The sequence below is a fragment of the Homarus americanus genome, unplaced genomic scaffold (genome assembly GCF_018991925.1).
Source record: "Homarus americanus isolate GMGI-L3 unplaced genomic scaffold, GMGI_Hamer_2.0 scaffold14467, whole genome shotgun sequence".
Lineage (NCBI taxonomy): Eukaryota > Metazoa > Arthropoda > Malacostraca > Decapoda > Nephropidae > Homarus > Homarus americanus.
Genome location: NW_024733734.1, coordinates 7,374,627 through 7,518,805, shown reverse-complemented (window position 1 = coordinate 7,518,805; position 144,179 = coordinate 7,374,627). Strand labels below are relative to the sequence as shown.

At 39.5% G+C, this 144,179-nt stretch overlaps 2 protein-coding genes across 3 annotated transcripts in view; one reads left to right on the top strand and one right to left on the bottom strand.

Annotated features, from left to right (window-relative positions):
- The window catches only part of LOC121869971 (myotubularin-related protein 6-like), a gene marked incomplete in the record, with an annotated part of 49,531 nt that extends 34,330 nt beyond the window's left edge, over positions 1-15,201 (top strand). Inside the window, 9 exon segments of the mRNA XM_042371592.1 lie at positions 59-291; positions 590-698; positions 1,339-1,480; positions 1,659-1,787; positions 3,424-3,550; positions 4,675-4,779; positions 7,220-7,405; positions 10,740-10,871; positions 12,520-15,201. Coding sequence (XP_042227526.1) covers positions 59-291; positions 590-698; positions 1,339-1,480; positions 1,659-1,787; positions 3,424-3,550; positions 4,675-4,779; positions 7,220-7,405; positions 10,740-10,871; positions 12,520-12,669 — 1,313 coding nt within the window.
- Positions 15,202-29,879: 14,678 nt separating this feature from the next.
- On the bottom strand, positions 29,880-118,685 carry LOC121869970. Of its 2 annotated transcripts, XM_042371589.1 has the most exons (7): positions 118,549-118,685; positions 82,849-82,895; positions 61,304-61,338; positions 44,809-44,898; positions 39,469-39,678; positions 35,489-35,593; positions 29,880-33,547 (listed from the first exon to the last, which is right to left on the bottom strand). In XM_042371589.1, exons 4-7 carry the CDS (start codon positions 44,875-44,877, stop codon positions 33,434-33,436), a joined length of 498 nt encoding a protein of 165 aa, XP_042227523.1. In that variant the 5' UTR covers positions 44,878-44,898; positions 61,304-61,338; positions 82,849-82,895; positions 118,549-118,685; the 3' UTR covers positions 29,880-33,433. The 2 variants fall into 2 exon arrangements, with proteins under 2 accessions (XP_042227523.1, XP_042227524.1); XM_042371590.1 differs by lacking the exon at positions 61,304-61,338.
- Positions 118,686-144,179: the final 25,494 nt, after the last annotated feature.

The window sequence follows — 144,179 nt, the reverse complement described above, 5'->3', positions numbered from 1 at the left end:
GGAATTAGTTAAACAAATTTCTTAGCTGACGATCTAATATTTTCTACTTTACCTTCAGCCTGCCAGCTTGTGACACCTTCAATGGGTGGGTTTATCAGTGGTGCCGAGTCATCAGGCTGGCTGAAGCATGTGCGTTCAGTATTGGAAACAGCTTCTTTCATCACCAATTCAATAGTGGAAGGCATAAGTGTACTGGTGCACTGTTCTGATGGCTGGGACCGTACAGCTCAGACCTCAGCACTGGCTCAGCTTCTTCTCGACCCTTACTACCGCACCACTGAAGGATTCCAGGTATTTATGTCCCGGGTAAATTGCTTTGGGGGAAATAGTTAAGTTAGTACAGTAATACTATATAGAATGTAAATGATGTGTAATTGTCTTATTATAAGCAATCTTATGTATATAGATCACATTTGCATTTTGGTAGCTTGAATCTAAAATTAACATGTCAAAAATGTTTGGGTGTCTGTCTCACTTGTTAAATCACTGCTTTTGAATCAGACAATTTTCATTGCCAGGTATTTCATTTACTAAAATATTTGATTTAACCGAATTTTATTAAATATGTTGACACAGATTTTTCAAACAGATCTTAATTGAAAAGGAATGGCTAGCATTTGGCCACAAGTTTACTGATCGGTGTGGACACATCCAGGGAGACAGCAAGGAGGTGTCTCCAATCTTCACACAGTTCATTGGTACTGTAACTTCCTCATTACTTATTATAAATAGCTGTGCGGTAATGTAATGGAAATACTTCAGTTAAAAATACTGATTATTTTTATCACTTCGTTCTGATAAACATGGAGTAGACCCTACTCATTAAACCTTAATTTACAGTACATACATACTGTACTCTGTGGCAGAACCTATCAGTACATCTAGCACCTTATATGAACAGTTCATATTAATTAACTTAAACTAATTTGAGTACAGTAAATACATGTTCAATGCAAAATGAGTAAATGTTCTGCATTACTGAAATACATACAGTGTATTCTTTCATTATTTTGCTCTCACATAAATTACTGTACTTGTATGAGCTGTAATTACTGTATTTCCCTAGCATCAACTTATAAAGTGACTAATATTTGCTTATTTCTGTCAAGACTAACTGTACTTATAAGCATAATGCTATCTGTCACACCAACCTACAGTATATGCTGTACTACCTAATGTAGCAGAAGTAATGATACCTGTAATCTGTTTAATTTTCAAACTTATGTATTTGTGTGTTTGCTTCTGTATGCAAATACACATTAATTTACACACAAAATTTTAAATAGTATTAAAAGACCTTGATTTTAATTACAGTATCTGTATCTTGTAACCTTTCAGACTGTGTTTGGCAACTACAGCAAATTTTACCATCAGCTTTTGAGTTTAATGAGAGATATCTTCTTGTTCTCCACGACCATGTGTATTCCTCACAGTTTGGAACATTTATTGGCAACTGCCAGAAAGACAGAGTTGATTTAAGGTAAAGTACAGTGATTTCTTTTTGTGAAATAATGCCCTTTTTTCACTTTTGATAAATTTACAATACAGTGCAGTACATAATTTTTATTAACTTTTTTCTCATGATTATACGTACTGAATAAATTATGTTAAACATATGTCACCTGTGCACTCGGATGAACTTGAAATTTTTTTCACAGATTATCAGATAAAACATACTCACTGTGGGGGTATTTGAGGTCTCGTGAGAGTGAATACAAGAATCCACTGTATCGAAGAGACTCAACTGCAGACGTGTTGCGGCTTAACCTCTGCCCTCAGAGTGTGAGGTAGGTAGAACTCCAAAGGAATATTCTTAAAAGTATATTCTTAAAAGATTATAAGGTGGTAGATAGAAGATAGAGGAGAAAGTTACATGAATATTGAAGCTAAAAGTGTGGTTAGGAAAGTGATATTTGAAATGTATTTGAGGGCTTGGTTTAAGACTTGCCACATGATTCTTAACCCATTCTTGGTTCATCCTTTGTGTAAATGAGCTGCCTAAGTGATGTCTGACAGTTAAATTCTGTCATATGAAAAATTATGAACTGACAGTCTAGGCCTATGTTTAGGACCCTAGTGCCTAGCAGAATATACAGTACAGTAGTTGTTATTTTTTCAGATATGGAAGAGTTTGTCCACTTACATTTCCAATGTCAAGAGAGTGTTGATAGCTGTACATTCTAATTTAAAATGTGTAAATATTATATAGGTAGACTTATAATGGACAAGGTATGTTCCTGAGGAGGGTCTTTCAAGTGTTTAATCCATTAAAAGAGATCATTATAACATGGCACCCATAGAGATGCATTCCTGTCATTTTCAATTCTTAACCTATAAATGCTACAGGACACTACTGTACATCTTCCTTGGGTAATGATAATGGCTCTGTGTGTGTTGGTTTGTCTTTTTGTAGATGAAATTATGGCATTTTTAATATGGATAATATTGAAACTAAATTTAATCATCACTCTGCAGATAAATTTGTGAGAGTATTATTTTAATGGTGGAGGAAGTGAAGCCAAGGAACTGACCTCAGTCTGCCTCAATCCTCCATATCTTGTGCATTTTCAAATCAGTACAATGACTTTCTTGGTCATCTGGCTACTGTACCAACATTCACTTGCTGACCTTTCTCCAGACATTATGGGTTTAAAATTTCTCTTAATACATGTATTAGATTTCAAACAAAGGAGAGAGCGCAGAGATAAAACTGTACATGTTGGTTAGATGAGTGCTGATTGGCCAAGAGGTGTGAACAAATGTGGCTGTGGAAATGTATGTTGGTTCATTTACAATTGATAAAATTTTCTTCAATCACACTTATTTTTAATGGTACTATACTATTATATTTATTTATTCCTGAAAAACCTGTGATGTTTGGTGAGGTCACACTGGATAACACCCTTCTCACGTGTGTCTAGGCCAAGCAAGGCTTGAACCCTTGACATATTGGTTTTGTGCTTTAAAATTAAAGGAGGGGTTACATAATTTACATTTTACTGTTCATTTGTGGGAGAAAATCATAGAAGCTGATTACATAAAGCTTCTACCACATAAAAGAATATTCACCTGGAATTTTTTTTTTTTTGAGAAAATACACACAGGAGTTTGTTTCATAAAAAAAATATATAAAACAGAAAACAGACAAAGAAAGTTACTGAATTATTTTAGACTACATTTGGGAGGGGAATTATTTACAGTCGTCATTAATTTAAAAACAAAAAGACTATACAGTAGTATAAGTCTAAGAATTACTACAGTTCTATGATAATTGCCTGAGAATGAAGGCAGACAGAATTAAGTTTGTTTCCACTGCTTAGATTTTGAAAGTTAGAGAAAAAAGAGATAAATTATTTATATTATAGTACATACAGCATTGTTATTCTGTTCTGTAATGGTTGGTGATCTTATCATTATGTGCAGGTTTTGGCGTGGGATGTACAATCGATTTGAAAATGGAATTCACCCACGAGAACCACTGGGAGACGTGTTGGCTGCCACCACAGAGCACACACAAGCACTCACTGACCAAGCTGACTACCTCACAAAGGTGAGTAACTTTTTGTCTATCATCAATATCTTCATCATCACCATTTTCCATGCCATTTTTACCTGATAACAGCTCTCCAGGCTGTATTGTCTCATGCAACTTCTCTCCTGCCTTCCATGCGAGTGGGAAATAGTCATTATATGTCAGACTTTCAAGTGTCCTTTTAGCTGGCAGGGCAACTCCCTGAGGCAATCAAACATTACCTAATCTGGCTCAACCATGAAATCATCAGGTTCCCCAAAGGCTGCTCCCATAGCTTTTCCAATACAGTCAACAAAGTCTGTTTACCTACAAGCCATACTTAAATATAATACGATGATTTCTGTTCATGGTTTGGATCATCACATATGCAGCTTTGACAAATGAATTTGTAACTGGAGGTGCAACATGTGTACTGTATTACCTTTCAAATATATTTCAGTACATAATACAGGATTTTGATTCGTAATAAAGTTTATTTGTGCTTCTGGTCTTCTGCTGCTTAGTTTTGTGTCCTGAAGTAGCTATCACAACTGCTAAGGGTAGAAGTTGCTCAGTACAGTAAGTAATTACAATATATCTACTGGTACTGTACTGCATAGTTAGGGAGATGTGAAATGAAATACTGAAATATTTAAATTTAGTTAATAAAAGAGGTGTTTAAAGAGAGTACAGAATCTGCAGCTTCTTTGAATAAAGATGCAAAAGGGGACTTTATGAATAAAGTGAAGAGTCTGGTGACTTGGGATCTTTCCTTCCTCCCTTGATGGGTTCCCTTATAAGCAGGACAATGTGAGATTTATGGTCTGGGGTTCAGTTTAAGCTATATAGTTCAAGGTTTTGTTCTGGTTTAACTGCTTTAAAAGCAATCACTAGATCAAGCTCAGAATTTATGTTGTAATCCTGGATCTCAGGTTTTACTCTGATATCAAATGGACAGCATCTCTGCCTCAGAATGCAGATGACCTACTAAGCAAAGCAAACCTTGCCTGTGGGTTTTTGGTGAGTTTATCTTACAAGTCGTTTTACTATATTCTCCCTCAACCATAAAATAAAATTTTATAATTCAATCCTTATTTTACAGCAGTATGAAGAAAAGAAAAATGTAATGAGCATGTTGACTTTAATTGCATTCTTTCTTATAGCGCATCACATGGCTCAAGAATGAACTAGAGCGAAGAGGACGAAACACCCCAAAGAAAGGTGCTGATAGTCAGTGTGACAACCGTATCCTTGATGATGCCCTGCAGGTTAGTTTCTTTTGTTATTATATTCAGATTAATGAGGAAAGCAGAGTCATAGAAGGCGGTGTGCATAAAGAATTTAATGGGATTAATAATTTACTAAATCACAGGCGATACAAGAATTTTTGTTTTGTTTTTATAGTTCATGGAAAAAGTAAAAGAATATAGGTTGAAAGAGTGTGGAGAGTTTATGATAGGGTGTACTTTAGCATAAGAGGAAGTTTATGTAGTGATGATACTGCAGGAAGAGAAAAGAAAATATTAGTACTGTACAGTATTTAATATTTTTATTTCCACCAATTATCAGCTTACTAGCTGTTCAGGTGACCAATCTGTTCTTTATTTCAACTCTCGTGTGTTTTATGATGGCTATAAAATTTAGAGAATATTTTATGAAATGTCCGTCATATCCCCCAAAATATTGGTGCTTGGTGAAAAAGCTGAATAATAAGTTTCTTCAACTAGTGAAGTAGAAGTAGCTCAGTAGTACTCACTCTTGGTCTAGTGACAAGTTTTATCTCTCCCTTTAAGCCTATACAGTATATTTTAAGAACAGCTTCATACTGTCAATTTCTTAACTTAATTCAAAATGAAAAGTACAGGTATTGCAGATGGCAAATGTACAGTTATCATGTTAGTTACAACTCATAAGTCAGCTCACTTAGTAACCTGGAATAGTCTCAAAATTCTCACTATTTCCGGAGATACAATATATTTTAATTCTCGGTACTTTATATTAACATTCTCTAGTGTTTTTCAACTTCTGTATAATACAGTACACACACACACACACACACACACACACACACACACACACACACACACATATACACATGCAACAGCTGTCACTTTTTACCCAGTTTTATTGTTTGTGCATTGAAGTGAAATAAAAGAAGAAAAAAAAAATTTGCCTAAACATTCTGCATAATTCTTCATACTCTAAAAATGTATTAACTGTGTACTGGATGCTGTAAGTTGTGGAGATGAATGAGGGTATCAGATTGCTTAATAAAAATGATGCATGGAATGCTCTGCTTGACTAGAGCAAAAGGTGACATGAAATAAATAGACAGTAATTTCAGAGTACCTTTTTCCTCCTATCCTTATATTATTTTCTTAAAATAACCTCTCCTTACAGTGTTGAAATCTTGTACATGCAATACACCTCGCTTTTGGTGTATATGTAGTACAGTAGTATGTTAGATAGGTGAAATTAATGTTCTGTTCTAGTTGACACGTAAAACACAATTACTGTATCTACTTTTAAACACTTAGCACTTTTGTAAAAGTTTTAAGATTCACACAAATGTAAGTCAATATAGTTAATAGACCAGATAGTCTTTGTAGCACCTATGAATCCTACTGCAGGAAAGGTTTGAATTGTTATTTTCCTCTTCCAAGGATTTGGCTGTGTTGACACTTCTGCATCACACAATACTGCTCTATACATTTTTAACCTCCACATTGTCCTTCTGACATTTTTGTGTTCTGTTTCATTATCTTGTTACCATTTCATACCTCTATATGAACCTCTTGTCAATACCTTTTCTATTTACACATTGTTACAAATGAACAAGTTAGTGGTGACTACTTCACTTATTTATTAGCCAGCCATCATAGAAAACTTCACGAAAGTGAAGTATTGGTACTCCTGGACACATAAGGTTGGGTGTTTAAGGGTTGATAAAGGTCTCTTTATGTTACAGTCAGATTGAAAATAAATTTGTTATACTATATATTGTGCACTCATCATGTCTCTGTTATGTCTTACAACATTTTATTTTAAAATTACTGTATATATGATTAACAGGTAGCAATATAGGTATGTATGAGGAGTGAACCATCAGTAGGATCTGTCAGAACAAAAAATACTTTCCTGTTATTATTTTACCACCTTTTACAGGAATTAAATCTTTTACACAGGGTGGCACAGAAAAGTTTCCAAGTACATTAATTTCCAGTGATCTTAATAACTTTATTTTTGAAGACTCGGTCGTTGGTTCAACAGTTTTCCAAGAGTTTGCATCTTGGTTTAGTTTTCAGATTAGTGAAGTCACTAATATTGTGTTTGTGTGGGGATAATATAATGTATGAAAAAAGTGGGAGTTAACCTCAGGAGGTACCAAGATAGTGAAAAGTAAAAGATAAGCAGTAGAGTAGAAATATCTGAAGAATAACAGAGACTTGGGGTATGAGTGTAAGTCTACTGAATGCTGATCCACAAAAAATTTAGCCAATGAAAAGAACTTCAAGTAGAAAGCAAGAGTACAATGCAGTACTGTCTTTATTCCCTCCACTGTAGTGGTTCCCCAGATAACTTAAGCCAACTGGTCTACTTAAGAGCTTAAAAAGAAAAACGACTAGTCATGAATATACCCTTGCTTTTAATAATAAAGGTTAAATAGAGTTTAATCGGTACTTTTAGATTACTGTAATGTCTTAACAGAATGGTGAGGAGAAAATAGAAACTATAGGAGTGCTGGGCATGCGAGAAGTAGAAGAATCCTTGGTGTCTGTAGGTGCTCTGACAGTCACCAGCTCTGCAGGATCTGATGTTTCGTCAGATAAGATTGTCCCTGACTCCAACTTCATCAACCCCTCACAGTTCATACAGAGTGGCAAAAAGTTTATGGTAGGTGGATAAAAACTAAGGTAAACTATTTTATAAAAGTGTTGTAAGTTCGTAAACTGTATGGCTTGCCACAGTTTCCCTTATGAGAAAGTTTTAGTTTGAGGCTTAAGATTTATGTAGGCAGCATAACCATTACCTGTACAGTCAGTGAACGTAGTGACAGTCGGTACCTCCACCATCCATATGGGAACTCTTTAGTCTCATTCTGAATATCCGGTAGTCATTTAATTGGTCTCTACTTTGTTCAGTTATTATTCTGCATTGCCCTCTCCACTCCTTAACAGTTAAATCAACTACAGTACAGTATACAGTTCTAGGAGCCATGCTGCACTTTTCCACATTTTATATTACCTTTATTGCTTTTCTCTGGTAATTTCTAATACAGTACAATAGCATCTCTGTAATCTGAATTGCTGGAAACTGAAGGTGTTTCAGATTGTTGAGATCCACAAATATGTATTCTGTCCAGAAAAATATTATAAACTACCTGTTAAAGCTAGACAGTAATCTTGAAAAATCTGTATTTACGAGTACATTTTGGTGAACAGTGCAGTCCAGTTCAGTACTACTTTAATATTTATTCTTATTATAATGGAAATAGACATCAATGAAGCATAAAAGAACCAATATTTCTGTGAGTACTGTACCAGTACATGGTACAGTAATTACCTGTAAATATCCACACTTACCATGAGGGATGCACGGGAACCATAACATCAAGTTCCGGCTGGAACCAGAACTTACCGGAACTTTCAAAATGTTCCGGCCAGAATCAGAACTTAGGGTGTTATACTCTAGTTTTTGTTTTGTTTTTTCCTCCAAGTTCTTTCAAGTGCATGACGTTCAGAAATCCTAGTATTGTATGATATTTTTGGTCAATGTTAATTTTTTTTATTCATTTGTCAACCTAATACTACAAATATGAAGGTTTATGTTATTTATTGTTTACTTAGTGCAGTGGTTTCAAAACAAAGGGCTACAGTGTTGTTCAATGGTGAATTACCACAAGCTTTATAGATAACATGTAATCTTGTATTAATGATCCATTCACTGCATTTCATAAATTATATTAAGTTTGAAATTTTAGTTCACTTTATATATAAGTACTGTACACATAGAACAGATGGTTTGTAAAGAACTTTAAATAACTGCAACTGGTTCTGTGGTGTGCCCTGAGTCCTTGACATCATGTTTGTGTTTGGACACAAGGCCATCACAATGATTTATTTATTTATTATTATTATTTTTTTTGTGATATCATATTTGCCACCTATCAGCTTACTAGCCATTTTGGCAGTCTATCCAGTGTTAGTACAGGAGGAAACCGGGGACCTGGTAACCTGTGGTGTTTGGTAGTGAAGGTCACACTGGATAACACCCTTCTCACGTGTGTCCGGGCCGAGGCTCAAACCCTTGACATGTTGATGTATCACCAACTGTATCCAGTATCTGTCTGGTTTCACGCTGTCGGCTCAGCCAGTTGCGTCACACTCAGCACTGTATCTTGTACTGTACATGACATGTACGTACAGTACATTAAATATGATTTAAGGTGTAATAAATTTTTTGCTACACATACACCTGTAAAGTACATCAATATTCATTAACCATTCAGGATTTTTTTATGCTGCATAATCCATTAGAAATAAGAAGCATTTTAATTTACAAAACAGTAACCAGTACCACTATAAAAAGTTCCGGTTCCGGCTGGTTATTTTACCGTAGTTCTGGCAGGAACCAGAACTTCATAAAAATCGAGGTTCCAGCCAGAACTAAGTTCCGGTGCATCCCTACTTATCATTATAAAACTAAACATTAATGTTCCATATTTATGTAAGTTTATAGAAATGTTTTCACCTATCAATATAGAAAATAATACAATATGAAGGTTTTACTCATCTCTAAATTATCAGTAATAAATATTCACAAGTACCATTTAGAAACAAAGCTTCAGTGTTCCATACATCAATAAGGGACATGGAGCCCAACCTCTTTATTTCTATGAGCAGGCAACTCATAAACATTGCTGATGTCCTTCACCAGACAACTACCTGTACAAATATATTACAGCACCTTTTACTGTTATTAATAAATACATCTATGAATTATTGATATTAATGTATAATGACACCATAATTGTGCTTGATTATTAAAATTAAGAGGATAAATATTACTGAATATCAAAATATGAATGTAGAACAAAAATACTGTATTGTAATGTACTGTCAGTAAACGTGTAGTTGCAAGTGATACGCTATAAGTACAATATTTTACTTTACTTTATTATATATCCTTTTTGCCTCTGATCGGCTCGTTAACTGCTTGGGCTGTTGGCAAGTACTGGGCTTGTACTGGCTCAAGAATGTATCTGTAATTGCGCTATTGTTGATCAAGTGTGGTCTTGAATGAGCTCACATTTGTCGCCAGGGACTCAAGAAGGTTGGCTGGACTTGGGGTCCTACCAGAAAAGGAATTTCAGATTCAGTCCTCCATTTAGCAATTACTGTATCTGAGAAAATTTTTTATATATTCCTCAAAGGTAGAAATTATTATTATTTTCTTATTACTATAAAATAAACAGTTAATCTTATCAGTATTTAGAGACTCAAAACATATAATGGGCAAATATGTAGTTTTAACCTCCTTCACCTTTCATATATTCCATCTTATTTTTATTATTAGATATCTTTTTTCCAGTCAAATCTGCTAACCTCTGACTTGCACTTCATCTGTATTGTTCTATTCGCAGTCCAACATTTGTATATCCTTAATAATAACTTAAGTGTTCACAGAGTAATGCTTCAGCCTCTCCCAGCCTCATTTGAATTAACTGCTGTATTAAGCATCTGGTACTGTAGCATATAGCATGTCTCATGGTGATGATGTGTCAAGTTTTAGTGTGTTGATGCTCTCTACTTGTTTGTAGTATTGTATTGTATTGTCTCCTAACCAACTTTATATTACACCCCTCCCTTCTTTCTGATGTATAGTACCTCCAGTATCATGTTTGTTTCCTGCAGTCCCAGTAGAAGGAGATAGGAATGACCATCTATGCCCTGGGGGAGGAAGTTGTGATATCAGTAACTCTTAACCAGATTTTGTATGCAGATATACTGTACTGTATTATAACAAGATGATGGAAAAAAATAAATTACTGTATTAGTATTTTCAGTCATCACTGTCAAGAGTTACAGTCATTCAGACTTTTGCTTGGTGTGGTGGTGGACCTATCCATCTCGGTGACAACCTCTTACTCTCTTGTCATTGCATGAAAAATGAGAATTACTTTGCATGTGACTTTTTTATTTTCAATTCAACCTGTTTTTTTTTTCAGGGCTATTTGACATCATATCAAGCTGACCGTTCAGTCTTCCCAGAACTGTCATCTGTGGCACTTGATTGGAAGACTTTCAGAAATGTGCGAGAATGCTCATGTTCAACTCCATTTGACCATTTCAGTCGGAAGGTAGGTACTTCTACTGAAAACCACAAACACCTTGAGTTCAACAGTATGCCTTGTGCAAAATTCAAATGTACATTATAAATATTCTGTAGCTAATAGTAAAGAATGTCAACGGATTTTTTTTTTTTATTATTTATTAAAATGGTGCAATTTAAGCTAATGTCTGGAAAGGGCCCTAGACATGATAAGAGGATACAATGCAGGATTATGGTTATTAACTTTCAAAATTAACTACTGTATAGCTTTCATCTAGCACTAGCGGTAGTGGTTTTATCCACAATGGTAAAGGTGGAAAACACGGTTAGCGGTAGAAAAACTTATGGAATTGAACCAAAATTTGTGGAGATACTAAACACGAGAAAGGAAACGACAATGCACAAAACCTAACAGAACGTGACCTAACCAACCAAACCTACCTAAGCTTACCAATGAAAGCAAATTTCTTGAAATATCATTGTGTAATTTTATGTTTATCGATTATTGCACTGAAACACATACATTATTCTTTATTGTCTGCTCCACTTTTACCCTTGCTGTAATTTTTAAGAAGTGTGTTCACACTACAGACGTACTTTTGTCATTAGAAATGCAGTGAACTTGTTAGAACCAAACCAAAACAATAATAAGATGGATGCTTTTGAAGACTTTGATGGTGAACTGTTAGCTTTTACAACTCTTGCTTTGTATTGTGTAAAGTATAAACGTGAGAAGAAACGCTTATGGACTTGCTCCAGGCTGGTGAGAGGGAAGAAAGCTTGTTCCTGATTTGCAAAAACAGACTAACTAACAGGAATGTCCCTAATTAAAACTAGTTTTTATATTTTGCGTATAAATTTCCAACCTGTGTATAAAATTTATAGTTCCATGTGATTGTTTTGTATTTTAATTGTGGAAATAAAAAGGTAAATGCCAGTACGGTATGTGGACAAGGAGAAGGATGTAAACAACTTATTCAAATTAGCCGTTGTAGAACATTTTATATCTTTTTACTAATTTTGTCTGTACAGTATTGTATACAGTATATTCTAACTAGCTGGATGATAACTGTTCATCACACCAATTCTTTATGTCTGTACTGTACACAAGATTTTTTAGAACCATAATCCTTTTATTAATTTGTAGATATGTCGGCACAGTTTTTTCAGTTTCATGATCGAGTATTGTACATCTGCTAGTACAGTGTTGGGCTTCAGCTCCATCCCCAACAGACTGGCCTTTTTTCTTCTTTTCTCATATTGTTTAATTATTTGTGTACAGTATTTCGTTTTAGTGTATTATATGATTATTGTTTGAATGTTATGAAATACCTGAAGTGGTAGAAATGGGTCTGGGGCTGTTCAGAGTAAGTTGTGGAACACATACCATTTTCTTAATTTAAATAATTTTTCATTTTATGAAATTTCTACTCATGCAGATTGTGAGGTTAGGAATGTCTGATAATAGCCAAATTATGACAAATTACAAATTACAGACTTGAAAAGTACAGTACAGGGGGTATTATACTTAGGATGAATAAAGATAAATTATTCAAAATATTAGTGGTTTACAGTTTGCCTTCATTTCTAGCTTTCGGATAGACTAGACTAATCATGTTTATTGTAATTCATAATGATTTTGTAAAAATGTTCATTTATGTGTTTAATTTTTACAGCACCACTGCTGGCGATGTGGAGAAGTATTTTGCACTCGTTGTATAGACAAGAAAGCAGCACTTCCAGGCCATCTTAGTCAGCAGCCTGTACCTGTGTGTCGACCATGCTACAAGGATGTCACACGTTCTATTTCTGTAGATACTCCGTAGTTTGCAATGTATGTACTGTTTGTGGGATGAAAAATCATCTGATTTATACTTTGATGTAAGTTAACTTGTTATCCATTAAATATTTTGTAATGTAGGAATGGGTGGGTTGTTCTGGGGACTTGTAAATTGTTGGACTACACATATGGAGTCATCTGTAGTATGCCTACTTAATTCTAAGCCAGTGGTTCCAGCAAGGTAGTATATATGGGCTGTAAGCTGACACATTGTGTGCACCCAATTGTAACTTGAGAACATGGAATACTACTTCAGCTGGAATAATAAATTCAGCACAATATTAAATCACCATTATGAAGATTTTATATCTATTTAAAGTGAGATATAGTCCTACTCTGAGGAGGTGGGAAGGTTAGGTTCTTTTGAGCCATCTCCATGCAAGTGCTCAAGGCCTAGCAGCACCATATAAGTCTTTAAAAATTTATAGCAAGTACTGTACACACCTGATGTATTAAACAAATCGTTTGAGAAGCACAGTTTGAGCTTGATACTCGTTGATAGTGTTGCACTATTTGCCCATGGTTGTGGATGTACAGTGACTTAGAAGTTAGACGGAGTTTTATCCAAATACTTCTGATGCCAGGTGCTCAACACAGATCACATATATTGTATTGTGAAGGAAAAGTTTTGTTTTGTCCAAGTAATCTTTGCTCACAAGATGGTAAAATGTCCAACTCTATACAGTCAGAAATCATTACTACTTAAATAATGAGTAATGGAAAATGTTGATCATTCTATGTCTGTTAATGAAGTTCAGATGTAGAAACATTTATATGTCTGTTTCAATAATTCAAAAGCTATTTTGAGTTTTTAAGAGTATGCAATACCGATTTTACAGTGTTCAGCACTTGTCAGTGTAAACTTACTCTGTAAAGACATGCTACTGTCAGGAATATAATAATATCATTTAGATTGAATTTTTTTATTTTATTATGTTACTATAAATGAAAGTTCACCAAAATTAGAATTTGTAGAAGACAGAGGCATATTGCTGTCCTAAGTGTGGCAAATTATGTGTAGGTTAAATTAAGGTAAACCACTTAATTGGATGAGAATGTGTGTTTCTGGTATTAATATGGAAACATGTTCATAGTAAACACTGTAACAGAACTGATGTTACCTTCTATACAGTCTCCCATTAAGTTCTAAAATATTGTAATGAAATCCTTGTATAATTCTACTCTGTAATGAAAGAAGAAACCAAATATTCCAGATATAGTAACAAAGATACTATAATGATAGGAACATGTCATGTGGTAGAACATAGAACACGACTAAAGTTGATGATTGATGACCTTTTGTGGCATGAATGTACATTTCAATATGATTTTCCTTACATAGATAATAGTAAATAGTACACACAGTACATAAGTAATTTGTTGATGCTGCAACTTGTGGCTTCCCCTGTGATAGTGTGCATTGTGATAAAAAATACTGGTGAATTTGTGGTGTGAATTTAGACATGATGACAAATATTATAGATTTAGCCATAAGCCCTGTCATTTATAAGAACTCTGGCTTCTACTAAGTCTATGTTATGCCCATCCAGTGTTTATAGTTTGATAGATTATGCAGCTCTGAAAACTCCATTTGTTTAGAAGCATAATTATAAAGAATGGGTTTCTATTATCATAATGCAGTGTAACTTCAGTTATTTGATTATATATAGAATATTATTTTTGTCATTCTATAAACTCTGCTTCATGCTTACCACATTTCTGTACAGAGATGTTTTTAAATGCAAAGAAAAGACAAAAATTTGCTCAGGGTTCTTTTTGTAGAACATCAGATTTAGCTAATATTTATCAGTCCGAAAATTTATTTGAGATCATCATAAATGTTGTGAGAAATGCTAATTGGCTTGAGTATGGACTGAAGGTACATCACTGATTTCAAATACTGTACCTACAAAGTAGATAGATACCCTTGCCAGTAGGACTAGCCACTGGAGGACATATGGTTAGGTTAGATTCCAGATGATGAAATTGTGAATGATAAAAATTCGATTACTTGACATACTCTTTGAAATGTAAGTGTACTTTATGTAGAAAAAATACTAGAAAATACCAATTTAAAAATTTAGCACGTGTGAGGGGTTGCAGGTTTCCATAATGTAGATGAAGTTACTGTTTAAAAACAAGAAATTTTGTGAGACATGCAGCCTCAACTTAAGGATGCTGCTGAATACAAATGTTTTTAAAAATGTAGAGTAGTGATATAGATATAATATAGGTATTTTTAAGTATATGCTTTAACTCTTGGGGATAATCATGAGGCCTAAGGAAAGGGCATACATCGGAAAAGAAAAAAAAAATATCAGGTAGCATTTACTATAATTTTTCATGGAATAAGCTGAATGTTTAGGGTAGAACTATATGCAGTTTGGTTAATACATAGCCATTACATCTTCCTATAATTGTACCATTATAAATTCAGTCCATTATCACCCTATAGGGATGTATGCCTTTCCCCTTTTGATTCACAAACATACATGCAGCATTGCACCATTTTTTCAGATTTATGAGTATTATTTCATACCTTACACTGACTTAAACATCTTAAATCTATCAATGTTTAGAAATAAAAGAAATTAAAGATTAATATTTCTTAGAAACTGAACTGTATAATCTCTCCTCCACTAAGCTTCACAGGTCTCATCAATAATTGAATCCTTCCTTGGTGCTTAGTTTATTTTCATAATCAATTTTTCATGTTAAATTTTGTGTACAACTTTAAAGTCACAAATCAAATGCATCCTACTCTTAAGAGGCCTGAACCTAACATAATTGTTATGATTGGGACCTATTCAGTCAGGCACCCCGTAGATACATCCCAGTTTCCTGTCTTCAATACTATACTAATATTGAAACTATATAAAAGTTAATTAGTTCTCATGGCTGAAATATGTAATTAAGTAGTCACAGTGCAGTTCGGTTTCATATAAGGCATCAAGTATTTTCCTAAATCTACATTCGGGCACATATGTGTGAATGATGTAAATTATATTATACAGTATACCGTATTTCAGACACTAGGTCGCAAGTCATAAGTTTGCCCTAATACTTTGAAAAAAGTGTGTGTGTGTGTGTCACATTTTAGAAGACTCAACACCAGTGTTTCCATAATTTTTTTTTCCAAGAAACCACTCTAAATGCAGACTTGACAGCAATATTGCAGCCATATGTGCAAATTAACCTCCAATTTTCCTACCTGTTTATCCTCTAATCAGCATCACAATCATTCTCTGTATGTTTTATAAGCTCACATTATGGAGCATATCATGATAAGACATTATCCATTTGCCAGCCGGCTAAATTTTGTTTTAGTTTTGGGGGGAGCTCGGCCTCAGAGACAGTAAGATTTCTGCTTTATTCATCAGTACTCTTGTTGTAGGTTGTATTGAAACCTTTCACAGACAAACAAAGGCTCTGACTTGTTACAAGAACTAAATGAACCCATAAATGAGCATCACATTAAAGATTGGTGATGATTTAAACCTTTTTGGCAAAGCACCATCATATTAGTGAGGTACAGTGTAGTGTGTTTTATTTTTGGATGATTAGTATTACCCTAAAAGTAAGCTTATTTTCTACTACAGGTAAAGAGAAAATCTTAAAGCTTGAGAATTTCGTGTGTTTTCAAAGTTACAAATTTTGAAATAAAACATATTTAGTGAATAAATTATTGAGTTACAGTTTTACAAAAAACAATTATACTGCAGTTGTGTTGAGTTTTTTGTTTTTATTTATTACATGGTGGTGGTGTATTGTTAAACTACTATTGTGACATTCCTGTATGAGAGTAAATGTATAGGCCTAATGTCAAGGAAAATACTGTCCAGTATATGTTTGAAGTGATGTTCCTAGGTTATGATAATTTATTAATGCAGTTATAAGTTGTTTTGACATGTATGAATGCAGGGGCAGATTCAGAAATATCAAAGGGGGGTCCAAAAATTTGTGGGTGGCGGAACATGGGCATTTTGAGGCCATGTGCATTTGATAGTAGGAGATATTCTGAGGTCAATAGTAATTACTGTACTTATTACTGTACCAAAATGTCTGAGTACAATACTGTACTGCATTAAAGAAAAAGTATTGGAATTAACTGATGAAAAGGGGGGGGGGGCGTGTCTGGACCCCCTGGATCTGCCCCTGACCTGGTACAAGTAGACACCAAATATCATGTATAAAATTAGGCCAACTTTTTTAGTGCAACGTATATTATACAGTAGAATCCCAGGTGTCCCAACAACCGGTAGATTCAACTAACCAGCACTAAAATTAAATAATAATACTGTAATAAATATCCCTCTAAAATCACCAAGTATCATATGTTTGAGTACCGCACGCAACGGGGATGAGCTGCCACATTTATTGCTATGATAAACAATAAAATTGATGCATAGCATATCATAAAATAAAATAGCAAGTATTTTTTATACAAAAAATAGCTCCTCCTTTACTCAAAATATCCTCTGGGTAACATGACCCAGTTCAGCCAACAAATCAATCAGCTGACTCACAGAAGTGCAGCTTCCGCTCTGCACTGTTTTTCTGCCATGTCACATCAGGAGAGAGTATGGCCACACAGTTAAAGCCCACCACCTCCACACATGATTACTTCCCACACATACACATCCATGCTCTTCATTTTTCTTTTTTCTAGTTTTATGAAATATTTTTATTTATTTATAAGCCACTTCGTTTATATAGAGTGGAGTAAGTGTTAAAGAAGTCTATTTCTGAGAGAGCGAATTTGTGAGGTCAGCCAAAAGCACTGTGCACTGTTGGATTTATTGGGGGATCTTACAAGCAAGTCTCAACTAACCAGAAGAACTTCTATCCAGCACTTCTCAATCCCCGTAGGTGCTGGATAACTGGGATTCTACTGCACTATGATTGTTGTGTGATGGTAAATTATAATAAGAACTAGATTAAGTAACACTATTTTGAGTGCTCTCTGGTATGATTTGTATATAAGGTGAATATTTATGTGTTTTAGAGTTTAAATTTTAAATCACTTACCCAAACTGTCATTAATTATGTAAAAAAGAGAATGGTGATGTGCATTTCAGGTTATACATTTATAACATATAAGGTTTGAACTATTAATGAGATGTCACTCATTGTGGTATTATACTGATGATATGTATGAACTTGTATCAACATACAGTACCTCATCAAATTCGTTACACCTTCTTAGTAGTTTGTTGTAAACAGTCATATCAAACACTTAAGTTACCAATTTCTCCTGCACTCAGGTTCATTGATGCAATTGCAGGTGTCGATATATATATACAAGATATATATACAACACTACATATATTCTCCTAATCTGTTAATACAGCATATGTTTCTTTTGTTACTAGTGTTTCTCTACAGTGTCTGAATGCAGAAAGAAAATAACACATTTCCACTTCCTAAATTTTACTTGCATTACAGTTTATTCAGATATCCTTTCCATTTATTTAATCAAAATCCCACTGTGCACCTTGCGAGCTCTTCTAACCAAGCTTAGGCTCCAGGAAAAGTCACCTAAACCTTGTCTCCTTGAGGCAAACACGCTTGTATCACTTAGTTCTTGCTTCACCTTCTCATTAACCACATCTTCCAGCAGCACATGTACAGTATTCCCTCAACTTCTCTATTCCACATCTTTCTGTATTCTTCCCAACTATCTTCGAATTGTACTGTACCAATACCCCTGTAAATGCATTTCTTTTGATGTAATTTTTTTCTTCAGGCACTCCCTCCACCTCTCTCACACTTTATCAGCTCTCATCTACCATACTCTCATTCTCTCCATATCACTATGAGGTGCAAAAGTATAATAGATTATGCAGCATAAAACTTATCTGTTTAAATCAAGCAACTTTTTTCTTGCCATTTTCATTCAAATAGCAACTTAATATTTTCACATTCATTACTGTTTTACTTTCTATACAAGCCTTATCTAACACCATTCACACAATTCTTTTAAGAATTTTTACTCTCTAATCAGCTATCATGTATACTGTACATGAGTTATTTTATTTAACAATCACCACTTCCATTTGTGTGATATGAATATGTCCCTATATCCATGTATCACTTTTGCTAATCAGTTTTCCACCTGGACCCATAATATTTATTATAATTAACTGGAGATTCTTCAAAGCCAGATATATAATGAGTTGTGATTATTTACCAAGATGGAAGATATCCCATCACATTTTTAGTCACCTTTAAAGACAAACATACTGTATATTGATAGTTTGCATGTTAGTACAGTCACAGAAAGACTGATGTATTATAAAACTCAGTGCTTTACCTGCATACTGACTTGACAACTACATAATGAAAGATAACCTTGTAGTTTTACAAAAAATTGATGTTGAAAATATTTGGTTTATAGCAAATGTACACAAGGAGTATTTATAAGCCAGAAAAATGCAGAAAGGTGGACGTTAATGAAGACCACAGTATTTTGAGAGATAAAGAGTATATTTGAGAACAGGAGTCTAACCATATAGACCAGTGGTTCCCAAACTTTTTAACATGACGCCCCCTTTTGCTTTTTGCGTAGTCCTCATGCCGCCCCCCCCCCCTTATATTTTTGTATGTAAAATCTACGTAGATTTTATTTTTTAATATAATTATATTTTAGTATTGTTGAGGATCAGATAACTCTTTGCATAGTGAACATGGATGAAAACAAATAAAACATAAATAATACCAGTAAAAAAACTTTAATTATAAACTTCAATAAACATTTTCTCCTTCAGGAACCAAAGAAAAATAAAAAAAAAATCATAAAAAAGGACACTTTTGCGGCTTTAGTAAACCCACTGAAACGGAAACTTGTATTGTTCTCCGAGCTGGATAAAAGCTATCAAGCCATAGCACATAATATTTGGGGATATCATAATACTCTTCAATAAACACTTGCTACTACAGGAGCCATAGTTTCTTCATTACTGTATATTCTTTTTGAGCAAAAAATGGCAAATTTTGGCAGATGGTTTCACGCCTCCCTTGTACCCACCTCACGTCCCCCAGTTTGGGAACCACTGATATAGACCCAGTGTGAATGTTGTTTCCGCAAGCAACCAAGGCTAACTGCTCTGCTTTCTCTCCTGTGGGAAATTTGGAAAATCCGTTGTCAAAAGTTTGGGATTTTTTCTTTCTTGGTTGTGATTAGAAGTACATGTATTGTGACAAGTTGTTTGAATTGTTAACAAAATTACAATTTTGAATTGTGCTCCATTCCTTATATAGCAGAAGTGTTGATCATGTAACAAAACAAAACAGAATAATTATGTATGATGATATAGTTTCTTTACTCTAATCAGGATAAAAGATGTACTGTACTGGTATATTAAACACCACCATAGTTACTATAGTTGTAAGGATAATGTTCAGTAAACTTGAGAAGTTGTACAGTACAGTTTTACCTTAAAGTCAGATAATCTGAAGTGTTTTAAAGTAATACTGTATTCAGATTATCTAAAATTGTTGCTCTTAATTATGTTGTAGCATCCAAGAGTTTTAATAAACTACTTTATGTATACTGTATTCCAAGTTAAGAAAGTAAGTCAGTCATGCTGATGATGTAAAAATTTTCACTTTATTGTGTTATTTTGCTAACTTTGAAAGTTACTAAAATGTATTTTTATTTACCATTTTATTGCAGAGTACAGAATTAAATGAATTTTGTGAAGATCTGTTTTTATAATGCTGTACAGGTGCTCCTCTACTTACGAACGATTTACGTTCCTTAGGCTTGTTTGTAAGTCCATCTTTGCTCTTGTAGATACCAAATATGTAGTAAAAAATTAAAAGATTATGGATATTTAGTACAGCTTTACCCTTTAATACAGCCTTAAAACCTGGCTCACTCTTCTCCTCTTAGGTAATGTTTGTTCTATCTGGAATTTTCTAAAAAATAATCAAGGTCTCAGCCACATTTAAACACCTGTTCTGGCAGGTAAACCCCCCTCAGTGATGATATTTGTATCTCTGAAAGTTTGTAAGTTGAATGTTCTTAAATAGAGGAGCACCTGTATTTCCATAATCTTTTTGATAATGTATGATAAATCTTGATAAAATTATGAACTTAAATACAATAAGTCCTCGCTTATCGTCGTGGTTCCGTTCTTGAAAACCACGATGTTAACGTAAACAACTTTAAGCGAATCAATTTTCCCCCATAAGAAATAAATAAAATAAGGGAGTTTCTTTCCTGAGCCTCCCTTTGCCCCATGAAATACATTACATATATATATATATATATATATATATATATATATATATATATATATATATATATATATATATATATATATATATATATATATATATATATATATATATATATATATATATATATATATATATATATATATATATATATATATATATATATATATATTTATATTACAATAGGGCAGAGTCAAAATTTTCTTAAGTGTAGGAATTTGCCTGGTTTGAGAGGAATGAAAGGATTTTTTAGCCCTTTTAAAACAACGATCAACAAACACAGATGTTTTTAAATTCAGGCGGGAATATCTCGGCAGAAACCGTATCTGAACTAGCAGCTTCACCAGTCATCTTAATGCTATGGAAGTTATAACGGTGCTTAAAACGTTGAAACCATCCTCAGCTGGCCGTAAACTTCTCTTCTTTTGATCCTTCACCCTATTCTGCCTTTAAGTCATCAAACAAGGATTTTGCTTTATGCTGGATAACTATAAGGCTCACAGGGGCATTGCTTTGATTCTGGTCCTCCATCCACACAGCCAACATCTTTTCCATCTTTTCAATCACGGAACTTCGAGTACGACTTGTCTTTGTTGCACTCAGAGAACTACCACTTCCAGCACTAGCCTTAATCTTGTCCGTGTTGGTCCGGATAGAACACACTGTTGTGGGGGTGAGTCCAAGTGCACCAGTAATGTCCCGCTTTCAAAATGGTTTAAAACCTCCATTTTCGTAGCAAGGCTAATGGTCTTGCATTGCTTCTTCACAACACTAGCATCAGTAGCACTTGATGGGTGCTTGGAAGCCATTTTGAATGGTTAGAGTACAGGTTTACGAGCAAAAACACATGAACACGTAAGAACTCTGTGGAAGCCTAACAAAGACTGGCGTCACATGGGTATGCTGTGTGATGTTCCGCTGATAGAGCGTAGGGTGGCAAGATGAGAGAGATTGATGCGCCATACAAAGTAGTCCATGACGACACTAAAAACGACGTTTTATCGAGTCGTCGGGATGTTAACCAAATTATTGGTATCTAAAGAGTAGCGACATTATAATGTAACAACGTTAAACGAGGACTTACTGCATTCCTAAATTAGTTACAGGAATCTGTTTAAAAGTACAGTACTGTATACATAATTCTTAAGTCTTTTGAAAACCATTGTAATTTATGACATAAGGAAAAGTTCTGGAAACACTAATGAATCTTTTATGCATCTCTTTCTCAATATTTGCTCCGTACTTCAAATGCACTGTCTTCAAATTTACCTTCTAATAATGTGGAAATATTGTACTGTATATGTTAAAATAAGTAACAGCTTTTGAACCAAGACATGCCCTTTGCTGTATAGAGAGTTCATTAGGAACAGTAATTTTTTTTTAGTATGAATGATCATGTTTACACAGAACTTTAGATGACCTCAAAGTTTGTGGTTTGGGCAGTGCTTATACACACAAGGCAGATATCCCTGTAATTCAGATAAATAATGTAAACACTGAGAGAAAAATAACAAATTGGGTAATGAGTATCATGCAAAGTAACACTACTGAAGTTGGCTTTTGGCATAACTAGTAATTGAGTAACACTGTAACTAGTGTGAATACTTGTAGCAGCATACGGCAAGCTTGTCCCTTACCCATGCAAAATTGACTAGTCTTTAATCAGCATTAAATACCATGTTCATTCGTGAATTTATTTAGTGAAAATTTTTATTTTACACCAATAGTATACTGGATTATTTAGTTAGTGAGAAAGATTTGATGTTCTGATGCTTTATTTTACATAGTTCTTGAATATATTTTAAGTTACATCTAGATATTTTTACAAATATTCAAGTGAAAGAGATCAGTGTAATTTTTGCTGTACTACTGTACTTTACTTTAAATCAGAGATAACTAGCCGCAGAAAGTAACAACGTACGAGTTGAGTATAAAAAGTAAAGGTTTCTCATTGACTTATTTATTAATATTGTTATAGCCCATCTCTTTGTATAAACTAATGGCAGTTTTCATTGCATGTGCTGTATATGGTTTGGTTTAACACTCCCAGTATGTAAGTGAACATTAACAAAACACTGTTTAAATATGATGCATTTTCAAATTTTGTGAGAACAAATGATATATTGTAATGTTATTCCTGCATCTCAAGTGTTTTGAACAACTGACTTAAAAGGTCCCAAAGGAAATATTAATGTATTAAATTTAAAGCAGCTGTGAGTTACAATGATGTAATGGGATTTCATTGTGGTTACTTACACCTAAGCACTTGCAGCAGCTGTCATTCTTATAGTAAGTAAATAGAACATTTTAAACCTCAACCTGACAACCAGTGTTTCCTTCCCTTCAGTAATGTGCATCTAACCTGATACTCTTAGCTCCCTGTACTTACATCTTCATATTGTTTGATAATTTTGAGCTTTTCAAATTGTCACTAGTATACAGCAGTCAGTTGTTGATAGGAAATAAGTGTCGAAAAAATCCCTTGTAAGCTCATATTTTGTAGGAGATAATTGTTGAAAGTTATCCTAAGACTGACTACTGTAATGGCAACAGTTAAATTTAAAGTGGACTTTTGTTAAACACAGGAACACTTGATTGTATACTAAAGTACAGTATATCAAAAGAAGCATCTACTTAACATAGTTAATATATCATGTTAGTCCACTGTTTGTAACAGTAACATAATAATACTTATTAAAGGTGATTTTGAAAAATGTAATATTACTTCACTTGTTAGATAATTTCTTTTATTCAAGTTACATATGAACTGCCACATGAGAAAAATCTTGCACCTGAAATATTTAAATGAGTATATAAAGCAACATTAACATTCTACAGTTTGCTCTACAGATAGTTAAGACTTTCTTTAAAAAATGTATACTGTATCTTTGATGGCGTACAAGAGGCTGTTGTTTGGTAGTACTATACATTATATACTGAAATGTAAATAGATATTATTTATTGTAAATACAGAACACTCAGCTGCATCAGGGTTTATGACTATCTGATGGCTACTTATTTTTTACATGTACAATAATGATCATTTGTTAATGACTAATATTATTCACTAATAATTCTATGATCTAAGATGTGAAATAAAGAATATAAATGAAAAGTAATGTTTATTGCAACCACTGGTGAGGTGTTTTTGTGTTATTCTGGAAGTACTTAAATAGTTACACCCACTTAAATTCTAACTCCGAGATAAAGGTATACAATATTTTCTTGATTTAACTAATTTGAGCCCCCTGGGGGTGCCACCGCCCCTAGAAAGCCCCTAGGAGCTTAGGCGCCCTTGAGAGGGCCCCTGGGGCTGCCACTGGAGCTGGAAGAAACCCCGGGAGTGCCAGGGCCCGTGGGAGCTCCTTTCAGGGTGCCAACGCTTCCTGGAGGGCCCCTGGGGTGCCATCGCCCCTGGTAGGGCCCCTGGGGGTGCCAACGCCATTGAAGGGCCTCTAAAGGGGCCACCGCCCCAGGGTCCTTCCCAGGGGCGACAGCGCCACCAAAGGCTCGCCTTAGGGGCAGCGGCGCCCCCAGGGTCCCTCTCAGGGGTGGCGGGGGCCTACCAAGAGGCGGTAGCGAACACAGAAGCGCACCCATGGGCGCCGGCGTTCTCAGAGGCTCCCCATGGGGAGGCAGCGGCCGTCCAAGAGGTGTTGGCGACCTCAAGGGACCCTCCAAGGGGCGGCGATGACATCAAGGGCCACCCAGGGTCGGTGGCGCCCTAAGGGATCCTGCCAGAAGAGACGGGGCACCTGGTGCCCTTCTTAATGGCAGCGGCGACCCCAAGGCCCTCCCAGGGTCATTGGCGCCCCTACAGGACCTCTCGGCCGCTGCAGCTCTTTAAGGGCCCTGCAAGAGGCGGTGAAACCCCCCAGGGGCCCTCCCAAGGGCCTTCCCAGGAGCGACAACGCCTCCAGAGGTTCTGACTAGGGTCTGTGGCGCCCCCAGTGGCCCTCCCAGAAGTGCTGGCGCCCCCAGGAGCCTATCCAGGGGTCGTGACGCCCTAGGGTCCCTCCCAGGGACGACGCCGCCACCAGGGACTCTCCTTAGGGGCAGCGGCGCATGCAGGGGCCTTCTCAGCGATGGCGGGGGCCCTCCAAGAGGCGGTGGCGACCCCAAGGGCCTTCCCAGGGGCAGCGATGCCACCAAGGGCCACCCAGGGGCTGTGGCACCCCCAGGGACCCTCCCAGGGGCGTCAGCGCCACCATTTGCTCTCGTTAGAGGTGGCAGTAACACCAGTTGGTCTCCTAGGGGCTCCGACGCCCTAAGGGGCCCTCCCAGAGGCAGCAAAGCCCCTAAAGGCCCTCACAGAGGCAAATCTGCATCCAGGCGACCTACCAGTGATGGCAGCGCCCCCAAGGACCTTCATTAAGGGTGGCAGTGCTCCTAGGGGACTTCCCAGGGGCTGTAGCGCCTCTAGGTGCCTTCCCAGATGCGGCTGCTCCACCCAAGGCCCTCCTAATAGCAGTGGAGACCCCAGGGGCCCTGCCAGGGGCGGTGGCGCATTTAAGGTCCCTCAAAAAGGTCGACGGTGCCCCAGGGGGTTTGATCGTGGTATCGTCCATATTGCATATGTCCGGCAATCCCTTACTTAACTGTGATTGGTGGACTGAAATGCAAATCCACCAAATTACAGCCAATAGGAGAACAGGGCATTCAGTCAGCACAACACCTCAACTTATGTTTTCCTGTTGGAAATTTATTCTCCTTTTCAATGTTCAGGATGCGATAACACTGGAAATGCAATGGGTGGTGGTGTATTTATTTAACATCATATCTCCCAGAGTTCTAAATAGTACAAAAACAACTGCCCCCCAGGGGCTCTCCTTAGGGGTAGTGGTGCCCCCAGGGACCTCTCAGGGTCCACAGCGGTTTAGGGGCTCTGTCAGGGGCGGTGAAAACCTCAGGGGCCCTCCCTGGGGTGTTAGCGCTTCCAAAGGTTCCGCTTAGGGGCAGCGGCGCCCCCAGGCGATGCCACCAACAGCCACCCAAGGTCGATGGCGCCCCCAGGGTTCCTACCAGGGGCGTCAGTGCCACCATTTGCTCTCGTTAGAGGTTGCAGTGACCCCAGTTGGCCTCCCAGGGGCCCCGACGCCCCCAGGGGCCCTCCCAGAGGCAGCAGAGCTCCTAATGGCCCTCACAGAGGTAAGTGCACACCCAGGGGCCCTACCAGTGACAGCAGCGCTCCCAGGGACCTTCATTAGGGGTGGCAGTGCTCCAAGGGGACCTCCCAGGGGCTGCAGCGCCTCTAGGTGCCCTCCCAGATGCGGCGGCTCCACCCAAGTCCCTCCTAATAGCAGTGGATACCCCAGGGGCCCTGCCAGGGGCGGTGGCGCATTTAAGGTCCCTCAAAAAGGTCGACGGTGCCCCTGGGGGTTTGATCGTGGTATCGTCCATATTGCATATGTCCGGCAATCCCTTACTTAACTGTGATTGGTGGACTGAAATACAAATCCACCAAATTACAGCCAATAGGAGAACAGAGCATTCAGTCAGCACAACACCTCAACTTATGTTTTCCTGTTGGATATTTATTCAGTCAGCACAACACCTCAACTTATGTTTTCCTGTTGGATATTTATTCTCCTTTTCAATGTTCAGGATGCGATAACACTGGAAATGCAATGGGTGGTGGTGTATTTATTTAACATCATATCTCCCAGAGTTCTAAATAGTACAAAAACAACTGCCCCCCAGGGGCCCCGACGCCCCCAGGGGCCCTCCCAGAAGCGGCAGAGCTCCTAATGGCCCTCACAGAGGTAAGTGCACACCCAGGGGCCCTACCAGTGACAGCAGCGCCCCCAGGGACCTTCATTAGGGGTGGCAATGCTCCTAGGGGACTTCCCAGGGGCTGCAGCGCCTCTAGGTGCCCTCCCAGATTCGGCGGCTCCACCGAAGGCCCTCCCAATAGCAGTGGTGACCACAGGGACCCTGCCAGGGGCGGCAGCGCATTTAGAGCCCCTCCCAAGTTTGGCGGCACCCTCAGGGGTTTGATCGTGGTATCGTACATATTGCATACATCCAGCAAACCCTTACTTAACTGTGATTGGTGGACTGAAATACAAATCCACCAAATTACAGCCAATAGGAGAACAGAGCATTCAGTCAGCACAACACCTCAACTTATGTTTTCCTGTTGGATATTTATTCTCCTTTTTAATGTTCAGGATGCGATAACACTGGAAATGCAATGGCTGGTGGTGTATTTATTTAACATCATATCTCCCAGAGTTCTACGTAGTACAAAAACAGTGCCAAGTTGTTCATTAAATTGATTTTGATGCAAAGCGCTTGGTTGTCAGCTCACCTAAAATCATGAGATTTGAGAAGAATTTTTGAATCCAGAATGTCAGTTCTCATTATTCTTTTGAGGTATGTACAGTATATCCTAATCGAGATGATTTTAATTGGTGTCTCTCGACATGTCCTTTTCCTTCCATCTCCTAACCGGTTGGAAATCTCAGGTCACTCCTGAGAAGAAGGGACAGAGTTCCTTATCTCAAGAGATGTACAAGGTTTGATGTATGGAGTCTGTTTAATGTTACTGGGTGTCAGTGAATCATACCTAGGCTACAGCATCTGATAACGTGTCGAGTTTTGAAGCAAACAACAGAGAAATATTGGAGCTCTGTTAACTTGAGTTCACTAGGTAAGAAGCTGTTAATAAAGCAGCTATTAACACTGATTCAACAGGAGAAAGCAGCTTGTTGTTATATTACTAAGTCCTTGGATATGTCAAAACCTGCCTTCAACCGACATACCATAGTTACTGTATTCATATTTTTTATTAAGTTTAAAAAATCATACCAGAATCATAAAAATTTAGCTTTTGCAAGATTTCTGTTTATGTAACAAACAATAGATTAGTTTTCTTTGCACTCTTTTATTGTGACAATAACAATAATCACAAAAAATACATTTATTTTGTATTTAAGAACATGCAAAATCAGTCCTGGTATACATGTGGTTACATTATATACAAAATTATGACATGAAGTATTAAACTGCTCCTTCGTATCCACACAACAGTATTTAAGCAACAATTTAAACATATCATAACAGAGTAACCATATAAATGGCACTGTCAGGGCTCACTGTCATGATGTAATAATCAAACTATACTTTTATCATAAAGGCAAAACATTTAAATATACGTATTTAAATATATGTATGTACTAACTCTACTGATATAGTGATACCATGAAATGACTCTAGTGTTAGGGACATTCTAATGCTATATTAATTAACAGACAGTAAAGGATGCCAGAGAAGAATGACAAATGAAAAAGATTCATACTTTCTCTCCTCACTATTTCCTGCTGAGTACCTCAATAGGAAGATGTTCTTCATCCACTGTACAGTATTTCATGTTACGTCTGTAATACTAAGTGCTTTGCAGGGCATTTTTTCAATCGGTGGGAACGTGCTCTCCAGAGCACTTCAGACGTTTGACTGAATTTTGATAACATGGAGGGAGTCACACCTTTCCAGGCCTTTCAACTGTTGACAAAATCTTAAGCCTAGCACAGAAATATATGACTGTCTGAAGGAGGTTTACAACCATTATTTTAGGATAACCTTCTTTCTTCCTCCTCTTGGCAAAATTTTGTTTTTAAACTAATATTTATTTACCCTGAACCTTTATCAAGTCAGGATTTGACACTGTTATGCCCATAAAACTGGAACACTGTCTAAATCATACAAAACTATAGCTATACTGTATCTGGTTGCAAAGGCAAAAAATTCTATCATGCACTAGTAAATTAGTAGATGTTTTTGATTGTTGCAATTGACATTTCAACTCATTGAAATACGACTTAATTGGGTGAATAGTAATACATAATACAAGTACAGTAACTGATCCCTCACCACTCATGGGTTTACAACTACAATACATTCTATATTATGTAGACCATTTTACAGACCATATGTATCTAATTTTAAGTACAGTATTTGCTAGTTTCCATGGCCAACACGGGAAGTTTTAACCCAGCACTGTAGGAATGTTTGCTGAATCAGGTCTGTCATTAGATCAGATATCAGATCAAGTGGTTCACTTCATCCTGTAACTTCTAACCTCTTTCAGTTAAGTGATGATTATTGCTAGGACATTAGAAAGTCATACAGCATATAATATGAAGGATCAAAATCAGTAAATTTATTTAACACTCATGCATGTAAGGGGGGGCAGGTGAATTATGCTTTGTCAGCTGTGAGTAAATGTCTATATTAATTTTAAATATTTCATGATATAATACTATCATGTACATGTATTTGTTCCCATAGGTTTGTTCTATAATATTATAGACACCAAATAATAAAATTAATGGTAACATCACCATTATGAAGTAAATTTTTTATCGCCATTATAAATTTCTATAAATTTTTTTCATACATTTAAATTTTTCATAATACAGTACAGTGAGTTCTGCTATAACGCGTGTTTTGACAACGCGAATTGGCTCTAACGCGATTTATGAATAGAGGAACAATATTTGTATAACGCGAACGCTTGTTTGCTGTAAAGCGATTTTTGCTTACTATTTCTCCAATTTTGTGGTATTAACTGTGAATATGGTAAAGAAGAATATCTCCAAGAAGCGTTCTGGTGATCGCATTCCCGGTGATGATCGTAAAAGAAAGGCTATAACACTTGAAGAGAAGCTCGACGTTATCAACCTAAAAATCACCCTTCTCCCCCATCAAGTTATATTCATATTTCTTCATGGTAAAGTGTTACATTTACTGTATGATTTCATTATTAGATATGAATGTAATATTTATTTAGACTGTGCTAACCTTTGTGTTAGGCTAACTACTAAAATGTTTTCGATTTCGAGTAGTAATCTGCACCTAACCCTACTTTCTCCATAAGCCCTGTTATTTCTATTACGCGAATTTCTATAACACGATGTTTTACAAGAACACAACTATCGCGATATAGCAGAACTGACTGTACAGTTTACTGTACTAAATAGAATTTATAATTTTTTTTTTTTTTGCAATTATGTTTGGAAGGTTGGCATGCATTTTAAAACAAACCATACACCAATAAATTAATAAAATGAATTTTAGTGAAGTTTTTTTAAGTTTTGGAGCATAAGTATTCAGGCGGGTGCAGTGCGTGTTCTCCGCACCCCACTTTCAATGTTGGGGGGCTGGAGTAGTAGCCACATCCCTCGAGATCCAAGAGTAACCACCTTCTCACTCACCAAGTCACTGTAGCTCAAGTCTCTGTGCATATAATTACGGTAACAATACTGTATTGATGTTCCTCATTATAACAGAGTGCATTGTTATGTGCTACCTTGTTCTACTTCTAATAAATACCTGCCAAAAATAATGTATTTTTTCCCACAAGATTGACGAATTCATAGATGAAAACGACTCGGTTTCAAAGCAAGGACATTTTTACTGGAATTTGTATTTTGATGTGTAGGATAATGCACAGATGTGCAACATAGGTTTGCAGAAGAAATTCATGACATTCAGATACAACATAGCAACACTGTAAGACAGTTAACTGCAAAGTTCCACAAAAGTGGTACAACAAGCAGGAATGTCATATGGAGGTGTACGTAAGGTCAAGACAGAATTGCATTTTCATTCCTACAAATTAGCATTAGTGCACGAGCTAAAAGAAACACACTATGATAAACGTATGAAATAATGCAGGTAGCATCGACCCTTAAATGGCTGCCATCATCGATAAAAGTTTGTTTCCTGCGCTCCATTTAAGTCATAGGTTTATACATAGCCAATAGGTGTCCTAAACTCCAGTGTTAACGTAGCCTTAATGACTATGGCAGATGGCCATTCTTCAACATCTTGTGTAGAAAGAGGATTGGGGGCAACCCTACACAGTCCTGTAATATTACCCCAAAAAAGAGGATGCCTATGTTATATGATAGTGATGATAATGTTAGTGAAGAATATTCAGAGGTAGAGGAAGAATTTGAAGTGGAAAGGGAAAAAACAGAAAGAGCTTTGATAATGTCAGTGAGTCACCCCCACGTGTACTCGCACCCTAGACCATTCATCACACCTGCTCGTTTGGTCTAATGGCACAGATTCTACACAAATATTTAAGGTTTATGTGTAGTTATTTTATATTTGGATACATTTACTGTACATACTTTTGCAATGAAAAAATACTTGAGATTATTTTAGCGTATTGGAAGGAGTGAGGGAACCCCTTAGCTGCCGACTAAGAGAGACATGTACAAAAAGAATTCCCAAACTCTACAAAAATGCAAAGTTATCCAAAATAGTTCTTAACCTGAATTGAGACGTGTTTAATGGAACAAAATTAGATCGGTGGATACATGTGTGCGCAAGCCATGGAGACCACTTCCATCACTTCCTGTGATCTTTACCAATATTTACTGCAAATAGAACAAGGTAAACAACTAGAATCTTAATTATTGCAGGTGCACAGGGACTTTTTCATCATCCTGTACTACTATCGATAAATATGTTCTAAAAATGACAGAAACATAATTTCTTTTTTTCATATAAAAATTAATTTCACAAAAATTATGAATTTAAAATAATAAACTTCCTTCAATTTGGTAAAAATTGGTGATTCCATATAATTTAGAATGCACTCAGTCAATAAAGGTATTAACAATTTTGAGCAATAATGACTTGGTGAGCAGGATGGCTATGCCTGGATCACGAGAGATGTGGCTGCCGCCCCAGTCCCCAACCCAGAGTGTAAAGTGATGACTATTGGCAGCAGAGTAGAAAGGCATATACTGTACTGTACAGTAGCATATATGAAGGATGAAAATAACCAAATTGATTTAAATAGCTGACAAGGGAGAGGACCTGGGTGTGGAAGATGATATTGTCAGTTGAGGAATATTCACATGAAGTAAGCAAGAAGAACCATTTAATCGACTAGATCCAGCAAATATTCCTGCTGTACTGTACTGGGTTTGAGACCTCCTGGAAACTATGGATCTTTAAACTGGATACTGTACTGTGGTTGGTAAAATGGTATACAAAATATAAAAAGTGAATACAGTGCTCAAAACCGTGGTTGATAAATCCATCGTTGGCATGGGAATATCAAGAACAGCAGGAGAAAATCTGTTATAGACATGAGTGCTATAATCGTGAGATAAGTTGATACTGTACAGGTGGTACAAAGATGTGGACATGAGTGCTATACTGTAGTATTGATTTTGGTTGATATAATGTAATACAAATATGAAAAAAAACAAAGAAATAATCTCAGTCCACATGAAAAGATTAAACACTAGAAAATAATAATCTCTAATTCCAGGACTCTGTAAATTAACCTTCATTCATTCAAGTACATTTTCACTAAATACAAATTTCAGCATAATACACATATGATCTCTCTAAATTAACAAAAAGGTTGGTGTACATTTCTCAAAGCTACACTATCACTATGAGTCACTCAGTTCTGTATATGGTATAGTACTTGAACAGAAGGTGATCTTTGGTGTGTGGATGGTGTCTTGGTCCATGGTTTGTTTTTGGTCAGTGGCCAATTCTTGGTTCACAGGTGGTGGTTCCTGGTCTGTGGGTAGTTCTTGTTCCACGAGTTGTTCTAGGATGTCTAATTTTCCAGTAGGATCTCTTGATGTGATTGCTCGGTAGACAAATCTTGGAATGTACTTGTGTAGAGGCGGTTATTTTATTTTTTTATTTCATTTTATTTACTTTACTTGATCCCACCGCTGCCAGAGTATTGAAGATTGTAAAAGTAAATTGGGGTTTTCCTGATAAGCCCAAAGATCATATATACAGTACATATACACACACACACACACACACACACATATATATATATATATATATATATATATATATATATATATATATATATATATATATATATATATATATATATATATATATATATATATATATATAAAGAATAAAAGAGATAAGTAAGAAAACCTTAAAAGTAAACTAAAGTAGTACACTTAGAAACTGAAAGAAGTAAACATTTAGAGAAATTGAATTAGAAAATAATATTGAAGAGACATAAAGAAATGCCTGGATGTAAGCTGATGATTTTCATCATACGATTGAGGATTTAAAAAAAACAAAAAAAAAAAACACCCCTACAGTACACTTGATACCTGGAAGACCTTGCTTTTAATGAATTCATACCAGGTACTTTTTTAAAGGTTTCTGATCAGTTTTATGCAGCCAATTGCAATGTAATCAGGCACTGATTCATGGATCAGGGAGAGTTTTCCATGGAATGTAATCCAAGCTGGCTGTAACTGCATCCACTCTAAGTAAGTACTTAAATTCACATAACTCACAAGATTTTTCAAAAGCCAGAATAAATGCATTTGGACTAAGGACTTTTGCATCATCCATGCTGAGAAACTAAATCCTGTCAGTAAAAATGTTTTTTGTTTTTTTGTATGGAAAGGACAAGGAGAAGAAGGGACATTCATGAGAAGAATAAAGTGACTCCTTCCTAAAAAAAAGCATGCATAGTGGATGGGGAGGGATCCTCAGCCAGACACCTGCTCTAGAAGGGAGGAGGACGGGGGGTCTAACTCGACATGAGGCAGCTTGATCGAGCCTCGCTTGGGTCGCCACAGCATCACCTCTTCCTGTTCCTCCACCTGCAAGAGATATCTATAAGTTAGTAATTACACTTCATTACACATTATATGGCTTACAGGCCAATGAACAAACCAATAATCAGTCTACCTTACCTTCCAATTACATAGCTGCTTCATGTAACCAAGTATTTCTCTGTTAAATTAAGTTGGTACCAGGATGCAGCTCCACTACATATTTATTTTAAGTAGCTTAACTCAATCTCATTGGCTCATGACTGTTGATCAGTTCTTTGTGATATCCGAAACAATAAAATAATCCACATTTAAAAACTACCACCGACATTTCAATAGTATTAACAACATTATATTAAAGTAATATTACAGTACAGTCATCCCTTGGTTATAGCGCACTTGGTTATCGCGATTTTCGTTATCACACCTCCACCAAAATCTGCACACTTGCTGTTATAGCGCATTTTTCAAGCCGAGAATTTCGTTATCACGCAGTTGCCTCCAGGTGTTTTTATCCATTTGCTTCACCTACATGTATTGAAGATAAAATCTTTCACCTACAAATTGACAATAACACATTTGCTGTAATCAGACATATCTAAGTTGCCTCAACAATTGCAACCCCAGTTGCAATTTCAAATTCTGTGTCATTACTAAGGAATAACGAAGTCTCGGGTGCACTCTAAAATTGAGAGAAATTGGAGGACTCAGGCATCCTGAAGCAATGAAAAAACGGACTCCTCAGACGGGGGACTCAAATAAAGAAAGCATAGCTACATGTTTTGTGGACAACAGTATTGAGCGTACCCTTTTCATTACTTTGTAATAAACCTAGCTATGCTTATGTGTTTTTCGGATACTTACAATAACATTATCTATACAGTATATTTAGTGGGTCTAAATCAGTGGTGTCAAACTCAATACCTTTCGAGGGCCAATTCTTATTTTAGTTACCCTCTTCAGGGCCAACACAAGTGCTATATCACATATTTGCAGGATTGAAATTTACAGCTTCACACATTGCCTTACCTGGCTTATCACAAATACCTGATTTGGGTTTGTCTGATCCTAAGTATGTAAAATTCATTTTACTAAATAAACATGATTATATCTATTTCTTTCATAATTTCACGGGATGATAAATTTTACCGTCACCCCGCGGGCCACACCTGACCATCCCAAGGGCCACATTTGGCCCGTGGGCCATGAGTTTGACACCCCTGTCTTACACCTTACAAAATTTTTGACCAAAACATACTTTTTTCTCAGAATTGAAATTTAAGGGGTTTAACTTATTAAGTACTTTCAGAATAACACACAAACCCTAAATCACACCTTGGAAACCCATAGTTGATGAGTAATTAGCATTGAAAAATGTCATTAACATATTTCAAGGGTCATTTTGGCCACTAATTACTCTGCAATCGAATCGCGGACCACATATTCATAATCAGCAAGCTCAGGAGTACCCATACTGTGATTTGAAGAAAAATCAAATTTTTGGCCAAAACCATCAAAAATGTAAGTCTTACACCTTACAAAATTTTTGACCAAAATATACTTTTTTCTCAGAATTGAAATTTAAGGGGTTTAAATAATTAAATACTTTCAGAATAACACACAAACCATAAATCACACCTTGGAAACCCATAGTTGATGAGTAATTAGCATTGAAAAATGTCAGTGAAATCTTAGTACTGTACAGTAATACGCAATTTCTGGAAAATTCTGAGAAATTTCCTTGGTACCCAGAAAAATTCCAATGACGGGGGATTTTTTCCGTGTTTCAGAGAGTCTTCTAGTTACCAGGAAATCTCTCATACATGATGTAAGCTGGTCCTGGGGCCATGGGGTGCAGGTGTAAAAATTTTTGAGAACCACTGCCCTTGACAACACACCTTAGTCAATAAACCTTGGTTAATACACCAAGCTGTAACAGTCTAACCAACAAACTCCAACCACCTCTCCTTGGATAAGACTACACAGTACCTCCTCAGTGTCGGTGGTGGAGGCTGTCGGGCTTTCCACATTTTCCACATTCTCCAAGCCCATCAGGGAGAGTCTCCGTGTGGTCTCCGTCAGGTGAGGGTCGTTCTGAGGCGGGAGGCAAAATTTAATTATCAAGTTTTAAAGAACTACGGTATTTCAAAATATTCTGTAAACAATAAGATCATTATAATAATTATCATAGGATATGGCACTGAATTATATTAACTATGACCAAACCAAGAACCTTGCAAATAAACAATAATAAAAACAGTGCTTTAGAGTGATGGGAAAATTCATACTTTAGATAATTTCAAAGAAATTCAGAAGAATACAAATGAACTACTGTACTGTATATAAGACTGCCTACAAAAGACGAAATGCAAGGATATAAATAATGATGACAGGAGACATAACTGCAGGGAAAAGAAAAGACAGCTAAAAGAAATGAACTATAGCAGAGAATATAAGTGGGTTGGACTACTACAGGAAGTATAGTATTGATAAAAAGATCCTGTTTGAGGTAGAAATAAAATAAAGTGGGAAGAATATGTAAATGAATTGTGGACTAATAATGATAGAATGGAGGCGAGAGAGTAAAAGTATAAAGTTCAAAGAACTAGGTAAAATAAGATAAGTTGTGGCAGCTGTGAATAAAATAAAAATTAAAAGATTTGTGAAGTTCATCAGCTTGCAGATGAATTTTAAAAACAAATGGGCAAAAAGGAATTAAATGTCTGATTTCATGATACTATTTACTACAAGGAAGAATATTTTAATCATTTCAAAGAATCAATAATCATACTGTTACCTAAATGACCAGATGCCTTACAGTGCATTCAGTCTAGAACTAGAGCACCTGTACTGTGTTAGTTTAAAGATAAAATGGATGAGTCACTAGGGAAGATTTCTTTTGGTCTGAGAATGCTTATGAGAAAGCTTTTGATGGAGGTGTCACAATTAAAAGAACATTTACTGGCACCAGGGAGCTGCAGAATCAATTTAGCAGATGGTTTAGAATTACAAAGGGAGTTAGACAAGTCCTTTTTTTTTAACAAATAAGAAAACATAGGGAAAAATTAGACAAGTTTGGTTATCAATCTATTCACGGAAGAGTCCTCTTGTCAAAGATCTAAGATATTTGAAGTAATATCGGGGGGGGGGGGGATGGGTGCCTGGACTTACCCCTTTCACCAGAAAATTCCAATACTTTATCTTTAATGCAGAATTGTACTCAGGCATTTTTGTATAGTAAAAATTAATTACTATTGACCTCAGAATATCTCCTAATATCTAGTGCATATGGCTTCAAAATGGCCTGAAAATACCCATGATATAGGTCAGATTTAAAAAAAAAAAATTGGGGAGGACAGTGCCCTCCCCCCTCAAACAACTCCAGCTAGATGGGCTCACTGTGCTTGCCATGTTTCCCCACCCACAACTTCTAGGAACCCCTCCCCTTTTGATATAGCACCTGCTTCTTGCTCCAAGGGTCACTGGTTTGCATCCAGGGGTACCCTCAAATCACCCAACTGTGATTGGGAACCTAAATGAGGCGCCCCGCATCGTATGGGTTATTTGCGGCAAAATTTTTAAAGCTGAGAAAACCGCATTAAAAGTTTTTCCAACTTCAAATTTGCATAACTTGGTTGTTTTTTGAGATACATCATTCATTTTTGATGCATTTTGAAGATAAAGGACTGTACTTACAGATGTTATGTAGTGCGTCATTGTACTGCACATCATTGTCATTCCTAAAAACCCATTTTAATTCATATTACGCTACATAATATTCAAATCCACCGCGCTTGTAGAATCTCAGGAGAGACGTGTATTTCCCACCTGTTTTACCCTCAGGATCACTCCCAGTAAGTCCCGCCTTCGAACACAGTTGTCACTACGTTTATTGCACTCTCTACTGGCAAACGCAACCTTGAATTAGTCTGTTTAAATCAACTTTAGTAATTCGCCAGACCTTTGTCAACTGAGGGTCATCTTTGAATGAGTAACAGTTAGTTTGTTGTGATTATTGTCATTGCGTGAGTAGCGATCACTGGCAACTCAGGGGTATATAAACTCAAGATGGCCAGGGAGGGCGTCCCCTGACGCTGCACCGTTTGTCTCCAGATCGAGGGTGGGCTTAATTGAAACCCACCGGTCGCTCGGAGCCGGTGGATACCCAGCAGTGGTCAATATAGGAGTGATGGCGCTGATTCGGCATGATTAATCGGCTCTACTCTACCTCGTGGGCCGAGGACCCCAAACCCACCTCGGGTCGGAGTGTAACCGACCACAACAGCAGTTGTTAGAGGCGCCAGTGCTATACCCTGGGACAGGCCTTGGAGTTATGGTCCACAGTGTGGTTGTATATGTTTTTTACCAGTATGTTTTATAAGGAATAAATCAATTAAGACATGTTATGGTTTCACCCTTCTTTACCCTTATCGATCTGGTCAATGGAAAACCTAACCCAATGCCTAGTCCACTCTGCACGCTACCTAACGAGCTACATGCTGTCCAGAGGGGGTCTGGTGGCAGCGACCCTTAGAAATTAAGATTAGAGTTAAGTTATCCCCTTAGACTTAGTGACCCCAGAATCTGGCAGTATATCATGAAGTAATGTATTGGGTTGTTACAATGTTGACTTGAAGCAACAAAACTCCCACCCGCTTATGGCTTTTTTTACTTTAATCAGTATCAGAGAGTAGATCTGGCCACAACAAAAGAGAACTGAGGGAGAGGAAGAGAGGGATTCTGCCTCATTGGCTTGAGGGGCTGTGATGTAGATAGTAGGTGCTTAATGGCATTGGCTGAGACGGGGGAGGAGGCTTCAGGCCGGCCGCTGCGATTGGCCGCCCACTCCTCTCACCCACTCACTGACGGGACGAGGGCGCCTGACAACGCAAAAGCCAAGCCCATACTTTCCTGTCAGCCACAAATCGATGTTCTACCCTATTTTCCTAGGGCTTTCAAACTTATTTACAGTGTAGTAAGGAGATCTTATCAACTACCATCGTATAGAGCTAGGCCGAACATAGTGCTTTCCAACAAGAAACGGGTTTTGCCCGGAGTGGTCTGAATGAACCTTAAGATGGGGGGGGGGGCCTCATATTATTCAGTTAAGAGAAGCAAAGGCAGTCACAAACAGTGAGGCCATGCTGTTTCATTGTGTATAGAAGGCAGGGTGTCCAATTTTGTATATTGTATACAGTATGTACTGTACTGCCCTTAACATTCAGTCAGTTTTATGGGACTCATGTCCACTTTCATAATACAGTACATAAGAAAAGCATTCTGCAGCAAGGAGTTCCACAGAATGCTAGTATGGGTTATAAATGAGTTTTGATAGGCAGCTTCTCGCTTCTTTACAAGAGAATTTTCAAGCATAAAGTCATGGTCCTCCCACATGCCCTTGTATGTAGGTGGAGGGTACACAGTCGTGGCAATATTGATTATACCTGTACTGTACTGTATTTACACCTCTTTTCATAGGGTATTTAATTGCTTGAAATTAGCAAGCAGTTACCAACCACTCTTTGTATCAACATCATCAGGGTAGCAATAAAGTTTTATGAATATTAACAGTAATTTAAAAAAAAATTTCCGTATTTATTTCCCCAAATATCTTGCAGCTATGGTGCATAGGATTGTGCTCTGTAGTTTGCTGTGTCGGCTCTGCACTCAACTCAAATATTCTTGGGATTGTCCCTGTAATTGAACCATTTCATGGAGTCTACATTTAAAAAAAAAATTTATTTTTGGTATGAATCGCTTCATTCTAACCTTGCTGACATAAATGATGTGCTCAGCAGATGAGCCCATGACTGAGGAAAGGTTGCCCATGCCTGTAGTAAATCTTTCTTATCTTTCAACTACTAATCTTTCTACCTTTCAATGCCCCTTCACTCCCCATCATGGACTCTATCACCTCCTCAGTTTCTCTCTGTTTAATTCTCTTCTCTCCCCATCCTAATTCCCCTCACCTGTTGTGCTGGCTCGGAAGCTGCTGAGGGTGGGGTAGTGGGTGGAGAGTCATGGGTGGAAGAATTCTTGGATTGGTCTGCGGTGAGTTGTTCTTTGTGGAGGGGGTGTGGGTGGTGGGCGGGGCTGCGACTGTGGCCGGGTGCTGCCTCGTCGTCGCTGCTGCCCTCTGTGTACAGCTCCTCTCCACTGATCCAACTCTCCTCTTCCTCCTGTAGAAGGTTATAGGACTTTAGAACATTCTCTAGACGAAAAACATCAACTTCTAGAGCACTGAATTATTGAGAATTTTGGCTTGAACATTATGGTTTGTAATACACCATGTTGAAGAACATTCACGTAACCAAAACATCATCTTGAAGAACACAAAGGCATTTAAAGCATCATTTTAAAATCTAAGCCAATTTAAAAATATCGTGAAAAACATTAGGATATTTAGAGTATCACAGTGGATATTAAAATATAGTAGAGGGTCATCTTATATACAGTATATTATACTAATGTTGAGAGTACAGTGTGAATACTTATCTTTAAACCCTCTATCTCTTTCTTAACCAGTGTGTGGGGCTTCCCTTGTGCAGTAGGTAGTAGAGTTTCCTTCCCGGGATCTCGGGCGTAAGTGGTTATGTTTTTTTTCCCGGGAATTTGGTTCAAATCCCGGGATTCTTATTGTTATTCCATATCTCTGATTTGCACTATGTAAAATACAAAAACGCACGAGAGAGAGGGGGTCGGCTAGTGTAAGAAACCCCCAAAACAGTGTTAGGTTATTCCCATATTAGGTAGGAGTGATTGGCATTTTATTTACTTATTGTATTTCCATTTTGTATTAATCTTAGCTGTGACTATATGCCTGTTTATACGAATTGTACATAAGGTTTTTCAATTAACCAATACCAAAAGAGGAATAAAGAAGTGAAGATAGATTATCAAGTGTTATTTTTTGAGGTCTTTGGTCAGTTTAAATGTCCCTAAAATCTTTAAAGGGCTGGAATCTCACTCGTTTCTTTCTGGCTGTGCCCTGGACATAACAGGTATGTTATATAGGGGTGGAATTATAAAAAAAGTAAAAATAATGAAATTCTGTTTGAGTGAAAGCAAAAGAAAGGTGGTTAGAGTATGCAGATAAGGTAAGAAAGACAAAGAGAAATGAAAACGAGTTAACAATTTTGGCAACAAACTGCTGACACACCCGTGACGAAAATAAAATTACAACAATGATCGGTTATCACTGAGACTACTATATAAAAAAGTTATCTTATCTTCACTTGGGAAGAGGAACATATAATGTAGGAGTCTTTGATAATCCGAACCCAGATCCACTTTTATTGGGGATTCCAGATATGTCCCTTTTGTGCCCTGCCTCACAAAGAATTTCTCAGAAAGGTCCGCTACCCTTCCTAGTCCTCTCTTCCCCTCTACACGACTTCCTCAATCTTCTCCATCTCTCTCCTACCGAACAGTAACCATAATCATTCAGTTCTCTACATCTCTAATTATAAAGTTTCCCCTATAATACATAATCTTTTCTTGATTCTAATTTGTCCCATACCAATATAATCCTTCTTTCCATTGTAGCAGATGTTGATTACAGCTTTTGAGGGTAACTTCATTTTCCTCACCTTCCTTGCCTCCATTTCTCTTATCCCTAACCTTCCTCTTCTTTCATTCTCCCCCTCTTTATCTCTTATTCCTTCCTCTACTTCATCTTATTCTCCTTCATCTTATTCTCCTTCATCCTCCTTCTTTTTCTATCCTCCCGTTCTTTCTTTTCATTTTCTCTTCACTCAATATCCACCTTCACTTTTCTCCTCCTTCCTCTCTATCTTTTCCCCTTCCTCCTATTTTTACTTAACACTTAGAATCCTCCTCCTCTTTTTGTCACCTACATATGCTTACACCACCTGCGCATGCTTAAGCCGCCCATGCATGCTTTAAGCCGCCCATGTATGCTTAAGCCGCCCATGCATGCTTAAGCCGCCCATGTATGTTTAAGCCGCCCATGTATGCTTAAGCCGCCCATGCATGGTCAGGCCACCCACATGCTCCCACGCCATCTATGTACAGGAACGAGGCTTATACATGCCTCACGAACTCCCACATCACTGGCACCAACATCATCCACATGCACCTACATTGCCCACATCACTCACCTATGCCCACATCACCCACACACATGCCCACATCACTCATACAAACCTTTATCACCCACACATCATCAAACACAAACACACGCACACACCCTCAGTCATCTATGAGATAAGAGAGTCATAAGAAGAATGTATGAAAATACTCCATCCACACCTTCCTGAAGCTCCACAACCATCCACACAACAACGTACCCTTGGATGGTCACCCACACCTATAATATAATAATGGTTGCCCCTCGTGTAACGAGGATGGCAGGTCCAAGGGCCACCTAGGCGTGAATTTATTTAAGGTGTAGAAGCTGTCGCCAACACAACAACCACACCCTAAGTTAACGAGCTGCATGACCCAGTGTCAAGGAATAGTCCGAGAAGACCGGACAACTCGCCAACTGCACTGGCTAACCATTACCCCGGAACACGATCCGCAAATCGATTAACATCCAGGTTCCCAATTACTGCTGGGTAGACAGAGGCAAATGGCACAAAGAAACTTACCCATTGTTTCACCCAGCCCGGGTATCGAACACGGGTCCACTCGCTTGCGAGGAGAGCATGCTGACCATTACACATATCCCTGTTCACACTCACCCATCTGTCTCCTTCCCTACATCCACACAACTATTCCACATACACACACAAACACACCTACACAAGCCCCAAATATAGTGGCAATGAAATCGTGTATTAATCTGCAAAAAAAAACCCGAATTCATGTAGGCCTACTTAGTCTCTCCTGTAAGGCCTATGAACAGCCCCGTATACAAGTGGTGAGCAGTGAATCCGGGTCATTTAGGTTAGGTGGGGTCTCTTTTTGCCGCCTTATGACGATGACACTAGGCTGTTGATCCACCACCAGCTAACGTAAACACTGATTAGTACTTGGTCGTCTGTCGCCTGTCTACCCTAGGGCGATGGAGATGTGCAATATGGTATTCAAGAAGCCATTGAGTCACATAGTGTGGCTGTTCGTAAGCCCGGGTCGTTGTGAAGCCGCGTCTCTCCCCGCACTACTGAACTTTGGATCTATAGCGTACGACCCTCATTAAAAGCAATTATTCTGCCATTTAAAAGACTCTCAAGCTATAAAACTCTTAACTATTCCACTCTTTTTTTACATTCTCCTATACGGCCAGGCATTAATGAGGACATCAGTTAAAAAGAGTAAAAAGAAACGTTTATAACTATATATGATGCTATTGGAAGTCATCGAACACCAGAGAATGACACTCAAGACAATTTTCTTTTGCTTGAGTTGTACAGTACATCCTTTACTGCATATATGTATATTGCCTTGGGTATAACTTTTACTTTACACACGAATGATGTAACAACAAGTTAAGACCACAAAAGTCTAGCGGACAAAAAATATTACGTAAAACACAACATCAAAAGTACATAAAAATTAACGTAAAAAGTATGAAGTGACGGAAATATTAAAGGTCAAGGTAAGGTAGAACGTCACGACAGGGAATAACGTCTAGGTAAGGTATGGCGTCACACATGAGGAAACACAGCAAGTAATCAAGCTTCTATTGTAAGATATAGATCGGTTATAACAACAATTGGTAATCAGTTAATAAACTCCATAAACACAAGTACCCTTCATACAGTATTTATAACATTAAATTTAGAAACAAAATAATCTTTCTGCAGTTGAGGGAATACCTATACAAATAAATTAGATAAATGTTCTAAATTACTGATATTGCCAGTCATTAGCTAATAGTTTACATACGATAGGCAGTCGACCTCAATAACAATAATTACTGCCTGGAACAACACCCAACAAAACTGTCCTTCAATTATTCTTTTTTATGATGGCGTTTGTTTTATGACCTTCTATTGAAACACTAATGAGGTTGTGTTTTAATGACGAGCAAAAGCCATTCACCAGTTGTAAAAAAATACAACGAACAAATAGATGAATCATATGTCACAAACTACAGCATGTGACCCCTCGATAAGTTCCTCCACTCTCTCCCTATCAGCCGTCTATGTTTACAGAGGAGAGGGAGGGAGGATGACCAGTTTGGGGGAGGATGACCAGTTTGGGGAAGAGGAGGTAGAGTAGATATCAAGTATGGATGATAGGAGGGAGAAACGATGACGAATATGGATGAAAGGGAAGGGAGAAGGAAGGATAGCAAGTATAAAGGAAAGGAAGAGGAAGGGTGAGTTGGTGGAAACGAGACGTGTGTACTGTACTGTACACAGGCACCATACCACTACTATACACTTCTACAACACACCACTACACACCATCACAGCACACCATCAAAACACATCACAACACACCACCACTACAACACACCATCACACCACAACACACTATATCATGACTAACAATCTTTTTTCTATCAAATGAAAAATACCGACTGGTGGTGTTTTCCTCCTGTATCATCCATAAGTACCCATCTTATACTGTACCCAGCCGATACTGTACCCTACTGATATTATACCCAGCCGATACTGTGCCCAGCTTATACTGTACCCAGCTCTTCTTTTAACCAGGTGATCTTGTACCCGGTAAAGACATGGGATCACTTGGCTGTCCTGTGTCCCAGAGGATTCTCCAATGTGGCCGCCGTCTTGGACTTATGCAAATGAGCACTTTGACAAACATAAGCCAATTTTATAAGATTTTGCGGGTAAAATGCTGCCGAAATATTTGTTTTTAATCGCTTATAAATACATAAATAAATAAATATAATGTATAATGCAAGGATACTTTAGTTCAATATGTTAGTAGACTGTTTCCCCTAACACCTTCACTACGGGGACACCAGTTGTAATATTTTATTTGGCTAACGTCAGGTGACTTCAGCAGAGGGCAGCCCGTACTTATGTGGTTTTAAAATTTTCTACTGAAGCCAAATGGTTTATTACTTTTATTCTTGTATATAACGGTTAGAGTTGATAAGACCAAGAGTAAAGCAGTACTGTGCCCGATTATTGCCGACGAGCGCTGCTGATTTAATGATGTGCTTTCACATTCGTATTTCGAAACACCTGAATACCCGTGTCCACATACAAAGAAAACTCGTATATTTGTATAAATACACGACTGTGTGTGTGTTTGCCTTTGTATGTGTCAGCCATCCTTCTCTGTGTATGCATGTGTATTTGTGTAACCTTGTGTTTGTATGGCCTATGATACTATACATATTCATATAACCAGGTCAATCTACTTACCTCCCTACGCAGTCTGGTCACCTGTAGCTGGCGGGGCTTGAGAGAGGCTTCCGTCACCGCTGCCGCCATCACAATGACTCCAACCACCAACTGACGGAGGAAAAGACGCGGGTTATTAAGATGAGGGAGAGAAGCCAGAAGGAACCACCATGAACACAGTGTAACTACCGCCCGATGGAGAGAAGCAGGTTAATATTATTGAGGGGGGAAGGAGGGAGGGAGGGAGCTAAGGACGAACCAATCCGACGTCACTCGCCTCTACCTGACTGAGGAATGATACACGGTCTATTTGTTAAGGATATCCCATTATCCTGATGATTTCGTCTATAGTTATTTCAAATGTCAGCGTTACATTGATTTTATTCTTCCGTAGATACATTCTTCCACAAATATATTACTCTCAAGGTAAAGCAGTGCCAGATTTAGACCTGTGGAGGCCCATGGGCAGCCTCTTTGTGGAGGCCCCCCATTATAACTACCCAAGAGGGTGGTGAAGCGAGCCTAAACATCTGGGAGTCCCGGGGGGAGCTGTAAGCCCCCGGGAAATTTTTAAAATTTGAACACTTCTTTCGAGAATTTTGAAGCCATATGCAGTTATATTGGGGAAATTAAAACATTGAATTTTTTTTAATTAACTGTATATTTATTGATAGTGTACAAATTCCCAACACACACACACACACAAAAGTGAGACATGCTGGAGTCATTCATGTGGTTTCAAGTCGACCAGCCCTGATATAGCTGCTACCGCACATGTCAAAAATTTTCAAGAGACTTCACAGAAAAGGATATATTATTAGTTATTACAGAGAGATGATTCTTTGCATTAATAATCAGATAAACCTCTACTCAAATAATGGTTCTGTCCAAGAATGCATGTATAGGCTTCTTTAAGTCCAAGGTCAGATGTAATATGTGGAGGCCCCCAGATAGTGGAGGCCCCTGGGCAGCTGCCCACTTTGCCCACTCCCGAATCCGGCCCTGAGGTAAAGAACTCTCTTACATTGTCCATTACTTGGGTACCTTAAATTTATGATTCCTTGTACAACATATGTCCGGGTTAACGTTTCCCATCCTGTTTAGAATTTCAAATGTCTTTACGAGATTTGCCGCGTTGTGTCTTGTTTGTACAGTTGTCAGTCCCCAAATCTTTAATCTTAGTTGATATTCAAGATTTTTGTTTCTTCAAGAATGGTTACAATCTTACTCGGTTGTAAGTTTTCCTTTGTTATTTTTCTATACGTTTGGTGTTCATGCTTGTAATAGTACGTCAATATTTTCCTATCTGTATAATCAAGAGTAGGTTAGGTTACGAATTCAATAATGATAATAATACTCTTCCTTCCACAGTCTGATGACCTCCTACGGAGAGGTTTGGTAAGGTTCTCAATGGCAGTAAAGTACAGTAAGTGTGACGCGTGTCGGCCCTAATTCCCCCAAGACACAATCAATACTTCAACCACAACAAGAGCAATGTAAACCGCGACCCTACCAGTCCCCACCACAAAGTCTACTGAATGCATGCGGCAAGTGGCTATTCCACGCTCTCTAAACACGCGCTGATACTCGCGAAGTGCACCCCAAAAAGACAAACCACCGCAATGCAGAGAACACATAGGTCAGACACCCAGCTAACAATGGTACACACAGACGTAAATACCACACGGAGAACAACGGAACAAAAGAAAACCAATAAGAAAGTAAAACACATCAGCCATGACAGACATTTTCAGCTTTTCGTGTCAGACCGTGCATGGTGGAGGTTTATTTATAAAATTGAATTTTATTACTTCAGAAACATATGTTGAAGTATATAAAAAGTGGAGGTACTGTATATAATCAGGTTACAGCACATATCTTTCCAAATAAAAAAAAGTTGAATGCAAACAATTAAAACAAATTACCCAGGTTAAAAAGGATATTTTTCTCAGGTCCTTTAATATTTACTGTAATTACGTCAATAAATTTCAACATTACGTCTTTGGTAAAAAAAAACAAACAAATTCTTATAAGCTAACTTTTGGTGTATTTTTCTGTTAAAAAAAAAACTCACGATGTAGTTTTCATTTACAATGTGTAGCAAATACGCGAAGGGAAGTTTGTAAAAAAATAAATAATGTAATGCCTCCAGTATACTAATCCAGCGTCGTTATCAACAAGAAGTCAGATATATAAGACCAATCAATAACTCGCCTCGGGAGGAGTTTGAGAGGTTGAATACGTGTGTCTGCCTGCGTTTCTCTCCCCATTATATACATCACATCTTATTCATATCTGCACCAAACCCCGCGGATGACATACACTAAGCAAACCATTCATTACTTCATCGTTTATGTTGACAGATATTTTACCAGTCAACCTAAGAAAATCTGAATAGTCACCAAGATATTGCCTTCATGAGGGACGAAAATATAAATGACATACAAGTATAAACAAATATATAAATGCCGTATAAGACTCACGGGAAAAACACGTGTCATCATAAAACTCTGAAGACGCCATTAGTAATATACTTACGAGACCTTAAACTTTTCCATTATAGTTTAATGAGTGCTGAAAGTTGACTAATTTGTCTGGAAATATTTCGGGTGTGGAGGGGTGAGTGGTGAGGAGCGAGGGGGTGAGGGGTAAGGGGAGAGGGAGTAAGGGTGGGGGAGTAAGGGGTGGGGGAGGTGGGGAGGGTGGGGAGTAAGGAGGTAAGGGGCAAGGGACATAGAGGTGAGGAGGTGAGTGAGGGATAGAACAAGAGGATTTATAGTGCAAGGGGGAAGAAATTAAAGAATGTTGTGAGGAGATTGGTGAGGAAGAAGGAAGGAAAGAGATTATGGCAGAGAAGGAGGGGGCAGATAAGAGGGAAGTTCAGGGATATTGTAGGAATATACAGGTAGTGGAGGCAGCAGTGGGTAGAGGAGGCAGCAGAAGGTGGTGGAGACAGCAGAAGGTGGTGGAGACAGCAGTGGGTGGAGGCAGCAGAAGGTGGTAGGCCAGAGTGTGGTGGAGGCAGCAGTGGGTAGAGGAGGCAGCAGAAGGTGGTGGAGGCACAGAAGGTGGTGGAGGCAGGGTAGAGGAGGCAGCAGAAGGTGGTGGAGCAGAATGTGGTGGAGGCAGGTAGAGGGAGAGGCAGAAGGTGGAGACAGCAGAAGGTAGAGGCAGCAGAAGGTGGTGGAGCAGAAGGTGGGAGGCAGCAGGGGAGGAGGCAGCAGAAGGTGGTGGAGGCAGCAGGGTAGAGGAGGCAGAAGGTGGGGAGGCAGCAGGATAGAGGAGGCAGCAGAAGGTGGTGGAGGCAGCAATGGGTAGAGGAGGCAGCAGAAGGTGGTGGAGGCAGCAGAAGGTGGTGGAGGCAGCAGAAGGCAGTGGGGGAGGAGGCTGTGGGTGGTCGAAGGAAGTAGGTAAACACGCTAAGTCCACTCACACACGATCACGCTGTAGGTCACGATCATCATGACCTCCAGCCAGGCTTCAGTCCCTATAACTCTGCCTGACTCTCCATAAAAGCTACTTCACTTGGGCTCTATACTCATCTGCCAGGTACTAAAGAACTTAAATCAACTTAGTATAGCTTGCCCTGTGTCTATATAACTCTTACTTAACTCTCTATAGCTCTATTTCATCTATATATATATCTTTCTGGGTTTTAAATAACTCTAATTGAACTTATCTGATCCCAGTTCAACATTATAGTTTGACGTGGTTCACTTTGACTAAACTTAACTCCGACAGGGTTTCCATAATTCAAGTTCTATGTATTTATGTTTATTTATCTTTGTACAGTGGAGCTGCTTATTAGTCTCTCTTTGATCTAAATTTATCTCGTCTGTTAACTACTGCCATTGTGTCGTTGTCCTGTTGATGGTGAATATTATCAGAGTTTATAATTGACCTGTGTATGTACCACTACTCTGCACACACACACACACACACACACACACACACACACACACACACACACACACACACACACACACACACACACACACACACACACACACACACACACACACACACACACACACACACACACACACACACACACACACACACACACCTTCCTCATATAATTTGTACATCACCAAGAAAATATCCCCAGTTTAACACAATTTCCTTACCATCTCCTCTTCACTTCTTTTCCTTACTTATCTCTCTCTCTCTCTTTCTCCCTCTACAAACTGTAATTTCCTCCTTCATAATACCACAAAGCCAGACATTTGCAGCTTCGACTACCCAATTATCGACCCCATGTCCGGTCTGTGATGAAGGGCGTTTTCCCAGTTGGCATCATTACTCAGTCACCTGGACGGACGAGTAGTTGGTGTTGTCAATCTCTGTTATAGTCATACCTACACTCTACAGTAAACAAACAGCTGATGTAAACAAGGGTGAGATAATGTATTGGTAGGTTGTTTGTTTGTTTGTTCATCAGGGCAAACTCTGATTGTCCATATGGAGATAGATCATGACAGGTGAGGGGTAGGGGGTGACAGGTAAGTGGGGTAGGGGGTGACAGGTGAGTGGGGTGAGGGGTGACAGGTGAGTGGGGTAGGGGGTGACAGGTGAGTGGGGTAGGGGGTAACAGGTGAGTGGGGTAGGGGATGACGGGTGAGTGGGTGGAGGTTAGTTTAAGCCCGGAGGCATATTAGCTCTGAGGTAATGACAATTATATCCTGACTGAAGTATCTGTCATAAGGGTAACAGGAATACCACAGTATTTAAGGTCAAAAGGTTTCCCCGAGGAGGTAAATACTGAAGACAATGCACTCAATACCAGGGCTTATTCCCGGTGCTCACCATTTGTCTCGGCTTCTTCACGTGGAACTCAGAAAACAGTAAACACAACATGAATTAATTTCCTCACGAATTGATGCACCTTTTAGCAGTCAGTCGGAGGAATGAATGTTATGCCATCGTCCTCGGTATAACATATGATATAGTTTTTAATCCTATGCCTTATTGTAGTGTCCTCAAACAATACAAAATATATAAGATAGTCCTACTGGATTATCAGTTTTACTTGAAATGGTGGTAGCAGTCACGGAACAGGAAAATAGCACCTGTTGGGTAGGCCTACCGAGTCGACTCAAGGTTTTGGACCTAAAATGTACAAAACAATGTCACCAAATCTAACCAAAGTTGTTAGGTTAGAATTTTTTAATTGGACCATCGGTAATTTTATCATGGGTGGTAGGGTAAATTTTTTTTAGAACTCTATGTAAATAAGTCACGCTACTCTGAGGTAACCATTTAGTTCAGTATATGAGTTTCTTGTTTATATACAGTATCTGTGCTGGGTGTATTCGATGTACAGTTCAGGTAAAATGTAATACACTTGAATTTATCTGTATTTGTAAGACGTGTATCTAGAAATAACTATTGTGACGTAATAAACATATTTGCGCCGAATTCATCTGTATAAGATTATGCGACAGGGAGACTACACTTCTAAAAGTGACGGAACATCAATTCTGAATTTTTCGAGTTTCCTCTTCAGCCAGCCAAGTTGGCAGCTCTCGCGTTCTCTTTTTCACGCATTATGGATGGCAGAATGTCACTAATGATTCACTCTCGTTACAGTCCTCACCTCCCATGTGTGCCCAACTTAATTCATCCATGGTGTTTGGTCAGATCTGGTGCAGATAGTGCTGAGATATGCTTCCTTACATTAATGGCGGTGGTGAGGAGACACAGACAAACAAGGTCGTTCTAAGGGCTCTCAAAACCCTTCGGGAACTAAATAAAGAACACAAAAATCTTACTTCCGGCTGGATCTCTGACGCAACTCTCCTGAACGGTCATGGGACATCAAACAACAATAAAATTATACTTTCCATAATAAAAACTTTTCTGAGTAAACAAATCTGGTCGAAAGAGAGGACATTATTCCCATGTTGTCAAACTCTGTTAAACACAAAATTTGGGATAATTAAGAATTACAGAGAACAATATACTGGAGTGGAGGTACCCGATGCTCTGTTATTAAGGCGACAACATTATCATTCACCCTCGTAGGAGCCGGCAACTTCACCTCAAGAGTAATCTAAATACAAGAACTAGGGCATGAAAACTCCAGTAATGTCTGAAGGAATAAGTCTTCCCTAATAATGACTTACTCGATGAAATTTGTAAGCGTATACACCTGACCTATATGAGGTGTGTACGACGGGGTGAACAGTGAACATTATTCAACCCGGCACAACCACTACCAGGGATCACCGTCCTTCTGTGGTGAAGTTCTCTGCATCTCTTATACAATTGCAAGTCTGACCCAAAACGAATTCTAAGAACGCTAAGTGGGAACTCTTAAAAGAAGAGTTTAGAAGAAAAGCATCAACCGACCTACACTGGGAGGAATGGTGCAACGAAGTAGTGCAAGCTAAAGAAAACCTACCCTTTAACCCCTCGTACACGGGATCACCTCTGAGCTGAATAAAATCGCCTGACGTTGACCAAATAAAACATCAAAAGAACCGTCCCTGTAGTGAAGGGTTAGTCTTACAGGCCCAGCCAAGTTCCAGGGTAGCAATACAATATACACACACCGACGACGATACTCAGATTGTTTCATACACAGGTAAGTCAACGGAAACGATGGCCAGGTGAACCACACAAGTGATTGAGGCTTACAATGACTTTGAAAGAAATAGAATACAAGATTAATAAAATAAAATTCAGGTCGCACCAATTGCATTAAGAAATACGACACCGCTTATTGTGAGAGAGTCTTGTTGCTGAAATACCCAGGAAGCGGAAGCTGAATGGGTTGGCATTATACTGTACAACAACTTGACAAAATTCCATCCGACAGCCAGAGGAGTTACCAAACTTAGCAGACAAAAAAGTTAGCTAGAAAGACCAAGTTTCCGTTATATTAGTTAAGCCAGTTCTTGAATGCCCCCCAGGCCACTTCACTTACAAAGAAGAACTCCCCTTTACAAAATTCAAGTTAAACAGAACAAAACACTAAGGTGGATAACAAACTAAGCGCATCTAATTCTCAAACCACACAGTCCACTCCTGTAAATCTAAGTAGAGACCACAGAGTGTACTAGGACCAAGGATACATCAGTTAACCTAGACTAAGTGATAAATAACTTCCTAAACCTCTCCCAGCCGAGTTATGAAGAGAAGGGGTGTGAGCTGAGCAACAATATAAGATACAACAGCCGTATATTAAAAAAGTAAATAACGCGGTGAACAATGAATAACAGCAACGACCAACAACTTCTTTCCTCCCGAGCGATGAACTTCTAAATCCTGGTAACAGTAGAATGGTCGGCCACTCGCAATGACTCTCACGCTTCTTACTGATTTTGGCGACTCCAATTAATCATCTTGAAAACATCCTCCTGGCATAGAGACATAATCTTATACATTACAGTTTTAATGTTTCCTTGTGTGAAATTTATTGAATATATCATGATACCAGGGATATATATATATATATATATATATATATATATACAAAAGTAGTATATATGCGTATTATATGATGGGGTTAATTATATACGTCAATCAGATATAGTTAGATCGACAGGAAGGCTGAGGCACAGTCAGAGCACGTCAGGCCTGAAGTTGAATTGACTTTATTGGGCAGAGAGAGAGACTCACTTCCGTCACACACACACAAAAAGGAAAAGTAATTCTCAAAAACACTACCTAACAGCTTGTGAGTCATAACCAACAGTTTTAACGAGTAAACTAAATTTGTCTTCTTCTCTTCATATAAATTTGATGATGTGATGTCCTAACAAATACTTATGTTGAGTAATGTTTATGTCGTATTATAAATTTAAAATATCTTTACCTATACTTCGTCTTTAAACCAATCTAATAACTTACACAGGTCCTCCAAGCTGTGTTCTATACCGTGTAGTGAAGCTGTACTTGTAATCTATTCCTGTGCTTATTTATGGATCTACAGTTGTATACGAAACATCAATTTCAATAGTACGTGTACAGGACTACAGACCCTGACCCGAGACGTTGTTCCTCGCTAACTAGATTATCCCAACCCTGTATATCGGGAATCACATTGCCTACGTTGATTGATGGATTAATTGGCAGCTTATCAACTTCCCCGAATTGAAGGTCCAAATGTACTCATTCAATAAGAGGTGACTTTGGTAGTACGCATGTGTGTGTGTGTGCGTGTGTGTGTGTGTGTGTGTGTGTGTGTGTGTGTGTGTGTGTGTGTGAGCCAGCCACAGACCTTTTACAAGAAAAACAATATTGCAGACCAGAAATTTGAATGTCAGAAATACTCGTGAATAATTACTATACTGTGATGGGAGTTACTGAACAAAACGTATGACACTATACGCCAGGTCACACAGGAAGTAATTACTGAGGTAAATATACTTCCTATGAACACTAGAATTGAAAGCAAAATAGGAGGTATAGTTGATTCATACGGAAAATATCACCAACACATTTCAGATAGTTATAATGTTTCCTTTAATACACAGGAAGTATATTTTGGTACGTAAATATTGATCCAGGTGTCACACACACATGATATGCAAGACACCAAACATGATATATTTCCAGAGTTTAAATTCACTCGGGGAAAAATGGAATCACCAGCACTAGTTATTAACCGCAAACAAAAATTATGGCACTTATGAATTACACAATTAATGTAAAATACTCAAATCAGCCCTAAAATTATATAACAGTGTTTTATAATTGGCCAGTATCTTTTCTAACATTACTTCTATAAATTATCTGCATGTCAGCCACCTTGTTCTAATATGCATCAGCCTGTTTACAAAGTTTATTTTCTATACAACAACAATATTTCCTGGGATTACTGACAAGAACCATCACGCGCTCCACCCCCTGCTGAGCACGCGGCCCACCCTGCTGAGCACCTGACGCTCTGCTGAGCACATGAGCCCAATGCTCCTGAATCCGTCAGATGCAGTCATGTGATCAGCGAAGCTTGAACATCTAAGCAAAGAAGGAAGACGGGTGTAGGGGACGAGGACGATGAAGCAGGCCCGTCTCCACGATTTTCAAGAGGATTGTTTTTCCGTTTCAGAGGCGGATTTTGGGGTGATCGTCCAACACGTATGTCGTCTACACACAGTAAAACAGCGAGTGTAACGACCCCGTACAAGGTAAGGGGAGGCGCTGCAAGTGTCCCCCCCCACCACCCCCTCACACCCCGGAAATTTTGTGACATGACCTTCGTTACGTCACGACATGAAGTACGGCAGACAGAAGGTGGTCTAGTGAAATGGACCAACACACAAACCACTATACCCAGCTGCGTATAAGCTTATGACTGTCAAGTTACGCTTCTGGAATAATATGCTTTAAAATTTTTTCCTAAAATACTGCTACTTGGAGTAAATTTTTTTGTAAAATAACACCAACACTAAAAATTCATATTGCCAATTTATTTAAAAAGATAGAGACAGAAAAATATAATAAACACCCAGACGTTAATGTAGTTTGGTCTACCCGGCATATACACATCACTGGTTGATGAAAACCTGGTTTCCGAGCTGTAGCCTCCAGGGACGTAACGAGGTTAGATTTTACACTAGTCCATTAATAATTTTACGTGGGCAGAGTCTTGGGCAGGAAACCATTGTCAATGAGGAGAGCTGCCAAATTTCCCCGCCACCTATCTTGAGTATAAAAAACATGAAGAAAAAACCTCATGAATGCCTGGAAGCCTAGACAAACCGTTCATCCAGGCTTCCAATGGCGCATTTTAGCGAAAATTTAAGACTTAAATTTTAATTTCAAAGACAAATGCAGGGGAGAGGTTCATTTGACCCCCCCCCCCCCTCTGTGACGGCCTGTGAAGAGGACACATGAACGTTTTAAGCCATTGTTTACAACCGACCAGACACAACCACCACTCATGGTCATTTCACCCATCAGGGGATGTTCTGTGATGCTTTACTGTACACACACACACACACACACACACACACACACACACACACACACGGTTATTTTGCCTAATTCATTACACATGGACAATAACGATACACAAATTGATGCTCATATAACAAATATGACAGATAAATACTTCACATACAATTATAATTATAAAATGAAAACAGTTGACATAGGATTATATTTGTAGAATTCTCTTCATGAATAATGTTGTCCTAAACGTCAATACAGACAACCTTCCCTTCATAACTAACACTACATAATGAGACATAAACTAGACAGTATTCTACCTTTCTCATGCACACATTTTTGTTATTTTGTGATTTATTGTTATCTATTATGTCTTAAATGTACCCCCAGGAATTACCCTCTTCTGCTTTTATTTCCTTTCATTAAAATTTTTCTTCTATTGTTCTTCGGGGGAGTTTATAACGACCCCTCCCTTCCTCCCTCTCTCCCTTAACCTCTCCCTTCCATCCTTCAACTTCACCTTGCATCCTCCCGCTCTCTCTCACTGCCTCACATCCTCCCTCATTTACTTCCTCAACACTTCCTCCTCCTCCTCCTCCTCCTCCTTCCATCTGACTGGTACTTCCCAACTGTAATTACCTTGTGAGTTATGAAGATGACAGCTAATAACTTTGGCCTTAAAAACTATGACCATGTTGCTCGTAAGGCCAGAGAGGACCCAGACCTGTGTGTGTGTGTGTGTGTGTGTGTGTGTGTGTGTGTGTGACCAAGAGGACATTAAACAGTTGGTAATCACTTATGTATGGGATGTGAGCTCCCAGGAAGAATGCTGCTATCATCTGTAGGCTGGGTATGGGTTGGGAGACTATGGGCTAGGTATGGGTTGGGGCACTGTGGGCTGGGTGTGGCGCTGGGGGCATTTAACCTCCTCGATTTGATGCAGAAAACAAAACAAAACACACTCGATAACAATAGGTAGAAAATTTCCAGTATTGTACATTGGTCTGGATATGTGGGCCGACGAGGGGATCTAGGCAGGGGGCTCATCCTTACCGCTACAGAGAGATTTGTTTGGGTCACTTACTCTCCATTACCTCACAACGCACTGCTTCAAGTATCTTTGGTATTTGGCAAGAGTGGGGTGGGGGGGGGAAGGCGCCACTTGTGTTTCAATGTAATATCTCACTATATATAGTTTCTATCAGGAAGTATCTCTCCAAAAACAGAGATTAGTATTCTACCACCCAGATGGTCCTCCCTGGCATCATCTCACCTGACAGCAGTGAGGAGTGAATAGAAGGAAGGTTTCAAAGTATTGTCTCACCAGCTAGAGTTTTCCCCAGTGTAGCATCTCGGTAGACAAGAGGATCGAGCAGGTTTTCCAAGTTAGTATACATTATAACAAACCACATGGTCTCTCAGGGTAGTTTCCCACCAGACAGGCAGAACTAACTATCCTAAGCTACTACCTGAATGCAATATTTCGTGATAAGAGTAGAACAACAGCGTCCAACACTGATTTCACCAGTCACACCAGACAGCCCAGCATAACACAGCCCAGCATAACACAGCCCAGCATAACACAGCATCTTCATCATACCACTCTTCATCTCTCCCGTGACAGCATCTTACAGCATCGTCATCCCGCGGTTGATTTTAACAGACACTACCGACGATCTCATTAGTCAGAGAAGCACCCAGCACCACCACGTCACTGCCACCTCCAATAACTCACGGTGGCTTCAAAGGTCGCCGGGCATTACTTGAGAAGTCCTGAATACTCCAGGTAGTCGCCCTCATATCCCCTTTGGCAGAAAATAATCAAGTGGCAGCTCTTGGCTGGTAAGACGTGACGATTGCCAATGCTTCCTCACCACCTACACTTCCTCACCACCTACACTTCCTCACCACCTACACTTCCTCACCACCTACACTCAACACTCTACGCCTCACCACCTACATTCCTCACCACCTACATCTTCCTCACCACCTAATTTTTCCTTCCTCATCACCTTCCTCACCACCTACACTTCCTCACCACTCATTATTTTCCTCACCACCTACACTTCCTCACCACCTACACTTCCTCACCACCTACACTTCCTCACCACCTACACTTCCTCACCACCTACACTTCCTCACCACCGCTATAAGACCCTCTCTATACACTGGTGGACTGCACGTGACGGCAGAACTGTTTAATATAATGATTTAACGATTAACGATTATATAATATATGAATAATGACCGATTAATAATGTCATATATGATGTAATCTGATAGTGGATGGGTTATTACCTCACTTCAGCTTCGTTTTGAAGTCATTTTCATCACCTAATTGACGAATTCATATAAATTGAACAAAACAAAACAATGTTATTACGAATTTGTTCAAACTGATCAAAACTGCAATCACCCAAACCTAACAAGTGTAGTGACGGCCAAGCAACGGTACAGTAACACGCACAACACGCGTAATGAACACTGTTGGTTAAAACTATATTGTAGTTTGTATTTGTAACACCTCTGTCGCATCTTTGGGAGAGTTGAGGTTCTATATACCGAGTGTCAACTTGCCGGCGTTACACACGGTCGCCCTCACTTCCTTTATGTAAAGTTTGGTATCTGTTCACATCTACTGTAGGTGAATTTGGATGCCTAAGCGCGATTCAATGACGCTTAAGACAGAAAGTGACTGTTATATCCACTCATCCACCACACACAAATACTCACACACCATAACACACCCATTTTGCAACCCGCTCACAGATGCACACACACACACACACAAGATCAAACAACAGTTAATTTTTACATGGACAAACAAGCACAGCCACACACGGGACTTTATCAATTAAATCCTAGAATGAAAGCGAGGATAAAATCGACGAAATATACAGTTTTAAGCCAACCCGACACAGGATTAAAAGCACAGGGATTAGGGAATAAATAAAATGCGTCTCATGAAACTAAGAAAGTGGGTTCCATAACCATGAGGGGCCGGTAGGGGCAGTGCAGATGCAGCTGACTATTGACCAAACCTTCAGTACACAAGGAAGCAGTGTGGGTGGCACTGTACTCGACCGCCCTCACTTCCCTAACTGTAAAATTATGTAGCCATTCACAATACTGTAGTTTGAAGATTCCATAATGTAGACTTGTGTCCATTACTGAGAATGCTGTTTCATCGTACTTGACAAGTTAGCAGAGGTTTAGTGATTTTTAAAGATGGAGAACAGGATTTAGCGGTGTAAGGAGAGCGAAGCCGAGCGGTGATACGAGGTTATTATTATGAGGGCCGTGTGTTGTGATCTGGTCTCTGGGATAGTCAGCACGGTTTACCTGGATTTAGTGTTAAGATTAATACCTCAGTTGAAAGCTTTCAATAGAGTTCTGACTGAGTTATGATAAACTCCATCAATAGATATACTAAACATGGCTGATGATTCGATGTGAGGTGTACACTTTAGATCTGAAATGACAAGTGGTCCCTGACAGTGACTCTCCCAGTGGAAGGAGGTCCCTGACAATGACTCTCCCTGTGGAAGGAGGTCCCTGACAGTGACTCTCCCTGTGGAAGGAGGACCCTGACAGTAACTTTCCTCGTGGAAGGAGGACCCTGACAGTGATTCTCCCTGTGGAGGAGGCAGTGACCCTGACAGTGACTCTCCCAGTGGAAGGAGGTCCCTGACAATGACTCTCCCTGTGGAAGGAGGTCCCTGACAGTGACTCTCCCTGTGGAAGGAGGACCCTGACAGTTCTGTTTCTGGGCTATGACCAATTTCCCTGTACATCAATTATGTCAGTGAGAGGAAACGGCGCTTGAAGAGGCTGGTTATGAGAGAAATAACAACATATACGAACATACAACCAACCATAATACAACAGCTGAGAAAAACAGATAATTACAAAAGAAAATAACTGGAGTCAACGCAGAAAAAAACAGTGATGTGGAGCACAGTTTCAGATGTGTTGATTACAGGAGCAGATAGTGTGCCGGTGACGGGATATGAATGATGGCCGAGCGGCTGGCGAACACAGGGTGACAGCCAGAGCGAGTGTTGACAAATGATGGAGGTGTGGTAACTATTCACTGGGGCGAGCAGCCAATCATGTTCACATATAAACCTGGAGCTAGATGAGGGACTCGCAAACTGGGCGATCCAGAAAGGGTGACCTGGCTGACGCGTGAGGTGGTGGCCACGTTGGACACAGGTGGGGGAAGGCGGTAGGTGGGTGAGGGTGGGGGACGGTGGTAGGTGGGTGAGGGTGGGGGGACGGGCGGTAGGTGGGCAGGAGGGTGGGGGACGGTGGTAGGTGGGTGAGGGTGGGGGACGGCGGTAGGTGGGTGAGGGTGGGGGACGGCGGTAGGTGGGTGAGGGTGGGGGACGGTGGTGGTGGGTGAGGGTGGGGGGACGGGCGGTAGGTGGGTGGGGAAGGCGGTAGGTGGGTGAGGGTGGGGGACGGTAGTGGTGGGTGAGGGTGGGGGAAGGCGGTGGGTGGGTGGGGTGGGGGGACGGTGGTAGGTGGGTGAGGGTGGGGGGAAGGCGGTGGGTGGGTGAGGTGGGGACGGCGGTAGGTGGGTGGAGAGGGTGGGGACGGCGGTAGGTGGGTGAGGGTGGGGGACGGCGGTAGGTGGGGTGAGGGTGGGGAAGGCGGTGGTGGGTGGGTGGGGAAGGCGGTAGGTGGGTGGGTGGGGACGGCAGGTGGGTGGGTGGGGACCTTACAGGTGGGTGTGGGTGGGGACTATGGTAGTGGTAAGGAGGGTGGGGGACTAAGTGGGTAGGTGGGTGTGGTGGGGGAAGGCGGTGGGTGGGTGTGGGTGGGGAAGGCGGTAGGTGGGTGAGAGGGTGGGGGACGGCGGTAGGTGGGTGAGGGTGGGGACGGCGGTAGGTGGGTGAGGGTGGGGGACGGCGGTAGGTGGGTGTGGGTGGGGGAAGGCGGTAGGTGGGTGAGGGTGTAGCTAGCCAGGAAGGAACAGAATGAAGGATGCTGGCGCTCTGTTAACGGGTCTTGCCACGCGTTAACCAAGATGTTATTAAAGACAATAACCAGAAGATGTTTTGTTGAGTGGAATGTTTCTGATACACTGTATAATGTTCTCTGGTACACTGTATCATGTTCTCTGGTACATTATATGTTCTCTGGTACACTGTATCATGTTCTCTGGTACACTGGTACACCTTCGAGAACCTCTCACTACCCTCATTCAGTGTCCAAATGCCACCTTTGATCACAGTTCACTTAATGATTTTTGAGAATTCTTTTTTGCCTAATACGTCGCATAAAACGTTCACCCTTCAAATTTGTATTAAATTAGTGTATTATTGACTGAAATATATAGACATAACTAATGGCTCCTGTGTACCTCAGCTCTACCACACATTTATTTGTCCAATTTATATTTGAAACTTCCCAACAAGTTCGAGTTAATGATGATGTTTGGTAACTTGCTGCACTCGTCCACAGCCCAGTCATAGAACCATTGTTTATCTATCTTCTTCCTAATCTAAATTTCTTTAAATTAAAACCAATGCCAAGTGTTCGTTTTTAACCCATAACTTCCACTTATACGCTTCGTATATATCGCCCCTCACTCAACGTCTCTCAAGAGAATGAAAATTCCGTTTTCTTAATCTGTCTCTAAACAGAAGGTTCCTAATGCCTGGAATTAATTTTGTCATCCACTGAATGCTTTTGGGGGAATCTATAGTACGGTGACCAAAATCTGAACCACATAATATAAGTGAAGTCTAACCAACGTGGAGACTGGTGAAACATAACACTCTTACTCCTGTTAAGAACATCACTTATAGTCTAGCAGAATTCTATGTAAAAGAGAATCTCTCATCAAGGGTAGAAGACTTAGCTTCTTAAAAGGCAAGTACGATAACTGCTTACATTTCGGCTGTAAAATCCGTAATTCATTGTTTTCACTGAACAATATAAAAGAAAAAAAAGTAGGATTAGCCAGGAATCAGCTGCTGATCAGAACTTTCATCAGCAGACACGATTTTTACATTTGACGACGACCTTATACTTAGTGATGGTGCTGTTATGTGATCACCCACGACCAACTTCTTCAAATTAATTTTTATATTATGGAAAGTTAAGGATAAACAGCCTTTCATATTTCTTCATTTTGTTTTTTCTATTGGAACACGTGCAAGGAGGAGTCCCCGTGTCCCTTATAATAACTATGAATATAACATTACTATATAGGTAAATGGATCAATGGCGGGCGGGCGACATCCCCAGCATTACTGACGTGGTCTGCAAGGGGTTCCAGCCTCAGCACTTATGAGAATCCTCACTGGGGACGCATCAAAGAGATCGCGGCAAAACAACGCTGCCAAGCGAATGATGAACTGAGGAACGCTGTCACTGCTGCATGAACATGTTGAGGACACCGAGTCGTAACATTTTCAAAGAATTAAAGACGATGGAAAGTGGTTTTGAATGTGACCATGGTGACCACGAGCAACAGACCTGGACAGTATGTAAAGGAGACAACAAAGTACCAGTTAAGTCGAATCTGACAACATATTAAGCCAGGCTACATGTGTGTGTGTATGTATTCAGGTTCACATACACAACAGCACATCATCAAGCCACTTACCGTTGTTGGCTCCAGCACTCAGAGGTTCAGATGACCTGCAACACAATAGCACAAAGTCATTCTGGATTTGCTTACCACCAGCGACGGCTCCAAGGAACCCCCGCCAGCGAGCACCAAAATAATAATTAAATGAGAATAATAGGATGATGATAATGACGATGATGATAACGATGACTATAACAATAATAATAATAATAATAATAATAATAACAAAACTTGACCGTAAAGATTCTGGGGCCCTCAGTGCTGTAAAGGTGTAATATAACATTACCACTTGGAGGGAGGGGAGGGAGGGAGGGAGGGTAGAATAGAGGATGAGAAGAAGGGGGGGTGAGAGGCGGATAGGAGGGTGGGAGGGATGGAGGGAAGGGGTGAAAGGAATGGAGGGTGTGAGAGGAAGGAGGGTGAAGGGAGGGAAGGAGGGGGAAATGGAAGGAGAGGGGGTAAAGAAGGTAAGAGGAAACATGTAGGGGAAAAGAGGGAAGGAAGAAGAGAAATGATAATCGAAACAAGATATATATAAACGGAGATCTGATTAGAGAGAGAGAGAGAGAGAGAGAGAGAGAGAGAGAGAGAGAGAGAGAGAGAGAGAGAGAGAGAGAGAGAGAGAAACAGGAAACAGACATATAAACAACAAGCAAAAAAAAAACACATCGTCGTAGAGGGAGGAATACCAGACCATGAAATTAGTAACGCAGTCCTCAGACACCATCATCCATCACCGCTCACTGTGAGACCATCCTCTCGTCACCCCTTAACGGCCTAACCTCTTCAGACGAGCTCTCCACCCATACTACCGACGTACACGCCATCACAATCACACTAAAAGGAATGTCCCTCAGTATTGTCAATGGCTATGGCCTGGCACTTGACATTATTAGGGACCTGCCATACTCTGCCATAAACAGATAAATTGTACCGGGAATTTTCTCCCCCACACACTCATCATTCTGTCACTTTATGTAACTTGCTGACAAATCCCACGACCCTTCAGGCTTTTACGCCCTTAATGCATGAGTCATGAAGGCAAGCATGAACTACGCATGCTTCCCAGATAGGCGCTGTAAACGCTTCTGCGCTTCACCTTGCACAGGATGTAAGGGGGTGCCCAATAAACTAGCCTCCTCGGGGGCAATCTAAAAAAAAAAAAATCTAACCCTACCCTCCTTCCTATCCTTCCTCGACAATTTCTCCGTCTCTTCTATCCCCCTATCCTTCACCAACATGCTTCAACTCCTATTCATCACCTATCCTTTCACACATCTACCATCTCCACTTCCACCCATTACCTGTCTGTGTTCGTGCTGGCAGTGAGGTAATACAAGAAGTTTAATTACTCTTACTGTCACCTGGGGGCTCTGTGGTGTGTGGAGTCCTCTACCCCTACAGATCATCACAACAAAAGACACTCTATATCTTTATTTGTTGTTGACGCTTCCTCATGAGGTTTACAGAGACAACTTGCAACAGTAATAAGAGTTTTTGACCTGAATTACATAAAACTGTGTGGTTAAAACTCCGTACCTGAGTCCCAAGTGAAGGAATCAATAACAACTATCAAAATATCCAGAGAGTTTGTTGATTAATGTTGTGGTATAGTTGATTCTTTTTGAACTGTTCTGTTATTGCCCTGAAGTCTGCTCGTAATCAACTAAATATTGTTTCCTAGCCATCAAACTTTCCCTTTAAATAAATGTTTCCAGTAAGCCTAGACACTTCCAGTCAGTAAACATCACCTAGCGACCAAACTTTACCAACGATCAAACTTTTCCATTAATTATACTTTTCAGCATATTTAACTTTCCTAGTGACTGATAAAACTTAAACAGTTCACCAATTATAAAATTCAACAATATCCTGACCATTGCTTTCACGTCTATATTATATACAGTTAAAAATGTATATACGTTTAGGAGGGGGGGTTGGGTTGGGGGGTTGGCTAGGGGTTGGGCTGGGGGTTGGGCTGGGGGTTGGGCTAGGGGTTGGGTTGGGGGGTTGGGCTGGGGGCTGGGTTGGTTGGGTTGGGGCTGGGTTGGGGGTTGGGCTGGGGGGTGGGGCTGGGGGTGGGGTTGGGGTGGGGTTGGGGGTTGGGCTGGGGGTTGGGCTGGGGGTTGAGGGGTTGGGGGTCGAGTTTGTTGGTAAATAGAAGGACGCATATTCAAAGTGCTCACCCAACGTGGCAGATTGTATTCTAAAATGTAAACAAACTCATATTATTGGAGTCTTCGTTCACTTCATGTTAGTTATCTTAATATTTAACACTTACGACTGATCCTTGTAATCTCTTAACGCATCTAGATAAACACACACACACACACACACACACACACACACACACACACACACACACACAAATCACTGCTCATCTTGGTATATAAAACAAAACACGAAATTAAAACATATAACACCACCCAGAACCCGAGATAAGAAAGCAAAACAGTTGTGGGTCAGGTTATTGTGGGTGAAGTTAAGAGAATATTTTAAATACACAAATACGAACCTTGAGTGACTAATAGAGGGAAAAGAATGACGAATAAGATTTAAAACTTTTATACGTATTTCATAAACAAATGTCCTCTCCCTGTACACTCACCGAGGCAATTCCCTGTACACTCACCGAGGCAATTCCCTGTACACTCACCGAGGCAATTCCCTGTACACACACCGAGGCAATTTATCTTGTAATATGCTGACTTTATAATTTAGTTATCTCGTAATATGCTGATGATACAAGTCAATTACCTCGTTAGCTTGTAATCACCTGTTGTCTCTAGGAAATACCAGGGTGATGGCCGTTGACGTCACTGGCGAGAATTGAACACTGACGAAGGGTAATGAACTTATAATCTTCAGTTAAGGTAAAATATGTCAATGGTGAAAAAAATTAAATAATAATAAAAAATCAATTTCAGTAACATTAAGTTATTCACAGGATACTCGAGAAAAAGTAGAAGAAGAGGGAAAAAAATGATCTCGTTTCACTGTCTGAGGTTGCCGTTGGTTGTCGAGTCAATGTTGATTATTTCTCCTCTCTGCCCCTCACGATATTAAGTCCCTACACCTTAACCAAATCACACGCAAAATTTTCCTTCTTTCTGCAGATGTATGAAGGCGTCTCTATACCTTAATTGACCTCGGGTATAAGAGTAGTGGGTCATATAGTCACTAAATGCGCCCTAAAGGATACTTCCTATTGACGAGGTTTTGACAGTGTAAACATTGAGCTTAAAATCATGACGAATTTAAACCTCATATTACTGCCAGGTCTCTATAACACGGGGTCATGCTTAATACAGTGTTAGGGCATAAAATCTTCACTACGACGAGCCTAAGCCACACTATAGCGAAACACATCGTAACTTTGTCAATAATGTAAATGACTGACTGCGAAAACATGACTAGAAGGAAACTGCAGTATAGGTTCACTGACCCCCTGGTGAGGCAGCTCTTGTTTTACCCACAAACATTCTCACTCACTCAAGAATGACTTAGGTGGTTTCGAAACTCTCTAATGGTGATAACTGGCCACTTGTTCCACTTATCCTACAGCCCTTTACCGAAGCTGCTGTTTATCATCTCCCTTCATAAATTTTGAGAAGAGGGGAAGAGGAAGAGAGGAAGAGAGGAATAGGAGGTAACAACATGAGTAGCAGTGAATGTATAGGTGAGAGGGGGAGTGAAAGTGAGAGGGGAAGAGATTGAGTAGGTGAGAGGGGAAGATGAGAGGGAGAGAGGAGGAAGTTTCTTTCATTTAAATCCACTATCACGTGACCTGTCTTAATGTGACAACTGAAGCACCACATTTACAGGTATATTATTTATTAAACACCATCTTCAATACGTAGACTCGATCATCTCGCCTCTCGCTGTACGTTTCTTAAGGTAATGCAGAGTCAGATTATTAATGTATCTTTATATATGAATCAATATCCTGTAAAAGACTGACTATATAGCATCATCTAAGTGAAGTCAAACACACCCTATGTAAATGTTGTCTAATAAAATTTTTGCCACTATTAAGGTCTAACTCTCTTTTTTTCCTGCCCGTAATCTTTCGACTCATCTGTTTTTATTACATGGATTTGCTTCGTCTTCAGGATATATTTTCAAGTTATTTTCTAAACTTATATCGATGTTGTTTATGTCTAATATAAACAGTGCGGGAACAAAGCCCTGGGTACACCACATGTGTCTTGTCTCTCAACCACGTCCTTAACCACTTAACGATATCCTCGGGTCCTGTGCATCAATTTTCCTTATGTATACGTTAGTTTGTTTTGTATTTTTCCCTGTGTGCGTAAGTATGGTGGTCGTGTCGATATATCACTCGCTTCTTGTCCTAAGGGTCGGTAGTTTGAGCCTGTTGTGTTTTGTTTTTCTATCGTGAGTAACCAACATTCGCTATAGCAATCACTTAATATTTTAGATAATTTTCTTATATAAAACTAAACAAAATTGCAATTGCCAGGTGTAAGTATATTCTTCCCTGTAAAAATTTGGCGATTCACAATAAATAAATTCTTAAATGTGTGTATATATGGCCAAGATAATTATCAAAACTATAAAATAAGTACCATTAGCTGAATGATTCCGTAATAACAAACTTTGACAAATGATAATGTAAGAATTGTGATCCGGTTAACCAGTGGGACGGCCAGACGGACTGGTTCAAATTAATATACACTAACATAAACCAGTTTGTATCTTGTTAAACTATTATGAAAAATCTGTGTTAATGATGCACCTTTGATCTTGTAACCATAACAACAGGGGGACAACCAACAAAACTTCAGAAAATTCAAACTACAAACGATGTTATATTAATGAAACAGAGGTAAAGAAATTAGTTGTCGTTGTATATATAAAACCAAAAAAAACCAAAAAGAAGAAAAAAAAAATGTGACTTCAACTTTCATAAATTTATATCCAACCAAGATGACTTACGTTAATAGAAAACACCTTTTAAAGTGATCACATCAAAGGAAATTACTTAAATAAATTATATTCCCTCGTGAGATATTTACCACAGCAGGAGAATCTATTATGTAGCAAGAACAAATGCCTTAGGGGGGGGGGGTATAGAGGGTCAGTTGGGGTGGGTAAACGCAGCTCTGGGGTGATTGATGTTGTAGGGAAGATTAGGGAGGGCTGTTAGGGAGGGCTGTGGGAGTCGGGAAAGGGGAGAAGAGGGATTGGGGAGGTTGGTGCATGGTTTAGCAGTTCCAAAGGTGTCCTGAGGGGAACCTTGAAGGATGTGATGGAGAAATAACTACCCCTTGGAACACAAAATCCTACACCTTGATGGTATACGATTGCCTAAAAACGGCTTATTGATAATTATTAAATGTTTGGTCCTAATGTAGAAAAAACGTAATTAACTTAAACTCTGGAGGGATATGACAAAAATGTTTCAATGTTTCCCGTGTAGAATTTTCCTTATTGCTTATATACAGTTTACTGGGTCTTAGTTGTTAATGGTCACAGTAATCTTCCGAGTAAAACATGTCGTTATGTCTTGAGGCTAACTAGTTTATATGAAGCTGTCGATTATAATGTTAAGTTATTTCTGTATTCCAGCCTTTGATGATATAATGTAATATAAACAATAGTTGCAAGAGTGAATGATTTAGGATATAATATTTACAGTCAATAATCAAATGGAGAAAGAGGGCAGACGTCTCCTCGGATACAATTGTGACTTAATTAGTATGTAGTAAAGAAATACATATTTATTTCATATATTCATTTCACTTTTCGTCGTCGCATTGCTCAGTATTTTGTACCTAGAACAATGATAAAAAATGTCAAGCCTTTTTCAGTGTAGCCTAGTCTATATTTTTAAAAGTTAAAAAAAAAAATAATAATAATAATTAATTCCGGACGCAACTTACAGATTCCCTGACGCGGGATATTAAAGCTCTTGGGTTCGTTTCATATTTGCGTCCTATTTTTTCCATAACCAGTCATACTTAATTATTTACTGGGCGGGTGTATTAGATTTTATTTGAATGTTCACAAGACCTGTACCTGCTTACCTGATGCCTGTGAACTGAACGGTTGGTTACCTCCTGTAGAGCAGTGGTTCAGGTATAAACAGTGTTCCTCCATTCTACCCACATGGTGTTCAGGCAAAGAAAATAAATTAATCCATTTCTTCAAAGATATTTTCTGAAACTTTTATCTTGACAATATATGAGTGACTGAGTGACCCAAGTGTTTAAAATACATATATGAGAAACTCTAAGGTGTCTCATCTGAGTTACAATGTTACTCTCGCTCACCAAAACTCTGGCTATTTCACGATATTTTCTATATGATTTAATATATCTTTTACTGCTCCATATTTACTCGAGGAAGATCACTAAATATATCACATCTGGTCATTCTGTACAATTATTCTATTAAAATCATTGACGTTGTATTGACACCAAATAACTAGACCATACGAGTTACCAGACACTCCTATATGACCCAAACAACAGTGTAACAGGGCTATTAACACTGATTGCCCTGGGCTGCGTCTACAACCGGAGTTTGCAGTGGATGGCAGACGGTGATAGCGTTTAGGGTTGGCTGCTATTACCTAACACAAAGAGGTTTACGTCTATCATTCAGGAATTATTAGTTTAGAGGAACTTACGTCATTAATACCAAGAATCATATATTACTTTTCTGTTCAATACTTTTTTATAATGTTACTTTGTTATTCGTATGTGTGTGTGTGTGTGTGTGTTGAGGCCCTCTAAGGAGCCACGTATACAAGGTGCTTTAACAGGTATTACAGCTTTAAAATGAACAGAGGAAACATTTTTATATGATTTTAATTGCATTTGTCAAAACATTAATCCAGAATTACTTTAATTTCCCATAAAAAATGAAGATTTATAATAATGTCTAATACAAAAAAAAAAACTCAAACGCTCCACTTATTTACACTTCATATTTAATTGGTAACATTAACGAGACTAATGGACCGTATCACGTGACATTAATGAGTGTCCATTCCCCATGTCGTTAATGCACATACGATTTGGCCTAAATGGGATTTATCTATACTTAGGAATACTAAAGAGACTTGAGGCCAAATGTTGTTAGAAAGGCTCTACAGATATGAAGTTGAGTCTCCCAGGCAGTCACTAGTTGCCGGGTCTGTTAGGGTTATCAGGTTTATATGAATCTGTTTTACCTCACGAGAGAGTCCAACAGAGATTAGGTTTGAACAACAGTATCTCCTCGTTGTTCGCTGTGTTGGTGTTTTTATCGATACCTCGTTAACAGGTTTTCTAATTAACGGGGCGGTATCGTTCTAATAACATAATGGGACCGTGCCGGGATTTCCATTAATTAGAATACATTCCTGTTATTTCCCGCGTGATGTGTAGCCACTGGGGGACGCTGCTCCAATCTGCATGCTAATTGTCCAGCTCCGCCCATGCCACCATCACCGTCGTAAAACGTTGGTTGGAAGGTTTGCACTGTGGAGGGCTCTATCGGGTCGCGGGTTACTCATTTCCTATTCTGATGTTGGTTTGACCTTACTTCAGACTACAGAGACATTTGTGACTTAGAAACCAAATCAAAGAAAAGAGAGAGAGAGAGAGAGAGAGAGAGAGAGAGAGAGAGAGAGAGAGAGAGAGAGAGAGAGAGAGAGAGAGAGAGAGAGAGAGAGAGAGAGAGAGAGAGAGAGAGGATAAAATTCCTAAATGCCATAAAATATTTTAACATAAGACGGTATTAACGATATTAACATAAGGCAAATTCTACGGTAATACCCTACCTTCGTTAACTTACTGGTTCTATAACTCGCATGAATAATAATGTATAATGATAGATGGTGGGTAAATTAAAAGTTAGAAATATATGATGTAAATTATACTAAAAATTAAATAAATCTGCCTTTTTATTTGTCATTTACAGACTGCTTCTACCACATGGGCATACACAGTTACTAGAGATTGTAAATGCAAACGGACTTTATAAAACACCTGTATATACTGTACTGTATATCGCTAAGTCGAGAAAAATCGATCGACATAAACTTTAAAACTCACCTGACGTTCAAGGAAAATAGGGTAATAATTATCTTTTTATTTCTCTAAGTACCCTGACGGACATTGTGGGGCGGGGGGATATTATTGTCAGTCTCGCCTGTCTGTACAAGCACTGTTTGTAAATTTGGTCCAAACTTGATAAAAAAAAAAGGTCCATTTGGTATATATTTTGTGTACGAACATTTACAAAGGATTTATATGGTAATAGTTTATATAATGATGACAGATAAGTCTTTATGGAGGCTACAGCAAACGATGAAATGAGATAGTTTCTACAGTAGCGGTTATAACAGCAATTTACGTCAAAAGCGTCACTATTTCATTATCTACCCTGGCATGGTATCAGTTCGAAGGGCAAATGACACGTTAGAAAATAAGAGGCTTAATAATCGAAATTATCATTTGAATTTTCCACAACTAGAAGCAACTTATTTTTGTTCACTGTTAAACTTTCTGATTTTGCCGTTATTCCTGATGCCAAGTAATATTCTCGTTCTCAGGCTGTCTGTTGGAATTTCTGATCACTTTAACTTTACACAAAATATTCAATGATTCCATTTTTTTCTTCTGTAGGAGTCACATGCTTACTGTCCTTAAATCATCATTACCACTTGTCATTATAACATGGTGCAGTTCAAGAGTCAAGAACAGGAATATATCACTATTTAAAACACCAAATAACTCATAACATACAAACGAAATCTATACAGAGCTGAGGTTGACTTTCCTTCCCTCTCATAGCTACTAAACACGTGGGTACATTTACTGTTTAACGACCAGAATCCCTACAGAGATTTGTTGGGCCACTGAGAACTGTTTTGACTCCCATAAAAATTCTCGAAGTTTAGCTAAATGAACCGAGTTGGTTAATGGCTATCTCGGAATAAAGTACTGGGAAAATATGAGGGGGGGGGGCTGTTACTATGAGAGAGGGGGTTACTATGAGAGGGGGGCTGTGAGCACTAGGGGGGGGCTGTTACTGAGGGCTGTTACTGAGAGGGGCTGATGAGGGGGCTGTTACTGAGATGGGAGGGGGGCTGTTACTATGAGAGGCTACTGAAGGGGGCTGATGTTACTATGAGAGGGGCTGCTGTTACTGAGAGGGGCTGCTTTTACTGAGAGGGGCTGGAGAGAGAGAGAGAGAGAGAGAGAGAGAGAGAGAGAGAGAGAGAGAGAGAGAGAGAGAGAGAGAGAGAGACGATGGTACTGATTTTAGAAGCAGAAAGTATTGATTGGGAAGGACAGGTTGTTGTCGGGGGTGGGTGCTAGTTGGGGAAGTGGGTGCTAGTTGGGGAAAGATGTGGGTGCTGAAGTTGGGGAGGAAAAGGTGATAGTAAGGGAAATAGTACTGACTGATGAATGAGATAGCAGGGGTGAGAGAGAGAGAGAGAGAGAGGGTAGAGTAGAGAAGAGAGAGAGAGAGAGAGAGAGAGAGAGAGAGAGAGAGAGAGAGAGAGAGAGAGAGAGAGAGAGAGAGAGATGTGGTAAGAGGGTGCTGCTCGGCGGTGGTAATGGTGGGGGGGGGAGGATAAGGCGTGGGCCATCTTGTCAAAAAGTATCGAGGCTCACAACCTACTGCCTCTAATGTCGACATATAGTACAACTTTCCTGTCCAACTCCTCAAAAAAATGAAGAAATACTGATAAAGACACAACAATTATATATTTTTCTTGTTATATTAAGTCAGTTTAACCAAGGACAGCCAACAAAGTACAAAGATGATGATGATGATGATGATGATGATGATGATGATGATGATGATGATGATGATGGTGGTGGTGATGATGACGATAACACCTCACAGAATGTATGTTGGATAATATGAAAAAGACATCCCCAACAAACCATGACTTTAACTACACCATGTTTATCACTATTATGCACTTGTGTAAATTAGAGTCGCTTGTGTTGAAATTTCATCACAAAATTGCAAAAAGGAATATAATACAATTTAATTAGATATGAAATAAACAGTTACTAAATAAAACTATGTGTACTCGGGGTGATCGATGAATTTCAGAATGAACACTGTAACTCCTGTTGTCTCGGTAGGGCTGTCAAAATCCTTCCATCCGTTGTGTCATATATTTTCAACACGGGTATAGAAACTTTTTTGAGTCCCTGTACCTGTGAGTGATAAGTAATGAGAAACACGAGTACAGCCTCCACCACTGTAATACCTGCTCTTATTAGCCACAACAAAAGGCGAACATCAGCGCAGGTGCAGAAATGTCCCCTGAGTTTACATTACCATAAAATTGGTTCTTGAGTCTAATTATAAAGAGAAATGTACCTAAATACTAATTAACTAGTCATACCCACACATTAATTAAATCCTCCAACATAATAATTACAGGGATCACGGAATATGATACGTGTATAAGGAAGAACAAATGTTGGTTTAGTCTGTATATGATTCCCACCGAGCAGCATAATGGAAGACAAGACAGTAAGTAATAAAAAAAATTGATGGGTTGAGGAAGGTGGACAAGAAATGACTGACTTACACATTACACTTTTCCTGCCACAAACAACTTATAATTCATATCAATCCTCTATTTATGTATTTCCAGTTTTCATGTTAATTTTTCCCATTTTCCTCTATATTTTTTAATTTAATTTTGTTAATTCAAATAAAACAAATATATAAAGACACAGGAAGAAATACAGTTACAGATATTTCAAATAACAGTGTATAGTAATTTGTTATCTTATACACAGAAAATACAGACTTTAACTTCGCTCAAATCACAATTTTCGTTATAAACAACAATTTGAACTCATCATAACAATAATAATACTTTGGTTAACTCATCTATCTACCTTCTCCCCTCCCCACCCCCCCAACACGACCTCACCTTCTCCCTCCCCCTCACACGACCTCACCTTCTCCCTCCCCCTCACACGACCTCACTCATATCCGCAATAAACTAACACTTTAGCTCTATATACAATAACAGTGGACTTAGCAACGCACCTCTTCGATATCAACGCAAAAAAAAAAACTCTTCACACAACACGCAAGCTCCTACAGAAAGCTTTTATGTTCGCGGTGTTGGAAGACGTTCATGAGAGTTTATAAAGCCGAGGAGGTTCACTGGCTAAAGGTTTTACTTCCTGGCCATCAAGTTTGTATTTACCTATAGGAGTCCTCTCACTTATTTGAGATATTGTGTTTATTAGTTTATGTTGACTTTCCTGATATCTTCGTGTAATAGTTGTGAGAAATAGTTCATAAAGTTTGTTGTTCATCGACAGGGTACTCCTCCAGGGTGCTCCTCCATCAATGGGTAACTCCTCCAGGTTACTCCTCCAAGGCGCCCTTCCACTAGCGGGTTACTCCTACATTAGTCTCTTACACCCTTGGTCGTCAGTCTCCCACGCCTCATAAATTATTCAGCAACATTAGTTCCCTCCCCGGCCGTCCACACTGCCTCACACCATTCATCCATCACCTCACCTTCTTATATATATTACGAAACTACATCTCCACACGGCTCATGGGAGAAAACTCACCTGCACAACAACTCAACTGTTAGGTTAGGTTAGGTTTGGTTTTGTCTAGTGAATTTTTGTCCTACCCTCCCTCTCCACACACACACACACACACACACACACACACACACACACACTTACGCAGTCCTATATGACCGTGATTTGTGTATGTATACAGTAAGTACCGTGTAGTCAGACCATAAATTACTTTTACTCTTTGGTTCGATGGATTTCAAAATGATCACTAACTCTTAAGTCATCTCATAGTGTTGGTAAGCGAGATTGCGAAATATCAGAATTATATCTCGAAATATATAATGAGTTCAACTCCAATTAGGCCAGTTTCAACTTTTAATAGTAAGAATGGGAAGAAAATTAAAAGGGGCGATTTACTGTGAAATTATCAGGAGTGAAGTTTGTCTTTGGAATATATTTTGTTTGGGTCTCCCCGAGAAAAGTGCCAACGGTGTAAAAGATTTCCAGCCAAGCGAAGGGAATCAATGACAGTGAATCAGCAAACCTCATGTGATTCTTTATTGTAATCATAATCGCAATACAAATATGAGAAGAGATAATGTGATTTAACTCCGTGTAAACTGTGTAGTGAGGTGACGGGAGGTCGAGCTGGCAGATGTGAGTCGAAGGTCCTTCCACCACGCGCTATTGTTTCGAAACAAAGATTAAAAACATCGTTGGTTTCAAATAACTTCAGAAGACAACAATGTCACTTTAAATTATAACGAAATGCACATTCCATCTACAGTATTTATATGTCACAAGTGTCAGTTGGTGTATATACAGTATATCCCTTCACTGCGACAGGCAATAAATTAGAACATCTTTACACTGGTTCGGACTCTCAATACGAGCTGAAATGAATCACTAGAGGGTTGCTGATTCACTGTCATTGACACCTTTCGCTCGGCTGAGACTCTTTTACAGCGTTGCCACTTTGCTCCGGGAGACCAAGTTCACTGTTAAAGACGAGAGTGGAAGCAACTGTACACCCACCAAAAAAAGTATCTCGACTCTTCCCGTGCGCTACACACTGGAACACAAGATGAAGTGTTTTAATAGATACCCTGAGTTTGTTGTTGTGTTGGTATGGCTGTTTCCTTAGCAAATACTTCCTTATGTAGAGTAATAAGTTACTTCTTGGCTAAACGTAGAGAAGGGAATCATTTGTGTGTCCCAACTACATTTCAGTGCGTTTTAAGAATGTATCACACACAAAATATTCGGGAACAGTACTACAAGTAACCAACATATTTTATATTGGTTTCTGTTCCTGGTTTATATGTTTACTGGTGACTGGCCTTAAAATAATATATACAAGAGGAGATATTATATTGCCGACTAATACGTTAATGTACTATATACATTTTAAGTCACACCTCTAAGACAAGTACTCAAGACTAAGGAACAAATATATTATAAACGTCATATGCTTGATAATCTTAGTATCGAGTTTCTTATCTTATCATTATCTTCATTACTTGTTACAGTAGTGGTTATGTCTGTGACCCTCTCCTGTCAGTGATCATCTCCTGGTGTTATGCTGTGTGTATTATTTTCACCTGAATCACCAAAGCGTTTCAGGGAGGATTTCATATGACTTAGGTAAATGTTGGAGGTGAAAATTAGGGTAGTGAAGGATACATATTTTGAGTTAGATGTGTATTTATTGTGTATGGATTCTCAACTTCAGCCATACTATTGAGTCTTTGGGGTATTAACGTTACAATATTGTGGAGAACGATGATGGCACCTCTGATTCCATTTCGTTTGGATGATTGTTGGAGATTGAATTTGCCAAAAGACTTATATATACCATTTTAGTTTTGATTGGATAATAAAAAAAAAGAGTCGAATCAATATCGAATCCCATGAACCAAGACCACCATCCATGCTCCTAGATCCTCTAACTGAAAAAAAGCTTGAATTAAATTGATGCGACTGAAGGGTAGGAAAGAAATACCACCTAATCTCTAATTAATTCAGTCAGCCTTTTGCTATATGTTGGTTTTCTCTCATAATTACATATTACCTGAGAAATGGCACCTGTTCTGTTTAGGTCTCGAACAATACTTTCCTACTGTATGCCACACATACATCACTAATAAGTTATCATTAAAACATTACACAACATTTGTCAACTTATTTTAACGCAAATATTAGGCCCATATAATCAGAGGCACCGACTCTGTATTTGTTCATTTCCATCAAACCCGAGAGTCACGATACTTTTTTTGTTGCGTTTACACCAACTACGAATGTTACTGGTTAAGTGGAGAAGGAAACGGGGGAGAAAATGAACGTAGTACTTTTTTCTCTCCATTTTCAATATGAATTAAAAAAAAAGTATATTCATTAAAACACAATTACCCCACCACACTACGTCCTGATTGCAACAGTTCCACCCATCAGACGCCAGAATTCAATACGGACTCCGCCAATCGTGATGGAATTGGTATTCGAATATTATTGTGATCTACTAAAAGTTCATAAAATAAACATTGTTGCGGTTAAAAAAAAAAAAAATTCAGTCATTTTCAAGATAAAATTTGGAAACCAAATAATTTCACTGACACACAGATACGACAAAAATGTGATAATGACCTTTCTGGCTAACCAATGGGGCGAAAAATAATGAAAATAACGTAAAGGTCAGATGATAAAGCTGGTGGGCTATACTCTAGCTCTCGACTGGGTCAAAGGGGGAGATGGGTGATGGGAAACCATAGAAAATTGTTTTATATTTATTGAAATGTTGAATAGATAGAAAATAGAATACAGTGAAAGAGATGCTGTATAGGTAAATTGATGAATAAATGGATGAAATGAATGATAGACAGACAGGTAGATACATTAGAAGGAATAAGAGACACAGGGACAAACAGAAAAGTAATTGAAATATATACCTTAACTGAGTGGTTAATATAAAGTTAAAATGATCAGTCGAGAGATAGTGAGAGACACAGATAAACATATTTTGTACAACATAATCCAAGAGTCAAACTTTATCCTGCTGGAACATGTCAAAGTTTTTTTTCACTGCAGGCTTCCACACTAAAAAGATACGCATTTGTTTTCTATCCTTTTATTTTTGTGTGGCTATGGATGTGGCGAAGGGCGAGTGAGTGGCTTTGTGGACTAGACGTTCCCGGGAAATTGTGTTGGTGGTGGGGGGGGGGGTTTCTTGCACTCTGATGGACATTGGTTGTGGTGGAGCAGAAAGTGGGTTGATGAATGATGTCTCGATTTTTTTTTTTTTTTTTTTTTTTTATAACATGACTCAGGAGGGTGCAGGGGATGGGTATGAATGGTTACCTTTCCTCAGCTTATTTTAAAGCTTAACCCTGTAAGATAATAAAGTTTATTGAGGGGTTTTGATGCAGCTATAAGTAAGTGAGAATATTCACCTAGCTTGATTTCTTCTACATGTGTGAGAATTTGTTTCACATTAATACTGGTCGAAGAAAATCAGATTGTTAATGGATTAATGTTCTTAGAAAGGTTATGTCGTCAAATATTCCCGCGGTAAACACTGATACGTCCCCTGAGTGAGGCCAGCTGAAGAACCTTGACTGCACCAGCCATAAATGTGACAGTGAGGCTCCATTGATATGTGATGAGGCTGTACTGTCTCTCTTCTATCTCGTCCGAGAGAATTTAGTCATCCACGAGAATGTTTCCAGTTCTCCCTGTGAACGAATTTGCATCATGTACACGAGTTTCCAGCCTTTAAAGACGTGGTAAGTAACCGTGATGTAGGTCTCAAGACTTAGCCACTGGTTGATGTACTGTGTCTTGATAAGATCCAAGTTACTCGAAAACAACAAGTGATTCAGAATTGTTCTGTTATGGAGGTCTAACGTCTTGTGGATGGAAAGCACACGACCATTAGCCATTCTAAACTAGGGGAAAATAATAGTTATTATGATCAGAATAAGGGAAAGAGAGGAGAACAAATATGAGTACACAAGTATATATTATCATATAACGTATGAGATAGAAGGAAACTTATGGCTCATCAAATCTAACAACTTCCTACTGCCAGTAACTTCACCTCAGCCACGGGGGAATAATCTGAATGTAATCAGCAGGATGTCCAAGCAGGGAACCCATAGCAAGACGAGCTATAGCAGGGGACCCACAGCAGGAAACGCCCTACTCGACAGCTGGACGACAACTGCAGGACCTTAGACACATACGCACCGGAAAGGCTCATCTTCCGGTGCTGTGCTCACGTTTAACCTTCGCACGATACACCATACACAGGACATGACTAACTCAACAACAACAGCAGCTGACATGATTAAGTGTACAAGACATACCTACTGGGGCAATCCCACTAGATTGGTAAAATCCCCAAATATAAATATATCACGAGTTCATTAGTTCTTCATGTTTATGGACAGACAGTTCAACCCTCTTTAACTTCGTGTCTCTTCCCTCAGACTCTTATTTCACACCTTTTAATGCCTTTTAAAATTGGTGTTACATCAAGATCGCCTCTGATTTTCTTCTTATTACTTTATCTAATCTGCTCACTCAACAAATAAGCCAGAATACTCAGTAGTTTGTCGTTGATTCACTCTTCGATATGATAAAAACAAGCGTAAAAGGTCTTAGATGGTGTATTAACTTTACTCATCACCACAGACTGTTGTATTGTACATAATAAACTTACTTATATACTGTATTGAGTCCGAAGTCCACCGACACAACGAATATGCTTACAAAAACGTATCAAATGTTATTCTTTTTCTTTTAATTTTATGGTCTACGAATATCAGCTTCCCGAGAATTGCTGTATATAATTCTAAACGTACAGTATATTATTATTTTTATGCAACCAACGAAATAATAGACTAATTGTATATACGTTTTAGAGAATAGAACGAAACTCCATTTGGTTCAATAAGGAGAAGACGAGTGCTGACATTATTGTAAGGTTTCTCGTTGCCACAAGGGATGACCTACCTGCCAGCTTACGGACATTTGACAGTGACAATTTAAACATAGATAAAACATTAGACAAAAATGAAAATACAAAACAGTGAAACACAAGTGGCGGCTGAGTGTCTTACAGTGAAACACAAGTGGCGGCTGAGTGTCTTACAGTGAAACACAAGTGGCGGCTGAGTGTCTTACAGTGAAACACAAGTGGCGGCTGAGTGTCTTACAGTGAAACACAAGTGGCGGCTGAGTGTCTTACAGTGAAACACAAGTGGCGGCTGAGTGTCTTACAGTGAAACACAAGTGGCGGCTGAGTGTCTTACAGTGAAACACAAGTGGCGGCTGAGTGTCTTATTATCCGAGTATATCTTTAAGCTGGGATTCATATTATAACTTTTATTAACTCATGCATCATCCGCCGCTACCACTTACCATGGTGATGAAACAAGGAGCAAAACAACAGCGAAGAGAAGACGTCACTATCACACAACGATGAGACGTCAGGTGACCGGAACAGAAGGAACAAAGGACTGCGGTATAAAAGTCGGTGAACAAGCGACAACAAACATGTCTTCTATTAACTGAAGAAATAAGAATGTACTTCACAGGTTGATTTAAACTAAAGGACAAAAGGATCTTACAAAAATATATTAATAAATTCTTCTCTGAATTTATGTTGGTATTTTGTTTTAGTGTCAGGCAAAATATGTTTGAACTTTATGTAAAAGATTCAATACTTAGACTTTATATCCAATGATTTACCAAGTGAAAGTCTGGGCTTTATCCTATATTGACCGAGACAAGACCTAGTTTGTTAGTAGTTGAGAGAACCTTGGAGCCATAGAGTGAGAACAGGCGGGGGAAGTCTAGGATAACAGAGGGCAGTATATACGTGTATGCAAAAATCTTTTATTCAACAGGAGAATTTTTTTTACTGTACCTATAAATGATTTTTAAAAGTGTTGTTGAGAAAGAGATTAATAAGACTTTGTGAAGAATTGTCAGTTTAATAATGTTCTCAAAAGGTTGAAGCAGGACACTAACGTACTGATAACCTCACTTGACGAAGGACTTGGCGCTCAATAGACGAACAAAAGAGATTACAGCAATAACGTTTTGAACATTCTCATAAACCTCGAATAATTTGGTAAAAGAACCGGGATCTGGAGGTGTTAATAAGTCCGCAGTAACGGCCCGTGTTGTTGTTCCTTAACGTGTTCCTCGAAGACTCTGTTAATACACCGATTGAGATGATCTTCAGGAAAGCAAAAGATAACGGCGCTGGACAAGCATTAATTAACGATATTCTTAAAGATAACAACACCTGAGTCCATATTCATGTTTAACTATAGCTGGAGCACCTGGCGTTGACCGGGTTTGTTTTTGACGAAGTAACGTTAACCCTAATGACTATCGCACTACCCTAGACTTACAGGGTCAGTTCATAGCTTATGGCCGAACCTTGCTCACTATGAGGTGCACGTACCCAAAAAAATAACTATATCAAATTTGAGCTCTATGTTGTAACACTTTAGAGGTGCGTTTAAGAAGAGTGACAGTGCAGGTATGTGAGGAGAAACAAACTAGATGTTTTACATTTTATCCATACAGGTAGTCGTCAAGGTAATTACCTCTATTTAGTGTGTGTGTGTGTGTGTGTGTGTGTGTGTGTGTGTGTGTGTGTGTGTGTGTGTGTGTGTGTGTGTGTAGAAAATATATTAAGCAGCAATAATCATCATAAAAAAAACTAATGAATAAAATGCTTAAGAAAAATATATCACATAATCTCGCCATTTGAGAGCTTGGGAGTGGTACTGATGATTCCCCCAGCGAGTGAGGGACAAACAGACAAACTACAAGACAGACACACACAAACACACACAAACACACACATGAAGACAAGCGACAATGACATCAATAACTCTCTTCTCTTAACAATATGATCGGACAATTACAGACATTCATACAACCGAAAAACTCAAACCTAAGCGTCAACAGGTGTATGAGAGTAACTTGAGCAAGGTAAAGGGGCTTGCTCGCTCCTCTTCGGTCTGGTGGTGGCGAGGAACAAGTAATGGCGGCAGCGTGACGAGTACGTGGGTGGGGGACTCGGGGAACGAAGGTGGCGAGGGATGGGTCGCTGGGGAGACATTTGTGGAGTTTAACCTCATTAATTAACAAGATAGGAATATACTTAGGTAAAATTTGAAGAGTTCGGTCAGGTCTTAGTAGTGAAGATGATGTTATTTTCTGTCAACGCTGGGGGGAGGGGTCATATATATCAGCATATAATTGAACTGGTTTGACTCATTGATCTTTTTATTACAAAATTTAAAAAAACAAAACAGTTATGGACAAGCAAATTTAGGAAGAACTTGTCAAGATATCTTCTAGGACATCTAATTCAATGACACAATTACATAATTCATGAAACAAGATGTCCAAGGTGGTCTGTAAGTCTTAAACAATGACTCGTTCTGTAATGTTCAAGGTTAAGCTTTAAAGGTCTATCACCAAGTTTACCTGCTGGGTCTTCCGGTACGGGTTGAGCCTCACTAAATACACCGTGTCTTTACTCTGGCTTCACTGTTTACAACTACAATATTGTCTGGTTCTGTGCTTGTTCTGGTCATACCGGTACCTCTTGTCACTAAATATGTCATACTTGCTAATCCTACATCTTTAACCATCAAGTCTGTCTGTCTGTCTTTCTCAATTCTACACCAGAGTTCATGATTTTAACTTGTATTATTTTTCTATACCTATCATACAATGGCCAGAGTCACAATCTATAATTTCCTTTTTGTGAGCTTCGTTGGCCAGGAATGCGATGTTTCCAAATTTCAACCGCGAAGGTTACTACTCCACCTACCTGTTATTACATTACTATGGATATCACATTCAACGTTTGGCATTGAGGTATATGGTGAGAGGGTAAGGTAGAAGGTGAAGCAAAAAGGCGGAAGTGAATCGAATGATGAAGAAAGTAGAGGAGGAAGAAGAGGAAGTCGAAGAATAGAAGTGCGAAGGAAGGATAAAACTGGAGAATTTAAGAGCTGGGAGAACTAGGAGAAAGGAGGAGGGTCACAAGGCTCAGTGGGGTGAAAGCGTGGAAGGAAAACGGGGTTGAGGGTGGGAGGGAGACTGACACAAAAAAAAGGGTGCTGGAGGGATAGGAAAGAAAAATAGGGCGTGGAGGACGGAAATGGAGGTAGAAGCGGTGTGGTCATAACATAGCTGCCAGAGGGGAGGAGGTGGGGAGGAGGAGGTGGGGAGGGGAGAGGTAGAGAGAGGGGAGGAGGTGGGGAGGAGGAGGTGGGGAGGGGAGAGGTAGAGAGAGGGGAGGGAAGGGGAGTCAAGTTTTATAACAGAAGACGCCACTAGGAATACATTTTAAGTCTTATTAAATTTTTGATAAGTTCTCGTAACAACTCTCTAGCTCTGTGGTATTACGAGTCCCTCTTGGTAACCCGTGTAAAGAGCTTATGATGTCAGGCCAATACAACTTTCTCAAACTCCCGTATGTTGGGAATTCTCGAGACAAAAGCAGTATAGTTTATTTTCTTAAATCTTCAATGCTGTTGTGAGTTAAGGGAATAAAATAGAAATTGTTTAGTTTTCTCGTCCTTTTTCGTGGTAATTTAACAAGATAACAGTCTAATAAATCATTCTATATATTATAACAAAATGACCTTAACGGCACAGCAGTAATACATTTATATATCAAATTCCTCACCACACTGACGTAAACTTTGTAATGTACAGAAAGAGAGAGAGAGAGAGAGAGAGAGAGAGAGAGAGAGAGAGAGAGAGAGAGAGAGAGAGAGAGAGAGAGAGAGAGAGAGAGAGAGAGAGAGAGAGAGAGAGAGAGACCATCACCAGGACACCCGACACACACTCTCAAATACTACAATTTGTTAACCACGATGAGTCACACCTCCTACAGAGCCTCCTTCAGGGGGTCCCAGAAGGTCAGGTAGCTTCTCAAGAAGTCTTCAGGGAGGAAACTTGAGACGAGAAACCGCGATGTGACCAATAGTTAGTGTGTGCTTCAGGTTGTTAAATGTGCGACAGGTAGTTAAGAGTATGATAGGTAGTTAGGAATATTACAGGTAGTTAGGAGTATGACTGGTTGTTAGGAGTATGACAGGTAGTTAGGAGTATGACAGGTAGTTAAGAGTATGACAGGTAGTTGGGAGTATGACAGGTAGTTAGGAGTATGGCAGGTAGTTAGGAGTATGACAGGTAGTAAGGAGTATGACAGGTAGTTAGGAGTATGACATGTAGTTAAGAGTATGACAGGTAGTTAGGAGTATGACATGTAGTTAGGAGTATGGCGGATAGTTACCAGAGTGACGGGTAGTTACCAGAGCGACAGGTAGTTGTGTGCAAGATTGTTGTCAAACTCATATGAATTTATCCTTCCATAATACTACCATATACACAAACAGGGAAACACCTGAGCTTATCAAACATTACTTACATCATCAATCAGTATTCAGGTGTGTGTGTGTGTGTGTGTGTGTGTGTGTGTGTAAACAGACATACCACAATACCCTGCCCTTGGTACCTCACACACCTGTCCCACCATACTTCGAGGTAGGTGCAGGTACCAAGTCGTGATCTTCGCCTTAACTCCGCTCATCCAACATTACTGTAAGGCAAGAGTCTCTAGATGCGATGTGGACGAGAGTTTGGGCTGTGTCTCGTGGCGTTGTTGACAGGAAGGAAGCACATCGTAAACACACTGGTCATGGGAAGTTTCCTCTATTTATACTGTGTACTGAGAAGCCAACAATGTCTCTCTCTATATCTCTATCCCTTTCTTCCTTGCCATCTCTTTATCCATTTCTCCCTCTCTCTCTCTCCCTATCTGTCTGTGTGTCTCTCATCTTACAAGGTAAACAACATTGTCAGTTAATTAGAAAAACGGTGCTGAAAATAATGAAGCATCAAATCTGGACTTTTTTTTTCCAGGATGAACATGTATGTACAGGTTAGTGAGGTGGTATAGTCAGATGGGTGTATGGTACTCACCTCTCAGTCGATGTTGATTCCGAACCGCAATCGCCTTTAAACTCGTCCTGGGGAAGAAAATTCAATAAATCTCTCCTATTCTTACTCTTTACAATCATACTGGGTTAAAAAAAAAACAAAAAAAAATGCAAATACCCTCTTCCCTCCTGTCGTCTATCCGATTGTCCTGGGAAAAAAAACCCACTAGAGCTAATACCTTTTTCCAGTGATGCAGTCTTTGTGATGAACCGACAAAAACAAGAGTAAAAATACTCCCTCCTAACTGAACTAGAAGCCATTGGAAATAAATAATAATAAAAGAAAAGTTCTATACTATTGCTACATGAAGTTTGATTCTTGTTAGAAGTTTATATTTACGTAACAATAATAATAATAATAATAATAATAATGATAATAATAATACTACTACTACTACAACTACTATTACTACTACTATTATTACTACTACTACTAATAATAATAAAAATAATAATAATAATAATAATAATAATATAAACACTACTACAACTACTATTACTACTACTATTATTACTACTACTACTACTAATAACAATACACAAGATGTAGGAAGATTTACTATAGTTATTTAGCTTATAATATAATATCAAAGGTTTACTATATAAATGCTATTAACTTTAAGAACTGAAGATAAAAGAATTCAATGAGGTGTGTGTTTACTTTTCTGTTCCTCTTCCTTATAAAATTTTGACTTATAAACATTCATATATTACGACACACAAACATTAATATAACCTACACAAACATTCATACATTACGACTTATACAAACATTCATACATTACGACTTATATAAACATTCATACATTACGACTTATACAAACATTCATACAATCCGACTTATATAAACATTCATACATTACGACTTATACAAACATTCATACAATCCGACTTATATAAACATTCATACATTACGACTTATACAAACATTCATACAATCCGACTTATATAAACATTCATACATTACAACTCGCAAAAGATAAACAAACATCATTATAATTTCCGGCAAGTCACAAAAGCATTTTTCTTGTAAGAGTCACCAAATGCCCTTGGAGTAATCAATGCAAGCAGCCAACCCCCGCATACACTGGGGTAACAAACGCACGGAAGCCACACACACACACACACACACACACACACACACAACATAAATAATGCAGACAATACTTAATCAAATCCACGGGTTGGCGTCCGAACAGTGGAGGCAGTGTGTGTGACTGCTATCCGGTGTCTGTCAGTATTGCATTAGTAACACTGTAACATAAGGGGCCGCCCACACACTGAAGGCCGCCCACATATAATCGTCCACCAACGCCCATAACGCGTAGGCACAGAGGTCTGATCTTGTGTTTATAACCCCTGATAAACGTATCTGATATACAATTATTCGCGCTAACCGTCCACTCGTGTCCCAGTACCAACAGACTAAAAATCCGCCCATAATATTATGACCATTCACAATGCCGACAGGAGGCCTATGAGGTTTGGAAAAGAAGTCGTGATTGGATGGTGAAATAAGTACTAATTACGGGTGAGCTCTCTCTGAAAAACTGAATTTAGTCGCAGCTCTATGCCGCTAATGCCTTGGGGTGATGGTGACGTAGGCCGATATGGACGGTCACTTAGTTTATCCTGGTAATGGTACGAGTGTATGGGTGAGGTGGTCCTTCCCGGTAGTGATAGCTTAGTGTAGGGAGACGATATATAATAAAAAATTGTGTCCCGTCTCTTAATAAAATAAAAAGTTAACTTTCCCTTTTAACTTTGCTTGATCTTTTTAATAACAACTGATGAACAAGTAACAATATTGTTCTCGTGTTCCTCATGGGCAGATGATACACTTCATTCAATGATAGAATTAAATTAGGTAAGGGGCTGATCCTAAACACTGCTCCTCGTTACTACACTAACCATTTCCCCTCCTGCAGTGTGACGCATGAGCCCCAACCAGTCCACATATATAGTATACATCCAGGGCACAGAGAGGTGATATACGCCCGTGTGGCTCAATGACGGTCTCTATATAACTCACATTAGGGGTGTATACATTACCTTATCAATCAAAAGCTAAAAAAAGAAAAAAGAAGAAACCAGCACACCCAGATAAGAGCTGACACACACAACAGTTGCTCCTTGTTGGTCTTGAAGCATGAATCACTCCGAGAATATGACAAATCACCACCAACTTGTGGTAAAATAGTGTAGAACATGAAAGGAGGCGTTCTTCAAGGGCAAGATGAGAACCCACCTCCTCTGACACAAGACCACTGTGACACCTAACAAGGGGAGGGTTCTACTACTTCCTCACGTTGTGTCACTTAAGCTATTTACATAAAATATCTAATTATATTAATAAAAGGCATAATTATTAACGGCATCTCTGTCTTGGAGGACTTTTCATTTTACTAATAAACGAAAGATCACAAAATTGACAACACTCTTTAAATAATGTTTGAAAAATATCTTAATAAATATGATATTGACTTATAAAAATATATTATAATGACATTAGTTGTTATTTCAATGCACCAATAACACGTCCACGGGTCACAAGTAATAGGGTAATGCCTCGGAGATATTTAGTTACATCAGATCAAGTTCCCTGCGACCGAGAGATTTATGAGCTGTTTAAGGTTGTCAAAATATTTGCCTGGGACTGTTGTGTGGAGTCTCGGCCAGTGTTCGTGCCCGTGGGAAGGTCACGCCCATTTCCACCCACGCTGTTGATACGCAGTAGTTACGTCCCGCACCACCGACACGTTACAAGTCGGCAGTTGGAACATTACTTGATTCTAAACTGTGTAAAAGCTATCGAATTTTACCTGTGAATCCCCAGAAGACGTTATCAGCAAGCGAGTCAGAACGGAACTCAGAGCAAAAGCCTTCAGATCATATTAGAAATAGGTCGATCTGCTTCGGCCTCTGACCAAACGCGTCCTGTAGAGCTTTGCAATGAACTGGTAAACTGATACCTTGTCGGTGTTGATTTGTTGTGTCTTGCTGTTAATAATAATCGTGTTTAAAGTTGCCACTGTTTGTATATTTTGAGTCCTGGTTTTCCCGCCTTGACACAGTGACACTATGATGACGAAATGATTTTAGACATTTTTAATTAAAGTTATTGAAGTATGGAGTAAATCCTAAAAGTGTGCTAAAAATAAATACAGACACGTGTGTGTGTGTGTGTGTGTGTGTGTGTGTGTGTGTGTGTGTGTGTGATGAATTAACTGACCCACTATCTTATATCTTACTGTAGGTTCCCTCCAACATACACTCACCCACACATACTTCCCTCCACCATACACTCACTTCCCTCCACCATACACTCATTCCCTTCACCATACACTCATTCCCTCCACCATACACTCACCACCCTCCACCATACACTCACTTCCCTCCACCATACACTCACCACCCTCCACCATACACTCACTTCCCTCCACCATACACTCACCACCCTCCACCATACACTCACTTCCCTCCACCATACACTCACTTCCCTTCACCATACAATACCCCCACACCTTCCACCATACATCTCTTTAAATAAGTTTGTTTATCTTCCCACTATAACTACTGTATTTGTTAATTTTCTTTATATAAAATAGTTGCTCGTTATCTTCTAATCAGTACGAAACAAGTGTCGAATGATGATTAATGTATATTCTATAATAAGTCGATTCTGAAGTAAGGTTGAGTGATCATCGGATGTTTTGTTCCAATATTGTAAGAAGATCGTGATATTTGAGGTACATTTGTGTTGTTTTAAAATGTACTATCTCTTTCGTTGGGTATTATTTAAGATCTTTTCTGTCATTTCTTGCATTTGTTTTTGTTTCTGCTTTATAATAGAAGTTACCTTATTTTTTTTTGGTATAGTTGTCAGTGATATATATATATATTTTTAATATTCAAATAACTATTATTTAAAACTACGGCCATTGATAATTTTAATGACTTTTTTTTTCCTTTCAACATTTTGTGCGGCATGAAATTTTTGTTTTAACTTATTGTTATCCTAATATGTTATACAAGTGAATAAAGAATCTTTTGTGGAGTTCTTTATTACATGTTTCTCTTTTATCGACGACGGTAACGGTAAATCATATATTAAAGATGACCTGACCTAACCCAACCCAACCTAACCCATCCTAACCTAGCCCAACCTAACCTAACCTAACCTAACCCATATCTACGTTGTTTGGATTCAGTTAGTTCGTTTTTTGTTTGTTTTAAAAGAATTAGTAGATTAAGTTATAAAACAAGACATTACGTTCAAACAACTTTTCTCCTATAATAAATTTTCACATTATAGAGTAGTAAAGGTGCGATAGTGCGTTAGGAACGTCATCTACACACTCACACTCAACATACACTCACTCGTCCACTTACCTTAGTTATCCATTCAAGAGGATCAATATTTACAAATCTATTTTCCTTCTTCATCCACATCTCATCTCCCTCTTCCATCTTCCCCTCCTCCTCTTCTTTCTCCCACTCCTCCCCTTCTTTTCCTCCTTCCCCCCTCTCTCACTCCTCCTCAGCACCTATCTCTCACATACGTATTGCCGGGTGGTGACCTACGCCAGCTGTGACGCTTCCAGATCTAAACTCACCCTTCGTAAACACTGTGACTTTGTACCCCTACACTGAACCAGCTGGTGCCAACAGACATACATACACAGATACGCACACAAACATACATACATACATACATACAGAGGCAGTAAACCCCGGAGTATAGGCTATAGAGCCGTAGTTGCTGAAGCCCTTGTATCCAAAAGCCCCATAAACTTGTATAACAGGGAACAAGCCCCAATAGAACCACACAAACAAGCCAATTCCCCCTATCGCTATCCATCGCTATTTTTGAAGTCGTTGTATTTTTTTTTTTTTAGTTTATCTCTCCAAACGTATATTTTTCTTTCCACTCAAATTTTTACTTTATTTCCAGATGTTTGATGTAGGTATGTCAGGTATTGAGTTGTGTTGACGTTACAGACAGACAATGAACTGTATATTATTCCATATTTTTGTCGATATTGAATGTTTGTACAGTAATGAATTGGACAATGCAGTGTGACGAAGGGAAAAAAATAGCTTTTAAAACATTGTCTATGTACATGATAAAGTGATAAATTATAGACGATTTTGTAGATACAGATAAAACTGTAGACATGGTGAAAGCTTAATTGAGTATAATTATCTTCCTGTTCGTCATTTATGGAAAATTGAGCTTTAGAATAGAGCTCCATAGTGCTTAATTTTTTTCTGCTTTTTATCCTCAGTATCAATGGAAAGTTACTCATAGTACAGTTGATTTAAAATTAATATTAATCTATTATACCACAACTATTATACTACGTGTTAGTGAATCTTAGCAAAAAAAAAAATCAATCCTTCTCGCTAGTTATACTGAGTTAGATTATCCTCTCTCTCTTGATGTGTATGAGTGTGGTAAATATTTATGTGTGGTCCTGATCTAACCTTATCCGCTTTCTCCCTTACACCCACATCCGCTTTCTCCCTTACACCCACATCCGCTTTCTCCCTCACACCCACATCCGCTTTCTCCCTTACACCCACATCCACCTCTTGCCCACTAAATCCATACCCATGACCTTCCACTTAATCCACCCACGATCGTCAATCTTTCACCCAATTCACAGCTCCACCCACAAAGTACCAACCCGCACGAGTAAATTGCGACCTTACCCATCCTCAGTATACAAATTATCAGATATTTACCAGTTGTGAATTGATCATATTTACAGATTCCTATTTCGGTTCTTCTTTATGGGGGGCAGTAATTATCCTGTGTTAATTGATGTGTGGGAATACATTTGGGTTGGTATATTATGGGTCATTATGGAGGTTAGTTTAATGAGATTGACTCAGTGTCATTTATGGTTTAAATTTAATGAAGCGTTAATGTGATAAAAAATCCATGTGAAATGTTCGTGGTAAGGATATTATAATGTGTTTGTGTTAAGGAAATATATTAACCTTTATAAAATGTTCTACTTAATACAACGTCCGTGTTAATTTATGTCGATGGAACGTTCGTGATGATACGTAATTTATGTTAAGTTTAAAATGTTTCTGTCAACATCCTTGCCAGTAAAACTTGATAAAAAAAAAACAGCTCCCCCCCAAAAAAAATAATATCTACATCAATTAATAAATCATTTGTGTCGATAAAAATGTTCTTTCGTGAATGTCGGTTGACTAATTGCTTGCATCGGGAATAAAACTTCTTATTTATTTCGTCATTTCTCTGGCAATCCTCTTTACCAATAAGGAAAATGACAAACATATAATATATAACTCAACAAAACTCTAGATATCATAATTGTGTGTGTGTGTGTGTGTGTGTGTGTGTGTGTGTGTGTGTGTGTGTGTGTGTGTGTGTGTGTGTGTGTGTGTGTGTGTGTGTGTGTGTGTGTGTGTGTGTGTGTGTGTGTGTGTGTGTGTGTGTGTGTGTGTGTGTGTGTGTGTGTGTGTGTGTGTGTGTGTGTGTGTGTGTGTGTGTGAATAAACAGCAATATATGACGAGTGTTTAACTGGTAATACCGGTAAAGTCTGCCTTTGTTCACACACGAACACCTGCTGAGGCAACACACCTGCCAGAGCTAACACACCTGCTGACAACACCTGCGAGCCAACACACCTGCTGAAACACATCTGCTTACCCAAAACAATATGTTTCCATCACGCTCTCACCTGAGACCACCTCCACTCACTCCTCTCCCTCACACATGAAAACTCTCCACTCCACCTGGAGACTCACTCACTCCTCCTCATCACACCTGGAGACTCCCTCACCTGGACTACCTCACTCACTCCACTCACTCACCTGGAGACTCTCACTCACACCTGGAGACTACCTCACTCACTCTCCCTCACACCTGGAGACTCTCAAGTAGGCAGACAACTCATTCTCTCCCTTCCTTCTCTTAATACACCTTGTCAGATAGACCCTTCTCCCCCCTCACACACCCGTTCAGGATAGTCCCCCTTTAACCCATACTGTACAGGTTAGGTAGAAACACCAACGCAACCAACCTACACACACACAAAACAAAATCCCAACCCTATATTGGACACGTAAAGAACAGCCAGAAGTAGTAAGCCTTTCATTCTCTATCACCCTGACGCGGAAACCTCCCAATCTTTGCCTGGTTTCCTCCCTCCTGGTGTGGTGGCAGAAGGTGAGTGGGTATTATTGTCGTCCCGTTGTTTCGCTTGGATTAAATCTCTCACTCGAACACATTCCGCCTCTTTCTCTCTACTACTTGGTGGAATAGAATACGTGCTCATTGTTTTCACTCTACTGATCATTATTTGTATCTGATAATCTTTCTACAACAGCCACATCTTAAGCTCCAGTTTACACTACGGCCGTTTCTGACGTAGTATAACCATAGATGACGTCACGAAAAAAAAAACATCGATGACGTCATGAAAAAAAACCATCGATGACGTCACGGTGGTGCGTTCAGATGGGGAAGTTCAAAGTAAACAACATGGATGATGATGATTACCTACGTTAAGCCTTCCTCGTAATTACTAACAGAGAGGCCCACTTTGTGTTAAATTTACATGCTTAATGGAGAGAAACAGATTAAGCCTCCTTCGTTGTAGTGAGTGAGTGAGTGAGTTAGTATTCAATGTGCAGTATTTATTTTACATTATAAATGGTTCCTCATAAACTAATCCACTGATGTTACTCTTAGAATAATTTTTACAGTATATAATGTCTTTAAAATTGACCTCACTCACAACTTAAACTTCAAATTTAGGCTAATTATTTATTCTGCCATAACCTTTACCCTTTCCGAGGATACGTCCAACACTCAGACAGACAGACTGACTAATTGGCACACACACACACACACACACACACACACACACACACACACACACACACACACACACACACACACACACACCTTCCATCCCTAAACCCTAAAATCTGTAACCCAATCTCATGCGGCTCCATCAGTCACAACGGACCTTACTTTATCGATCCTGATACAAGTTGCTTCTCATCCCAGTTCGTCCACCCCCCCCCCCCACCCACTGCACGCATCCCCTCCCCCCATTGCTATCCGTTGTTATCATGCCAGTGAAAACGTGAAAATAAATATGAAAAATTTCAGTTTATGTGTGTGTGTGTGTGTGTGTGTGTGTGTGTGTTTATTATGCAAAAAATATATATATAACATCATTAGACAAATAAACAGATAAACGTACAATAACACATCTGTTCAGTGCACACGAGACACATCCTGCACACGTGATATAACACACCTGTACAACACATATGATATAACACATCCGAAGAACATACATATAATATACCACATCTATTCAACTTACGCGCTATATTACACACCTGTACACTAATCCCACCTGTACAACGCATCTGTACACCACACCTGTACAACATACCACACCTGACTTCATTAGGGATCTATTGAAACTCCACACTCTTTATATCTTTTAATTCATCTAAGAAATATTTTTGTGTGCCTCATAAATGGTCTGGCGTGGAAGGATATCATTATCATTATTATTATTGTTGTTATCATTATTATTATTATCATTATTATTATTATCAAGGGCATCAGTTGCAAAGAAATATTTCCTCTGGACTTATACCACATACAGGTGTATAAAGTTCTATAAATAGGCAACAAACTCAGTATTAATGCCTCTGTGTTATGTGATATATTTGCCAAGAGCATTTTATTTATGTCAGGTTAAGGAAATTATGTAAGTTACACGAGTCAAATATTTTCCTCCAAGAGTTATCACTTGAACATGTTTCTCGTATTACCAATATGATTATTCTCACAACCGGTCAGTACAGTATAAAACATCCCCTCGTTCTGGTCTTTTAATAACATTAATATTTTACCCCCATCACTCTATTTCATTTCCAAAGTCATTAAATTCTCAATTAATTTTAATGACTATAAACTCACCCAGCGTATCAAGTCAAATTATATAACACTATGGGATCACTGCATCAGATAAGGGCATCCATGCTTAGTTTAAACCCTGTAGTGAAATGTATACTGAGAGAGAGAGAGAGAGAGAGAGAGAGAGAGAGAGAGAGAGAGAGAGAGAGAGAGAGAGAGAGAGAGAGAGAGAGAGAGAGAGAGATGGTACAGGTTCAAAAACGTGTCAGTGTAGCTCGGATTGCTGCTCAAAATTGCTCATATAACTATCAATGATTATTTCTTTCTTTTTTTGTTATGAATATTTACAGTACCTTGTTCCATCATTGTTCCATTAAATATGAAAAACAAACATATTAACATAACATTAACCTATAAAAAATAATGTTAAACCGTCAACCTCCCGAGCTATAGTGACTAAAGCTGACACTATCGAAGTTTAAGTGATTCCATGTAATAAAATAATTCACTTCTCGTTACCTTGAATTCTTTATGTAACTCTAATCATTCATTAGACTCAACACCAAAGCTTATCTGTCTTGGTGTTGGAAGAAAGACTACGATACTAATAAGGTAAAGGGATTACTACAGCATAGAGAGTGTGATAAGACTGAAAGATTTATAAACAAGATGACTGTACCAACAAGTTAATCTAAACTAAAGCACAAAATTATTCCTCCAAAATAAGGATCATATTTATATATTTTTTCTAACTCAACCAAATCAATCAATCAATCAATTCTAACTCAATAAGATTCATCCATTTACACCTCAGATAAAACTGAAATGCGTATAAAGACTACTACCTAGATACAGAGCACAGGTAGTCCTCTATATATAAGCGTCTAACATCTCAGTCTGATTCAAAACATTCTACTATGTATTTTCTGGCAATTACAGAGTCAGTGTGGCGTCGGAAGGAACTGAATACACTGCAGTAATCTTGAGGTTAAGTGAGAATATTTCAGGGTTCCCCATCAGTAAGGCCAGACACGGTGAAGGGTGTTGATGAACAGATTTTCAAGAGTTTACATAATAACAATGTTCAAAATAACATCAGCTAATTAACTTAAGAGACTGATAAATATAAGACTAAAAATAATAACTTAAATATTTACATAATCTTCAATAAATAAATAAAATAATGACGGAAATATGAACGCAAAATTTTTACTAAATATGTAAATAAAAATAACTAAAATATCAATACAATTTTAACATAATTCACTACCCTATCATGTATAAAAATTACAAAAACTAAAAAAAAAATAATAAATTAAAATAAAAAGGCAACGAAATTTAAAACTGTTTTCTGTCCTACATTAATGTTTTCAAAGAATGTAAATCATCTCTTTTTCCTCCACCACTTGGATGCGTTTGATCAAAAGGAAAAGAAACACGACAGTAAAGAGCTAAATGCAGCAAGTGAGGCATACCAACCAACACACACACACACACACACACACACACACACACACACACACACACACACACACACACACACACACACACACACACACACCTCCTCACACACTCAAGTTGATAAGAGCTTCAGACCATCCAACCATTCACAACCTTTACAAGAACTATTCACTGTCGGGTCGGGTAGGCTAGGGTAGGGTAGGGTAGGGTAGGTTAGGTTAGGTCTTAATAATAACAACATAATAACATAACACAACACCCTCCTGCAGAAGAAACACACGTGAAGGTCTCCTCCTGAGGGTGTGTATGTGTGTGTGTGTGCGGGACGTCTCAAGCAATCCAGGGAGGTGGGAAGACAGTTAAGGCTTTATGAGATATTTCCTGTGACGCCTTTTGCCTCACAAGATGGGTGGCTGGGGAGGGGAGATGGGGAGATGGGGAGGAGGGGAGATGGGAGGACAGGATGGGTCATAGAAAGAAAGGTGAGAGTGAAGGAAAAGGCAGGAACTGGTGGAGAGTAAGATGACCAGGAATAAAGGAAGAGACGGGAATAGGTGAGTCAGTAACGGGGAAGGAGGAAAGAAATAAAGAGGAAGAAATATACCAATGAGGGAAGAGGCAGGGAAGAGAGGTGAAGAAGAAATGAATTAGGGAAGAGGGAAGCTTGAGAAGAGGCAGGAATAGGGGGAGAAGCAGAAATAGGGGGAAAATACAGAAATTAGGAAATCTCAAGAAATAGGGAAGACACAAACGAGGTGAAACAGAAATGGGGAGAGGAAGGAGGAGTGGTAGAAGCATAAAAGTAGATAAGAAAGGATTAAGGAAATGAAGAGAATGTGGAAAAGTTAGGAATGAGAAAGACGGGATAATAGTGAAGGAAGGCAAGCAAGAAGAATGTTAGGCAAGGCTCGTAACTAAGTAATTGAACGGCTACCATCAATGATACCACTACACACCACTACACACCACTACACACCACTGCCTTTACTACAACCATTACCACCATTACCACCACTTCTATAACTACCACCACCACTGCGACCATTATCACCACCACCATCATCACTGCCATCATCACTATCGCCACCACTGTTTATACCAAAATTGCCACCATTGCCAACACTAATAACAGGTTCACCACAACTACCACCATCATTTATCAATACCATTACCATCACATTCCACTACCACCACCACCACCACCACTATTGCCATTACCACTATCAGTTCATCAGCATCACATACCACCCCATCCTCGCCACATACCACTACCACACGATACCACTACCACTTTTTCTACCACATACCACATCTGATAACCACCACCTAACCCCCACTGGCAACAACCACCATATCTACCACACAACCCCCTATCAACAACCACCATCTCTACCACACAACCACCCCCACCTGACAACCACAATTGTATATCCCCCCCTAACTACCACCATTTAACCCCCCCCTCCCCTTCCCTAACATTACCACCACCACCAGTTTAATATTTATTCCAAGACCAATTCAGAAAAGACAAATACTGCAGCTTTAGGTTAGGTTAGGTTAGGTTTGGATCAGTCTCCGTAGTGTTGTGACCAAGCGAGTCTGTCCGATCTCACAATGCCAGGTCGTGGTATACCTCCCTCCTACAATGCCAGGTCGTGGTATACCTCCCTCCTACAATGCCAGGTCGTGGTATACCTCCCTCCTACAATGCCAGGTCGTGGTATACCTCCCTCCTACAATGCCAGGTCGTGGTATACCTCCCTCCTACAATGCCAGGTCGTGGTATATCTCCCTCCTACAATACCAGGTCGTGATATACCTCAACAAGGCACAAGTGAGAGAGACAGATCACTAAGTCTACCTCCAAAAGATAAATTAACAGAGAAGAGATCCTTGAAACGACTCCTTCAGCATATTAACACAAGGAAAACCTCTAACCTGACCTCACCTGACCTGACCTGGCATGACCTAACCTAACCTTATATAGTACATACCTCATGTGATGGTCCGAACATAAGGTGATGTCCAGGTTTATGTTACGGCAAAAGAAAAAATAACTAAACTCTTTTTACACTTGTCAGTCCAGAATCAAAACTACATTTACTGTCATGCTGTGTAAATGTTTCTCTTATGCAAGCCAAGAAGAGTACTCATATAACTAATGTTTGGGATTCTTTATAAAACCTTAAACTATCAACCGCTTGTTTAACTCTTCACGTTCTCTTACAACAGAGGTGACGTGAAGTGACAACAAAAAACGGAGGGAGGGAAGCCGTGTACTGGTATACGATATTCACGGAGTTAGGTTTCCCACTCCGACACTCGCCACTTAAAAGAATTTTCCCCCTCGGTTGGTGGTGCACAGAGGGGACCGGAGTGGTAGACAAGGTATCGTATTGCTCGGGTAGTCGGGTAGTTAAGTTTACCATTGAGGAGAGCAAAGGAAGGAGTTGTTCTGCAGTGCTTGTGGTTAATCATAATTCTTGACGTTGGTGATTACGGCTGGTAACTTGGTCTCGATGTTCCCTCTGTACACAAAGGGGCCAACAAAGGCAATCTCTCTCACAGTGGCCGTACACACACACGCGCTGATACCATTGTAATCTGAGTCACATAAGAATTCAAACTTTAATATGTTGTTATAAATTATTACGTGGCACAACTGAGGGCCTGTCTGTCTGTCTGTCTGTCTGTCCTTAATATAATTGGAGGACGAGTTCGAGGATATACTGCAGACTATGTTAGTTTTGTGTAGATTAACCAAGTGCAACCATGGTTAAAGGTCAGGCAATGATAACACAGGGGAGTTTGTCAAGGTTAAAGATAACATGAGAGAGTCTCCAGCGGTTACAGTAACAACATAACTCTTCCGGTATTTCCCCCCGCCATGGTAACGGTTAGGGTGAAGTGACTAATTCTTCGACATTAACGGCCTACTTATTAATGCCATTACTATTATCAATCACTAGTCGTAATATATCAATGTTTTTCTTGCAGATAAAATAATGTTTTATCATATTTTCAGAAAATACGTTTATGGACAACTTTAATAAATACAGAATATTTCTGTAATATTCGTCTACAAGGAAGAAATGAGTAACAAAACACTAATACAAGATCAGTGTGTACAGTACAAAACACATCGATATACATTACAAAATAAACGTCACAGTACAAGATAAAACGATGTGTATTAATTAAACTCACTGAACAGGATAAAATAGTTCGGTAATAAGATACAACACTATCGCCACTATATAAAGGTTTTGATAAATGGTTAAAACGCAACCTGATAAATTTTCAGGGGATAAGGAAGGACGTCCTGGGAAGAAGAGAAAATTTACCATTTAGAAAACATGAGGCAGCCGAGACGAGGATGAAGATGACAGGCCCAGAGGCAACACTCGGGGTGAGAGACCGTGTTTATGGGGGAGGAACGCTGATGATAGTCTGTCTCCCTCTCAGGCCTGGACACTGTCTGAGATGTTGCCTTGGTAATTGTAAGGGCCCCTGTGTGTGTGTGTGTGTGTGTGTGTGTGTGTGTGTGTGTGTTGTGTTGGTGGTAGTTGTGCCTAGTGGTCTACAGTGTATGAGAAGAAGCCCACAGACAGACGAAATGTTTATTCCGGACAGTTTCGGCGACAACTGTTTGGAATAAATATTTCCTCTGCCATTGTGGGTTTCTTCTCTTACATTGTTGTTCACGTTATGGTGGACGCTGAAGACAATTTACACTGCAGTTGTGTCCAGAGATGTACACTGTGGTGGTGGTGTTGACTGGATATGTAAATTACAATGGAGCTGTGAATTCTGTCGGCATTGGTTAAGGACAAAGGAAGGATTCTCTGGCTCGGGGTAAATAGTTTGTTTACGATAAGTGATAATAATAACCTTTATCCTTAATACAGCTAAACTCTATGTATACGTATAATGTATGATTTTATATAGTATCGTATTAATTCTTGACAGTGTATTATTATCGTAAAGGTAAAGTAAAATAAAGTGCATCACTGTTTACCACTGAACACCCCCCATGTTTAATGATGTAATAAATGACCATACTGTATTGGGTGGTTCTTCGGAAAGCTCGTTGATGAAGTAATGGAAATTGAGATTTGTTTTGGAGACAATATTACAAGAGGTGTGACCGACAGTAGGGTAGACAAACGAGGAACAGCCTCAGGGTAATACATCTGATTCCTTTTTTCGTTTTAAAAATAAATTAAATTCTTCGGTTAAGCTGCTTTCCATCACATGAGTCTGGTATTGCTGAGTAGGTCCCATTTTTTCATCGTCTGACCAGGAAGGAAAATTTCATGAATATCACGAAATGGTTTCCAAGATACTCGGTTATAGAATGAAACAAAAACATAATATTTAAAGAAATCCTGATAATTATCGTTGTTATAAACGTGGGAAGAGAAGCAACGAGACAGAGGTTAGATAGGGAAGGATTTCTTTCATAAATTAAATAAAACAATGAAAATATACGATTTTTCTCTCGGAACTTTCCCCATGAGAAGGTAAGTGGAGTGTGATTACCAATACGAGTAATATACCTTAATATTTTAGCGCAAAAAATGAACCATAATGCAATTTTATTTTCATCAAAATCCGCATAAACCAAAGGCTAATAAACACATACATAATAATTAATTACATCTCACAAATACAGCTAAGACCAACACACCTGGACTGAGCTTTGACCTGTGACGTTCAGCAGTTACTTTAACCTTTGGTGTTGTGTACTTTATCTAGTGATGAAACAAGGACTTACAATAATATAAACGTCATAATACAGGTAAAGATGTTAGCGATTGTCTTACCTGTGATCATAAGAGAGGATTTTGTTCTTCATTACTTTATCTTATGATACTTATTCTTATGGACTTTAATCAATAATATATCGAAACAAAGGTTAAGCTCTGAACAGTCCTTGAACCTTTGATCTTGAAGTGTGACCTTTAACCTCTGATAAAGGCAAATTTTGGGTATTCTACTTCGTGTATATAGACAACATAGAGGTACTTTACCCTGTGTATAGTGATAACATTCCTTGAACACTCCTCTGGCCTTCAACAATAAGCAGTAGCCTTGACTTTTTACACAGTGATATTAACCTGCAAGCTCCATCCATATTTCTGTATCCATTCACGAATTATAATCCACACAAGACTTTGACCTTTGGATCTATACACTATGACATTTGTGAACCTTTTGCTGCAGGGACACATGGTGGTGCTCTGGCTCACCTGTGATCCTATTGGGGTTTAATGATCCTTGAGGTGACTCTCTCTCTAAATACAAGCTACTGTAGTCTACTTGTCTGTCTGCCTGTGTGTGTTTGTTTATTGTGTGGTGTGTGTGTGTCCAAGTGTTGCTGCCCTATCCTTCACCTGGCTCTTAACTAAGCGTCTTACCTTCTGACTACACATTAACACGTCCACCTTCCTCACACAAGGACCTGAGTCTCATTTATAAACACGGGACTAGTGGGAGGAGTACATCAACCCCGTGTACGCTGGTCTGTGTGTGAATGTATAATGATGATGATGAAGTGGTTATACATTTTTCAGTAATGTTATTCAATTTAACCAAAGCTTCATTAACACACACACACACACACACACACACACACACACACACACACACACACACACACACACACACACACACACCAGATAACAACCCGGAACAAAATATAAACTTTATTTATTAAAGCTGACCAGAAGATTATCCTCAGTTTATTTCACTTTAAAGAAAGGCCAACCTAACGTTAAACCTAAACTAACCTAACCTTAATTAAACTAAACTAACCTAAACTAAACTAGGAAAAAAAGGTTATTTCCTCTTTACTCATTTAAACTAATAATAATAATAAAAAAAAACACGGAGGAAAAAAAAATAACAGACTTGGCATTAAAGGAATCTGCGCCCTAGAGTAATAAGAAATTTCTACCAAGGTTATAAACCAATCACGTCTGGCTGCTGCATTCACTACACTACTGAGAGTGAGAGAGAGAGAGAGAGAGAGAGAGAGAGAGAGAGACCTATAAATAGAACAGGCACACAGAGCAAGAGAGAGAACCAGAACGAAAAAAAAAGACAGATATTCAGACAGAGAAAAAAAAAGGACAGATATTCAGACAGAGAAAAAAAAGGACAGATATTCAGACAGAGAAAAAAAAGGACAGATATTCAGACAGAGAAAAAAAAAGGTTATATAAAAGTTTAAACCAAAATCTCAACAAAAAAGTTATACAAAATTATCCAACGCTAAGAGACAAAAGTACATAATAAAGTTTCTGGTTAGTCGCGGGTGTGAATGCATATATAGAAAGGCTGTAGGAGACGTCAAGGACAAGAGGGTTTGTTTATATAGGTGGTAAATCGAGCCAACTATCACCAAGAATAATCTAGGGGCGCCATTATAATATTTCTCAATAATCAAGCAGTAATTAACACGATTGGTGATAAAAATAGAGACAAATTGGTAAAAATGTTGATATTTTATAATTATTAACCAGAATTAAATACATTTGTTTTATGCCTATCACTGGATAAGCTGGGAAAATGGATTGGCTATTTACTCTTATCGATACAAAGACCTACTGTATATTATCGTTATTAAAAACATTATTCATTACAAATATATTTTATCTACTCCGTTGATACGATTTTTTCTCACTCTCTTGCTACATTCAATGACATAAGGTACAATCTGCTTAATCAAACACACTACACAAGCTACAGGCAAAGATCTGCTCATTCAAACACACAACACAAGCTACAGGCAAAGATCTGCTCACTCAAACACACGACACAAGCTACAGGTAAAGATCTGCTCACTCAAACACACGACACAAGCTACCAAGATCTGCCAAACATACAGCAAAGATTGCACTCAAACATACCCAACACACAACACAAGCTACAGGCAAAGATCTGCTCACTCAAACACACGACACAAGCTACAGGTAAAGATCTGCTCACTCAAACACACGACACAAGCTACAGGTAAAGATCTGCTCACTCAAACACACTAACCTTAAAGGGATTACTAGACTTCACATCATGTCACTCAACACAAGTAACAATAGACTTGATAAGTAATCCTCCATGAGCTACCACTTGTACTCTCCTGCTCCAACGTCTCGAGTATCATGTTGGGAGGCAGATGACGGTGCTCACAGTTAAGTCATTGTACTGGAGCTACATCATATTAACAAGCAACATATCATCGTAAGGGAGGTCGTTTAAGTTATCATTATCAATGTTTATTCCCTGTAATTAAAGTATTTATCCAAGTATTAAGAGTTTATCATTGTCATTCTCCAAACTTCTTGTCATCTTAATTTAAAATTTCAACAGGTTGATCTTGAGGAGTTAAAAATTTTCTCAAGGATCAACTCATTAAACCGAGGGTGGCAAAGTATACGACACCTGATAGGCGCCAGCCATCACAAATTGAGGTGACGCCTGGGAGAAATCAAGATAATATATATAATAACACAGGTTTGTAGGTTATACCAGTGATGCATCATGGTGCTCACGTGTTGTCTAATAATAATAATAATAATAATAATAATAATAATAATAATAATAATAAAAATACTACTAATAATAATAATAAGGAATAACTTATATTAATGGAACCTTTAGAACGATCTATCCTCCGGGACGAACACTGGCAAGTTGCTCCAGAAAACCCTCAGTTAATGGTCGTCTCACGGAGGCACCACATAAGGCACACGGCCATAAGTCTGAATAAAAAGAATCTGACGATCTTTTAGCAACAGAAATTGATGAAAAGTTGTCCTTAACGGAGCATGAGTGAAGCTGCAGGTAAAAGCGAGAGAAACTTTGCACCTACACAGCGAGTTGCTCATAAGGGTAAGGGATGGAAAACTCGTATAACTCACAAAGTAGGTCGTTCATCCAGACTCCCCTCATAACATCCCCGACACACTACACCTTCCCTGGCGGTCACTCCTTCAGGAACAGACTACCGAAGGAGTAATGTCACAATTAAATATCAGATAGTTTTTCTTTTGTAGGGGGGGGCGAGTGGATACATTGCTCGCCTCCAGTCCTATAGGTCGCTGGTTCACGTAAGAGCAGCCCTCTCGTTTACTCAGCTGTGAATGGACTTCTAAGTTTACAGTTCGGGAAGTAATGGGTGTCAGGTGCAGTGTCAAATCAACAAAGACTTAAATTATAGTGGCCAGTATTTCCATTGCCTACGGGACCAACTTTCAAGACGTCGTTCTGTCATCACGAGAGTTCAAACATCTTGTGTATATATGACTAACAACGCAACAATGGATCAACAAATGAATAAGAATGAGAAGTTGAAGGAGAAGAAGAAGAAATCAGTCATATGTACACGATATAAATTGAACACGATAAACCATGTAAACCATTCCTTTACACTGCAACACTCTCGGTACCACAGTGATAGTGATAGCTAAAACCAAGTGATATTTATACATACATCACTACACAAATATTCAGTGTAAATTTCACCATCACCATCCTCACCACATAACCCCCCCACACCAACCCCCCCACTACCACCACCTCAACCCTCACTACCACCATCACTTAAAAAATCTAAACGTGCCGAGGGTGAAGAGTCTAGGAGGAGGAGGAACCCAGCTGGTCTAATAACACCAGCACACCACATCCCTTGCCTCCTTAAGCTTACAACACCCGGTATATATGAAGGGTTTGTTGGGTCATATCACAGACAACTGAGCATAAAGATCGGTTTAACAGAGAACATAAGGTCCAGTTTTTGTTATTGTGTTACATTAGTCCCCGAGGCCAGCTCCTACAACCTTTGCTATTATATACAATTCGTCGTGTTGTTCTTGGCTGGAAATTCGACCAATTCTAACAAGATTCGGCAACTGTGGTTAATTAATAGATTAAGGATAAAATTCATATTTACAACTCTAATTTATAAGAGAATAGTGAGTGTTTGTTGTGTCAGTGTAATATTAGCGAACTGGCACAGCATTAAACTACATCATTACGTGTTTTAGAAATTCTGCTAAATAAAATTAAAGGCTGTTTCTCCTCCGTTTCCTCAACAAATGGTCCAGGATAAGCAGGCACAAGGTACAGTGTGGTTGACGGAGCAGGGTAACACGTCAAACTCCAGCCGTTGTTATTACGATTAAAGTTCGACAAGGTCTTATTATCTGTCATATGCCATTTTCCAACTGGCAAACTTATTATAAATAGTACCGGTATATGCTGTTTATATCATGAAGCTAAGTTGATTGTCGTGGGAGATTTCAATACTGGTTTCTCACTCTGGCAAAATTCCGTAAATTACCTATGTAACACTGTAAATAAGGTGGGTATTTTACTCAGACTTCAACTACATACCAAATCAAGGGAGAAGGAGAACTTTCTCTTATCATTCTCTTGATAACGTGTATATATAAGAGCATATTAGTAATCATTATGTTATCTGCAGGAGACACATCCTGTTAGTTCACATACTAGAAAAAAAAAATTTCATGGTCAGCTTTCATATTCCACACTCATGCTGTTAACGTCTCGACGGGGTGAGTTTTAAGTTCTGTTTGACACAACTACCGTAAGGGATATTAATGTCCATCACTGCACAGATGTTCAGTGTAAGCCTCAAATAATTTTCTTGGGTGTAATAACTATACTTGCTAGTGCTGCTGCAGAAGAGGGTGCCCGAGACACTATAGCCGGAGGAGGGAAATCCGAGTTGATCATGGTTAGAGGTTCAGAAAGACATTTATATGCTGGCACAGTATCAGGGAGGCCGGTTGTCATCTTAATGAACACTACTTGCCTCAAATTATCATTGTACTTTTGTTTTCTCAATAAAGATTTCGAATATCAGTTTCATTCCTGACATCCCTGGTTTTGATCCAATATTTGGCTTTAGATAAAAGTCGCAGTTGAACAATTTCACTTAGTTCATTCCACCACGCAGCACAACAAGTGGGAAACGACCACCCAACCTCCTCGGCGTCCAGGTTAATGAAGCGGCTTCCATGACAACAGCATTAGTTAACATGTATGCTAGAGGACATAAGTACAACACGTATGATGATATTAATAAATTAAATCAACAATCTGGATTCAAGAGTCATGTTGGTGGCCACGTGAGAATGTTTATTGTCTGGGTCTGTATCTTTCCTCTACTTTCTAAAATATTCTAAATTTTCCAGACGTTTGAAAATTTGGAGGACACGTTGCAAAAAAAACTAAATTTGAAAGAGAATATATCTTGTGATGGTCAACATATATAAATACAAAATATTGCCTCGTGAAAATTGAGGACGTTTTTGTACATATTCAAATTTTATTTCGTTTGACAAATTCTTACAAAAAATTACCAAAGTTCATTGTTTGACCTCTACACAGTCTGGTACAGTTACACATGACAGCACCTCTACTCTATGCTATATCAACTTTAGTTATATTTTGAAGGGTAGGCTCTGGGGTGTGTGTGTGTGTGTGTGTGTGTGTGTGTGTGTGTGTGTACGGTTACTGATGGTGGTGGTCAAACAACTTATATATACGTACAGTACACACTAATACAAACACATGTACTGACTCACTGATTGCCCAGTCACACACACACACACACACACACACACACACACACACACACACACGAGGAAATTATTAGAGAAAATCCGGAAAAATGACTCTTGGTGTCAGGGAACTTAAGGGTGACGATAAGATAAGACTTTCAGTAGATGTAAACTAATTTTAACTGGAGAGACGTCTGACAACAGCACGGTTTCAAGGTTATTTTAGTCACAGGAATACTTAAGTGTTTATAATGGTTTATAAATCAATACACAATACACTACCCAAAGACCAGCCATAACCCAGCACCATTATTGCACCACTAAATCGTGTATATAGGACACCATTATGCCTGACATGACACCATTAAACGATACAAGACAGCACTATACCACACAAGACACCAATACACCGCATGTGCCATTATTACACCACGTAGATCACCACAACACCATACAATACATCACAACGCCTTAAAATACACCACTAAATCGCAAAAGAAGCCATACAGTGCACCTTACAGCAAATAATGGAACACTACACCAACACCATGCACCACTACACCAACACCATGCACCACTACACCAACACTAAGCACCACTACACACCACACCATGCACTACACCAACACCGTGCACCACTACACCCACACCGTGCACCACTACACCAACACCATGCCACTACATACACCATGCACCACTACACCACACCGTGCACCACTACACCAACACCGTGCCACTACACCAACTTCATGCACCACCTACACCAACACATGCACCACTACACCACACCATGCCACTACACCAACACCATACCACTACACCAACACCATGCCACACACCAACACCATACACCACTACACCACACCATGCACCCACTACACCACACACCAAAGCACCACACACACCACACCATGCACCACTACACCACACCATACACCACTACACACACCATGCACCACTACACCACACCATACACCACTACACCAACACCATGCACCACTACACCAACACCATGCCACTACACCAACACAAGCACCCTACACCACACACATGCACCACTACACACACCATGCACACTACACACACCATGCACACCACACCCCACACACACATGCACCACTACCAACACCATGCACCACTACACCAACACCATACCACTACACCAACACCATACACCACTACCCCACCATGCACCCTACACCCACACCATACCCTACACCAACACCATGCACCACTACACCAACACCATGCACCACTACACCAACACCAAGCACCACTACACCCTTCACACACTACACAACACCAAACACCACCACACCATGCACCACTACACCACACCATGCACCACTACACCACACCATGCACCACTACACCACACCAGGCACTTTACAAGGGAACACGATTAGATTGAAGATAACGCACTTCCGGTACCTCTGTGTGTGTGTGTGTGTGTGTGTGTGTGTGTGTGTGTGTGTGTGTGTGTATGTGTGTGTGTGTGTGTGTGTTTCGTAGTCAGTGTGAAAAATACCTTCTAGTTTCATAATCACCAATGACCAGGCTGGGCATAATGACGTCATAATTATGGATCGATAATAGATAGATAGATAGATAGATAGATAGATAGATAGATAGACAGATAGATAGATAGATAGATATTCAGTAAACGCCTCATTCAAGTTTACATTGATTCAGTATATATATAGGCAATGCAGATATACAATATACATAGAGCACGTATACAATTATACTTGAAGAAATAATTAAGTATATACTCGAATCCTACCTTGTATACAAATGGAACAGTGAAAGACCTTGAAGAGTATTTGGGAATTAACATTTATTCAACATTTCTCTATTATGTTGTGTCTCTATTCTTTATTATATCTTGATTACCCAATTCCTGTGTCACTAATTCTTATATTATTGTGTGTATTTCTCATTTATTCTCCACATTCCTCCTCCGTTTATATCACCAGAATGTTCGTGGTCAGTCTTGCCTCCCTCTCATATCACCACCCGTCATAGAACCTCCCTCATTCTTACAATCCTCCTCAGCTTCCATGATAGCACCCCCCCCCTACCTCCCTCATCCCTATACCCTTCCTACCTCCCTCATCCCCTACACCCTTCCTACCTCCCTCATCCCTACACCCTTCCTACCTCCCTCATCCCTACACCCTTCCTACCTCCCTCATCCTTACACCCTTCCTACCTCCCTCATCCCTACACCCTCCTCACCTTCCCTACACCCTTTTCTATTCCCCAATACCCACACTTCACTCTCGCGTCATGAAGGAGAGCCAGTATCCATGTTATGATTCCGTGGTATGGACACAAGGAAAATAATCTCCCAGATGCACTGTAGCCGTCTCCTAGCCACCAGCCTGATGCCACGAACCCATACATCTGTGAGCCGGATAGTCGTCCAATCCAGATGTAATCGGCCGGAAATGAAATTACCAGACCACCAGATGACAATGAGGTGAGGTGATCACTCCACACACGACCACCTCCCGTCATCACTACCTGCCATCCTATCCCCGCAGATGAGAGAACTTCGACGCTGGGTGATGGATGGTTCAGGGTGATGGGTCCAGGGTGATGGGGGTGCTGGATGCAGGGGGATGGGTTGATGGGTGATGGGAAATGGGTTCTGGGTAATGGGAAATGGATGCAGGGTGATGGATGGGTGTTGGGTGATGGGTCCAGGGTGATGGGGGTGCAGAGGGATGGGTTGATGGGTGAGGGAAATGGGTTCTGGGTAATGGGAAATGGATGCAGGGTGATGGATGGTGCAGGTGATGGATGGTGCAGGGTGATGGGGATGCTGGGTGCAGGGGGATGGGTTGATGGGTGATGGGAAATGGGTTCTGGGATGGGAAGGGTGATGGGTTCTGGGTAATGGGAAATGGATGCAGGGTGATGGGTGTTGGGTAATGGGAGCAGCGCCACCATAAAATCAAACTCCCACGAGCTTTTACCTTCACAGTTACGGTGACAATAATGTGCTTTACCTCTCAGGCCAAGTTACCACCACCAGTTCACCGCCGTCACCAATTTTCTGCTGGAGAGAACTATAAACTGAAGCGACCACTGAACTGAATTAACAACCGAACTAGCTACTACTGAACTGAACTAATCAATACATCAACTGTTACATAACTAAGAAGATTTATGTCAACAGCTATTGTCAATAAACAAACACGCTACCACACAAACACTCAACAACACCTACCTGTCCCATACACTGCCTACCACACAAACACTCACCAAACACACATCCTACACACACACACACACACACACACACACACACACACACACACACACACACACACACACACACACACACACACACACACACACACACACACACACACCTATGATAGAACTCACATAAAGTCAAATAAATATCTCGCAGAAAATCACTTTATAGGAGTTTAGTGTTTACACCAAGGTCTTCTAATTCAGTTAAGAGACTCTCCGCCCTCGCTTGATGGGAAGTCGAGATCCGTTTTAACTTTCAATCTAATATTCTATGTAAATATTCCCTCAAAACACCTGTGGGAACCTGTTTTCTTATTTAAATTTTAAGAACATTTAATAACCGTATAGTAAAATATATATAACGTCAACAATGAGTTTAATATAGATTGAAGAATATTAGTTTAGCTTGTCTTGCTGTGGTGAAAAATACATACAAGGTGTTTAAAAAAATATATACACGCTGGTTTATAAATCTTCCTGGAGGTTGCATCAATGTTTTTATTACATACACCAACATTGTCCTTCATTGTTGATGTGTGTGAAGTCTCCCACAAGTGAGGAGGACAATGTTGCTGCGGTAACTACATACATTCACGCGATCCCCACGAAAATCTCTCAAAGACATCGTGTGTAAATCTTTAGAGAGACAGAATATGAACAAAACCATACACAAAGGACTCCGTAATCTAAGGTGCCGGGTCCTTTGATGCATGTTTTAGAGACTGAGATACACAACAGTTGTATAAACCTTGCGAGTGTGGCGGGTCCAACAGCTGTCACATAAACCCTCACTGTCAAAGGATATACTCAGTCAAGCGTTTTATCCCCCGTGACCTTATGATTACTTGCCTTTCACACACGAGTTATAACAACAACCAAACAACTGAATCTTGAAAACGTTAGTGTTCAGTAGCACTATTTCCTATGACGCCATACATAGCGGGGTACAGTAGGTCATGTGAGGAATATATAGAACAGCGGATAAAAAAAAATAAAGGCTTCCTGTATGTTTTCTTACTGACAACTAAAGAAGGTTAGTGGACATCCAAAAATTATATTATTTTAACCTAAGTTTCTGTTATTTTTTATGAGTTTTCGTGGAAGTTAAGTGAGGTTAAACTATCGTCACTGCCTCAAGGGGTGGGGGGACAGGTCATACGTTACCGAGGGTCGCAGATCAACGTCGCCTCACCCATTATCTCAGAACAAGGGAAGCAGATGACCCCACATACAGAATACTTATAAAAACCTAATTATTGACTGTGATATTTTGCTGAGAACCAGTATACTCTTGTAAACACTATCTCACATGTAGGTTATCAGTAAAGACACTAACACAGTCCCTTAACAACCTAACCTAACCCTAACTACCATACTTCAATTAAAATATCCCTTAAGATGGTTTATATTGTGTTTAGTTGGTTTTATAAGAACTTCACAGTGATGTAGTAAGTCTGTATATGATAGAGGTTCTCGGTAAAGTATCCCTAGCCTCTCCACGTCATGGTTCGTGTCGAGGTATTAACTGTATTCAAAAGTAAACACGTGAGGGACTCCTAGCACGCTCCCGGGATGCTTGGGTATTCAGTGGGACGCGTGGAAATCGTATCCTAAGGTGGGTTCCTGACGCTTCAAATTTTTCGTTTGTTGGATGATCTGTTCACACGTATTTCCTACCTTGGGATTGGGTAGGATTCCTCAGACACTATTTGGCATCAACCTCCTACTCTGTGTTCGGTCACATGTAAAGGGTGGAATATGGCGGGGCGGTGGGGGTGGGGGGGGGGGTGCATTAGCCTGGGTCAAGGGTGGCATCGTGTTGTAAATACCAGAGATTAGTGGCGCCGCTCTGGTCAATGTTTACAGAGCTTATATCACACTTATTGCACTACTCTGTGTTGTGTAGTCCTTTCATAATAGTATTAAAATATTGTAAAATTCACGTGAGATTTACTTCATAATATACTAAATAGCATTGTATGTATGTTTGAATATATAAATAAACGTTAGCTCAGGTTAGGTTAGGTTAGGTTACGTTAGGTTTTCGATGAAATTTTTAATTCATTTGTATTACGATGATCTACTTGATCGGTTATGGCCAGTCAAGAATTTCCAAAACCAAAAGTAAATCAGTAATTTTTTGTCACAAGGGACGGTGTAGGTGGTGTGGTGATACAGTTTTGGTCTCCTGTTGCTAAAAGACTCACGTTAATTTCTCACCTGGACGGAGGAAGAGAATGTAATCGACCTGGTAAAGCCTTGTGGTAATTTCGATATAATTTACGGAGATATTTTCTTATATACCTTTAGGGTGTTAATGTGGTACTCCAGTAATTCTTTTATGATGTCGAGGTTAACCATAACACCAGTGAGTAATTTACCAAGTTAACCGTGATATACTGAAACTTAATACACTATAGTACCGTACATGTTGTGGCAGTAATGATCTTGTCATGCCTCTCATAGCTTCCATTAAAGGGACTAAGTAGAGAAGGTTGTTGGTGGTCATAAACGAGCTGTTAAAAATCCGGAAAAAAAAGCCAGTAAACCAGTGATAATTCCTCGGCCACTGAGAGCTGAGGAACTATCCAGATTAAGGGGCGATCTTGGGGGCTTTACCTTCCTAAGACACAACAGTTATCAACGTGTATTAATAACAATGAATATAATATATATAAATAGTTTCCTTTGGTTATTCATTGACCTTTAATATGAATCAAACATATACAAAAAAATTAATACAAATATCGACAGAGACACAGGTATGATGGTTGTTGCCAGTAACTACGGCAACCATCCACCGGGTAAAGAGCTACAACTTCGACCTCTATTTGTGGCTTTACCTTTGATACAGGGAGTTGGGTCTGTTACAATGAGGAGGTGAACACGCAACAACCTCTTGAACACTACCTGTGACCTACTCCTCTGATGCCTGGGTCATGTTCTGGTCACACGAGACAAAATAAATCACAAACTCTACAAATTATGACCCCCCCTCACCCCCCCCACCCCCCCTCGCCCCAGAGTGATTATACCGAATTTATCTTATCAATACACATCTTGGGTTCATGTTAATCCACACAACTGTTTGCTGGAGTTGTTTACCTCGGCTAAGAAATACTTAACAACCAATTTAGATTCAAAGTTGGTATTGTAGAAATCCAAAATGATGTAAATTACGAATTACTTAACTTATTTCAGATTTATAAGACACATTTACGGTTCATGGATTCTGGAGCTGTTTGTCTGCGTTAAAAATACAACAAACTGACAGTGGATTGACGAGCGACACTGGTCATGGCCACACTTCTCTCGCTCGCTCCAGCATAAACCGGAAAAAAATACCCATAACTTGTTAAAAATTGATGAGACATTGACGAAACAAAAAGATTAAAAAACAACACAGACTTTAGAAACTGATAATACTCCACCGGGAAATAAGTTAAGTGCCCGAGACTAACGTACAGACTGCAACCACAGCTAAAAAAAAAAAATATCTAGAGGAAATTCGTTCATAGCTCAGGAAGAAAGAGACAAAGGAATAAACATATCCGCAGAGATATTTAGGTCCATGTTTGTTTACTGTGATGGTGGCGGAAAGGCTGGAGGCTTCTACTACATAAATATTTACCTTGTGGTCCCTAAATACACCTTGTGAGCCCCCCCCCCTACCCTCACTCTTCCCCTGATGGATCTCTGTACTCTGACCTACTGACCTGTAAATGCTTCTGCGCTTCACCTTACACGAGGATGTAGGGGAGTGCCCAATAAATAATAATAATAATAATAAAAAAGACCATTAGACAGATTATTTGGAAGGATTAGCAAAGGCAACTGAATAAGAGGTGGGCCGTGGTAACCAACCCTCAGACACTTTAACTGATCTAACGTTTCCTCTTATTTCTAACTTTCATTTCCTTTTCTTATTCTGCTTTGCCTTATTTCTGCATGTTACTCATTTTTCTTACTTATCCTCTTTCTTCATCTTTCTCTAATTTCCCATCCATTCCATCGTCCACGTGTTTCCCCTCTTCCACGTATTAATAAATGGAAAAAAAAGACGAAAGAAAGAAACTATTTATAAGGATCTATTTGTGGTAGCCAGAGGTGGGTGTCTCAGGTGACATACAAACCAGACTGAAAAATTCCCAAGAAAAGTTTGTGTGTCATTTCGCTCTGTCCTCTTGCGTGACACTTCAAGGTGTGTGGTGATGGCGCTAGATTCTCAGACATATATAATATATATTATAGGGTGACCTAGAAAAACGTCCTTCCCTGCCTCCCTCCGACTCAGTGTGTCTCAGGGGGGGAGGGAGGGAGGGAAGGAGCAGGGAGAGAGGCAGGGAGGGATGAAGGGAGGGAGGGAGGGAGCAGGCAGGGAGGGAGGGAGGGAAGGAGCAGGGAGAGAGGCAGGGAGGGATGAAGGGAGGGAGGGAGGGAGGGAGGGAGGGAGCAGGCAGGGAGGGAGGGAGGGACATTTTTCTGGGACACCCTATATAGTGGACTTCTCTCTCTTCATATACTCGATATAACGGATTTTCCTCTCCATGTAGTCCCTTATATAGAAGTTTCACTGTACACTATATTCTTTTTCCTTAACTACAAACAAGGGAAAAATACAGTTACTGATAGACGGAAAGAGTTAGTGATAAAAAGAGACGTTTATTGATAATGACAATCTTTATCACTTATCTATTTTTTGTTTTAATTCACTTTTATATTGTAATTCCTTATAAGATCGACAAAGTCACGGTGTTTCTTTCTCTTGATTTAATTTACACTTTTAGTCAGACAGAAAGTTTACAAGTGTTAGAGACATGCTGACACCAGGAGGAGGAGGAGGTAACGAGTCACAAGTTACAGGCTACATTACCTGTAATCTTCTTCTTATCTCTCTTATCGTCCACAAGCACCACACAATCCTTCACGCCCCGCAATAGCTGGTGATTACTGTACGAGTCTATAATAAATATAGCTGACGGTATTTCGACGACTTTTGACAAATATCAAGATTTTATCGCGATGGCTAGTGAACCTAAGATTATCATAGAGAATAGAGACAAACGGCGAACAATAAGAGAATCATTATCTTTAGCGGCCATGACAAGTATTCCCCCGTGAGTTGCCGGTATACTTTATGATCCTGAAGACCTAACGCTAACCTAACACTAGCCTAACGCTAACCTAACGCTAACCTAACGCTAACATAACGCTAACCTAACACTAACCTAACGCTAACATAACGCTAACCTAACATCCCAGGTAAGATTAGTGAGTTTAATCAACAGTTGAAAGAAGCTGAGGGTCTCATCTCAGGTGTTCCAAACTTTCCATCATCATTTCCCAATCATTTGTATGTAAGATTATTCCTTTGTGTGTGTGTGTGTGTGTGTGTGTGTGTGTGTGTGTGTGTGTGTGTGTGTGTCCTATAGGTAATGCCAAAGAAGGAAGAGTTATTTTCATGCTAGTTATAATTCACATACACATTAGTTCATATATAACATATCTCAAGGATTTTTCAGCGACGAAAGGTTCACACACACACACACACATACACACACACACACACACACACACACACACACACACACACACACCTGACTTCCCATATATTTGTCTCTCATGGTAAAAAAAATTTAAAGTTTTAAGCCAAGGTCAGAAATCCTTTACAAAAAAAACAAAACATTAATCATATGGTCTTTTAAACGCTATTCCGAGTAGTAAAAATGAACTATATACCTCGTAAGATAGCAAAGACTACCTGATGATGATGATGTAGTCTTATATAAGGACTATTTTAGTAATCTTGTATGATGCTGACGTAGAATGATTAATATAAGACTATTTTATTTAGTTATTTTATTCCCGTTAGAATTGGAGAACGTTTTGTGTGGGTATAACGCCGCAGTGAATGGAAGACAAAAGTAAAAGAGGAACATTATTATTCTACTGAAGGTGTGAAAACTTTCCTCTTCTTCTCCCCCCCATCAGTTGTCTTACCTCACTCCGTCCCTCTCAATTCCCTCCCCTTTTGTCTTCCATCCTTTAATTTCCCATTCTCCGTTCCCCCCACCTGCCCTCACCCCCTCCCTCACCTCCCGTCCCCCAAACCCCCCCAGTCTCCCTCCCCCCACCCCTACCTCCCCAGTTCCAAGCCCCCTCCACAGTCCCCCACCCCCCTCCTCCTCAGCCCTCATTCCTGTTGGGTAAATTCCTCCTACCTCATTCCATTGGGCTGGAGGACGTGGTAATACTAATTTATGCAAGGAGGACGTGGTAATACTAATAGCAGGAGGACGTGGTAATACTAATAGCAGGAGGACGTGGTAATACTAATAGCAGGAGGACGTGGTAATACTAATAGCAGGAGGACGTGGTAATACTAATAGCAGGAGGACGTGGTAATACTAATAGCAGGAGGACGTGGTAATACTAATAGCAGGAGGACGTGGTAATACTAATAGCAGGAGACGTACTCAAAAACTTGCTATGAACTTTTTTAAAGGCTTAACTTCATTGGTCTTACCGGCCCAGCCCATCCTACTCAAGGGCTTATTATACCCGAGGGGTTAATTATGGTATCCGATAGAGAGGTGGCCAAACACACTCTAAGACTCTTATCAATCAACGTCATGTCTTAGTAGCTGAGGGCTGGCGATCCTGACGCTCTACTCTAAACAATTTCTGGTCGTCTTTACCAATTCCTTCAGGACAAGGTCTCTATCCTGTCATTTCCTGATCTGACAGTCATAAGAACAACTTGAAGCCACTTTACACAAAATACTGAGCAAGTTTAGAGTTATTCATGATTAGCGTCGATAAGCCATTCTCTACTGGGAGGCTAATGAATTCAAGGTTTCTAGTCGAACAGCATTTTGGATGTGTGTGTGAAGGGAGATGGTGTCAGCTTTACTTCTCCCCCATTTACACCTCTTAAGACCGTGACAGACAGTCTCTTATATCTTCTCCACATGGAGCAACCTAAACAGTCTGCTGGGACCCAACTTCTCGTCACTACCGACTGGATTGATCAGAGTATCTAATTCGATTGATATTAGGTCCCATAGGTACACCATCGCAAGAAACTGTCACCACTCTCCTGACGATGAACTGAGTCGCACCTCCTGAGGGCGCCATAACACTGTTTACTCTCATCACCCACGGGTAAAGCTCCATCACATCCCTTGGAACATTCCACTGAGGACGTTATGTACTTCCTACCGCGTCAGGAGTCTATCACTAGGACCACTTAACCCGCCCTCACTGTCTGTGGCTCCATCCTTATTAGTCGCGGCTCCACACATGGCACCATTGACGCCGACAGGTTGCTTCTCATGTCTCAGACCTTCCCCTTCCGACCCCCCTCTGCTCCACAGTCTAGAGAAACAGCAGGAAGCCATTTGTCTGGTTTTGTCTCTCATGCAGCTGCTGATCACCTTCTTCCACAGCTTCACCTCCTGACACTGCTGCCAACCCTATCGTCTCATTTGCCTCCTCCTTATCCTCCCTTCCCCTTCCTGGTCCGCCACTATTAGCTTCCTAGTTAGTATAAGGTGTTAAGCTGTGTCAAGATTTACTCCCAGCTGTAGGAACACCCAGGTACAGCATGCATTTTGTGTCCAGGTGATCAAGGTTAATTGTGTACTCACCTGAAGAGAATAAATAAAATGTTCACTTGAATAAAAAAGAAACAAAGCTTCACGTAGTATCATGATGACTGTTCAGAAACATTTCAGGTCAGGAAAGTCTCCACGTAAAGCAGGAAACAAACTCGTAAATGAACTATTATACCTATTTTCAAGGCGTCTCACACACTCGTCAATAGAAGAACAAAATCATGTATCACCAGAATTAAATCAATTTCCATATTATGACAAATTTATAAAACAAAATGGTGCCTTAAGTTGACATATAAGAATATCACAGTAACTATAATCTGACAACTGCACTGTGTTTATAGTCAGCAAAGGTTTTAACACCCACTGTGGTAAAGGACCCATTGTGTTATTATCTGGGCTCTTCCTTCCCCTGTATCTGGACTGTACAAAAAATGAAGACAAGGACATAGGATAATGATAATGAGTTCAGGGTGGGTGGGTGGGTGAGGGGAGGATAGAGGTGGATGGGTGGATGGAGAAGAAAGGAGGGAAGTGGGTGAGTGGAGGAGGAAGGACATAGATGGGTGGATGGAGAAGGAGGAAAATGGGTGGAGAAAGGAGGGGGAAGTGGGTGGAGGAGGTGGGAAGAGGTGCTAACTTCAAGGCAATACAAACATGAGGGTGGAGAGTGAGGAGGAGTCCCAGGTGGGCTATGGGTTGAGACGTACTGAGGGAGAGCAAGACTGATGGTGTTTACACAGACCAATTCCTTCACACGGGTTAACATCACAAACAACGTCAACTTTAAGTAATTGGTTAGTTGAGCCGTTACTGTCATAAACTATACCAACTTTCCTTAATAGTTCCAGGTTGAATTGACGTCATTAACTTAAAAAAAAATGTTTGTCGTGTTAAGTTAATAAGTAGGGACCCCACAAACTATCCGTTACACAACCATCATCAACACTCACTCGTGCTTAAAATCAGGCTTACATATCAGGTAAACTTGGCATTTGCTTTTTATATTTTTCAATTAAATAATTATATCTTGTTTAAACAGGTTACCAAACATTAAAACAGTGTCCCCATTCTCTTTATTATTATTATTATTATTATTACTATTATTATTATTATTGTTATTATTGTTATTATTATTATTATTGTTATTATTGTTATTGTTGTTGTCCATATACTTCAATTTACAATCTTCGCCATTTTCAATTTTACAATCATCGCCATTCAATTTAATCACCGCCATTTCAATTTACAATCACCGCCATTTCAATTTACAATCACCATTTCAATTTACAATCACCGCCATTTAAATTTACAATCACCGCCATTTCAATTTACAATCACCGCCATTTTAAAGAAGTCATTGTTCAGAAAGCTCTTAATTTGTGTACTCTGATGGACAAATGTTTCTAGTAATTGGTTAGGATGAAAGGGATACGGTGGCACCAATCTTTTAGGATGAAAGGGATGCAGTGGCACCAATCTTTGAGATGAAAGGGATACAGTGGCACAATCTTTGCGACAAAGGGCTACGGTGGCACCAATCTTTAGGATGAAAGGGATACAGTGGCACCAATCTTTAGGATGAAAGGGATACAGTGGCACCAATCTTTAGGATGAAAGGGATACAGTGGCACCAATCTTTAGGATGAAAGGGATACAGTGGCACCAATCTTTAGGATGAAAGGGATACAGTGGCACCAATCTCTAACCTGCGTCAACCAGTGGGGCTATTAAGACCAGGTGGAGATCAGGAAACCTCAGTTTATTTCACCTGATGATTAAACACCTTAACGCTACCTGGGAGGTTAGGTTAGGTTAGGTTAGCATTAGGATAGGTTAGGTTAGGTTAAGGTAGGTTAGAGTTAGATTAAGCATGTTAAGTTAGGTTTAGCGATGTTATGTTAGGTTAAGATAGGTTAAATTTCGTTACATTAGTAGTAGATTGTTTCGTTAAATTAGCTTTACGTTAGGTTACGTTACGTTAGATTAAAGTCAGGGTAATTTAGGTTTAGTTAGATTAGATTTACTGTAGGTTTCGTTAGTTTAAATTTCGTAAGATTAAGTGTCGTTAAATTAGCTTTAGGTGAAGTTATATCAACATTAGGTAAACGTTAGATTAACTTTAACAGGTGATTAACATTAAAGTGATATAACCTGGGGGGTGCTAATCTTCAGGTGATCTTCTGTATATAACAAGAAATACACCAGGTAAACTCACTATTGCTGTGTATATAACAGAGAGAGAGAGAGAGAGAGAGAGAGAGAGAGAGAGAGAGAGATTGTTGGTGTTGTAGATGGCACAGGAAAGGATGCTCCAACCCCCTCTATCCCCCTTCCCCTCCCCCCTCATAACACGTACGAGGGGTAGAGGGTAGGGGTAGGGGGAGGGGGGGGGGGAACTCAGTGATCCCAGAATAATTCACGGTCAAAATTCCAATTGGTCAAAATTCCATTGGACATTATCTCGCTGAACAAAATCTGATCAACCTCAATAAAATGAACACAAAAAAATCTTAAGATGAGGAAAAGATTCGATGAAAAGTTCCCAAGTGAATCTATGTATTAAGGCAACACCCAAATGTAACCAGATGAGACCTAAGTCCTTTTACGGTGTTAAGATTACGTTAATTAAGTTATGATAGTGTTACGTTTCCTCTGGGTTAGGTTAGGTTAGGTTAGGGAGCCACATATCCTTAAAGTTCTCTCTCCTCTTCACGTTTAAAATTTCACACGATATTTCAGTAATAATTTGTGTATCATTATTAATTTTCCTCTTTCTTCATCTTCCACATTTAACCCACTACAGTACTTCAATCACCTGCGTTAGTCAGCTCCATGAGTACTAACCCTGGATAACTCATTGAGATTTTTTTTTGCTGATGTGGAGAAAGATCGGGGCATAATTTACCTTAGCGGTTATATTGCTGCTAAACCTACAATTATATCCCACCCTTTACCCTATCAGACAATAGATATTTCTCTTCAAACGTAAATGGCTTTTCTGATTCTATATTAACCTCGAGTCTCCCACCTCCCAATTCTCCTCTAAAAATATAAACACAAACATTAATCTCTGTAGAAATTCCAAAGCTCTTTCACAACATCCCCTCCTCCCCCCCACAGCTTCCTATTCCCCACATGTTCTTATCACGTTTCCTAACTCATCGGATTCGTCGTAGTGCCGCGAGAGGTCTTCATAATTTTACCGTCCGCAGTGAAAAAACATTCCTAATGCTAACCTTATGAATTCATGAACCGCGATATCGTAGTTAACTCTCAGGTATTTACAGTAAGACTTAATCAAGGACGCTTTGTACTCCTAACCCGAAGTCAAATTTCTGATAAACAGCTTAAGCTACAAGAAATCGTTATCAAGTCAAGATAAACAAGAGGAAAAGCCTATATCGTTACCCCGTTTAGTGCCTATTATTACAAGTCCAGATATACGATATAGTTAAGTCGCACAGCCGCGCCCCTACATAGATCTTGCTAAACCATTCCCCTCCTTCACTCCACTGATTAAAATGCATTACACAATACGTAAGCGATTAAATACTGCATATTTATTCAATGTCAAACATCTTTACACGTGTTGCATTATAAGTATTGATAATACGTATTGTCTGTACATATTCCATTTATTATTTTACACCACAAGTTCTTTGGTTTTGTCGCAGAACTTAAAATTGGAAGATTTAGTTCGCAAGTAAGTGTTTCTACATATTTATATCAGTAAACTTTGCATCCACTCATCCTCCAGCACCACAAATACAGCAACTATTTTATTTAATAGAAATATTGACTAATCAAAGTATGTACTTACCGGCGCAGAATACTTGTTGGTTATACAGCAATGCAAGATACTGTTAAGCGTCCAAGTGGCAAAGTGGCACCGACGACTTGTCAACACTCTCTGTATGGCTCACAACTGTGGATGGAGCGGCTGGGACGTGAGAAATATCCCGACTATCAGCTGATCTGGCACCTTATGCCATGCAAGCCCAAACTGTCGTACCGCACAATACGTCAAATGCGTGGCGCGTGTGTATGTGTGTCACCCAACTTTTTTCTGTTTTGTTTATATCAAATTATATATTAGGTGTAAAACAAAAGCAACTTACTAAATAAATACCTTTTGTTTCAAGTCGTATATTGAGAATGTACAGCACAAGAATAACAGCGAACATGCACGAACATTTAACGGGAAAATTTTTTTAATAAATATTTTCTTTTTGATTAAAGTCCACTTGAAAATTTGTGTCTCTTGTCTCTTTCTCTCTTTATTGTCACGTCTTAAGGGCGAAGTTTGTTCCCTTTTCTGAATGTTTTTTGGCGAATTGACCGAGTTTTCTTAATCTTACGTTATTATTATTATTATTATTATTATTATTATTATTATTATTATTATTATTATTATTATTATTATTATTATTATAATTATTATTATTATTATCACTTAACACTGTCATTATTACTGTTGTTATTATCGTCACGATATTTATCATATTTTTTAAATTTTATTCCTTTTCAAGTTTTTCTTTTTCTTTTATTAATTCCTTTCTTCCTCCTTTACCTCATTTTATTGTTCCTCAGTGTTAGTAGTTATGTAACCATAAACCGTAGTTCACCCTCACATACTGTTAACGCTTATAGAAAGATGTAATATACCTGGGTGTGTATGTAACTCGCACACGTCAGACCCCTGAAGTCCGCTATCTTCGAGACATATGCTTTCGGCGTCTCGCTCCCCTCTCTACCATGTGCGGGGGTTCCCTTGGTGCCACCATCCCTGTACTTCTCACCATGTACAAGTCCTTTGTCCGTTCCTGTGTCGACTACGCTGACCCTGCCCTCGTCAACATTAGTCGGACTGCTGTCAACCGTCTCGAAGTTACCCAGAGGAAAGCTGCTCGTATCATCCTTGGGGTTCCTCAGTGGACACGCTCTACTTCTCTATATACCGAACTTGGTCTTTCCCCCTTACAGGATCGTGTCCAGGAGTTTTACCTAAAAACTGCCATTTCCATTCTACGGGATCCTCGGGGCAACTATGTCCAAACCAACTTGACTCCTGCTGTCCGAGACCGACCTCCATCTAGAGGACAGTGGCGAGGATCACTCATCCGAGCCCTTCAGGAACACGACCTCCTGCCTGATATTGTTGTCACCCCTGCTGTTGGTTCGTCTCCTTCTCCCTGGCTGGATTTTCAACCTGAAGTGATTGCCCTCGGTGGACCGCTCCCGAAATCCGAGGTGAACCCTGTTATTCTCTGCAAATACCACCTCTCCAGGATCGCCCACTGGTCCCCAGGTAGGGTCGTCCTCTACACTGATGGTTCTGTTGACCCCGCTACAGGTCGGGCCAGGGCTGGTGTCTACATCTCCCGTCCTATGCCCCTGAGCCTATCAAACTTTCTCTCAGAGTTTCTGACGGGGCATCCTCCACTCAGGCTGAACTAATAGCCCTCCTTGCTGCCCTTCTCGCTGAGGAAGAAGCAGATGGTTTCTGCCCCTTGCTTGTCTGCTGCGATTCCAGGTCTGCTCTCGACGGGATCGCATTTGGATCAGGGGAAAATAAGGACCTCATCCTCCGAATACGAGGGTTAACATCCACACTTCAGGATGCAGGCCGTCCTGTGACATTCCTATGGATACCCAGTCATGTCGGTATCTTGGGGAATGAGGCAGCAGATGGCCTTGCCAAGACTGGCTGCAACAAGGCCACACCTGACTACGTTGTTCCTCGAACACTCTTACAGATTAGGACCCAAATTCGCCGCAAACAGAGAGAAGCTCGGGAAGCAGCCATCCCCCTGGACTCCCCGCCCACCTGGTACGATGTCCTCCGTAAACTTCCTGACCTCTCGTACGTCTACGGGAAAGGGTCGCGGAAAGGGGACGTGATTGCTGCCCGTATCATCATTGGGTATGACTTTGCTTGGGAGATTGGTATCCCCGCATCCCCTGAGCAACGCTCTTGTGCATTATGCAGAAGACCCGACAGCAGCACCCTTATCCACTACCTCCTAAGATGTCCCCACACACAACGCTTCCGTGACGCCTGCTGGACCACCACTCCACGACCCCCTGACGGAGACACGATGATCCTCCCCATACTGGCCAGATATTTTGTAAATAATATTAATTATGTGTTAAAGGAATATCCTTCCTTCCTTAGGCTTTAGTAAGCCCCTTTATAATATTTATACTGTATAAACTTGTCACACTTGCCAGATGCTTCTGGTGTCATTGTACAGGGGTACCTAGTGACAGCACTAGGATCCCGCTTCCTCTATCAAGGAATAAACAATTGAAATTGAAAGGTGTAATTTTTGTGGCTACATTTTGTATAATGAATAACTTCGTCTGGGATTAATTTTTTTCCGGCCAAATTTAGTTGACTCGGATTTACTGTGAGCGTCATGGTGTAACGAGTTTATTTATTTATTTATCTATTTATAAATTAATTATTTATTTATTGTTTATTAATTTGTTTATTTATTTATTATTTATCGACAGAATAATTCATCCAAACAGTAAAACAAAAAACAAAAGACTGATGATTTATATTGTTTTCATTTCGATTATCATAGTATTAATAATAACTACCCTCTTAACATTCTCTCTGGATGAGGTAATATCTACAAAGATGCAAACATTAAACAAATCCCCTGCCAGATGCATGAAGTTTATCTCGAAAGATAAACATACAAGCAGCAGGTGACGCCAGCAGGCAGGGAACACAAGGAAGTCGAGGTCTCACGCACTCTATAAGTAGTCTCGTGTTGTTCAAGGCCTCGTCGGTGTATATGAAGGTAAATATATCCATTTTATATGCACTTATAACCCTCTATATCTATTATATTATGCATAGCTCAACTTTATATCAATGGTAGCTTAGGGTGAGCGGCGGCGGGTGAAGGAGAGAACATTAGGTGAGATCGTTAGTAATCATAAAAAAAAAAAACTCAGTCGACGTGTAATTCGATACCGGTTTGGTCTTGGGTGTTAACAGAAAAACCTTGTCGTATTTTTTTATGTGTGTGAAGTAACGTAAGACATGATTGATGATGTTTGTTATGAGGATCTACTAATGTTTATGTACTTTCACTTGTTAACATTGTTTGGTGTGTGTGTTTATGGGAGTGTGACTTGAGGTTAACGATGCTAACTGCGGTCTGTTTTTTTTTTGTTAAGTTAGGGATTTAAACATTCTTATCCTATAAATTAACATTATTTGTGTGTGGGAAAAACTTAAAACAAAAATTCTATACATTATATTCTAAGGTCTATTATTAAAAGCGTCAATTATGAAAAGAACTTCACTATATCCTTAACAAAAGCTTTAGTTAACAAAAGAACTTCACTGTATCCTTAATAAAAGCTTCAATTAACAAAAGAACTCCCTTTGCCAATCCCCTAGTTAAAACTCTCCACTACACAACACTGCAAGAGTCATCACAGGACAATGGTATCCTTTATGTTTCGGTTCACTAATTAAAAGAAATGAGAGCTCACTATATCTTCACTATATTATGCAGATACTCTTCACCATCAAAATAGACTGTGGTAGATCAACAGATTTGTTTGCAAGTGTATTTGTAATTTGTTAATTTGTATGTTAATATACTGTGTTTACTTGTTGATATACAAGCGATGACACGAGACGAACAAACACACACACACAGATACACACAAACAAATAGGGTATAAAGTACAAACAAAATGAAAAACACACAAAATGACTCCACACAAACATACACACACAAATACAGTAAATACGCACACATAACAAATACACACACACACACAATGAAACAATAAAAATTTTGAAGAAGAAATAAAAGAAGGAAGAAGAGAAATAGGTAAAGAAGGAAGAAGAAAATAGGAAAAAGAAGAAGAAGAAGAAAGAAAGAAGATGAATCAACAAAAACTCCAAAACACGACAAATATCAAGTCACCTCCGCCTTTGAGACGCTCCCCGGTACCTCGGATTAACCCAGGCCAGCACACTCTAATGGCCCGCACTGCGTTCTCGATTTGGTAAGCTTACGTACACTGGATCAGTTACGTTATAATAACTAGGAACAAAACCTTCGACGTTAAAATGGTCTTAGAGGTCCCGAATGAAGAGTCTCTGCCGTCCAATGACACATTTTCTCAATGAAGGGTTTATATCGTGCAGGGTCTATGTCATAACTTTGTTAGGTTTTTGTCTGATCTTTTCGTTCACAACCATTTGGTCGAGTTCTTTACACAACTCTGCAACCTGTTCTCGTTTGCCCGTCAATACGAATTTTCCAGCATTGACGTCAGGTTTTTGTGGTGCTCTGATGTTTATACTGAGAATTTTTGAGAGAGGCGTGAAAGAGTTGCCGACCCCCGCTTATAATTACCCCCCCCCCCCGACAAGGCTTAGGTTAGGTTAGGTTTAGGATGTTTCAGCATCGGGCGTAATAAGCTGGGGTGTTTCACAGTATATACGAATACATAGTTGGAGCCTGAGGTACTGTGCTCCCATACACCTGTAGGAGTCATTCTTAAATTCATAACTAAATATCATCATCATCATCATCATCATCACCATCATCATCATTAAGGCTTTCATTAACAGTCAACCTAACCTAGCAAGTATACAGCCCTTCGAAGTCTTAGTATGGCGATAACTAGCAACATAACGACATACATCTCACACAGGACCTTGTACGCCTGCCAACAACATTATCAACTCTGGCATACCAACATTTCATAGTCAACCTTTACTGCAGGGAGAAGGTGAGGTACAATTAACAATGTATAAAGTGCGAGAGAGCGTTACTGACACCGTCCCTATACAGACCAACGATTACGGCCACCAGACTCCCCCTTCTCCATTAGAATGATATATCCACCTCCCATTCCACACGTTCTTCAGATTTGTACAAGGTTCGGTGATGACCACACACCCACACACACCTAACCTCTATAAGGACAAGCTGCTGCCCCCTAGTATTGCTGACATAAGGATGATCGCGAGGTTAAAGTGAGAATATTGGCGGAGTGTCGTGGTGGCAGATAGTGTAGTGGTGGGTGCGTCTTGTGCGGTAGCGTTAAGTTAGTGTTAAGGTGGATGCTCTGCTTGCTACACTTACGCTTTCAGGTATTGCCACCGGCTAGCACGCACTCACATACACACGCGCACGCACACGCTTAAGGATGGACTGTTGTCATGTTACCCGCAACTCACACCCAAAGTTACAACACTCCAGGAAATAAAACATACAAGACTCATGATGAAATTCTCCCTCCTCGCTAGGGGTCTCAGAAGGGTCCCTTGTAGACGCTCATCCCCATAAGAATTAATAAGAGACTCAGGCCCAAGAACACAAGCCATAAAACTGCTCGTATCTCGAGACTGTCGACCATAATTAGAATAATTTCTGGCACACAGAGATGGTCAGGTCTTCAGCCCCCTGGCTTTTAGAGAGATTTACTTAGCTTTCGGTGTCTTACGTTCTTGGTGCTCGAGATGATTATGAAACAGGATGAACTAATCTCTGGGTATATAACTAAAACATTAACTTAACTATTTTTTATATATTTTTACATTAAACTGAAATGGAAAGTTATGCTAATATCTCAATTTTGTTCTCTCTTCATCCTGACAACTAAAACAGAGGGGGGACATAGAGAGGGTATTTGAGGACAGGGCTCCGTGTTTTTTTACAGACCTGGCTTGAGGGACCCGGAGCTGGGATTATGACACACACCCGAGCCAAGATTCTCACTCAACCTTTACACTCCTAACTGGTGGTGTGACGATGCATCTCACTGGTTCAAGTTTAATTACCGGTTAAAGAAGACGGTGAAAATAGACATGACACCGTAATGAGACTACCGTGACGACTGTTGTATTCTCGTGTAGTGATGAATAATGTAAAATACGTCTCATGTCACTTTAAGAATCACGACCCTGGTTTTAGATTCTAAGTATAATTTAGTTTATTTGAATAATATGAATAAATAATTGAAAATACCGTGTCTCTGCATTTGGATTTTGTTTAATACATAAAATTAAACGGTATGGATTTTAACAGAGGGAATTTTATAGTTACTAACACAATCGAGAGGTTTGTTTGTTTTCATTTACCATCGTTGATATTGTGTGTCATAAATATTCATCCAAGTCAATATTCTGATGTTACTACATGGATAAATCCCACCCCTTCCCCTCCGCACCCCTCCCCACACCTTCCTCCACACCTCCCCACCACCCGCCTCGCTTCCTCCCCACCTTCCCTCCGCACCCCTCCCTACCACACCCCTTCCCCTCCGCACCCCCCACCACACCCCTTCCCCATCCTGCCCCTCCGCTCGCCTCCCTTACTGACTCGTCAAAGTTTCAACACATTTGTAAACTTTTAGTGAGTTACCTTAGCTGAATTTACATGGGTATATACAAATAAAAAACATCCTAGTTTATGTAAAATCCGAGGTAGCGTATTGATGGAGTTTTCGTAAAGTTTGTAGCGTGTGTGTGTGGGCGGAGGGGGAGGGGGGGAGGGCGTACGTGGCCTTAATTGTTGGTAAAAGTTTCGTAATGGGAGGAGACTTACATGGTGTAGGTACGTAATGCGTCACATTGTTGGATGAGGATGTGGGTGGCAGATATTTGGGTGATGGTGTGGGTAGCAAATGGGAAGTGACAGAGGGTGAGGTGAGGTGAGGTGAGGCGAGGTGAGGTGAGGTCAGGCGAGGTGAGATGAGGTGAGATAGACCACTGTTTTGCATGATATAATTTTTCGAATACTTTTGGAAATCCACCTCAATCACGTTTACAAAACTACCTGACTCGCCATACAGATGAAATATATTGTGGACAAAACCGCGAAGAGACTTGAATGGGATAACCACCACCTATATATTTCATAAGTCTGTCTCGGAGGAATATTTTTCTCATGAGTTTCCCAATAATGAAAGTTAAACTCGATCGATAGTTACCTGTAAGTAATTTTTCACTCTTTTTTTAATGACAGGTGTGACGTTAGCAATATTTTAACACTATGAAGCTACACCTGTAACGAGCGAGTTATTATTGGTTAGGTTCCTTTATCGTTAATACGGAGCGGCCATGTTGTTAAACCTTCCAGCGGTGATGACGGTATGTATAGTGAAGATTATGTTATATATATTATTCATTTATTCATTCATCCATAGTCTTACATCTCTATAATTCATCCATTCATCATTTTAAGTCTTCATCATATACATCTCACTTCTCTATCAATTCTCCTTTGTAGAATCATCCGTCAACTCATCCTCACCTCTCAGTCATCCGTCAACTCATCACCTCGCTGTCATCCATCAATTCATCATCCATTATTTATCTTACCTCTCGAACATCCATATATACGTCACCTTACTTTTCCGTGACCTCATCCGTCATCATCCTAGTTCCCCCTTCTCGATAGTTCACACACACACACACACACGCACACACACACACACACCTGTATAAGGAAATAAACCTATCACATATTATCTATTTAACTTCCTGTACAGTGGATATGATTAGTCACTGTCAACTTCCGCCTTTTAATTAACCCAGTTCACTAATTATTTACAATACACTACGCCAGCTGTTAACATCAGTCTAACTATAAACTACACAATGATTTATAATGGTGATCAGTTCCGGGTGTAATGATTTCCACCACCCTTCTCACCTCCTACAACTTAACATTACATCATAAGAGGAAAGAAACGAACAATATTCATCAGAAACTCGACTGGACTCAGGGGGTTCTGTGATGTATTCCACCTTCATGTAGTCTTCAGCGTACAGCATCTCAGAAACCTTCACCTAAGGAGTTATGGTGAAGGGAGAGAATGATTTAGCTTAGGCAGTGTTACAGGATATAGTTATGAACCTGAAATAGCTGTTTGTCAGGTGTTTCGTCTCATTGTAAGATTTGTCATTGTGATTCCTGCTTTTATAACGACAGATACACAGTTGGCGATAAATTCCAGACCTATGCAGTACTAATTGTGTGATAGGGTTGCACAGCCAGTAGTAGCTCACAGTTTGGACTTAGTTTTGGGGGGCAATTATGAAAGGAGTCTAAGTTGAAACTCACTCCCGCTCGGGGGCATAAAGTCGGCCGCCGTGTTGGACGTGTATACCTGTATGACTCATTATATTACCTCTGTATACCTAATTCATCCCCACCCTCTTAAATATTTAGTTTATTTAATTATGTTCTCATTAGTTCCTTTAACTTAATTTTGTGCCTCTGTTGGTAGTAGGAGTCGGCTCATTGTTTATTATGTGTGGACTGTCGATTTGAGGGTTGCTTCAGTCCGTGTAGACGCAATAAAGAAACGGACGGACGGACAGACAGACAGCCCCCCACAGAGTGATCTAAATCCTACAAGGACAGGAGGTTTCTTGTATTTTGTATTCCAGGTTTTCTATGGTACCCCAGTCTAACCTTGTATTCATTCATACAATACATATAAATTAGCGGCGCGTCGGGCGAGTGAATACACCGTTCGCATATTGTAATTAGCGCCGCTGGTTCAGTCCTACGGTACTCCCAGGAAGTAAGTACCTTAGTTTACAGTTGTAGAAGTGAAGGCTATACGTGCAGTACCAACCAACCGGTTCCTTTGCATACCGAAGGCTACTTTTACCTTCTGTACCGACACTATGGAATCTGCTTTTACTGTTCCTATATAAATCAGATCAATTATCTTTTTTTTTGTTTATTTACGTTAAGTTCTCAGCGAATATATGTATTAAAGCTTGAAACATCCAGAACCTTGTAATACAGTGACCAGCGGAGAACACCTCGAGGCAGTGAATAGTTCAGGAAGTGTGGCATCACTTGTCTAGCTAACACATGATCTCCCCGCTCCCTGGCCTTCACTCTTCAGGCTTCTACGCCCTAACTCATGAGACATAAAGGCAAGCATGAACTTAGCATGCTTCCCTGTTGGGCGCTGTAAACGCTTCTGCGCTTCACATTACACAAGGATGTAGGGTGGGGGCTGCCCAATAAAAAAAAAATGTGCACTGGCCTTATATCTCTTATCACACACACACACACATTCACTCAGAACCTCACCACTCTGATCAGTGATTAGTTGAATCATATCACGCGATGCAGTAAAACATAGTGTATTTATAGGTATTGGCAGCCGTCCACTGATTGGCTGGAGGTAATGGCGGAGTTTAGGAGATTATTCGATTTGGAAGTTTTTACCTGTTCTGTTCATGACTCTTCCCAGCTTTGTGTTATATACGTGTACATAGAAACCCGTACGATACATGGACTAATACACTTACGTTCTTTATGTTGTTAAGTGTGGGAACTGTTTAGGTGAGGACACAAACTAACCTAACCTAACCTTTTTGTTACAAGAGATGGTAGCATGGTCAGCACTGCATTAGAGACGAACTTCACTCCCCCAACCATAAACTTAGGTATCCGTTCACAGCTGTGGGTACGAACCAGTGACTCTTACGATAGAAGACGAACGCTGTATCTACTAGACCAAATTATGGCTGAATAAAAATGCAGAGAAAAAAAGATTCTCGCTTGCCCGTAATAACCGAGGAAAGAATCACATAGGTTAGGTTAGGTTAGGTTAGGTTGAGTTAGGACAGTATATAATTATATTCCATCACCCACCAGGCCACTTCCTCCCTTCTTAACATCACATAACATCAACATACGAATTCAATGTTTTCTTTTTACTATTATATCGCCATAAAGGCAAAAACCGAATCACCTTCCCCAAATTACGAGGATAGTCACAGGTGAGGCTGTACAGGTGTGAGCTGGTGGCCTCTGAAGCAATTTGGCCGGGATGGAAAACGGGTGGAGCTTTACGAGTCATTTCCCCCAAGTGCCTCGCTCGGTGGAGATGAATGTGGAGCGGTGTGTGTGTGTGGCAGGTGGTGGTGGTGGCAGGCGGAGGTGATGGTGGCAGTCGTGGTGGTGGCAGGTGGTGGTGGTGGCAGACGGTGGTGTGGTGGTGGTGGCAGGCGACAGTGGTGGTGCCAGGTGGTGGTGGCAGGTGGTGGTGGTGGTGGCAGGTGGTGTGGTGGTGGCAGATGGCGGTGGTGGCAGGCGGTGGCGGTAGCAGGCAGGGTAGGTAGGTGGTGTGTGGTGGTGGTGGTGGCGGCAGACGAGAAGAAACGAAGGAAGACAAAATAAGAGGGATGGCAGGGAATAAAAAAGGTGAAAGCGTGGGAGAAAGATTGGGAGAAGAGGCAGGTAGGAAGATGGCAGGGAGAGGCAGAGACAGAGACAGACAGAGACGGACACATAGGAAGAAAGATAAACAGGGAGATATGAAATAAAAATGGAGAGAGGAAGAGGTGAAAAGAAGCATCATAAACCAGTGAGTCTGAACAAGATATTTTGGAGAATATTTTAAAGTGAACGTTTATTATGACAAGATCAGGGTAAAGACGACGGCTGGAATGAGACGCTTCCTTCATATTTAAAACAACATTATTATTATTACCCTTAATAGAGACGAATTCTTATGGTGTAAGTTAAGGAAACAATTGCAACTTTATTGATTATTTTTAATGTTGGTTTTGACTCTTATTAAATTGATGCGATAAAACATAGGAAAATAATCCTTCGTAAATGATGAAAATTCCTCTACAAACTGCGGAATTATTTTAGTAACGACACTGTTAGCATTTTCAGGTTAAAACAAAAGAGATATATTGTTAATGGCATTTTTTGGTTAATGTCTTTCATGATAAAATGTTCCTCGAGGTATGACAAACACCACTGGGTCAGTTTCCTACCAGGGATTATATTTTAAAGGTCAGTGAGAGGTCAGAGGTCAAGTGTTAAGATCTGTCAAGGGAATGGCATACACACTGTCAATGGAGATGTATTCACGGTGTTAAGACTTCATAGACTTATTGTACCTGTAACAGTTTCCAGGTAGTTAAAGCTCACCGGTTTTAACAATGCAGTCCTGTGCACTCAATCAGATCACACACTCTCACACTCTACAATAATCTTCTGCATAAATGTGGAAACTTCATATCTTAATCTGTAATTCAGTTACCTGTGTTAGCAAATGAAATTCCTCTGCAATCCCGGAGGTAAATATGAACGGTCAAACTGGGCAGAATGAACGATGAAAACCTTGGAACTTGATTTGATTAGTTTTGGTATGTTAGTTTAGTGAATAATTGAGATCTGGTTGGCAAGAATGTTCTTTTGAAAGGTTAACTATAGTATGTCGCGAGATATAGATGGTTGGGAATATTAAAAGGGAAAAATTATGCATGACGTTATGGTAACAAATATGAGCGTGAAAATACTTGTAATACCTGTGCCAGTATTCTCCTTCACTTCCTCGACATAAGTTACTGCTAGGTCACTGCGTTGTATTCAGTGTAGTAAGGACTTGTAAACAACCAAGGGCTTATTCAGACCCCGGTTATGAAGCTGACTTGGTCCCTGATCCGGTGGTTGACCTCGAAAGCCAGCGAGTCAACAGGTAAACCATAATGAAATCCTGAAATAGGTCGCTTGTCTGGAACCTGACAGATAAAACCACCATTTAACTTTGTTTCCGTCAACTCTTATCAGCTGTTTAAACTTAGCTCAGGTTACCTCATAGTTTTCCCGAGAATAAGTAAACTTTTCATTTTTTTTTTCATAAGTGTCGGTTCAGGTTTTCCGTAAATGGTGTTTTACTTATATGTTTGTATATGAGTTAAGTGGAGTTTGTGGTAAGTTTGATATATTGTTTATTTACTATGAAAATGTACAGGTGTGTTATTTTTACTCTTAAGTGTACGTGTTAGAGCCACATAAGTGTAGGTGTTTGACCCATATCTTTGAGTGTACGTGATAGAGCTATGTACATCAACTCGGACTCCGTCATCATCTCTCGCTTGATGTAATAATCCTGAGTTGGTTGTTAACGTCACCGAACTGCTCACCCACTTTCTCGCCAATAATTGAGTGACTTAATCGGTTTAAGGACAGACTTTTGTAGGAGAAAAGTGTTCTGGTAACTCTAACAGTGTTGATATGTATGTTACCATTTTTACTTGTCAGAAAATCCCCTAATCCGAAAAATGCTTCGTTAGGGCTGTGTGTGTGTGTGTGTGTGTGTGTGTGTGTGTGTGCCAGACAACCCAAAATATATATAAATTACCCAAATTATACAAACAATTTGACAAAATCTGGAATTTCCGGAATTCTGAGTTGTTGAAAATCCTGACCATATTGGACTAAATGGGAGGCCGCCAGTCAGCAAATGTAAATATTCTAAAGTGGAAAGAGTTTCTCCTCTTGACAAACCATATATTTTACACAAGGCCAATAGTCTCACACCATTCCTGCCACAGGTGTTCCTAAACTTAACCCAAGCCTAGCCTAGCCTAGCCTAGCCTAGCCTAACCACCACCGTATGTCATTGCTAAAGTACTAAAATTGTAAAAAAAAACACAACACCAGCTAAAAAGTGAATAATACAAGTGCTTTTTTTTTATATACGAGTCTACACAAGAACAATATACTGATAAAATAAGCTCACACAAATGATTGATTCACCTGGGGAAGGAGAGGCTGACAGGACCCACACTCACCTACATCTAGTATTTACAGTCTTTCTATGTTGCTTCCTGCTAGAACCTAGAACCTGCCCACCACCACCACCAGCTATTGTTAGAGCACTGAAAGTTTGCAAAAAATAATAAATAAGAAAATACTACAATTTATGGCTGAGAAAAGACCATAAAGACACGACCCGCTGAGGGAGTAAAGGAGGGTAAAGGAGTGAACTCATATGGCAGTGTGTGTACCCTATTGACCAGGTCACCTTTGGCAACGAAATACCCGCAAAGTGTTCAAAATAAAGACATTAAATCATGTTCAGTATAAACTCACGGGGGAGAATGATAATGAAGTTTACTCGAATTAACATTAAAAAGTTATCTTGTTATATCAGTACCTACGTGATATCACTCTTTCACAACCTCCTTGATATGTCACTATTTGCATGATGGTACAACTTCATCAGTTTGATGACGTCAAGAGGGAGCGCTGAAAGATATAATGTTTCTCTTTTGACTTTCCAGTTTCTTTTATAATTAGGGAATGACAAAAATTTCACTCGACCAGCAATAATGGCAAGAGCGCCGGCGGTCAGTGCACCCGGGAACAGGGCTGTAATTGAGGAACGAATGAGCAGTCGCCAATATGTGGAGATCCCTGAGGTAGTCTGTGTGAGCGTAGTTTATATTCACTACCCTGGGTCATAATTCAGTGTATTAAACCTGGTTAAATTGTCTATGGTGCGCGAACTAAGAGACACCCATCATGGTAACTATTTGTCAGCGATAACCTGGCACCCACACCTGACCTCGGGATGGTGAAGGTCATGGCTATACTTAGTACAAGTTCACACACAGCTGCGAATAATGCTGCAAGTCTCTAAAATCACACTGCCTCTTCAATTCTCTAGAGTTGATGAACGTGTTCGAAGCCATTTGTCTGACACACTCCTCGGCCTTGTTCCTCTTTACTGATTCATACATAAACAATACAACTGAAGAGTACAATACTGTTGTTATATGATAATAACTATAATATTACGAGAACATACATTTTTAAATAAATTCCACTGATAACTATTATAATGATCAGTTTATTACATTAGACTATTAACAGGTTCCCGCGACAATAGTATCGGACACTGGAAGGTTCCCCCACCAGTAGCATCAACACTCTACCTCACAACAATACTTGATAATAATTTATAACACTGCTAGATCCTTATCAATAATAATCAGTTCTCGTGAGATCACAAATTTGACGAATATCGATTTTTTTAAAGAATCACTTGATACAAGGAAGGGATCTTGTTTACTGTTTATTTTGGTCACTCGTCCAAATATAGAAATACTTTTGCCTTACTCAAATCCCTGTTTAACAGATTCATGAGTTGGTAATGAGAGTTAACTTACTCTTCCTGTATATGTTCAGAAATTCAGAGACGTCAATCTGCTTGTGAGTTAGTGAGGGAGAACTTGATGGAATGTCAGAGGAAAATGAGACACGCTTGATTTACAGACTCAAATTAGAGAATTTTCACCTAGTGGTCTTGTTCTAAATCTTCTGTTAATCCATAGACATGTATTAGAGTTTTATGGACCATATGAAGTCATAGCCAAGCTTAGTGATGTCACTTATTAAGACACCAGGGCTCAGGAAACTAGAGAAAGCTGTTCACGTGGACTTGCTTAAAAGTTATGAAATTATAGGGAACACTACCTCTGTTAACTGTGTGTGATCGACGCCACGGAAACCAATAAGGAAGACTGTAGACAGGGGGCAGTTCCAGGGTGGCCTGGGGGACCGGACCTCCACTTTCATCAGAAAATTCAATTATCTTTGCTTTAATGCAATTTTGTACGAAGGCATTTTCTTATAGTAAAAATTAATTAATATTGACTTCAAAATATCTCCTAATATCAAGTGCATATGGCTTCAAAATGGCCTCAAAATGCTCATGATATTGGTCAGATTAAACAAAACAAACTGGGGGATTTACAGCGCCCCTCCCCTAACACCCTCCCTAGTTGGGTTTATTCGTTATGCTCGTCATGTTTCCCTACCCACAACATCTTGAACCTCCCTCTTGATATTTCTGGATCCACCTGGTAGTGAGATTTTAGAGCAACCCGAAGCAAAGATGATTAAGTCAAGTATTCTGGCTTATATCCAAGTAAAATTGCAGCATTTGTGACCAGTCCAGATCGGGGAGATAGAGAAGCTACCTGGGAATTACCTACACCTGTTCAACGACTATCCACACCATGATATCTTTACTTCTTCTAATCCTTCCACTACCTCTAGTCTAAATTAATAAAAAAGTATACAAGTTATCCATTAAGATTCATTTTCTTTGATAGCCTTCAAAGAAAATTTAAAACTTTTGGTATAACATTTCTATCAAAGGAAAATAATTTTAATTGGGTGACTTGGTTTACTGATTTTATTGGGAATTCATCACTAGTACATTGAAATACTGGTGATCTTGTACACAACGGGCGTAAAGTCAAGAGCGTCGTATACGTCTCACTTAAGTACCAGTATGTGGCCGCGATTAATACATCACACACCTTCCAACGTCACCCTCAATATTGTACTACAGGACCACTTAATACTTATGACAGTGATACTTATAAACAGAGTGGCAGCACCGGTGTAGAATCTATTTAGAGCAGTGATATATGATAGGATTACGTAAAAACAGAAATTATAAAAATAGCATTAAACTATGACACATAGTTTTTCTAACAAAAAGCTTGAATATGTTCCTAACTTATCTGGTTTATTCTTGAGGTAAGAAATAAGTTAATACCAGCTCCCGTCCCTTACTTGAATAACAGCACATTGCTCATGGACAGTACAATATTAAAAAATCTTTGAATACTAAAAAAAAAAGTTAAACCACGTTTCATTAAAAACGAATACACTGCTCTTTCTCTCCCACTCACCTCCATTTTCAAAAGTGGCAGATTTGATGTATCGCTTCCTGTACCCTCATAAATATGATTCCTTGAGGTGCTGATGGTGAGCACCAGTAATGAGAACGCGTCGTAAACCTGGTTTGAAGATATCAAGTTGGATGGATATATGAGCGATAGGGGTTGGGTGTAAATGGAACTCTCCAGTATGGGCCAAAAGGCCCGCTGCAGTGTCCTCCATAAGCAATTCTTATGTTCTTATGTCTAAAAAAATTACATGATGGACAATACCTTACGAGTACAAAAATAGCTATGTTGTAGGATTTTTGCACACCTAAACTATCTATTTTAGAAACTTTTATACAGAAGAAGCTGTTTGTAACCTCGAGAAGAGCCATAGTCATCCAGGGAGGCAGTTTATGTATTTAGTTTTCCGTTGTTCTCCGTGACGTGTTGTAGTCTGACCTCCGCCTGGCCGAGGTGTTGGTGCCCAGCAGTTACCATGGATCACGATTTTTCTCAATATTTAGCAACAATACGTTTCTATACGAAGAAAGGAAGGGTGTTAACACAATAAATTTATCTCATAATTTCTCTTGTTGACAGACTAGTGTTACTACTAACTGTTTGGCTAAAGACCTTAGTTGTTAAAGTCTAATAACATTATAACTTGGACGTCAACGAGGAAATGAGGAATCGTTTATTTGTTCATATTTGTTCTTATAACATTCACCACGGAATATTATAGATGAAATGTGTGCAACATCCTCAGGTAAGGCACATTATAACCAAGAATATTCCCTGGTTAACGGTGTATGTAGTTCAGAATCTCAACACAGATGGCGATGCATAGAACTATTTGAGAGTAACTTTATCTAACGCGGTGTAAATGATGCCTATTAACACTAGACATATATCTCTGTTTATATCTACTTTCTTCAGTACAGTAACAACAACTTAACACGAGGGTTACGGCCGGGCCCTTGTCGAGAGAGAGGTGGAATTTTACCATACCTGAGTAACAGAAACTGAGTTAGCATTGTTTGTATGTGAGTAGCAACTTAACCAGCCTAATTGGTACTCTTCTATCATGATCCTGCTAGTATTATTTCCTTCTCTACCTCACATGTTGACTTAACCTCCTGTTCTTTTTCTCCCTTCTTCTCTTCTCCTTCCCTTCACTCCACTTTCTCTTCTTCTTCCATCCTCCTCTTCCCTTCCCCCACTCCTTCTCCTCCATCCTGTCTTCCCCTCCTCCTCCTTACTCCATCTTCTTTATTCTTCTCTCTCTAACTCCATCTTCACTCCCTCACTCCATCTCCTCCTCCTTATCCCTCTCACTCTATCCCTTCTTTCGTCTCCCAATCACTCCATCTCCTTCTTTCTCCATCCCTCCATCTCCCCGTTCCTTCTCCCTTACTCCATCTCCTCCTTTCTCTCCTCCTTCCTTCCTCCCTTCTCTCATCCCTACCAATCATACCACTATATTCTCTCTACACCCCCCACACCCACACCCAGCCCTCCTCTTCACCTAATGTTTACCCGCACGTCACCTTGCCAACCCTCCCCGCGCCCCACACACATACAAGCACTTGAGTGAACGAGTTTCTCACCTAGGCAGTTTGGGAGTAAGTGCCTGACGCCAGGTGTAGTTTGGAGTGTCTTGAGTACTCCCATCTGGTTACATACAACCTCACCGAAAATAATGATCATTTAAACTTGGATTCTTATTTACGATGATTCTATAGTATAATGATCATGGATTTCATGAGTACCTTGAATGAGAGTTTAGTTCATATTAGTTTTATTATAACATTTATTTAAGGGAAAAATATAATAATGCAAAAAAAAATCCGAAAATGCACACGAGAAGTTGTTCTGTATACAAAACAAAAATCAAGAGATATTTAGAGGGTGAGAAATCAGTCTTAGTTGGTAATTAGAATATTGGTTTTTTTTCCTGGTATCATCATTATTCGTCATTCGTGTTTTGTTAACTCTCATCTCTGGGTTGGGTTGGGTTAGGTAAAGTAGGTTTGGTAAAATAAGGTTAGGTTAGGTAAAGTAGGGTTAAGTAAAGTAGGTTATGTAAAGTAACGTTAAGTAGGGAAGGCTTGTTAGGTTTGGTAACGTTAGGTAGGGCAAGCTAGGTGAGGTAAAGTTAAGGTAGATTAGGCAAGGTTAGGTTCGGTTAGGTTAGTTAGGTTAGGTTAGGTTAAGCAGGCTAGATTGGATTTGGTTGGATAGTCTTATTTATTTTAAAGGAAGCATTATACAGCTCACGTCACTTATAAGCCACACAGACTCGCAGTTTTGAAATTCTAACTGGCAACTCTGCTGGGTCCACCGGCCCCCCAGAAACACACAAACCAGGTAATTAATCGGTGGTCAGCCAAGGTGTAACGTCAACACTACCCTGAACACATTAGCATGGATAAATAACACGAAGCCGATTAGTTAATATCCTGTAAAGCAGGATAATGAAAACTGGCAGCAAACTCTTTCCAGGTAGAGATACGGATGCCTCTAAAACAGGCAAGAGTGATCACTGTACCCACTTGTATGGAAGAGGTGAAGCTCTGACGGGAAGAAGGTGGGAGGGGAGGATTCGATACCTCACAGACGGCGTGAGAGGAAAGGAGAGGGAGACTTTCATACGGACAGTGACGGGACCACAGGCGGCCACAATGGCGGTGTAGTGATAAGGAGTGGGTCCGACGTCCGTGTGAACGAGTGGGGGCATCACGTTGACTCACTGATAAGGGAGGGACACCGACGTCCTCAAAGATGGGGGAGAAAGGCGTAACGTTCCTTTAAAACTGTTCATGAATAAAACGATAATCAATGAATAAGATAACTTGGACGTACCTGAGATATGGCGTGTTAATGTCCCTCGAGGCGCTGTTTTAACTCAGGCTCACCTGGAAAAAGAACAAATCCAGTTGAGATCACCTGCCGTCAACCCCTCACCACACACACACACCAATATGATTATTCTCACTTAACTTACAGGAACAACTAAGGCAGAACCAATGATCTTAAGCAATAGTTTATGCCAAGTGAATGATTAAGAGAACTTGTTCAGTATGTCAAGAATACAACAGTAGTATTATTAGCCAGCACAACTACTTTGTGCTGGTAGTTGCGGAAGCTCAGGTGCCATACAGGGTCACCTACGCACCGTCTTGACAATTTTAAGACACCTCATGGCACTTGACGACATCTTCCTATACTCCATGACACTTTACACCTTGTGATAGTTCAAGAATCTTTGCAACTTTACGAATGACACTTTACGCTTCCTCGAGAGACTTCACATCATCTTACGACACTTTTCGACACCATATGTCACTATTGTACGTTGCTTGGACACTTTATAACTTACTCTCACGTCCACAAGAAACGTAAAATTACACCATGCCACTTTAATAAAGTTGCTTTTATTGGTACCAGATATCAAAGTAAGTACTTTTTGTTTAATATGGCTGGGGGTCTGGGAGGGGGCAGAGTCCCCCGAGCTAGGATGTTTGGTAAGGTTAGGTGGGTTTCTTTAGTTGGTTAGGTCAGGTTCTATTATTATCTGTGCATTGTCGTATCATATTTATTACTTACAGTCATCCAAAGAACATCTGTGGAAAAAATGAACGAAATCGAACAACGCGTTCTTGTGTTAGCCATCTCCTCCAGTATTACCCGCTCGTTATGATACATGTTATCACTTCACAATACTTATGAAAACTTTACGGGACCTAAAAGCAATTTTGAAACTTAAAACCACTTATAACTACTTTACGGCACGTATAAAAACTTTGTGACACTTGCATATATACAAACACTTTACGATACTTTGTAGACCTCGTCAATTTCAGTCTCTTCACTGGCTATTTGTGTGTCTAAAAGCCTTTGGGTACGTCCTTACCGGAGCTAAGGTAAATACGACACTGAGTAGGTGTTGTCTTGGAAAGTTGTTCGAGGCCTCTGCTGACATTCTCATAAATCCGAAACCGCGAAACGAAGCAGATTCAAGACTTGAGCGAACCCGCCAAACCTCATCCCTGTGCTATAATGGGAAGTTTGATCGTGTTTTACTCTTTCGCTTCTCCACACATAGCTTGAGAGTTCTTTGTCTTTATCTGTTCTATTATAAAGTAAAAGGCAATATATTAAAGAAGATTATATGCCATTATTATAGTTCGTACAGTGGCTCGTTTTTGGATGATTGAGTCCGATGTATCGAAACAGATCAGAGCTGTTCCTGAACCCCCGAAACACTTAACGTCATCGATGTCTCAGATTGGTGTCAGTCAACTGGTGACAAAAACTATTCCAAATCGTTTATATTATTTATCCCGCTTCATTTGCTTATTAAAAACAAACAAACAAACGGGAAACAAACGGAAATGAGATAGAGATGTATTTAACATAACAAATAACGATAGAACACATTTTCAATTATTTTCTTATTCTGAAAGTCACACGAATAAACCAGACCACTACTAAACCAAAGCTACTAACAGACTCCACACATCTGTCTGGTTTATTATGGTTTAATATTTTAGACAGATCCCCTTAAACTTAATTAATGAAAGGTGTTCAAAGACAGACGTTTCTTAGTTTACCTGTGTAATTAAACTGTGAACTACTGTATGGTAGCTTGTAGCAGTAGTTTACCTTGTGATTGCCATTATTATTATTATTATTATTATTATATTTATTATTATTATTATTATTATTATATTATTATTATCATTATTATTATTATTATTATTATTATTATTATTATTATTATTATTATTATTATTATTATTATTATTATATTATTATTATTATTATTAATATTATTATTATTATTATTATTATTATATATATTATTATTATTATTATTATTATTATTATCATTTTGTATCATTTATTATATTACAGTATAAAGTGATTCTATTATTATCAGTGAAGGAGTGTGTGTGTGGGGTGGGGAGGGTGTGTGGGAGTGTGTATGGTGAGGGAGTGTGTGTGGTGGGGAGTGTGTGTGGTGTGGGGAGTACATAGTGTTTGGCAGTTGAAGTGTTTAGCATAAAGTAGCTCAGGCAACAACGATTTTCAGGTGTGTGTGTGTGTGTGTGTGTGTGTGTGTGCGTGCGTTAGCCTCCGTGTAAGTCTGCTTAAATGTCTGTTGCTACATCACCTCCTGTCACGCGACGTCCCTCCCTCCCTCCTCCTCCTCCCCCTCCCATTTCATATATCCATCCCTCGTTAACCTCTCTCATCCCTTCTTAGTCCCATCAATTCCACTCCATCCCCTTCCCTCCTATTCCTCCTAGCCCCTACCCTCCACCCCTTCCTCTCCTCAACACTCTTCCCACCCCCGAGTTTTTCACCCCACCCCCCTCTCCCTCCCCTTACTCTGCCGTCTTACCCCTACCCTCACCACTTTCAGTAACAATTTACATATGTATGATGGGGGGTTATCTGTGGAGTCATGACATGACTTAACATGACAGGAAAGACATCTCAAATTATGTCATGTTCTGAGATCTCATGACATGACATATCATGCCATGTCATATCATGATATGTCAAGTCATCTCATGACATGACATATCATGCCATGTCATATCATATGTCAAGTCATCTCATGACATGACATATCATGCCATGTCATATCATGTTTTGTCAAATTCTGGCATGTCATGTCATGACATGACATGACATGACTTGACATGATATGACATGTCATATGACTTGACATATGACATGTCATGATATTACTTGACATGATATGACATGGCATGACTTGACATGGAATGACATGACATGACATGACATGATATGACATGACATGTCAGGATATGACATTTCATGAATTAACATGACATGAAATAAAAAGGCATGAAGTGACATGACATGGGATGACTTGATATTACATGGCATATATCATGTCAAGTCATGTCACGTAATATCATGTGATGATGACTTGACAGGACATGACATGGTAGGACATGGCATGACGTGACATAGGGCAGGACATAACATGTCATGACATGACACGACATGATTGTGGAGGGAAAGTTGGTCGTTGGATGATAGTAGAGGCAAGACAGTTGATTTTTGTAAAATTAATTAACAGCTTTTATTATTTAAATGATGTCACTTCCCAATACACGGTTAAACTTTATACGCGTCTAAACTTGCGCCAATTATAATCTCTAGTGCATAAAAATGTGTTTATAAGGCATTTAATAATTATTGTAGGAGAATATAGTAACGTTTCTTGTTAAAGGAGAAATTTAGACTAATATTTTAACCTGTGGAAGGAGTATTGACCAATCAGAATCCAGAGAGGTTTACAAAGACCAATTAAAAGCCAGGGGAGGTAGCAATGACCAATCAGGGAAGGCCTTTTCAAGTTTAAACACCCGCGACCTGTCCTCACCCCTCAGTGCACATTGGATTACGCAAGTGGATAGTTGAGTCTCTTTGTGAGTGCGTTTTTTAATCAAAAGAAAATTACTAAGAGATAACATTTTTAAACGTTATTAACATGAGTGACTGTAGTGTTCAGTGATATATAACAAACTGAAGAATAAACACGAGAAGCCATGATTTAAAAGGATTAAATCACGGGAGCGTAACTATCAACTCCGGGGATTTTAACTCGTCGGAAAACAAGTACGTCACCCCTTGAGCCATGATGGAGGTGAGTTATTAACCTACTCTGAGTAAAACAATATACCCGATCTTGTTAATGATCGTAAACTAATAGTAATAGTTTAAATGACGAATACTGAAGACGAGTTGATTACCTGTACAGCTTCTAATCATGCAGGAACCTTATAAGTGTTTCGTTTAAAGGGGATTTAATCTCCTGTAATGGAATCTGAATCTCATACAAAGGGGATTTTAGTTTAGCTATATGTGAAGGGTGGTAGCACTGGTACCCCGTAGATCAGCTTGGTATACGTGTAAGTCTGTTGTACTGAGGTCGTTATAAAATTCTAAGACAACTGGACAAATATTCTCTGTTCTAATATCTACTTTTCATTATATTTTTTTCCAGTTTAAGATAAGATTAAAAAGTTGTCCTATTTAGTGATTTCTTAACTTAATGGATATCTTCTTAACAATCGATTTTTATGAATATTTTTTGGTGACTCAGAATAACGCTTTAAACATTACTAAACTGCTAGAATTTAAGAGCAAAAATAATTTATCTTACTGTGTATCTGGAAGGAGCAAACTCATGTATATAAAGTATATATATAAAATAGAATTATGCGGGAACTTACTGTTAATAAATCAGACAAAATTTACCCTTGTTTCAGTGCATAGGTCATAATGTTGTCAGAATGTTGTAGTTCAATAAAGTTTTCTCATTACAAGTAAGTTATGGTGACCATTTATCAAAAAATAACCCAACTATTACATATGAAAACATTGTTCCTTCAAATAATGTAATATATTAATACATTTCACCATCTGCAGTTGCTTAATTTATGACACGGTTTATTGGTCACAGGAAAAAATACCAAATTAACTAACTACCGTCAATGGTAAGGCGTAATATTGTATCAGTGGGTGTGTGTGTTTCTCCAGCGTGTGTGAGGGGTTGGGTGGATTCTTTTATCACTGGACAATTGTTAAGTGCTTATTTAGGTTGTTTACCAGCGTTAGACCCCACTATGGAGGCAGAGTGAGCTGGTACTGTTAATAGAATCACATCTCCTTCACACCAACTTGTCAGGGATGTGATAGTGTAACATAACGCCAGACTCAAGAGGTTGACGCCGAAGGTTGACTCGTAAATGTTTCAGGTCAGAGGAACTAAGCAGGCATAGTCTGTGCATGTAGTTCGTGTTTTCTCTTGTAATTGTGGCCTGCTGTGTCACTGTCATTACCACACAATACGGGGATTCAGCTCCTGCGTGTGAGTGCTGCGTGACGCTCCTCTTATTGCTAAAGATCTGGGATTGACTCCTGCTTGTGACTGCCGTTCTTGAAGGGTTAATACCTTAAGAGTCTTGACGATGTCTGAAAATGTTGTGGTTTATGAGGAAACATAAGATGGATTATATCTTCATGATTTAGAGGAGCGTATCAGGAGTTATTTGTTGTATCCCGCTGGTGAATCTACTGTGTGACTGAACAGGCAGTAGTACCAGACGTTCAGTGGGTACACCGCTCAGTACTTCCCAAGACACCTGGAGAAGATCAAGGGAGGCGGTAGCGTACAATATCAGAAAACATTAGTGCCAGATATTTTTACCAAAGCACTTGGTTACTAATGTGTCCAAAGTACAGGTTCCCACCTTCAGAAGTGCCTGAGTCATCACCCGGACAACCAAATAAACAAATACATTACCACTGAGTGCGCCTCTTACCGCAGCACCTGGAGGTATGGTGGTGTGTAATGTTTAGCGTTTAAGTTTGTAAGTAAAGCTGCGGAAATGTTTCTCCACCCCTTGCAGTAACCCGTGTCACAAAACGTCCAGCCTATATGACCTATAGCAAACCTATCCATCAATCACGTCCGTTGTTACACGACCAATACTCATTCATTCATAACAGTGATACTACTATAGCGATGTTGCCGTTGGAGACACGGGTTACCACAGGGGGGGCGTAGGAACACATTCCCCCAATTGTATCTCATACACTTTATTGATGTAATCGTCTTTGTTAAGTAACACTTACTCCAGTGCCTGTATGTGGTTTAGTTATAACAATTAATTTATCAGCTGTAAAGTCTTTGAGGGCGGTGATTTCTTCTTTGGTTCAGGACTTGATGCAATTACTCTGTCACCATAGTAGTTGACAATGCTAAGTGAAACGCTTCCCAATCAATGTTGTTGTTATCCATTATATAACATCAGCTATTTTATTAACACACTTGGGTTTAGGGAGGTGGTCTACTGAAAAGAAACCACCGTCAGCCTGCATCACTGCCTTCTGAGTCACACCTGTTGACGTCATGATAATGGTAACAGTAACTCAGGCTTAGAGGCTCCAACGGATCATTCAGAGATGTGATTATAAGATTTAGTTGAAGGTTATTGTTAGGATTGTGCCAGCGACCTACATAAAAATATAGAACATGGATCCATTTTATTTGGCCTTGGAACCATCTTATGTTATTGTAACCAAGAGCCGCATATATCCTTTTTGACCTTAAACAATGAACGAAGTAATATCTATCTAATATAACTTGAAAAGATGATTTACGTCTTGGCTAAGGGAGACGTGATAAAATTTTAGGAAAACCAATGGTCATACGGTTCGGTGTGTCTAGCCAGGGCACGTGATCTAACAAGAGATACACCTGACCTTGTGTAGACGGGTTAACTCCTTATAATCCTTGTCTTAGCATCACTGTCACCCGAGGCGTCATGAAGAACAGAACTCTCATCAATATCCTGGGACATGATATAATACAGTCATGAAGATGCTATAATTATCATCTTAAATAATACCTTTGTTAATGACACGTCGGCTCTGATTAGAATTATTGAACACTTATACAGGTGATATACAGACCATTACCAAATTTGTATTGATAATAAAATGACAGCGAATAAGACGAACAGCTCCAGGAGTTGACCATAAATATGAAACATGTGAGCATCGCGTGTGGCGCCATTTTCACCCCCTACTGGCTTATCCTTTCAGTTATGTTGTTCGAGAAATTTAGCGGAATTTCCTCTATCTGCAATTGTCTCATGCCAGTCAAAAGGGGTTAGATTAGGGTTTATATAAGCAAGTTTTATCAGGTACTACATTAGGAGGAAGGCATGAGACCTTACCATGATACACGAAGCTCTCAGTTCCCAGAATCTCAGATGTTTCGTATATCTCTAAGTAAAATAATGATTAAAGGTTTTTGAATCTTTTAATCTTGATTGTTTATGATGGCTTGGCGCTCATGTCACTCGTGTCGTTTTAGACTGGGTCTGAAAAATAGT

Excerpts from the sequence above, each read along its gene's own strand:
- LOC121869970 (XM_042371589.1), bottom strand. The coding sequence starts at position 44,877 with ATGGCGGCAGCGGTGACGGAAGCCTCTCTCAAGCCCCGCCAGCTACAG. Across the intron at positions 35,594-39,468 it reads CTTCCGAGCCAGCACAACAG|AACGACCCTCACCTGACGGA; the intron begins GTGAGGGGAATT and ends CTCCCGCCTCAG. Across the intron at positions 33,548-35,488 it reads CCACCACCGACACTGAGGAG|GTGGAGGAACAGGAAGAGGT; the intron begins GTACTGTGTAGT and ends TATCTCTTGCAG.